Source organism: Strigops habroptila, chromosome 3, assembly GCF_004027225.2.
Source record: "Strigops habroptila isolate Jane chromosome 3, bStrHab1.2.pri, whole genome shotgun sequence".
Taxonomy (NCBI): domain Eukaryota; kingdom Metazoa; phylum Chordata; class Aves; order Psittaciformes; family Psittacidae; genus Strigops; species Strigops habroptila.
In genome coordinates, this window is record NC_044279.2 from 56,861,778 (window position 1) to 56,983,673 (window position 121,896).

Below are 121,896 nucleotides of genomic sequence, written 5' to 3' on the forward strand. Positions count from 1 at the left end.
CCAGGGGTCAGCGTTGTTTCTGCTGCCAGCTGCTTCCCCTGAGGGTGGCATGAGTGCTGTGGGTGTACTTTAAGCTTGAGTGGTGGTCCATGTGTTACGCTGACCCTGTCTGCAGGGGGTCTGGGTTAAAATGTAGTTTTGTCTGTAAGAGCTGCTCTGTTTTGTCATGGTTCTAGCAAGGATCCATGAAGAATCAGCCTGTTCCCATGGTGTTGGGTGATGGTAAGCCAACTGAGAAAGCAGATTTTACTGTGCTGCACTGGTATACAGTCCAAGTCTCTGTTTGTCTTCTCTAATGTCACTGAAGATATTGCTTCAGATAACTGCCAAGTATAGCTTTAGTAGAATTATTTGGTATGATCATGAGAGCTTTGATTGTCTAGGTATTCTCAGATTTGCACTGCTTTTTAATGTACTTTGAAAGTTAATACTGCTTGGAAAAAAGCCTAGAACTTGTGTGAAAATAGTAACTTCGGTGATTCTAAGGCTTTTCACTGTCAGTAAAACATGTTACTTCATTATCAAATAAAACTTCTAAGATTTAGCTTACACAAAGCTATACTTCATTGCTCGTCTGCTTACTGAAGGCTTCCTGGACACTAGAAGAAGATAAAAGAGCTGGGGTTGAGTGGCATCTCTGTAGAAGTTATTTACAACAGCTGCCTTTAAAAATCTTGATGTGATAGTCTGATATGTCAGAATGCTTATCCAGCTATATAAATATGAATGTCAGCCCTACATGCAAGTATAAATAATTGTCTGTGGAATTTTCTTCTGTGCATTGTCAGCTAGACAATTACTTTATCCATATATTTGTTTTGTGATACTAAAGCAAAGCAAGACAGGGCATGGTGAGTATCAAAATGTGGACATTAATGGTTCACATTCACTCTTCCTGAAGGATAATGGACTTTAGCTGAAAATTCACCAAGAATTAAGTTATTCCAACAGATACAGGAAATCTGTCTCTTTGTGGTAACCGAGTCCTATCTGTGCATCACAGGAGTTGGCTGTGAAGTTATTATCTCCCAGAAAGTACCCACAGGATAAAAATTCTGGCAGTTAAAGCCCGATTCTGTGTTTCACCATGCTAGTGCTCGCAAAGCAGGGAGCGTTGTGTGTGAATGGATGATAGTAAATGTGAAGGATGAGCTGTCAGGGAGTTCCGTATGGCTGAGCTGCCTTTATGTCCCTGGATTTTGCCGGTCCACATGGCAGCTTTATAAAAGCTGCAGCATTATGCCAAACTTTGGCAATTGGCAGTGACACTCAAGGGAACAGAAGTAAGCTGAGCAGAATCAGAGCAAGTATAGCAGTGTATTTTTTCTATTTCCAACCCACCACAAACAATGGAAGGTTGTACTATCTTGTATATGGGTCTTCTGGGGAATTATATGGGACTTCTGGGGAATCTGCTGGTACAGACATTCTCTATCCCTTCTAGGGATGCAATAGAATAGGTGGGGAACATAGTCTGCCTGCAATTATCCACATGAAATCCTGTCCTAAGGGAGAGGATGTTGGTATGCACACAAATGATAAGTCTTTAACAGGTAGTTATCAGCAACACAATCTACCCTGCGTACATTAGATTAGACCACTAGATTAAACAATTAGACTAAAAAATGCTAAGCAAAGACAAAGGTGGATAATTTTAAAGTCATATGAATTGCTCTATAAATGCCTGTTATCCTCTGTGAGGCTTTTATGTCAATACAAAATGACACACAGTGTAGCAGTGTTTGTTTGTTTCATTCTGCAAAGGCGAATTCTCAAGGCAAGACAAATGACAAATGAACAGATTCTTGTAGCCAAATATTTGCCAAAAGCAAAATCAATCTTTTTTTCTTTTCTTCTCTTTTTTTCCCCTTGTCTGCAATAGTTCACTTCAAAGCTAAGCAGAAGCCTGAAGTAACATCCCTTATTTCCTGTGCCCCTGTTCAAACAGTGTAATACCTGCTGCAATAGGTCAGGCCCTTAACTGTTCTAGGGAGTCTTGTTGATTTATGTGGTCAATAACATGGTCGTTAATAATGACTCCCAAATGTTATTTTTGTACTATTATCAAAAGGTGAGTCATGGAACTCATCCTGTCCCCAACCTCCCCTCAGAGGGTGAGTTTCTTCCTTGGAAGAAGCACTTCTTATGCCTTCAACATCTCCATCTGCCCTCTCACGTAAGCAGGATCCAACTACAGATGCCTCAATGCCAAGCGGAAGGCTGGAGACTGCATTTAGCTGGCTGTGTTGCAAAGGGGAAGATGATTCAGGAGGTCTTAAGGGCTTTGTTTCCCTTCTTTGAGTGCTGCCCAGTTCCCTAACCCCTGTACAAAACATGATTTAGTTCAGGCTGAGCTCTGCTGCTTGTGCACTGGAACTTGGAAGGTGGCTGGCTCTGGGAAAGATGCAGGTGGCTGACCGCTAGCACACTCAGCAGTGTTGCCACAGTCAGTGGAGTTCCAGCCTGAGCAGTGGCCAAGATAAGGTAAGCCAGGAGACTAAGGCCTTCTCAAAACGAAACTCAGTGGATTTGACAAGCTCAAAGGGAAATGTGTGAGCATTTGCACTTTTACAGTCTGACAAAAAAAATAGACCAGAGTCCTCAGGATTAAAGCAGCTGTTACTGTTACTAGAAAGTAGGGAAAAAATAAGCAAACTAAACACCCTGTAGCTTTGTCTAACTTCAGTGATTCTTGGAAATGTATGCTTAGTTTCTCTTCTTATAAAAGGTATCCAATACTAATCTCACAGGTTAACTTCTCAGACATTTTATTTATGACATTTAATGAATCTGTCATTCTAGATTTCTTTTGGAAAGAAAGACAAGGGCAGAGATGTGCTTTCCAAATGCAGACTAGTTCAATATATTAACTCTACATCCAAACCATTTATAATGAAATGGCTTAGTATTAAACCCATTTTTAGTAGTGTAATCCGTTAAAAAAGTATGTGAGAGAAGACAGTTAAGAGAAGCGAACTTCCAGGGTTTTAAAGTGAATCTTATAAGCAGCAATAGCATATTAAAGCTATTGAAATTTAATTAGAAAGATGCTGATAATGTAAAATAGAACCCGTATCTCTTTGTGCCAGCTGAACATGGGTAGCAAATCTGCCTAAGAGAAAATCGCTTCTGTTGCCACCTCTTTGGAAATGTCTGGACACCTTGGGTGCTCCTTTGCATATAAATTTACCCATGATTGAGTACTAGTTAACCCTCATCAAGATGCCTCTTCCAGAAATAGATGTGAATAGAAGAAAAGAAACAGCATCCTCTCTGGTCCCTCTGTCTGAGAAGCCCTGAATATTTTGAAGACTCGACTAGAATTAGTATTTTACATGCAGGTATGGGTATTGTCTCTTGTTATCCCACCCAAATATGCAATATTCTGAATGAAAAAGAACAAAAGCGTCACACAATACATACTGAAAAATATTCACAAATGTTTTCCATGATGCAGCTCATATGACAGGAAACGTATTTCATATAGTAAAGGAAATTCAGCTCAATACCAGATGCTTCTAATCTGAGGTAAGACCTTGCTAGCACAAAACCAATCTCTATTTTTATTACTCTGTTGCATTCAGATTATGTAATGCCTTTTTTTAGAATACTAACACCAGGCTAAGTGTTATGAATTGGATTCTGGGTTTGCCACTTTGAAATTATTTTTGTATTTCTCGTATCGTGATTTGCAAGGAAGCTTCCCTCCCTCCCAGACCTCCCAGTGTCACACTTCCCTTCTTTGCCTCCCTTCCTCTTTGAAAAGAAGCATTTCTGAATTTGAGGCAGACTTCCCCTGTGTGTGTGAGGCAGGGTGGGAAGGGACTTTCGTAACAGCAAACAAAAGGGCTGCATAAACTATCACTATGGTAGGCAGGGATTGCTTCCTCCCACTGCTAAAGCACATATACTTCTAAGGGAAGCAGGAGTAGCAAAGCACAGCAGAAAAAGCAGCACCATGAACATATTAGGACCACAGTATAAACTCTGCCTGACTGAAAACACAGCAGGAGTGTTGATAGATTTGCTTACCTGCAGATGTTAAAATCCTGCTGAGTTTTGGGGGTTTTTTTACAAGCAATTGAATTGCTTTAACAGTACTCTGTTTTGTATTAAAATAATCTTTCTCAAGATCATTGGTAATTGCCCTTATCTGTTTTGGTTCAGTAATTATTTATTACTGCAGTAAGGGAGGAGGTTTGGTTTTGTTCAACTTTGTATTCTCCACTGAAAGGCCCTGTCCCTACCCTAGGAAGTCTGCAGAAGCAATCTTCTTTCTTTTGTACTAATGTCACTTCACCCCAGCTGTGACAGGAGAGGAAAAGTGCGATATTGCCTTATGACTTGCAATTATTAAATTACCATGGCTTTGCACATTTCTGCTTGCACATGTGTTCATGATCCTTTTAATCCATCTGAAGAGAAGTAAAATTAACTTAAAGAAACTAAACACTCATATTAGTTAGCATATGTAAAAGGCTATGAATTATCATGGTACCCAGCTGATGTGCAGTATCATAAATTCCAATACTTCATTTACTTTGGATTACACAACCACAGGCTTACAACTTCTCTTACCAGGTTTTGTGCTAGTGTAACTATTATAGCCCTGGGAACAGAAGTAACACTTTTTAAAGCAGAAGCTGTTAAAGCATCACTAGTCTCTTGGTGGGAAGACCCTGCATGTCTTTGCATACCAAAGGAATATGGCACTGATCATGCCCCAGAGGGGGAAATTAGGGTGCGGATGAGCAGGGAGGGTGCTGAAGGCATCGACAACCTAGTGACAATGCTGGCAAGATCAGGTCTCCCAAGCTGCACTCTGGCGCTCCACACAATTCCTCAATATAGAGCTTTATGAAACCTGGTTTAGTTCTTTTTTTTTTACTGCTTTTGTAAGCTTGAGGTCTCTAAAAATGGAGACTGGTTCATACCTAGTTCGATATCTAACCGCACATATACCGGATATCACACATACATGGTTAAGCCCACATGTATCTGCAACGCTGACATAGCAACTTGTGCAGCTTTTTCTATCTACTAACAGTCTTCCTGACAGCTGAGGCTTGATTTTCTCGTTTCCATGTCTTTGCTGTGGAGCAAGGTGCTTTGTGTGACAGTTTTTAGGAGATCTACTGTCTTTAGGCTGATGAATCCTATTGTCTTTAGACTGCTGAATTACACAGAACTCCTTCTCACCTCAATGGTACCATGTAAGCCACATCTGATCACTAAAGAGTCCTGAACAGCAAAGCCAACTTTATCCCCAGTTTTATTCTCTTACAAGCTTTCTCTCACTCAACTGGGATGACAGTTGACATCCCAGTAGTAAATATTTTGCAGCTGATATTGTCCAGAAACATTTTTGAGCAATTATAGAAAAAGTCCCAAATACTTTTCTCTCTAGGTAGCACCACCATCTCAACTTCTGCAATAGAGTTTCTGAAAACTCTTTTTTCACCTTCTCAAAAGGTTTTAGTCATTCTGCAAGTTACTTTATTAATAATGCATAATTTAATTTTTCTATTACTGACTTAAAGAAATAAAATTTTAAACTCTGCATTAATGTGTGATGTATGAGGTGAAAGCTGCTCAGAGGAAATTCATTAAGACTTGCCATTAATTTTCTATTTTTCCCTGCTGCCTCCATTTTGTATCAGTGGGCTTAAGTAATACTGACCAAACTTTCTTCGACCAGATTTTGTCATTCCCAACAGCGACAGGTGCCATTGTCAGCAATGGCAGCAGACGCACAGATGAGCAGAGGAAGGGGAAGCTCCATCATAAACTCTGTGCTTAAGCATAGCATAGAATTGGGACCTATCCCAGCCCTGATTCAGAGTACATCTTACTCTTTCTAGGACATCTCTTGCAAGGATGCTCAGACTCACCAAACTGCCTGAGCACTACTGCTTTTCACTTTGTGCTGTTAAGTGAGTTGAGATTCAATTCCAGCTACTATAACTGCAGCACAGTGCAGGCACAGCACTTTGAAAAGGTTTGTATACCATAGCTTGAGAACCCCTGACACAGAGCAAAATGAAGTCAGAGGTGAAGACTACTTCAGAGACTGTATTGATTCCTAGGTTTATTTTGCAAGAATTGGGCCTGGTAGCTATTGAATAGAAAAGATCCCTTTCTGCAGACAGCATAGCAGGGCTTGTTGTGTGAGGAGTCTGCCAAATTGACAGCCGTGCAGACCAAACCCTCTCATTCATGGGAGAGTAATGTTATACACTAGTACAGATGGTACAAGCTTTCCCTTGTCCTGCCAATATGCTGTGGTTCTCGCACAAAGGGCATAATTTGCTGGGAGAGTAAGTATTTTGTGTGCATCCTAAATGCAGTCCTGAGTACTTGTGCTGTTTGAGATCTAGAAAAAGAGTTTGCTATTTCCCTTCGCATGATCCTATGTTTGATTTTAATGACATGGGCCTCAGTTTGTTTCCTATAATTACATGTGATATTGTATAGTCCCTCAACCTCATCCTTTCACTCCCACCAAATACATTTTAAAAAGAGAGTTTTCCAGCTCATTATCCTGTTAATGGTTGAGAAAGGGTCTTCAATCTTCTGTCTTAGTAAGAGCTGATACTTAATTATACACCTCCTAATCTGATTAACAAAGGTGAAGAGGACTCTTAAAAATGCTTGGACTATTTTTATTGAAATCAACAGTCTGAGACTGCAAGCAGTGTTGCAATAAAATGCTGTACAAGGTGCAGTTGACTGCTATGGTGCACTTCCAGCACCATATGTGCTGACATACAAAAGGGTTCCTATGTTCCACGTGGAAAGTTACCTGGACATAAACTCAGTAACAAATACACATCTTGTTCTCCTCCAGAAATGCTTCTAGAAAAGTTACTTCTCACAAGCACTGACCTTTCCTTAAAAAAAAAGTGACAGTCAGTGTTGTTGTCCTGCAGTTGACTAGTTTTGTACTATGTTTGTAACAAATGTGTTGAAGTTACATTTGGTATAGTTTAGTGATGGCAGCAATATGCTTCAAACAAACCACGGTATGGCTGTTCACAGAATGGCTGAGGTTAGAAGCTACACCTGGAGATCATCTGGTTCAGCCCCCCTGCTCACATAGGGACAGTTAGAGCAAATTTCTCAGGACCATGTCCTGCTTGGTTTTCTGTATATAGGACAAGATTGTTTAAGACTGCAATAGTTGCTAATACAGCGTTCTCTGTTACTTGTAAACATAGTTGGATCTCAAATATAAAGCAGTGTTCATGAGGGACTCAGGACTAGCTCACGGATACGTTGCTCTCCTACTGATTTCAGGCAAGTTCCTACCCTAGATTTAATTTGGAAGTTGAGAAAATTCATAAATTCAAAGCAAGACACAGCTGAATCTACAAAATTTTGCATGATTTCTAGTGAAACCATGCAATTCCAGGGAGTTTACCCTGATTGCTTTCCCAAGATACAATATGGCTTCATGTTCATAAAACACAGCCCAGTTTTGCTGAAGGTTTTATGAACTTCATTCAACCTGGGAACTAACTCAATTTTCAGGCAGATAACACAATACTTAGATAGACAGTGTGTGGGTGGGAAGATGGATATGTGGCAATGACACAGGTTTTCATATCTGTTTGAATTAATATTTTAGAAAACAAGAATATTAATAATAGCTGAGAAAACAAACTTCAGAATCAATGTTCTTCAACATAGCTTGGGTTGAATATCTGCAGCCCAAGGCTGATGGGAGTTTCTGTCCTTGATGCCACTGCCTGGAGACAAAAACTGAATATTCAGAGTACATCCACAGAGGGACCCACTCCCTGGCACTTCCCCATACCCACTCACTCTTCCTTAATAGCTGAAACTCCCACAAGAGAAACTACACATTTTTGGTCAATTTATTTGAGAGCAGTGGTGCTGCTGTTCCTGCCAAACCCCAAAGGATTCTGGTCCCTTGTGGGTTCAAATCGTAGGGTTCGTGCCCTAAGAGCTGGGTAGAATTGCTCTGCGCTGTTGGAGGGCAGTGATGGTGGACTGAGAGCCATATAACCCCTAGGAATCTGGCATGTATATGGCACGTCTGTAGTGGTCACTACAATTGCTAGTTGACATACCTGGGCAGAGCTCAGCTTCTGAAAAGGGCTGTGGTTATGCGTCTTCAACCACTGATTAAATGTAAACTCACTATGTAAATGCACGGTCTTCATAGGGCATTTTCCTTTCCTGGGTATTTTCTTTGGTTGATAGATTATAAATCACTGGCATGTTAAAAATCAGCTAATGTAAATTATGCAAAATCCTTCATGGAATGAAATAATTTTCAAAACCTTATTCATTGTCATTGGGGCAGGTTTTCCACCATGAAATAATTTTTCAAATTAGTTGACTCAATAGACAAAAGTAGCAGTAGCAATAACAAGGCATCACTCAGGTTGCAGGAACTGATTGGATAATCTAAAGACAAGAGCTCTGCAATGTTGTAAATTATTGACTTTTGAGTTGCAGAAAAGACTGTAGCTATTCTTGACCACTACAAAACAAGATGGTTAGTTTTTTGAGGTGTATTATCAAATTCTTTCCACAGTTCATATGTAAAATATATTAAAACCACTGCAACCTGATTGAAAGAGAACTGAGCTTCACTTAATTACTGAAGGAAGGAAAGTTGCTCTTCAGAGATATTTTTTAAACTGCAAGAAATTTAAAATTTTTTCCAGGCTTTCTTTCACTGCAATGTCATACAAAATTTTGGCTTTCAGCATTCTTACAGGCTCATATTGCAAGTGATCTGCCTTTTTCTGCCAGGAAATGCTTTTTTCTTCTTTATGAAAGATCTGCCACTATTCTGGGGCTTTTTTTAGCAAGTTGTTTTGTTATGATAGGAGAAAAGGTAGTAATTCATGAGTAATTTAGTTGCATGTGTTTCCAGAAAAGCTTCCACCTCCATGTTCTGGGGCAAAATAAATGTGTGGGTTAAGAGCTATGGGTGCTTTGTAAGATCAATGCAAACGTGCTGGCTGCTGTCAGACCCGCCACACAGGGAACGTTGCTGTTCAGCACCTCCAGAGCAAGGCTTGCCTGTGACCTGCCTCTCACCATCACCTAAGGAAGTAAGAAACTATTTGAGCTTTATTCCCTCTGAAGTGTGTGTGGGGGAGCTACTCCCCCGTGCACAGAAGAGCAGGGCCTGAGCTCCCTGCAGAGCCAAGGAGACTGTAAAGAGTAAAGCTGGGCACAGACTGGGGCACAGTTCATTTTCTCTGAGAAGCAAGAGAGGGAAAGCTGGAGAGCGGACAGTAATTACAGCCCAGCTCTGGCACAACCTGGTACCATCCTGAAAACAAGAACAATGGCTCATAATTTTCTTCATTCTCAGTATCTTCATAGAATTATAGAATGGTTCAGGTTGGAAGGAACATTAAAGACCGTCTAGTTCCACCACCACCCCCACACCAAATGCAGGGACACCTTCCACGAGACCAGTTGCTCCAAGCCCCATCCAGCTTGGCCTTGAACACTGCCAGGGATGGGGCAGCCACAGCTTCTCTGGGCAACTTGTGCCAGCACCTCACCGCCCTCACAGCAAAGAACTTCTTCCTAATATCTAACCTAAATCTACCCTCTCAATTTAAAGCCATTCCCACTTGTCCTGTCCCTTCATGCCCTTGTAAAAAGTCCCTCTCCACATTTCTTGCAGGCTCAGTTTAGGTTATTATAAGGTCTTCCCTAAGCCTTCTCTTCTGCAGGCTGGACTTGTTCTCAGCCTGGAGAAGAGACAGCCCAACTCTCTCAGCTTGTGTTCATAGAAGAGCTGCTCCAGCCCTCTGATAATCTCCTCTGGACACACTCCAAGAATCTTGGGACACCTCGACTCAGACTGAGACACAACTTAAGTTTGGTTTCAAACAAAAAAATAATATGTAGTCTGCAAAACAAAATGGTTTTGTGGGTAGGTCTACAGGTTAAACAAGACCTTTTTGCACTTAAAAGTGTTTTTCAGATTCAAGTGTGAATATGAAATGAAAAGGTCATTTTTGAAGCAACTCCCTCTGCAGATGCTCTTGTTCTGTAACAAGTGTGCACATTTTGATACAAATTAATCCTTTTCAAAAGTGTATTATAGTTGCATGGATAGAATGAGGTCATCCAAAAAAGGATCTAGTTAAGAAAGAGCTACTGCACAAGGGCTTCTTTCACAGCGGCTCTTTGGCTGAAGTCCTGTGGCAGACAAGCACATGCAGCTTTACCGTTCTCTCTTCTGGAGGGCTATTTGCTCAGTGTTTTCCCATTCCAAGCACGGTGGTGGTGCTGCACACCCAGCACACATGAGAGTTAATGGCCAGAGTCAGCCCTGGGAAGTTGCTAAGCAACATTGCTGGGCCCTGGCATCAGCTCAGCCACTTCTGCTGCTGACTGATGCCTGTGGTCCAGCACCCTCCCTGCATAGTGGAGCAGGGAAGTGCTCTGACAACATCCTCAAATCATGTAGTCTAATTAACCTCACCTAATGAAAATAACTATTTTGTAGTTTAGCTCCAGTTGCTTAAAAATTATTCTGAGTATGAAGTTTGGACACTAAAATCAATTGATTCAGTTAATATCCACTCATTTTAGATGTTTGAATCTGTCATTCCTACTTGAGATGAGCTGATTGGCTTTTATGATTTTAAATTATTATTATAATAACTGAATATAAGTATTGACATCACATCTGAAATGGGATAAATATCTATCCAGTCACTGCAGCAAGTATGCTTTATAGAATTGAGCCTGAGATTTTCCAATAAATTATCACCTATTTTTCAGCCTAGCATCCTAAACAAAACCAAGGTTATCAGGGAATGTTCAACCTTTGGGTAAATCAACAAGTACTGAAACAGTTACAGGTGCAGGACTGTATACTCTGTCACCCCAGACTGATTACAGATCAAGAATTCTGGGCTACATCTTCTCTTAATGGAAGCATGACATTAGTCCCTGTGCACTGTGGCTTTTGCCCTCTATGTGGAAGGTTAAAGTCCTGAATACCCTTGAGACAGTAGCAAAACTCCTAATCAGTAACACATCTATTGTTATATCAAGTCTCAGACCAAATTATTCTGGGACTGCCAGAGGTAATAAAAACTGCATTTTTATGGGTTAGTGTCCTACAGTGATCTTAAGGTCTGACTGAAGACAATGACACTTAGTGGGTTTGCTTTCTGTGTGGATTTTTTGGCGTCAAGCAAAGTAATACTCTTGCTGTAGCTTTTCCTCTCTGCCCCCCTGCCAAAGTGGTAGTGCTGTCTTGCTCTTTTTACGGACTTTTTCAAGGCCAGGTTGGACAGAGCCTTGAGCCACATGGTTTAGGGCAAGGTGTCCCTGCCCATGGCAGGGGGGTTGGAACTAGATGATCTTAAGGTCCTTTCCAACCCTTACGATTCTATGATTCTATGATTCTATGATTCTATGACTACACTTAGAAAACTTGTAGGAATTTAATTATTGGTCAAGTTTGGCTGAACTTGAACTGCTCAGAAGCTACTGGTGGAAAGTTAAGATAAGCAAGCACACAAAAACTAGGAGTAAAGAAGTTTCTTTTCCTGAGGGAACCAGCCTAATATCTTAATAACCACAAAGAAACCATTTTTTTATAGGTTCTCTGTCTATCCAATGTACATGATTTTCAGCCTGAGGGAGGTATCTTGAATGTATAGGTTTGCATCGAATTGTAACCCCTTGTTACAGTGGTTTGCTAATCATTTTTTTGTGATATTTTGTATCAATATTGACCTTCATTTTCTAAGTTCATTTATGACATCTTCTTAGCAAGTTTAGCAATATTGCTGTTTTAACATGTTAAATCTTACAACTTCTTTGAATTTTTGGATTCTCAAAAACTTCCATGGGCTGTGCAGGCATCTGCAGAGTGAATTTATGTTTACTGACAATATAAATGCTTTTACTCATTGCCTTTTCTACTTTTTTAGGAATAGTTAATGTCACTATAGCAGTTTGCAGGCCACATATAGAAATGGCTATGCTGAATTTGTCTCTTTCTTTTCATTCTATTATATTGTGTTTATATTTAGCCATATCTTGAAACTATTCTCAGCTAAAGCCTGAACAACATTCTATAATATTTAGATAGATTTTTTGTGTGTGTGTCTTTTGCTTTTCAAGCAAACCTATACTCCCTTGGTCTGAATCAGGTGAAGTATGCATGCTGTTTTGGGAAGTGGAACCACATCTCTGGAAATCAGAGTGAAAACAAGGAGGGTAACAGCAAAATATTTCCAGGATCAGTCACATTTTAATAATGATTACACCACAGTATAATGCTGACTAACATATTGTACAGTGGCAAGTACACAGGACAGCAGTGGAAGTAGTTCTGGTCTTGTTCATGTTAACGGGAGTTTTACAATAAACTTCAGTGGAATCAGGATTTATGTTTGGTTTTTTTGGTGGTTTTTTTTTTTTTTTTTTTTTTTTTGGTTGTTGTTGTTGTTGAAATTACTAATTTTTCCTATTTACACCACTACACACCATAGAAGACTGACAGAAATCCAACATACTCTGCTCTTGTTTGTATTGCTGTTCTTCCTCTTTTTTTCTCTGAGTGTTTTTTAAAGCTCAGTATAATGCTTCTCAGCTAGCCTTTATTTAATTTCTTATCTTTATAGACAGACTGCATGCATCCTGTTACTGTTCACATAGTAGTTACAGACTTCTTTTCTTCTGGGCACACAATAAATATATTGTTCTTTTTCTGTTTGGATGTGGAGTCTGGAGTAGCACTGGGGTCACCCGAGATCCATGAAGGAGCAGCAACAGCAGCTGTGCCTTGTCTGGCAGCTAAAAACTGTTCTGCATCAGCCTCTTTAGTGCAAAAGTGGTTAGCTTGGGGGACTGGTAATGACATCAAGAGCCTTTTCCAGAAACGTGCTGGAAGGGGGCTCACAAGAACATCTTGTTAAAATTCCACTTTTATAAGTGGAAATTTCTTTGCCTCAGAGATCAGCCCCTTTACACATATCATTTAATCATGACTATGAAAGATGACTTACCTCTGAGGCTATAGAGACATTTTGCCTTCTGACATTGTATTGTATTAAAAAAAAAATAAAGAAAAAGGAGGCGATATAACACATAAAAATTCCCAGCGAAAGGAATCCGATTGAGCATTTCCCAAGAACATTAACATTTCTGATTCCCCAGGTTAAGTCCCCCATCTCTCATGTCTAAGGTCACAAATTAGTCCATGAAGAACACCACCAAAACAAAGAGTATTTTGACCTGTAAATTGATTGGAGATTGGTGGTCTTTTCTTCATTGGTTGTGTCAGGGAGACGACTGAAAAAAAAAAAAAAATCTATTATTAAAGCTTATAAGTGGGGTAATCACTATCACCACAGTCCTGCTTTCACTCAATAAATGAATCCCATTTGTACTAATTAACCACTGATAGCATGCTGAACATTAAACTAAGCAAAGAGAAAATACAGGGTGAAATTCTGGTCCCACTGGAACCACTGGAAGTGTTAAAAGTTCTGCTGACTTCAGAAGCGTAAAACATGGAGATTTCATTTGGGTATCTGCTCAGGGATTGCACATCTTAGAGGCTAGCAGGATGGCGCTGAGAAATGCCTACTTAAAGTTAGGTTTCCAAGTGCCCATTTAGGCTCTGAAATAAATGGCCTAATTTTCAAAAAACTTGAGTACTTACTGGCTGGTGCTAATGAGACCATTCCAATGAACAGTCACTGTAGCTCATTCTAACGTACACAGACCTGTGAATATTCATCCCAAGTAAGCATTGTTCACTTTTTAATTTTCGTGTTTCAGGCATCGCAAAAAGCTTTGAGTAAAAAAAGTAGCAAACCCCCGGCTTATAAAAAGGGATATTGTTGAACTCACCCTTTCTCTTTGTTATTTTCTTCCCCTTATGTTCAGGTATGAAATAAAATGAGGATTCAGAACTTGACTGTAGAATTACAAACAGATGAGAATCAGCAATCGGTTCCTTGCTGTATGGTCTAGATCCTCCACTGGGAATGCAACAAAAGAACTGAGTCTGGAGCATGATTTGAACATACAGATGAGAAAGGGTATTCAGTATTGTATCAAACTCTCTCATTTTTTTTATTCTGTGCACTGTAGGAAAGCATTCTTATGATCAAAACTGGTGGGCTTTAAGTGTCATTCACAGGCTGATGATCAGTGCTGCTGAAATACTGAATAGGAATCTTCCATAAGTATGAACAAAAAGTCAGTATGGTGATGGGAGGAGGTTGAACGTATATGTAAAATATAAGTAAATAAAGACGAAAAAAGGATTCCTAGAAGACATTAAGTCCCGTTACAAGCAGGTCAGTGTTATAATACAACGATCATAGGTCAAAAAAAGAATATTTTCAAGTTAGTGTCTTAGTTGATCCTTGGTAGTTTTGTACAAATAGACAATCTTAGGTCTGTTCCGTAAAATCTAACTCAGATTGATTTGAATCCGTGGCTTTTTGAAAAGTAATGATCATCTACCTGCATGTGTGCTTACTTAATAACACCTAACCTGCTATTTGAAGTGTTGCGAAAGTGGCTTAACTGAAAGACTGTTTAAATTGAACCATTGCAGTCTTGTATAGATGCACGTAAATCGATGCATAGCTGCTATGTAAAATTCCACCGTTTGAATTCAGCTAAATCAACATAAGCCTGTTGTCAATCAATTTAACTGTGTCCACATGTGTATTCGCTTCCTGTTTAATGAAATTGATTTAAAGAAACAATCCTAGTGAAACCACTGCCACTTTCTTTTGCAGGCAAAACCTATATTATGTTGATTTATTTGGAACTACAACTCTTCTGGCATACATATTTAATAGCCAGCATAGCTCTGCAGCTGCAGTGTTGAATGTCAGCAGAAGCAAAGTATCTCCCAGCGACAGCAGCATATACTAATTTTTTAAAACTACGAACAAGGTTTATTATCACATTCTCTTTGGAGAACTTGTATTCTAGCCTGTTTGGGGACACCTTTTAAATTATTTTTTCTCCAACATCAGAAAAACAAATGAAAAGTACCATTTAATTTTTTTTATGTTCCCAAATGCTGCATGCTTCCCAGGATCTCAGATAGAACTATCCAATTAGGCAGTTTTAAAGCTTGTCAAAGCTGTAGACAATACAAGCCCAGGCAATACAACATAGACATAACACATTCAAGTGAGTGTTACAGTTATAAAATGAGATGTGCATAATAGGGAAAGGAGTGAATCGAGAGCAAGGGGGGGAACGGAGGGCTGAAATTCCTTCAGTCTCAGTGGTTCTTAAACAATTGTATCTAGTGGCATACTCCAAGTGGTTTTGAATTTGTCTCATTGCTCTCTAGGGTAGGAAGCTGCTCTTTCTCTGCTCTTCCTTCAGAACAGCCAAACACCCTTTTTTCTTCTCTGGGCTCAAGCTTATTTCTGTTTTCTGTAAATTCATACACTTAACGCAGATATGATCTCTGCAGCTCTTAAAACCCAAAGTCATTGTGACTGATGTAATAGCAAATAAACATAGTGAAAGTGATTTTTCATCAAATGTTTGTCTACTAAAGACCACTTTAATTCTTGGGTCTCTCTGTTCTTTCAGCTGCCTGATGGCTGGACAATGATTACCAGTGCCCTATTTCCTTTATTACGCCACTGCCAGGCATTAGAGAAAAAGGCCTTTGCCAGCTCAAACTCCATAGTGTGTCTGGTGAAGTTGATATTTATATCTTTGTATGAAGCTGTCTGCAAGCCATAAAAAAGTCTCTTACTACAACATATGCTCTGCCACTGGGACCTTTTCAAACGGTGACCTGCTTCAATAAAGAGCTTCAGGCTGGTGCAACTGGTCATTAACAAAGTGTTGTAAAGCATTCTGGAACCTGTGACAGTCCAGGGTATCTAATCTAGTTTTTTAATTTTAATTATCGCTACAGTAGTAAAAGCAGCAATTCAGAACACTCTTTAGCATTGGGAAAGGGAGAACAATCTGCCACTCTGCCTATAATAGCTTGGATGTCTTCAAACGTTAGACAGAGTGCTAACCAGAATCACACAGGAGACTTCTACAAATGCTATTAATTTCTTTTTAATAAGTTGAGAGGGTATATGCAGAGAAGCAACAGAAAATATGGAGATTTTTATATAGAATATTCATTTTTGTACTTACAAATCTTTCTGCAGCAGCTCAGGGACAGATGACGCTCCCTGGTCACCTGACTGGGGGAAGTCGGTTTAAATAAGGCTTCTCTAGCTATTTAAAATTTCTTGGCAGTTCATTACCTTGGTCCTTAATTGCATTTGTTTCCCTGTGGAGACTCCTTTGAGAGACACTCTCCATTACATGGCTGCTGGAAGATTTCCAACAATTCACAGTTTTCCCAATTAATTTGAGACTCAAATATTGAGTCATTTTGGGAATGAAGTGATAATATAACTGAATTTCTGGTTTGGGAGTTGGATATATGTACCGTGGGGTATTAATAAGTATATACTATTAATTTATGCCCCATTGGATGACTCTGTAATGTCTGTCTAGATGAATTCTCAAAACTTTTGCTTCAGAAGCAAACAAAAAGGAATAATGTGATGATGGCTTAATACTTCTGAAGGTAATGAAAGTGTCAGAGACCCTTTAGCTCATGGTGTGAGAAGCTGGTGAGAATACAAGATCTGAATGCTGGACTTACTTAAACACAGGCTGAAACCCAAATATTTGTGGGTGATGGAAGAAAAACCTCTTTTTCTCTATGTCTGCTTAAAACATGATGTTACAATCATTGGGCTGCATGCAGTGGTAAAAATAAGTTGTCAATAGCTGTCAAAGTTTTTAACAAATCCAACTTGACTTGGATGCAAAATAGAACTCAAAAGCATTTTCAGGCTCGTTGTTAGGACTCATTCTGTCCGTATCAGTTGCTAACCAGTCGTCTGCCATAACTATTGAAGAGAGATACCAATTTGAAGCTGCAATATAGCATGGCATACCTGCTTTAGACAGGGAGCACAATATTAAGACTTTCTTCAGTGCCACCCTCCAAAAAATAACTCTTAAACTGTTCAAGTAGCTTTTAAGAAAAAAAAGTTTAAGTGGTGTGTGGATCCCTGTAGCAATGTCCTGCAGGCTTTCCCTACTTTCAAATTCTTAACATATTGCCCTCTAATACAATGATGAAAGCTCCTGTGCTGTGCTAAAATAGCTCCTGGCAATTTTTTAGTAAGCATCCCCACTGCACCAGTGTGCTCATACCCAGTGTGTCCTCATGTTCTGAGAATTGAAAAGGTTCTTTCATTTCATCAGAAATCTTTGGAGTATGTTAATAATTTACTATTATATTTCCTATTATAGAGAGATACTGTTCTACCAAGAAGGACTGTTGAATCAGGCTTTTTAACTTTAATCAGCTGAGAAATGCCTGCTTTTTCAACTAATTCCTAGAAATAATGTCTGTCCCTAAAAGAGGATTTCAGTCTGACATGAATGTACTTTTTGGAAATCATATTGCTGTTAGTCAGAAGTTGTTATGTATTTGGAAACAGAGCCTGCAATGTCAGTTAGAACACAGGGGGGTTGCTTCTTTCATTTATTTTCCTCTGTAAAATTTTTGAAACATGTATCTGACAGAAGTGCATAATGCCCAGAGAGCTTATTCCTTGGATGTGTTTCCATTCAGAGAGTTAGAGATGCTCAATCAGAGAAAACAGTTGTAGAAATATAGGAGACAGCTAGAAAATTAACAAGCCCTTGCAAAGCAGAAAGAAATCTGTACAAGTACACATCCTAGATAATATCAAAAGTCCAAATAATTTCCATGTATTGGATACATGAACTTCCAGGTACTACTTATCTGTTCATCTTTGAAATGTAATTCCAGCACCATTGTAGTTTTGACTGGTTTATGAGTTTGGGATACGATATGCCTGCCCATAAAAGGAATCAAAGTACCAAAGCAACCATAGCAGTCATGTGTGTAATTTTATATATATAAATAAATTGAATACATTTTTTTAAAGTATGAAGCTGGAAAGGTGTATACATAATATACATATAGATCATCAGTGATCCATTAGATCCATTTGCACCTTGATGTCAGGGTCCTGAGGGCACCACCAAGCTCTACAACCTCTTCTCCCACCCCCGGGTTTTGGCTTATGTGACACAGGCAGGTGTTGTTGGACCAGTCTGCTGGGAGAGCAGCTAGCTTAGGAGAAGGAGCTGTGAGAAGCCTTCTGGAGGCTTCCCCCTCTAGATTGAGAGCCCAATTTAGCTCAAGCCTCAGCCTTGGTCCTTGTTTGAGCAATGACCTGTCCGGCCATGCACCTTGCTGATCCTGACTGTGTCTTTATGACTTGACTTCCTGGCTTGGTGTCACGGAGCTGCCCTGTCATTGTAGACATGTCCAGAAATCATGAGACTCTTGTCTGACCCCAATTAACATCAGCAGACCTTCTCAGCTCCTCTTGCACTGGTACCATGGCTCTGACCCTCTACACTGTCCCAGCGCTCCTTGCAATTGCCCTCAGCTCCCTGCAGCCTGACCTTGCTGCTCCTTGACATTAGGTAGTATCTCTTCATTCATCTGCCAAATACCAAATTGCAATGAAAAAGCGGCACTCAGCATCTCAAACAAGCTAACTAATATGTGTTTGAGATGGAGGCAGAGGTGAGATAATCTGAGAAAATGTGACATCCTGGTCAGGAGTTTTTCCAGCACTTAGCACCTTCTATGATCGTTTGGTATTTCTCTCATGGTGGGATAGCAAGTACTTGTAGGGATGTGGAAAATGGAAAATTAGAAAAATTGGTGGGTTTTAACTGATGTCAAAATATTCCTGCTTATTTTTGCATTCTTTTAATGTGTTTGCCGAATGCAGCACGTAAGTACTTGTAAAAGAGACTTAGGCTTGAGCTAAGACATTTGACTCTGCTGAAGCTGTATATCCTCATGGAAAGACTTTACATGCAAAGATTATTACCTTTCCCATATAAAAGGCAGGTAGAAATAACTGAAGAAAAATACGCCTATTACTACAAATCATAAACTTCTGTATTAAGGCTCCTGTTAATGCATTACATGTGCCATATTGTTATATTCTAGGTCTGAGCATTTTTGAGAAACTCTGGCTAGAAAATAGGGACAGGAAATCTCAGATCCCAGGTGAGAGGAGGCGGGAAGAGACTGGGCCTGTGGAAAAGAAGGGGTGGGTAGGAGCAAAATGAGAGCATTTGAGGCGAGAAAAAATCAAAGATAATGAAAGAAACACAAAGAAAAGGTGTAGATAGGTAGAAATCATAGTGCTCCATAGCTCAGCAACCTGTATTATCTTTATTTGCTTTCAGCACCCCCATAATCATTCAGATTATTCACACATCACATGATGCCATTTGCAAGAGCAGCTCTCTTCTATGCTTCCAACACATGCAGTTGCAAACCTCTGTGGATTTGAGAAACCAGACAGGATGGCAGAGAGAAGGTTTCTGCAGGTGTTCCTTTTCAAAACCAAAGTTAGTGCTTTCCTGCAGGGAAACCATCTCTTTGGTGTACTTCAGTGCTGAAATAACATTGTACTATCAGCAAACAATTTATTTGTATTGATCTGTCCAGTTAGGTGTGCCTGCCAACATGTCATTAACTCCCTGCTACAGCTAGAGGCACCAAAGACACCTCGTGTAGCTGATAACAAGATTTAAATGCATCCTTCATACCAATTCCCATAAGAACCCTGTGGAATCCAATACTCCTTTTACTCTCTTCCTAGACCACTTCACATTCAACCAGGTGGTAAACTTGCTATATCTATTCCAGGAGATAATGAAGCATCTCATTTGAGCAGAAAAGGTTAATAGATGTGTTAGTCACAGACACTGATTAAGTTTTTATATACAAATAGGGTAGACAACTGCAACAACTAGAAGGAACTTGGTGTGAAAGAAAGAGAAAAGGTACAACTAAAACTTCTTTTCTGGTTTTGCGAAGGATGTGCTTTGTAACCAACTTTGAATTAAAGCTGGGCTGAAAATTCCATGGAAAAACATTGTCTCCCCTGCTTAGCATATTTCCTTGAAAAGTTTGATCTCTCTTCTTGCTTGTCTTTTGCCTAAATCTTTAAAAACAGTTATCTTACCACTGTCCTAATACACTGTGTTCCCTTATATTTCTTTTTTTATCACAGTCTAACAGCATTCTTTATTTTTTTTTTTAGGGGAATTCAGAAAATGTTCCAATCAGTTCCTGAGGTTTAGCATTCAGTGTTGGTTTAGAAGGCAGTAACGTATCAACATAAATTTTATTTTCATCAAACAGGATAAAATCTTCTTCAAGGAGTGAAGGCATAGTTTCAGAGGCTGCTTTTCTCTGCCCTCTCAGGAGCTCTGGCAGTTGCAGAATGACCTTTTTTGAAGTTCTCCAATAGGCTGGATTTAACATCTCTCTGAATGTTTCTCTTCAGCTGGCTACAAAACTCTTCACCCATCATTCACCCATCATCACTGTTCTCCCTTTGATGTCATTCTCCCGTAGTATTGGTGCTTAAGAGGCTTTTTGTCCATCAAGATTCCTGGTGCTGAATGCAAAAGGATGTGGTACAGAAAACACCACAAAATCAGACGAAACAAAGGGAAATCTTAAAAACTGCAGTTCAGCAGTGGAATTCCTTGCCCCAAGAAACCGTGGGTGGCAACAGCTTACACAGCTTAAAGAGGACATTTGACAGGTAAATATAAGAGAAATACAATTGAAGGTTGTTAACTACAAATAACGCCCCTGAGCCACAGACTGTTAGAAATTGGAAGAGTGTTGCAGAAAAACATCATGCCATGTTTGTTCCAATACTTGTGCGCCACCATAGACAAATATTTCTGGTTACCGTTGGAGACTTGGTATTGGCAGAGATGGACCTTTGGTCTGACCCTACAGGCAGTCTTATGTTCCTGAGCAAGTAACCATCTTAACCAGAGTGGGAGGTTAAGGCATTTATTTTTGGCTTGAGTTCTTTTCTGGAACAGAAGGTCAGAGACCAAAATGAGACATAAAGAATGAGGGACAGAAGTTCTTCTGTAAGGTGTTGGGTTTTTCTTCATATTAAAGCTTCAAATACCAAATATGTTTGGGTTCTTTAAACACAGCATGTCTTCCCATTTCATCTTGCCTTTTTTTCCCTCCTTAATCTAAACTTACCTAACTATCTAGAGAGTCCTGGATTCCTTTAAAGTAACTTCAAGTACCTAACTAAAGAATTTATATTTGGATCAAGGTCATTGTAAGGCCCTTTGCAGTCAATGAAGACTAGGCACCTCCAGTGGGTGATTCATGTCAAAGGTGGGCTGCATCTCCCTCAGGAAGTATGAATTAACTACGTCTGAAGCCCAGCATGACTTTGTTTCTAATTTAAGCACATCAGCTAAGTGTCTAATTTGTCAAGGCCTCAAGTTAGGTAGGAATAGAACTTAATATCCTTGTACCTTAAATCCTTTTAGAGATTTATTATGTGCATGTGTCATGAAAAGTCATCAGCTCTTTCAAACTTCTAATCCACAGAAACCATGTCACAGCTGTGACATGAATATAAAATTAAAATCTACAATGAACAAAAAAATAAAGGACAGATGCTTGGAATCCTCTGTTTCCGGATATTTTTAAAATACAAAGAACATTATCAGGATAAAACAGGACAGGTTTAATAGTCAGAATAGAGCATACATAATACCACTTAAAATCAATATTTTTGCACTATACAGCCAACAACGTTGGTCCTGCTATGACATGTAGCTAATCATTCTTCATTTTCTAAGTACAGGAAGAAGAAGCCATAAGGATTTTATTTGCCATACTATTGTTATATCTGTTTATATTGGAATTCTTTTCTGATTTAGTAATCAGGCTAATTTTGTACACAATAAAATGTTGTAATGATAACTTAATTTTGCATTTTCCTAGGAAAGAAAATGCAGATGCATAAATGAGGTTTCCTGTAAGCAATCTAATGGAATGTAAATCCTAAAAAAGAGCACTTAACAATTCTTACTTGTAATGCACACACAGTAACAATAATTAATGTAATTTTCCTTTTAGAAGCATGCAAATCTTACAATATTGCTTCTACCACCAGCAGCAGAACTCTAGAAACTGTTATTACGAATTTTACTTTTCTTCTCATGAATTTCATTAGATGAGCAAGAGCAGTTCTGAGTTCTCAGTTTTGGCAATATCCACACAAAGAGTATGAGAGTTAAATGCTGTTTCTCAAGATTTTAACAATTCAATTTTCATTTTATGAAGAGATGATTCATATGTACTTTGTGCAGTGTTTTCATTGAAGGCTTTTCCAGAACGGATATTTCTTAGTGATGCTTTCTTGTTTCTTTTGTCTGGAATGCTTCAGTATTCTCATTTTGCAGAAAAGAAGACTCTGTTCACATATTGTCAGATTTATACACTGAGGCTTATCCCTGTTTCTTCATTGATATTGACCATTTCTCTTGAGATTGTCAGAAAGCACCAACTGGCACACATCTTCAGATAAATACTAGTAGTCACACTATAAAAATTATCTGGGAAGACTATGTTAGGGTCCACTACAGTCCCTCCAAAATAAATTTCTCTCATGTATACTAGTGACTTTTCATCCCAGAAGGAACCTGTCATGAAATGGGGCACAGCCTCAGTTTAACAGTGAACCCCAGCACAGGATCAATAGAACTCAACCCTGACTGTTCATTGCATAGATCAATATGTATCAGTGTAGTAGTATAAAAAGCTACCTGAACTAGATACCTGTCTCTGTGCTACAAGCAATGTAGTTTCCTTAGCCTGGTACTTTACTTGGGCACTGCACAGCTGAGCCATGTCTACAGAGTGTTGCATGTTACAGCTCCAACCTGTTAGCAGAAAAATCCTTTCCTAGAAAGCCATAAAAAACAGGAGCAGTTATCCCAGAGCTGTTTGTGGACCTTCCATCCCAGCACTAAGTTCTCAGACGTGTACTGAGCATAAAGCTGGGACAGAAAGAGTGAACAGGTTTTTTTATCCATTAAATCACAAAGGGAGCTTAGGGAACAAGAAGTGTTGGGCGAATTATGAGTATGGACAATAACCAGAAGTTACCGAAATAAGGTGTTCTGTCTCATGCTGAAGACAGCAGTTCTATCATTTTCCAGCTTTCCCGCTGTTTCTCAGCAACTTGGTATTCCCCAAAGATCTTCTATTCCAGTACAGACTTGGCTTTACCCAGCCTTAACTGGAAGGGCTGAGAGGACCTAGGCAGCTACTCTTAGCGCACCTGGGAATTATGGGTGACCAAGAGAAACACGAAGGGAAGCACATGTTCTTCTACAGCTCCCAGAAGGAAGACTCATCAGTGAAGACTTATCATAAATCACAAAAACAGAGCTGTAAAACATTTCAGGTTGTCATTTAGCTTATGTCTTTGCCCAAAGAAGAATCAATTGTATTTATCTCATTCAAAACAAGTGGTAGTACAACCTGTTGGGAAACACTTCCAGTGATGGTTCCAAGCATACAGCCTGACTCCCTACATTCCAGAAACTTTCCTTGGAATCTCTTACCATTGCAAATAGAGGTTGAAACCCAGTGATTATTGCAGTGTGATGAATCAAGCACCAATGAGCTGCTGGCTCTTTAAACATTTTCCTTAAAACACTTTTTCTATAATGGCAGACAAACGTGCATTCAGGTCAGTGAGATGAAAATGGCAGTTTTATTGTTAAGTAACTTTTGTGGTTTAGAATGATCACAAATCAGGAGTTTTAACAGAAGCTGAAAAGGATGTTGAAAACTTTTTCAGATTCTGGCTATTCTGAAGCTCCTATCTCACCCATTTTCTTCTCTTCTTTAGAAACCTAAGTGCTCTGTTACAATCACAAAGAGAAACTTCCCATGGGAAAGTAAGTAACTGGTCTTTGCTGGAGCAACAGAAAGTGAAGGGTTTTTCAAGTCCATTTGTGTAAGAAGCTATTGACCTTTGCATACTCAATGAGCAAGAAACTTTTACCAGAAAGCATTTAAAAAAAAAAAAAAAAAGGAAAAAAAGTTGGTCTGTGGTGTCAAATATTAATTAAACAGATCACTCTCCTGTTTCTTCCTGGAAAAAGGTGTTTGCTGCACTGAAATGTGGCTCAAGCTGCAGATCTTGTTTTGCTGGTGAGGAACAGTTGTTGCATAAGTAAGTTGTTGCATAAAGTGTGAGATGCCATCTAACAGAACAGTATCTGCTTTCCTGAACACCTTTTCAACATGCCTTCTCTTTGATGTGGTTCAGCTCATTAACTAATGGTAAAGAGAATAAAAGTTAGTTTGCTTAAGAAAGAGCTAAACATGTTCTAATTTAAATTTATTTATACACAATCTGTGCTGCCAGCAACAATTTCAAATTTACTTTTTTTTTTTTTTGGGGGAGGGGGGGAAGTGTGGGAGAGTGTGTTTCCTTGGATCCAGAATCCAAAGACCAGTCTTACCAGATCATTTTCTTCTTAACTAAAATGAAAGGTAAGAATTTAGCGAAATCTCCTTTCCTTCATGTTTTCCTCATTATCAGCTCTTATTTTTCCTTTTCTCATAAATAGCTTGATTGCTTTTAGCAAATAATTATTTTGAATACAACTATACCCATTTCATTTGCATGCCAGTTAGAACAAAAATAGTTTTCCTTCTTCACATATTTCCATGCAATTTCTCTTCTTAATTTTTTTTTTTTCCCATTTGTGTTTTTCTTCCTGGAAATTTTATTGCAAATCAATATTTAAAGTCTCCCAAGGAAGATAACATTCTGAACAGGAAAAAAGAAGAACTTGTTATGATAAATGTCTTCCAAAGATATTTCTTTTTACGAGAATATAAACACAGAACTTTTCATCAGCATATTAAAACTCAAATCCTCATATACCTCTGAGTCTGTCAGTATATAAAAAATAAAGAAGCCTTATATTTGTCATGGTTATACACTCCTGCTTTCATTTGCAATCATAAACACTTCAGATACTGGAGGCACCAGCAGTGCTTAAGCTATGAGCTCTTTGAGAAAAGCTCTATTTCATTTGTTCTGTGATTGTACAGTGACTGCCACAGTCTGATCTGGATCTGTGGCAGAGACTCAAAGACAATATACAGTAGCAAATTACAATGAGGAAACCACTCAGTTCTCTTGAGACTGAAGACTCTCACCCTCCACCAGCATCTAAGCAGTTAGCATCATGCTCATGCTCATGGAAACAGAGGTGATGCTTGGCCTAGCAGCTTCACCACATTTGGAGCTCAGCAAATGATGAAATAGTAGAAGTGGTTTCTCTTTTCTTTCCAGGAAGGATTATCTTGTAGTAAGGCACTACAGAAGGTCTCAGAGATGTTGGTTCAGTTTCTGATCTTTTCTACAGATTTCTTGCAGAACTTGAGAGAAATCACGCACTCCACCATTGTCTTAGCACTAAACTTCTAAAAAGCAGATTTTGGCATTTTCTTCCTCTACTCAGATCTTTTTTAAGCACCCATATTATGAGTGATTCTAAATGAAGAGATTAGCTTTGTTAGCTCAAAGTCTAACCCAATGGGAGTCCAGTATCAGTGGGGATGTTAGGCTGTCCTGTAGTAGAATTTATGGAAACATTAGTGGTTATTCGTCAATCAGTTACAATCAGTAATTGAAAGTTAGGTATACACTCAGGTGCTTTACAAATAGATGAGACATATTTCTAACCACAGAATGATCTTAGAAAATGATGAGTTAGAGTATCTAGACTGGGGTGACTTAGGCTCATAAACTTTACTAATGATTTATTTACCAAAAATGCATTTGTTCAATAGTCACAATTCTTCACTGATTTGGCTGATAGTTTAAAAATGGACAAAATATTGGAAATGTAAATATGCTGCAATTCATTGTTTCCCAACAAGATTTTTCAATTTTTGCTTTAAATTATTCTAAAGATGCCCACATTTAATTTAGGAAAAAAAAAAAAAAAAAAGGAGGGGGACTAAAGTATGAAAGATAACACTTCTGGTCAGCCAAAATATTCAGTAATGCCGAATTATTCCTTTTACAATCTGTGTTACTGAAAGTAAAAAAAAAAAATTGAGTTTAGCCCAGTAAAAATGTAAGGTAGCAGATGCTCAGCTAGTCTGGCTTAAAACAGGCAATTAGCAGTGAAGTTGGCATATGCTGTTGGTTGTACTATTTAGCTAGCTGGATGTTCTTAGATTTTTTTATAAGTCAAACTTTTAAGAAACTGCCTCCTCAGATTTCCAGAGCTTTATTGCCATGAATAAAAGAGCAAATGTCAAGAACAGAGTCAGCTTTCTCAAATAAACCATGGAGTGTATCCAAACGTATAAGGAGCTGTGCTATTGTCCACGTTTATGATTCAATGGGTTTTTTTCAACAGTATTTTAGTATCAAGGATGAATTGGATTCTCATTTAATATAGTGTCATGTTCCTTATAAAAGTCAACGTGGTAATAACATGATATTGTGTTTTATTTTCATATCCCTGTTATTATGTAGTATTTCTTTTTCTGAGATACTAATTATGTTTGACAATGCCTAGCATATCAAGTAATAACTGTTATCATTCAGAATTGAAAGGCTCAGTTCACTTTGACCAAATAACAAGCTTCTATTGCAAATATAGCCCTATACATTTTAATGGGCTCATATTGATCATAAGGGAAGAAGACATTATTATCATAGAATCATATTAAATGCTAATCATCAGAAATTACAAAAATGTTATGTAGGAGAAGACAGCATGGCCAGAGAGACAATTTTCCCAATACATCTTTTTGGTGTCTTATTTCCTAGGTAAGCACAAAGACTTAGTTGGGTATGCCTTAAAGTAATGTTCTCCTCTGCGTTCTGACAATGATGCACCAAAGATACTCTCTCAGCATAGGTCACCCAGTTTCTGACAGAGGTTGAGGTACTGTCCATGTACATCTTACATAAATGAAAGTGAATATAAAGTCAGTCATATTATTTTGTCTCTCTAAGTGAAAGTTTATTCAGACTAAAACACCACAACTCAGCCTTACTTCTTTCTTCTCTCTAACCAGTCTTACATGTAAGAACAAAAATAGAAAGTTGTTTTAAATACTGCATGCTCACCTCGTGGTCTCAACAAAACCCACATCTCTCTCTTCTCTCTTTATTGACTGGCACTGAGGTTTATGTTTACTTGCCAATGCATAGAGCATTTGTTCTTCTAGACTGCAGTAAACTGTTTGGCAAAGCATTTTTTTTCCTTATGAAGGAAGGAACTGGACACCTTAGCAGCATTTTTTTACAGATAGTCAAGGTGAGATACAAACTTGAATTTACCGTGAACAACATGTACATCCTGCAGGGGAAGAAAGGCCTAGCACTAGTCATGGCTGTTTCTTGAATTCACATCTCAGTTTTTATTGTAACACCAATTTAAGGTACCACAAGAGCAAAAAGAGTGAGATCAGCAACAAGATTTGCCTGTAGATGAAGTACATGGTGTATGCTCCTCTTAGAGACAAACCACCAGACTGACTGAACTGTGAGTATGACTTATCAAAAATCATGATTTTGTGTAGTCTGTAGGTCTCTGTGCTGATTCTACATTAGCAGTTGTGTCTTTCCAAACTCCAGTAGTATTTCAATTGGTGCTGCTCTGAAACAGCTTAATCACAGAATCACAGAATGAGTTTGGAAGGGACTACCAGAGGTCATCCAGTCCAACCTCCCTGCTCAAGCAGGATCACCTAAAGCACGTTATTCAGGATTGTCTCCAGATGGCTCTTGAATATCTCCAGGGAAGGAGACTCTACAACCTCCCTGGGAAACCTATTCCAATGCACTGTTACCGTCACAACAAAGAAGTTCTTCCTCAAGTTCATGTGGAACTTCCTGTGTTTAGTGTTCATGCATGTTGCCTCTTGTCCTGTCACCTGGCACCACCGAGAACAGTCAGGCCCCATTCTTTTGATACTCTCCCTTCATATACTTATACACATTGATCAGATCCCCCCCTGAGCCTTCTCTAGGCTGAACAGGCTGTGCTCCCTCAGTCTTTCCTCATATAAGAGATGCTTCAGACCCTTAATCATTCTCATAGCCCTTCACTGCACCTACTGCAGGAGCTCCATGGGTCTCTTGGACTGGGGAGCCCAGAACTGGACACAGTACTCCAGGCGAGGCCTCACCAGGGCTGAATACAGAGGGAGGATCACCTTCCATGACCTGCTGGCAATGCTCTTCCTAATGCTCCCCAGGATACCATTGGCCTTATTGGACACAGGGGCACATTGCTGCTGGCTCATGGACGTATTGTTGTCCACCAGGACCCCCAGGTCCCTCTTTGCAGAGCTGCTTTCCAGTAGTCCGAACCCCAGTCTGTACTGGTGCATAGGGTTATTCTTCCTCAGGTGCAGGCCCCTGCATGTGCCTCTGTTGAATTTCAAAAGGTCCCTCTCTGCCCCACTCTCCCTCTTTTCACATGACAAGAATATAAGCTTGCTGCTCATGTTCTCTGTAGCTAGTGTGATAGCTGTGAATGGGTGGATACCCCCTTTCCATCACTGCAGTCGATCTATGCAAAGCATTGGTGACCTGATACCTTAGGACCAGCATTTCTTATCTTTCTTCATTTCAACTGAGGCCCATGAGAAAAGCCAGACCACAGAATTTCTAAAAATCAGACACTCAAGCCCTATATCCTGTACCTGTTCAAATCAATAGACTCATGGATTTCAGTGGAAGGAGCACAATCCTTTGGATTTGAAATTAGAAAGTCCTTTCTCAAGGCAGTGGCTGAAAGCAATGGATCTGTGTTGTGTTATATTGCCTGGATGTATGGGTCTAGCCACATTAAGACAAAAAAAATCTGGATTCTTGCCCCCTTCCCTCTTAGGTGACTGTTTACACCTCATCAAGCATGAAGTACCTGAATTGACAGCATTCTACCAATTTATTTAAGGCAAAATAATGAATAAAAGGTGGAACCTCTTTGTCAAAGAAGTAGAAGTATAGAGATGGGGACAAATCAAGGGGCCTTCTTCTAATCTTATTTATGTTGATATATATCAAGAGTAACTTTGCTGAAGCCAGAGAAACAAGCTGATAGTAACAAAGGGTGAAGGAGGGTCACAGACTAGACTATCTAGCTAGTTGGGGATCTTTATGCACTCTCAGTTTAATGGTATACTTCTGTATGAAATTGGCGTGTGACTTACATGCTTTCAAATGGTTTCACTGGCTGGCCATGTCAGAGGCAATGCCACCATAATCACTGATCTTACGAAAACAAGAAAGGTCCTACGTTTATGACAGCTTTATGCATCTACAACTGACTTCCATGAAAGATAAGTCAGACCCTATGGACAGACATAAATCACTAGCCTAGTGCCATTGCTAACTTAACAACTCTTTCTGTAACAGAAGTCTAATAAGCATATACAGGCTTCCAAAAAAAATAATATCTACTGAGCAGCAAATATAAGTTGTTTGGAAATGCTGATCACAAAGCTGAACAGAAAGCTAAAACTGTTATTTCTTGTTTCATTATGATCAGGGGACCTTTTACTTCTGCAGCTTCAGCTCAAGGGAGTGAAAATACAGTGTGGCCTTTGCTCCTTTTCAGAAAAGGTTAACAGTGCCCACACTACGGGGAAAATGCTTCACATTCTTCCTGGAAGAAGCCTGGGAGAAGTGTTTGGCCCATGGTGGACTTAACCCATTTTATCTTTAGCAATGACCTGAGTGAATTTGTTCTGTTACATGTTAGAGAGTTTGTTTTATTTTAATTCCTTTTGTACTGTTTCCATGAGCAGCTAGCATACTGGAGAAAACGTGTTGTACCCTGGGGTTCAGGGATTTGGATGGCACCATCATGTTGTTTGTAGACATGTGCTGACATGTTTCATATTTTTGGTTCAAGACACTCTTTCTTGTTCCTTTTTCAGTGTAATGGACTACAGCAAGCAAGCTCCTCATTTTGTGTTAGGCAAAGTGGGAGAGGGGCAAGGAGCTGGAAAAATACGAGAGGAGGCAATTTCCCTATCAGATCTTCTTGAATTCATTTAATCATTTAAATTGCATGAGTGTCAGACAAGGTGTTACTGAGTGCCTAGTCAAGGGAAGCTTTCCCTGTGCACTGAAGTTCTCACACAATACTCAGATATTTCTTTCAGAAGCTGTGATGGAACAGTTTTCTGAGAAAGTACATTAAATGTACTGCTCCTCCCTTCCTCCTCACTTAGAGACAGAGAGCTAGTTAAAAGCTGCCTGCTAGAAGACAGACAGAATAAACCCTTATAATAGTACCTGAAAACATTAGGAAGATGTAGATGCATATATACATAAAATCCAGAGGAAGCGACTATCTTAAATAAATATTTCTTACAGTATTTGCAATTCAAATGTTATATTGGTGTGCGAGTGTTAGAGAGAGACCTAAAATGAAAATGACTGGAAAATAACTATTTTTATTGCAAACAGAAAGAAATGTATGCGGTAATCAAACTGCATGCACAATGAAAACCAAATTAGATTTCTGAAACTCTTCCTGGTTTTAGTGACTCCCATGTGGCATTTGCAACACAAGGAAGGAAACTCGTTTATTTTATGAGTAGCAGGCCAAATTCTTACATCTTCCCCATTCCCGCCTTGCCACTCTAACACCGTAGGTGTTGATTTAACAGCTGCTTTCTCAGCAAGCCTGCAAAGGGATGTCATCTTCCTTCAGCCACATCCAGTGTAGAGGGTGAGCTAGAGAAAGGAGGAGGGCTGATCACAGGCAGAATATAATGTATTGGTTTGAGCTGGGCAAGGAGCAAAATCAGGCAGAGTCAGCTGCGTGTGAAAGAGCATCATATCTGGGCTGCTCTGAAGTGTTGAGGGGAAATTGAAATATGGCATAGGTGAAGTGAACAGAGATCGAGCCCACCTGTCATGTTAAGATGTAATCCTTTTTCTATACAAAATACAAGATACTCTCACATTTTAAGCATAATACCCAATTACATGTGAGATAGGTTAGAAACATTGCCACAAAGCAGGACGTTATATCTCAGGAGTGATATATATGCAAATTGATCACCCCAGATAGATTGCCTGTGAGCCACTTCAACTAATGGCTAGCATTTCTCACTATTCTTAAGCATTTCTATTTTCTAAGTATTTTTGACTTTCTAACATCAAGGAACTTGACAGTGACTCATCTCATCTGAGTTCTACCCCTGACTCTCCCATCATTTCCCTGGGTGCTCCTGAACAAGTTACTTCATTAATTTTAATTGGATGCTGTCATGAGAAAAAGCTTGTAGGGCTGGGCTGCAAGTCTGCAGTCATTCAGTCCTTGTTCATGCAAATTCCAATTAATTCTAGCGGGAATTTTCTCTGTGACAAGACTGCAAGATTTGCCACAACTGCATGTGCTTAAAAGGCTGCAACAGTTGGATATAGTTACTGGTCATGTGAAGGTTTACTAGAATCTGCTATTAATACTTACCATCTTGTTTGCCACTTGAAGCAATTCAAAAAGGCCCTTCCTCAGTCTTTACTGGCTGATTCCAATCACAGCAGGCACTGTCAAGTGAGTCTGTATTTCTGTTAGCAGCTCTGCCTACTCCATTCAAACTTTGGGTAAGTCTTGGCCATGAAGGAAAAAGCATAAAATAATGTGTGATTTTTTTTCCCTCTACCATTGTGCAGCAAAAAATGAGCAGGTAGTTAAGTTTCTCAGAAAATCCTATATTCTAACCAGGTTGTGAACAGCCCGAGAGAAGGCACCCAGGCTGGCTTCAGTTGCAGAAGAAATCTAGCCAAATGTAATTCTTCAACAGAGGAGACCAGAAACAGTTTAAATAATTCTTAAAAGATTCTTAAGAATATTGCAAACAATTGAAATGTGGAAACACTAGATCAGAATGTGAGTGTGCCTGATTTACATAGCTTTGTAGAGTGAATATTGCTATTATAATTAAAGCAGTGACAGCTACTGATGAAACAATATCCTTTTAAATGCAGGAATACTATAAAAATACAGAGAAGTTGGAAAAAATATTGAAGCTGTGTAAAATAAAGACAAAAAATAAAACCTGGATTCTCTGCAATTCCTCTCAGATTAATTTCTGGTCCCCTGGAGGCTGGACAAGCTCTTGACATATGGGAGGGGTGAGGAGGGTCTAGTTGTGAATGTTACCTTCCAAATTGAGAAACAGCTCTGAAAACATTTGCGACTTCTTTTTATTTACTCCTTTTTACATTTTTCTTTGCAAGTGTTTTTGCCCCAAAACCCCAAAAGAGTGTCCAGAATTCCAATGGACATGATAGTCATGTTGGTAGCATTCCCTGGCTGCCTTGAAAGGACTTTAGTATGCGAGTCAACACAACAGGATTCATAAACCCTGATGTGTAAATGCCACCATGCATTCGGCTAAGAATCAACCACAGTCACTTTAATGCCAACCATAGATGGCATTAAAGACCTCCAGCCCACTAATTCTGCACATACTTTATACAGGAGCCCTAAGATCCTTATAGTGAACTGGATTCTGTTTCATCCCTCATAGTTTCCTCTGTGTTCCTTGATGAGCTGCTTTACTTCCTCCTCCTTTGTTTCTCCTTATATTTCTACTTTTCTTACCATTTCTTCTGCAACCCCTTCTAACCTGTTTCCCTTTTGACACTCGAAACACCTTATCTTTCCAACCTCTGTTCTCCACTAATCCCAAAACTTGATATTTCTCTCTTTCCCTGATCCTGTCTCCTACCACACACTGCCCCGAAGTCCAGATTGCTCTCCCTGTTTATGCAGAGTGAGCAATTCAGCACAATGGACATTACCTGGCGAGTTAGGCAACCTGAGTATGACTCAATACTGACCGATATGCTTTCTGGCAAAATATAGCTCATGTAGGGAGAAGGAAAAAGAAGTACTTTAGCCAAGATAAATCAAAATCTCCCACAAAAGCAGCATGCAAAAGTCTTCTGTTTTTATTAAAATTATGGAAATACAAGTTTTATATTATGACATCAAATGCCTAGTAATTGCTGCTTACAGACAGTGATACCATTTAATGTACTTAAACCTGGAAAAAAAACAATCACCTGTCATTGCTCACAGAACAGCATAGATATACAGCCATCATTTAACAAAGGACAGCAAAAAAGCAGCATCTTATTAGGTTTGTGTTGAACAGAAAAGGACCTTCATTTTAGGAGCCTCACTTATAGTTCCTTCCTCTACGAAGACACACAGAGCAGCATTTATCTAGCTCAGACAGAAGCGGATGAGTTTCAATCTATGCTTCCAGAAAGAGCAGGAATTTCTAACATACTCAGGTCACCTCTATTTGCTTTCTCCCTGAGTTTGGCTACCAGCCCATCAGTCAGAATGTTTTCTTCCATTTTTTGTCAGTGATATGTAATGTCTCCATGTAGGTGTGCCACCCCAATTTTATTTTCCCTCAAAATAAACAGTGGCCCAAGAATACATGGTTAAGGGACTGAAACACAAAATAACCTATTTCTGTTTCTTTCACTAGCAAAAGAGTGTGTTGTCTAAATAATCAAGTAGGGAAGGAACAGTAAGGAGCAAGCAAATTTGTATTGAAGTTGCACTTCAAAGTGAAGATAACATTTTCCAATACATCTCTGACCCAGATCGTCAAGGATATGTAGCTGTTTGATATTTTACAGATATAGGCACAGATGATCTAGAAGGACACCTAAATACCTGTCCTCCAAACTGCCTGTGGTTGGCATGTCCATTTTTGCAAAGGTTTGCAAAGAAGAAAATACTGAAGAAAATGTAATACAGTGCATAGCAGAGAAATTAAAATTCTGTATGAGCTTATGAGAATTTCTTATGAGAAAATACCCAGACTCAGATGAAAGCAGTGGTGCAGTTTGTTACAATGGCTTTTCACACACATTTCTGTGAATGGCTGCAGTAAGTTAAGCATAGAAGGGAGGATACAGCAGTACAGTGAAGGAGATGCATGCCTTCACAGGGAAGGTGACCATCCAAGCTTCCATTTCAGGCAGGAGAAGAACCTTACAGCGGAGTTTAAAATTCCCTTTTCCCTTCCATCTGTAAGAAATCCTGAACAGGAGGATGCAATACTGCTCTGGATGTAATCTCTTACTAGTACACAAGGGATTTTGATTATGGGCCATGTCCATTAATAATAAAAGCACATTCACTCTATGCAAATCCTAGCCCAAGGATGGCAATCTAAAACCTGTGAGCATGGACTATTGTGCAAAGGAAACCTATTTACATGATGGGTTTATCACTTATTTTCTCTGTGTGCCTGCTCTGCACTGACAGATGCCATGGAGATTGACTATAAAGAAAAACATAAGCAACTCTGCAAAGTATGCTTCACTCTCTGGGTGCAACTCACATTAAAAACACTTTCACCCAGCTTTTGCAGTTCATTACCATACAGTAGAAAAATCTCTGTGCTGGAATGGCTCGATGTTGCACTGCATGTTTCTCATTCAAACACTTTCTTCTTTTTTTTTTTTTTTTTTTTTTTTCTGTGAACACTAACTTCAGGGAATATTTCCAGTGAAGTGCTAAGACATAAATGATATAAATCTTTATTATAGTATAAAGAGTAAGGAGATCCAACATCTTGGCCTCTTCTGTTGAGCAGTATGTTTTGACACTTTCAATGTTTTAAGTTCTCTTTGTAATAACAAGGATTAATATGATGTGCCTACGAAGAGATTACGTGAATGAATTACATAGGAGATTAGGGGAAAAATCTCATTTGTACACCCATCAAAATAAAATCTTTTCTGACTCAAAGAAAAGCAGCTTTCCTTTTCTCCCTCACTGGACCAGATCTTTAAATATCCTACAGTGATCAGAGGACTGAAAGCGACTAGTTAACCCTAAGCTAATTTATATTCCCAGCAAAATTCTGAACAATCTATCCTGCAAAAATCACTTATACCAGCTAAGAAATACGAATGTGAGTCAGTCCCATGTGTCTCTCACATACCACCCTCCAGACTCCATGAAGTGAGCATGCGATGAGGGAGTGAGATGTAGAAGAGCTCCTGCTGGTTTATAGTAAGCAATATACAACAATACAAATTCCTTCTCATTTGGAGAATCTTAAAATACTTTACAAACAATATGTTCCATAGCACATCTGGGAGACCAGATATTTTTGTGTTTATGTTGTGGATAGCTAAACTAAAACACGTTCCACTTGTCAAGGGCACCCAGAGAACTGGGAAAAAAACTAAATTCCTAAGAATTTTTTGCTTTAACTAAAAGAAAATCCACTCTATTTGCTATCCTCCCTGCTTTGGTTTTGTATTTCCTAGTAAAAATATAGTCATCACACATCTGTGTAGCTATTTCCATGTCTCAGACTCCTTTAAAAATGTGAAAGATAGGATTCAGCAATAACAATCCCACCCCTGGAGTGTAGCCGTGCTTGGAATGAAATGTAGCCACTGTTCAACAATCCAACTCTGTGAAATAATCTCTGACAGAAAGTGAACTGTGACAAAATTAATCTTGTGGAAAAACTATTAGGTGATATGCACTGTACAATAATTTAAACTGTAAATTGTGGAGAATATAAAACTTGTCCAAACATTTGCTCTCTTTTCACACTTCCCGTTTGTTTTGCACAACTCTACTTGCATTTCAGTTGTTCTTCCATCACTTTTTTCTCTTATTAAGGATTCCACATCCAAGTCCAAATACTGCATCTAGCTGCATCTCTTTTTTTCATAACTGGACGATTTAGTTGGACACTGTGGCCACAAAGACCTACTTGGTTTCTTTCTTGCCTGTTTGCTTGCCTGCCCGTTTGATTCCCTTCCCTCCCCTTCCCTTCCCTTCCCTCTTCATCAACACAGTTACAGAGTCCCATCTGACTCTGACTCGTTTGGAGCTGGTAACTTCTCTCCTGTGCATGGAATGATTCCTAAGGGTGGGTTATCTTTGAAAAAATCGCACCCTTAATTACAGAAAGCTATAAAGATACCTTTGCTTTTAATGTCAGACAGGAACACTGCTCCAGCTCTCCACCTTCTGCTATACAAGTCCATTGTAACACAGTCTGAAAGCACAGATCTGTTAACCTTTTGGGAACAATGGAAATCATACATTTTCTTCTAGACAATCAGTAGAAAGCGAAAGAGCAAAAAGTATCTAAAAGAAAGAAGAGAGAGAAAGAGCGCGAGCGAGCCTGGGGATGGCCTCACTGAGCTATTGAGGGATAATCCACCCATTGTGTAATAGTTCCATGACAAGTGTTAATGGGTTTTAAATGTCAGGATTTGTAGTGTAACCCACTGTCTACGCAAAGAAGCAACCAGTACTTTTTATTTGCTTACACAAAAATAGTTACCCTCTTGTCTTTCCCTTCTGAACAGCAGCTGCCTGGGGTGCATGTGAGTGGGAGAGAGGTGCTGTAGTCTGTCTTGCTTAGCGATCAAATGGAAGAGAGAGTATCCTGAATTCACAGTGGGCTGCTGTGTGGGAGGAAGAGTGAATGTCCTTCCTGCCTGATAACAGGATTAATGCCAATCCCACACACTCACCTGTGTTCTAGGGTGCATTTATCACTACAAGCCCCTACCACGAGCTAGCACAGCAGTCATCTTCACTGTGTAATGCTGTGACCCATTCTGCTTCCCTAGATGTGGGTTTGAAAGTGAACATGTGTATTTGTGTACATGTGCCTATGTGTACGTGTAAATCACATGGCTAGATGTCCTTGCACAACTACATATTATTGTTTTACCTCTGTTATTTCTTTTTTTCTTTTTTTCTTTTTAGAAACCCCAGCTAATTAAAACAGTAACAAAATGTTTATGCTGTAGCTAGTCCTTTCCAAGGTCATGGCTCCAGCAATGTCTACAGAAGTATACAACAGTATTCTTGGTTCTCATCCACTTTTAAATAACAGTTTCTTCTTGCAAATGAAACATATATATATATAGCTAGATACACACACACCTATGCAGCCTGGACAGCAATATTAAGACCTGTCCCTGAGTCATTTCCTTGACATTTCGTTCTGAAAACCATCTTTGGCATTCCTTCAGGACCGTGTAGCCAGGGCTGTGTCCAAAAGACCTGAGTTTGGACTTCCCTGTTTGCAGTCAACACTCTGATTATTAATTCGTTACAGATGTCAACACTTCTCATCTGGAACGATCTAATGCCTTGGTTGTACCTTGTTAGCATGCAAATACCTCACAAAAAAACATTCATCCAAGTTCCTCCTAGATAATATTTAAAGATGAGTTATGAAAGATGACTGAAACAATACTTGAAAACACTCTTTCCCAAACACTACGTAGAAATAGTGTGCATTTCATGTCATAATAGTCCAATGAAAACTATTTAAAATACTAAGAAAAGTGAATTAGCCATTTGAAAAATGAGTTAGATACTGGCATATACTGTACTTCTGCGCTCACAATGCATGATTAAGCTCTCCTGACGTGGCCTAGGAAAAAAAACTGTGTGTATGTTAACAGTTATACAGAGGGTGAAAGTGTGTGGAATTCCAAGGATGGAACAATACAGCCTTGTTGGCTTTGGCAAAGTACAATCTTTAGTCATGAAAACCTGAGAAATTTGGGGCCAGTCCCACAAAGGCTTACACATATGCTTATCTTTACATATAACTCATGCGTGCAAATCGTTTTACAGCATTTGGCCTCTGACATGGCTGCTTCAGCAGAGTTCTGTACTGTAAAGCCTAGGGTGTGATCTTGTTCTTACTGAAGTCAGTGAGACCTCCCCTGTGAGCAGTTATTTATGTGAGCCAGCAGAGCTAGCCCATAAGCGGCTAAAATAGTAAATTAGCTACTCAGATGTTGTGAACTTTAAAACAGTGCTTTCCTCCAACTTCAGAGGAAGAAAAAGAATCTTTGAATAGTGGTTCTATGTTATTTTTTATGATTATATTACTTACTGTGGTATCGTCCCAAGGCTCAAATGAGGCTCCCATTCAAGGCTTCTTTATACCACAATTACGCAAGGAATCACTGCTTGGATTCTAACCATCTTTTGTGTTTTTATATAGAGCTTTAAATTTGAAACCTTGAAGTAGTATAAGCTTAATCAGGAACATAGCCATACTCCGCAAACCTTGTCCTAATACCTGTTCCAGGCAGGATTGCTAGATAAATCACTCGTCTTACGTTCAGTGTCATTCTCCATACCAAATATGTACTTGAAGTTTAAACAGTGACAGGAGTCATGGTTTTAAACAGCTTTTATTTTATGAAAGAGGAGTGCTCTTTCATATAATGCTCCAGCAGGAAGATTTGTAGCTATGTAGAAAAATAGGAAGCATCTACTACCTACCTAAAATATAAGATTGGTTCTATTTTATATTTACTGCAAAAGAGCCACACTACATCAAGCAGATGATGATGAGGCTGTTGGGACACAAGCATTTGGTTGCTGCATCTGGCATTAGCATGGGATGGCAGAATCACTGATCAGGATTTAATTTTCATTTCTTGTCCTAATTTGCATTTCCTGTTACTGTTTGTTGCATTTCAGCCCTGTGGATTTGGGATCTGACCAAAAGCCAACTGAAAGCTCAAACCAGTAAAAGTCCAGCATCTCTTTCTCTCCCTCAAATAGAGTAAAACAAAAATAAACACCCTGCCTCCTGTTCTTTCCCCTCACGCATATACCCACTTGAAAATGTCTGCTCCTTAGGAAATCGGCATCAGTAATACAGAATCACTTGTCTCTTATTTAAAGGACACTCTGGCCACAGCTTTTCCTTTGGTGACTCACAACAATGAAATGGATGAGGTTGGTAATGCGTCACTCTAATAGAAAGAGAAGCTCAAAAGAAAAGGAGTGGTGGAAGCCCAAGTACTTCACAAGAATGGCTTTGAATCTTTGTGTCCGTGTGGGAAGAGCTTCCTTGATACCATCTGTTTATAAAGAAGAAAGAAAGGAAAACTAGGGAATAGAACAACTTGTTGCCCTTGTCCTCTCTGGTTTTAGTGAAATGGAGGAATCTGCAATACCACACAACTGTAAGAGAAAAAACAACAGATGAACTGGTAGTCCACCAGTCCTATGTTCTGTAATTATTGTACAAAAAACCAACAGCAACCCACCTAGTCGTTGAAATTGTTCAACTTATGGTTTTCAAACAACTGAGTAAATTTTCTAATGTGAAGAAAGTCACAGTATATGTTCTTGACCGATCTGAGAAGTACATCTGTGGTTGCTGCTTTCCCTGTGCAACACCTGTGCAGAAAGCACGTTTCACTTGAGTGAATATCCCAAACATGTAGTTTCACACAAGACTATGAATTAAAACATGTCAGGGATAGAGACTAGGGTTAAGAAATAATGCTTTACTTCCTCCAAATCATAATTATAGGATAGCAGCTTATAACATCCAGATTATGCTATCAAGCAGCCTGGTTTAAACATAGCTCCACATCCCCAGACAATAAATAATGTACATGTGGTGGGCAAGAGCCATCACTCTTGCAACAATGGAGCTCCCTGCTTTGCATGATTTACACATTAACATGTAACTGAAAAATAGGTTTTATTACAATTTGAATTCATACGAGATCATTTACAGACATTGGTTTAGAGCAGTCTCCTCCTCTGAGTCACGACCACCTGTTGAGCTACAGAGCTGTGGTGCAAAAGGAGAGAGGGAGAAGAGAGGAAGCTTTAGCCATTTGTAGGGAAGTGAGCCCAGCGGTCCGTGTACATCTCCTCTTTCTCTCCCAGAGCTGCTGCAGTCTTTGCCTTAGAGGGGCCCGTTCTGCTGTTGCAGCAGCAATGGGCATACTGAGTGTGCAGATGTGCTTTCGAGTCACCTCTCATTGCTGAGTCTAGGGGGGCTCGCACTCCTCTGCCCGTGTGTGTCTGCTGGGGTCGTGCTACGAAAAAATGAGGCTTCGACTGCTCTAAAGCGTGCACCTCTTCCTGAACTCCCGCTGAACGGACAGACCCTGTCTGTCCTCGGCTGGCTTAATTCGTAGCCAGGCGCAGGGCTTCCAGCTCTGACGCTGCTGCCGAGCCGAGGCCGCTCCCCGGCGATGAGGTGCCGGTGCCATCGCCTCGCCCCGTACCGCGCTCCCTTCTCGCCTGCCAGAGCCCGCGAGTGCTCGCTGGCACGGCGGGAACACAGGGACGGAAGGACAGGTGGACAAAGGGCCGGGCCGCTGCCCCGCCACCCCTGCCTCGTTCCTCGCTTACAACGGGTTTCCTTAAGGAACTAGAAGCAGCAGGAGTTTCAGGTCTCAGGGCCCCCGGGCGGGCACGCTGCCCCTGAGGCACCCGAGGACTAGGCGCCCGAGCTTTGATCCCTCCGATTAAACCGTCCCCGGAGAGGATTGCTTCTTAACAGGCTGCTGAACGTTCCGAGAGTAATCTAAAAGCACCGCATCGCTCTTTATTAGTGTAATGCTCTTTAAAATTGAAAGTACACTTAATCCCCTCGTACCGAGCGGGGGTAGGGAGCGGCGTGTGGAGCCCTGGCTGGGGTAACCGCCGCACTGTCGCCTCCTGCCCCCGTGAAGAGGGGCTGAGCCACCAGTGAGAGAGACCAGCTTCACTGGGAGAACTGCCCCGCGGGCACTGGAGAGCGGGTCCGCACGCCGCCCGCACCTCACCTCCTAATTCTCCCACCACCACCCTCCCTTGCAGGTGGGAAGTCTCAGTGCGCTCCCTCCCGCGGGAGGGCGGCCGCGTCAGGGCGGCCAGTGCCGGCAGCGGCCGAGCTGCTGGTCTCTGCTCGGCGAGCTCCGCAGGAGGGAAAGGAGGAGGAGGAGAAGGGCACGGGGAGAGCCCCGCACACCGCTAGGTTTCACCTCCATCGGTGATGCCGCGGCTGTCACCCGCTCTGCCTGTTCCCCGCACCCCCGGGGGATGCCGCTGGCTTTCCTAAGGTGAGTGGCCACCGCCGGGCGGCTTTACCGTTCCCCGAGCAGGGGCACAGCTCGGGGCAGCGATATCTCCAGCCGAGCCGGGCAGTCCGCTCCCTGCCCAGTGGCAGGAAGGGAGCGCTGGATGGCCGGGCGGGGAAGTTTGCGGTGCGGGACAGCGGGAACCGGCTTCATGGTGTAGAGGGGACAGGAGTGCGAGTAGGGAGGCACCTGGAGAGCCGGGCCCAGGTGAAGGGAGAGCAGCTGGTTGGAGCGGAGGCGGGGGGAGCGAAGGAGAAGGTGGAGAAGCAGGCGGGGACTGGAGGGATGGGGGAGCCGCAGAGCGGAGAGATGGGGAGGGAGGTGGCAGCTCCTGAGCTCGAGGACTGAAGCACCGTGCTCAGCTCCCTGAGGTCGGTGGTGCTGCCGCCGCTGCTGCCCCTGATCCCAAGTCGGAGGCGAGTTTTCCTTCGGGATTCGTTGGGAAAAGTGGCTGTGACCCGAGAGCGACTTAGCGCAAGGTTAGGGGTTGGCTCGTACGGGGGTGGGGGAGTCGCGGACCCCGCTACCGGGCGCTACCTAACGGCAGACCCGCAGGCGCCGTGCCCGGGTTCCCGGCAGCTCTGCCCGCCGGCGGGGAGCAGGGCACCGATGCTAACCCGGCCCATCGCCGCCTTTGTCCCTGCGGCTGCCCGCCTGCGGCTCGCCTTTCGGAAACTTTGTGTGCCTCTCGCTGGGAAAGGACGGCAAGGCGGTGGTATGTAAACAGCGCGGCTCAGGAGATGGAGAGCGCAAGCTGCGGGATGGTTATCATCTTGTTTGTTTGCCCATTATCTGGGCTGCTGGCAGTCGATGTGTGTGTTTGGGTTGTGAATCAATATTTATTTACAGGACTCAGGTATTAATCACTCACGTCTTGGAAAGCTCATTAGTGGCGACTTGTTTCCATGACAACAGGACCCCTCTGAGCCTTCGGGTTATCTGTTTGCCCGATTTATTTTGTTTTACTTTTCACGAAGCGTATTCATACTAGTATCGTGTTCTGCCACGGAAGAGAAAACCAAGCAAATGAACTCTGTGTGATCCTGTGGCCCCTATTCAGTGTTCTTCTAACGCTCAGTTATTTCCCCAGCCTTAATTAGTGATATCTGGATGGGACTGAGCGAGTGTGTGAGTTATACAAGGTTTCTTAGTACTCGTTTTACTGCCGTATCTCCTTTAGCTGTAAAGCTGAGACTAAGATACGGTTTGACTTGTCTCTTATTCAAAGTACTCCTTAGATATGTTAGTGCTGAAAAGTGTAATCTTTGTAATCTTCTCCTTTGTGTATCATACAGTAGCTCAGAACCCTTTAAGAAGTGTATTGCAGTCTCTGTAGTTTTATTGCTCTAGGAGAGCTGGGAATCAGTAGTGACTTCTTGTGTAACTTTGTCACCTTCTTGTGGTATGACCTTGACAGGTCTCCTGAACTTCCTTATATCCCACCTTGTCTCAACAAAAGGAAAATCTGTCCACTTGTACCTGTGAAGTGCTCTGAGCTAATTAAGCAGAACATTTTTTCTAAGATGGAGTACTGTTAAAACTGAATACAGTTTTCTGTTATGAGGACTAAACATATCTTTTACATCCCCCACTTTTTAACTTCAATTTTTATTTAAGATGACACAGTCATGTTAGCTCTTCAGATGATGTGTGCTTTTATCATCTAGCTGAAAGCAGTGACTCTTAATCCCATTTATGCTAACTACCAGTCACTGTTTTCCTGGGTTAACTTCATCAGTCAGGTAAAAAGGAGACTCTTTAGCATTCTTAATTTGTAGGAATATGTACTGTGATAAAGAGTGCATATCTGGCAAGAAGATAGAGTAGTAAAGAAAGAAAAGACTGTAAAAGTGAATTACAGTCTTGATTGCTTGCCTTAGCATTGCAACCTGAGAGGGACTTCAGTGTCTTTTTTGAGAAAGAGAGTGAGCAAATACACTTTTTTAACTAGATGTCAAGTTAAACATCTGAAACTGTTCTGCTGATTTTCATTGTTTTCCAAGAAACATTGTAATATGTGGTGTCCTGTTGAGAAGCATTGGGAGTGTGTAAGAAATATTTTAGAATATACAGTTCTAAACCAAAACACTGCTTGAGAGATGTTTGGCTGTGACCATTTTAGAGGACAGGAGTAGTAAGTTATAATAATAGGGGAACTTCAGTAAGAAGCATACATTTTTCTTTCTTGAAATGCTCCTTTTAAGTGAATAAACTATAAAATATCTCTTTCTTACTGCAAGGAAGAGTCTATCCCTAGCTCAGCTCAGCAGAGTGCTAAAACATATGCCTCATTCCAAATGCAGTAGTGTTCTCTAATATCAGTAGGCAAATAGCACTTCGAGGTTTTACTTAACAGGCCTTCATTCTTTAGAATATTTATCTTGACTGTAGGATTCCAGGGTTTTTAGCAGCTTAATAGCGAGACATCTGTCTCAAAATATTTCTTGTGAATTGAGGACCATCTGACCATTACCAGTGAAGTTACCAGTGATGCAATTTTATGATAATCCCATGAAGAGAAAGAAAGTGAAAGAAATTATATCTTAGTCATCATCTCATCTCCTTTGGATGTCATTGACTAAAATTTCCATACTGACCTATTAAATTTTTACTGCTTAGTGCTGCATAGTCAATATAGGTGGAGAGAAAGCGATTTAGGTTTTAGGCTGTGCTTTATGTCCTCAGCAAAGCTCAGTCTCACTATCACAAGTCTATTACTGGTGACAGTAAGAACAAGAAATATTATGCCAGTTCAATTCTCAGACCCTAACTGCCATGAGAGGGGAAAAAAAAAACTTTTTTTTTTTTTTTTTTTTTTTTTTTTTTTTTTTTTTTTTGTTAAGACTGATAACAGACAGGCAAGGAAAAGTATCTCATAAGAAGCCTGTATTACTTTTATAATTGTTTTTCAGGACAAAAAAATTGTAGGAAGAACTTAATATTGTAGGAAGACATCTGAGCTGCCACTGGTAAAGGTGTTCTGTTTGAAGGAGTAGAAAAAAGTACAGAGATGTGAAGGCTAAATCTATAGGTATAGATGATGATATTGACTTATATGGTATTTTCCTCAGTATTATATCAAAGTGACTTGGATTTAATATACCCTGATTTTCACAAACAAAAACGCTTCTAATGGTGTTCATAGTCAAGCTACATAATGCTCAAGCTGCATATTGCTCAAACTTTTCTGGGAAAGAAACTTAGTATTTTTTGTTTCTCTGATGTTATAAGTCCCTCAGCTGGGGTGAATAAGATGCTGGACCAGTATTTAGTGGAGATGGTTGAGCTGCTTTCTCTGTAACTCATCTACTCTGGACACATCACTTCAGCCCTCTATTTCATCTTTTCCCTAGTCATCCTCTGCCTATTTATCATTCAGTCTTGCTTATTTAGAACGTAGGATCTTCACTGTACAGTCTTGTTATGTGCATATCTTGTGTCTTGACAGATCCTAGTTCAGCAGCAAAATGTTACTGCAGTACAACAACAAGAAATGATAGCCAACGTTTTTCCTGTACTGGTCACCATGATGTTTGCATGATCACTAGTTATTGTCTGAGAGGCAGTAAGATTGTTACAGATCAGTGTGAAGATGTAATAGAAGAGTTGTATCTAATGCTAGTTCCTTAAAATTCCTTTTGCTAAATATATTTGAAGAAAACATCTTTCAGAGAAAAAATTCACAGATCTATCCTCCAAGGACTAGAGAGTAAATAATGGCTCCTGCTTTCCTGAACACCTGGTTTGCTGTCAAGTTGAACATACTAGTTTTCTGTGAGTAAAAATAAAGTCATCATTAATTTAAAATATGCATATTAGTGACAATGGGTCATCAAGGACAGAAACCAGTACTAAAGATTCAAAGTGGAATCTTGATTTTGTTTTGGTTTGTTTTGTATCCTTTTTTCATTCTCCAGTGCTTTTGGGAGGGAGAAAGGCAAAGGCAGATAGAATCACAGAATGGTTTTGGTTGGAAGAGACCTTAAATATCATCTAGTTCCAATCCCCCTGTGACGAACAGGGACATCTTCCACTAGACCAGGTTGCTCAAAGCACCATCCAACTTGGTCTTGAACACTTCCAGGGATGGGGCATCCACGACTTCTCTGAGCAACCTGTTCCAGTGGCTCACCACCCTCACAGCAAAGAACTTCTTCCCCATATCTAACCTAAATCTCTTTCAGTTTAAAGCCATTCTGCCTTGTCCTATCCCTACATACCCTTGCAAAAAAGTCCTTCTCCAGATTTCTTTCAGGCCCCCTAAACTACCTAAAGGTACTGGAAGGCTGCTGTAAAGTTTCCCCAGAATCTTCTTCAGGCTGAACAAGCCCAGCTTTCTCCTCCTGTCTTCATAGGAGAGGTGCTCCAGCCCTTTGATCATCTTTGTGGTCCTCCTCTGGACTTGCTCCAACAGGTCCATGCCCCTCTTGTGTTGGGAGCCCCAGAACTGCACACAGTACTCCAAATGGGGTCTCACCAGAGCAGAGTAGAGGGGCAGGATCACCTCCCTCAGCCTGCTGGTCAGGCTCCTTTTGTTGCAGACCAGCATACAGTTGGTTTCTGGGCTACGAGCGCACATTGCTGAATCATGTTGAGCTTCTCATCATCCGGCACCCCCAAGACTTTCTTCTCAGAGCAGCTCTCAATAGAGTCTCTGCCCAGTCTTTATTTGTGCTTGGGGTTGCCCTGACCCAGGTGTAGGGCCTGGCACTTGGCCTTGTTGAACTTCATGAGATTTACACAGGCCCACCTTTCAAGCGTGTCGAAGTGCCTCTGGATGGCATCCCTTCCCTCCAGCATGTTGACTGAGCCACACAGCTTGGTGGCATCAGCAGACTTGCTGAGGGCACATCAATCCCACTGTCCATATGAGATTCCAAGTATTTTTTGATCTTAAAAAAACCACACAGCTTCATTTGACAGAAATGAGTGATGTTGTTAGGAAGGTATGAGAACTCCTTCTGTATTATTCCTGTTCAGAGTTTAATTATGTTCTTCACAAACTACTGTAAAATGTTTACACTTCAGAATGTGATAGTTTTGGTTCAACCATGTTGTTTTTGTTTGGTATTACTTTTCAAAATCACTATGCTAATCAACACTGATACTTTCTGATAAACTAGACTTAGATTGAGGCAGGGTTATTTCCTCTGAAAGCTTTATAGATGAAAAACTGACTTTTAAAGTTTTCTCTTTTCTGTTATAAATGGTAGATATACTTCCATCTTTCATCAGAATTTAGCTGGCAAGTTCAAGATAGAACAAAGAATGTATTTCCACATACGAGTGGAAGGTGAAGTAATGTTCTTCTGTTTGGGTCATTTTACTCTTCTAAAAGATGAGAATTCTGAAGTATGAAGATGTAGAAAAGCTCCTTTCCAACCTGTCATTTGCTTGCCATATTTTTAACAAACTGTTTTCAAAATTACTTAGACTTTTAAGGCCTAAATTTGAAACAATCCAAAGAATATTTATTGTTTTTAAACGTGTTCTGGAGGGAAACCTCTCCCAGGTCTCTAAAATGCCACGGTTTGCACACCTGCAAGTTCCTATGAACAAACTTTCTAGTCACTTTGCAAGTTTTGGACCTGGGTGTGTATTCTACTTACAAAGTAGATGAAAAGAGACAAAAAATTCAAGTTACTTCCAAATCTTTGCGTTGCTCCAACCAATAATGGAGTTCAGTTGTTGTAGAGCTCTGCCAATGATCAATTCGTACATCGCTGCAATGTAGATTATAGGAAGTCTGAAGATTAAAGTAAATCTTCCTTCTCACAGAGTCCTGCTAACATGTGGCCCTCCTGCATGAAGGAATAGAATGCATGAAAGTTTTTTATAAGGATTAAAAAATTCAGGAAGAAATATGGCACTCTATGCAGACAGGCATTACAAAAGAGTTATGGGTAGTAATAGTTAGTAGTGCTAATAGTCACCAGAAGCCCAGTGAGAGCAGAAGCCAAACCACAGATGTTAGAGTGGATCAAATCTGAGAGCAAGCAGACCAAACTGGCTTACTGCTTCAGAGAGACTAAGCAAAAAGATTTCTTTCAAAGACCGTAAAAGCAAAGACAGCTGTTTGTTGGCCTCTATAGTTGCTGCAGTATGAAATCTTCATGATCTTTGTGCATTTGCCTTGATTGTAAAGAGTTCATCTGTTGGTGATGGGAAATACCAGTGGTGTAATCTTGATTCAAAGAAGCTGACAAGTGTCTAGAGTTAGAGGCAAAAAACATATGGCAAAGAGTTTCTTTGCCATATCATGTCTTTGCTCTGGCATCTGGAGAATATCCAGTAGACTTCAGAAGCCTCTGCTCTTGGGAGCAATATCTTGACAAATCTAAGAACAGCATAGTGCAGCCTTTGGAACACTTCAGATTTAAAGTACTGGAGGAAAAAATGTTTTTTTTTTCCTTTTCTGATAACTGGAAAAACGTAGGCAAATTTATCTGCTAGTAGTTCAAAAGAGGATGGATTTCTGCTTTGATTGGTCTCCCAGATGTGCATATACTATTTACCAAAATGTAAAAAAGGAACACCCTACTCCTGAGAAATCAATGAGCAGCAGGAAAAATAGCATGTTCCCCACTTATGGCTCAGTACCCTGTGTCAACATGTAATACCTAGAGAGAAGAGCCACTGAGTACTTTAGTAAGTTCAGGTGGCTCTGTTAAGCCACCTGAACATCTCAACTGTTAAGGTGCTGCTTCAGAACTGCCTTTTATCTTCAGCTGGCCTAATATAGCATTGCTTTTATAGTAGGACTGGTTTGCCTAAGATGTTTCACTTGCAGGAGATATGCACTGAGTGCAGTAGCTGACAGACTGCATGTGCAGAGTGGAAGCCAAGGTACAGATTTGTGATGTTCTCTGGGGTTAAGGCAGGGAGAGGCCTCATCTCTGCATGTGCAGCAGCCCCAGGAACAGATTGCATGTTTCTCCTTTTGAGTCTCTTAATTTGTAGCCTGACCTTGCCACACAAGTGAGGCTTAGCAGGCTCACCCAATTTTGTCACTTTATGCCAGGATGCCTGATGTTGCAGATGGGGAGTCTGTTCCTGCTGTGTTTGGAGTAAAGGGCAGAATTCTCACTGATTTCCGTAGGAACAAGATGTGTTCCTAAACATACTTCAACAGCTAGAAAACCAGACCAAGCTCTGCAAGCAACAAATCTTGGCATTCCTAGCAGGACTGTGGACTGTTACCAGCTCTAATTCTGCCCTGAAAAACAACTGAGGCTTGATCTTGTTACTGATAAAATCCTACTTACTCTAATGGACACTATTCAGGCCCCTTAGATTATATCACGAATGGAATTCTAGAAGCAATGAAGTGTGATATAATAGTTGTTACACGATTTACTAGAGGATTTGCTATGTCAAGCAGAAAGGGCAGTGGGATTTCAATTTACCTGAAGAAGCAAAAGGCCCTTTCCCCCACTCATGTGGAGGCAGTTGAAAGTTACCAAGTAAATCTGACTGGTTCCTAACTAAAACTTTTTTCTCCATGTGGCTATCAATTTTGTCATTCCTCCTCTGCCTTTCATTCCTATGCTTCATGTAACAGTGAAACCTTTTCAGTTACAGGCTTTTTCTTTAAGAGAGGTTGAAATGAAGTACCTAGAGCCTGTTGGAGGTAGGGGGCTCCCAAGCGTAGCTCATACATGTCTGCAGTTCCCTACTTGTTTTCCAAAATCCATGTATTCCATTACTTTTGGCACCAGAAAGCCACTTTTCTGTCCAAATTAATCTGAAAGGTGCAAGGAAGTGGTGGGAAGATGGTCACTCGAGTGACATAGCGTAAGTCCTATTCGTGTTGCATTCCCAAACATGAGAGCTTCTGGGCTGCTTTTTCACACAATTTTCAGCTAGAGAAAATATGGTGAAGCATGGTTATCTCCCATCTTGGAGAGGTTCGGTTTTGTGGTAACATTTGGGAGATTGCAGGGTTTTTCCCTGTAATGTCCTAACATCAGCAACTTGTGTTAAATTCTTCTTCACCTACTCCCCTGCCCAATAATTCTAAGCGTTTTCTTGTTAAGTATGCGGCTGACATGTTTTCATGTTATGTCATTGCCCAGGTCGTTCATATTTTAACATTCAAAACCTAAGAAAAATTCTATAGAGGTAAACTTTTCCAAGGAAATTGTGTCTGCTTCAAACACTTTCTCTTGAATGCCATATATGAATGTTCAATATGCATTGAAATCCAGACTACTGGCATTCTCTTACACAAATGAGTTCTTTGTTCCTGTCTTGTTTTTTCATTATAACCATGACATGCCATTTGGACAGAAAGCTTCCAAGATAGTAGACCAAACTTTCTATTCTAAAGATATAATAATTCTATTTCTAAAGGTACAGATATCCCAAAATGCAGAACTTTAACACAAAGCTGACTGCTTTTCTTGAAAGCTGTAAAAACCCATCATACGACTATAGGCAGAAATGGTGTCAGTCCAAACTTTCATAGACATGAACTTAACGCTATCCAGAAGGGGGGAAATGTCAAGTATGTGTGAATGGAAACTGAACGTCTTCACAGGATGGTCTTCATTGCTACTTTAGGGGGTGCGGATTAAGACTTTCATTCTTCTAAATACCATATTGTCTATTATACCAGCAGCTAAATTCCCATTACAGATAGGAGGTGCAGGAGCCTTGACCTGGATAAAACACTGGTTACATATCTGGCTTCTTGGGAGGGTTGCTCACCTACAGATTGGGCTAGAACTGAAAAGTCACGAGAGAAATCAGTGAATGGTCTCAATATTTTCAACATTGAAACCATGTTTATGAAACAAGTCCAATATAATCATGCTTGTTATCTTTTTTGATTGTATGGAGTTTTAAGAGTAACTCGTGATCCTGTTGTAAAGCATGACATGGCAGCATTTCCTTGATTAAGATATTGCTGAATTTTCATTTTTAGAAATACTGTTGGCAGGGATTTAGAAATCTGGACTCTAGCCAGAAAATGAACAATCGCACAGCCAGCTATGCAAGGAGATTCTATACACACACAAGTTTGAGACTGTTAATTATTACTTTGTGTTGCAGCCTCTCTCATCTATGTTTGGGCAAATCTGTGAATTCCTACATGAAGTAACTTGGTAGCCATGTAGCTGGCAGCAGAGGGATCACTCTCGTGCAGGGGCATTAGCCAGTGCATTGGTTACTGAACCATATCCATAGCCCTTCAAGGACTCCTGGCAAATGGAAAGGGCCGTGTGGGCTTGGCACTCTTCTGCTTCTAACCTGTGATTTTTGACAGTTTTCAGGTTGTTCTATTGCTAGAAGAGCAACAGGGTGTACAAATCACTGTGCAGTCAGCATCTTTGCTGCAAAGACCAGGCTCAGTCGCTCTTCTTCCCATTTCTGTTCATTTTCACTCAGGGTGAGCTTCACTGTTTATCTCTTGATTAGTGTCAGTCAAAAGCAGCTCCCTTGAAACTCTAGAGGTTTTACATAAGAAATATAATTTTAGATAAGAAACTCACATCATATATTGCTGATGATAATTACTTTTTAGGAGCTTCACACATAGAACTATATTTATAAATTGCCCATATTGCAACAGAGAAACAATTCACTTTTATTTCAGAGTTATTACTGAACAAATATTTCTTTAATATGGAATAACTGTTTTCAAGACATGTATCCTACTTCTGTAAGTCCATGGGTAAATTCCTAATTATTTGACTGGAAGCAGGGTCATGCCCCCTGTGTCTGAGGGATGCTATTGTGAAAGCAACCCCTGGCTGAGGGACCCTTTTGCAGGAATTGGGATGCGCTCCTGGCCAGTAATCTAAATACAACCATGTCAAATTTAGAAGGAAGGGAATTGGCAGTAATACTTCTTTTGCCTTTCTACTCTTTATCATTAGCTTCCCACACTTTTGTGCCATTCTCAGCAGAGAGCTGTTCAGTCCATTAATTGCCTTTGTTAGACAGTCTCTATCTTCTTTCTCACAGTAACGTATTCCTAGCAGGGAAAGTTCTACCCATCATTAGTCATTTAAACCCTAAGGCCATAGTCCAAAGCTTGCTTCCTTTTTTTTTTTTTTTTTTTTCTTAGAAACTATTATACAGAAGAGAAATAAACATCCACATGCACATATACAGGCATATATGCACAGCTCTCACTGAAATTAATTTGCGTTACTTGTGTTCATTTTCTGGTTTTGTAATTGGCCTAATCTCACAGTGATAATATGAGGGGTTCAACATCGTTAACGCTTATGGCAATTTGTGTTCCGGAATTTGTAACCCTTATCCCTTATGTAACAATTTTCTGACTCCACCTAGCTTCTCCCTAAATCTTCTGAGTTTGGACTGCAGTGGAAGATTTGCAGGACCATGAAAATGAGTCAAGATAGCTGAGAACTAACAGGAAACAAAATCTGTTACTTTACCTATTGAACATAAGTAACATCACTCTAAACTTACTGCAGTGATGGAAATATGGAATATACATGTTAACAAGGCTTCACAGCTTTAAATATTAAAGAGATTATTTTTTTCTTTTAGTCTTCCCTGAAGTATGAGATCTAATCCAATAGTCTTAAATCAATGGTAATTGTAGTTCAACCTTAAAACATCAAGCAAGAGCTTCAATAACACAGGCATGCTTTTCAGAAGTGCCCTGTTCTGCATTTGTCTCACAGTAAGCCCTAGTCAAGACACAGCGCTACGTGCTTTGTAAGGAAAGGTAAGAGAGGTGCAATATTCTCAAAGAAGTCGGCACCTTTCTTAAGCAGGATGTGTTTATATTCTGGTTTATTTTGGTAATTAGGCTTTAAAAGCAAGCATTGTTTTTGCAACCTTCTACATAATAGTTTTATATTATAACAAAAGCCCTGCATAAAATAAATAATGTAAATGAAACTGTAGTGCTGTCAGTCATCATGATCAAAGCAAGATTTCTCTTCATGTAGTTTCTGAACTTGCTGTTCCTTTTTTGTTCTGTCTGCCTTGTCAGTCACGCATGTCTCTTCAGGCGAGCTTGGGCAGGCACATAGTGGAGAGTAATGGAACTCTTGTCATTTATTTTAATTACCAAAGTCAGGACTGACTGTGTTTTGCAATATATTGGTGGTGTGTGGGCTGGGCTAATAGAGCTTGGGTGTCCAGCAACTGCCTACACACTTCCAAGATGTGCCAGACTTCTATCTCAAAAATATTTATTGTGCTGCCTTCTTCTTCATATCTTGGATAGGAAATGGTACTAGAAACAGTGGCAGCGGTTTTGTTTCATGCAAGACTGATCAGAACCAGAAAGATTCTTTTCCTGTTTCATGAGCTTAATCCCTATTTCCTTTGCTTTTTCCTTTCCTTTTCTTTTCTGTCTAGTATGAACTATATGTTTTTGGTGTTCTAGTTTCAGGCATCAAAACCAAAAAAGTGTTTATCCCATTTAAACACAAATGTCTTTTCTAATTTTTTCCAATTCAGCTGCCAAAACAGCAAAAAATACCAGTCAGTCACATAGCCTTGTTGGAGAATTTATATCTGACAGAGAGCCCCCCCTCAAAGGACACAGGTTTTCCTGTGAATTGAGATGCTGAGCACATGATATGATCAGTTTGTTTCCAGGTGTCACCATTGAAAGTCCTCTTTCAGGAAGAGTAGTCCTGTCTTCTTGCACAAAAGCATTTTCCATGATTAGAAAGTCGGAGACCCACAGATGTTGAAGAGTTTAGGAAACCACTAAAAAAAACCCAAACCCTAAGCTTGTTTTAAGGTAGTAAGTTACCTATGTCCTTTTCTTGAAAAACAAAAAAGCTAAGACATGGTCCTCAAAGAACTTCGTATCTTTGCTATGCTTATCACAGACACACAAGCTTTTTCAATCCAGTGCCAGAAAATGCTGTTAATATGAAATGTAAAAATATTTTTTGATAGATACCCATTGGGTCATATGGTAGAAATATCTCATGTTGTTTCTCTATCCACGCTGAATGCAGTCCATCAGTATGATAGCTTTGTTCATTTGGGGAAGAAGGAAGAATATAATCTAAATTAAATTGCCTAGCTATTAGTAGCAAAGCAGACCCAATAAAGCAACCCATGTGTTATATGGCTTGCTAGTGCTAACAAATGTCATGATGTAACAAATACAGAGCCTGATTTTTGAAGCACCAAATGGTGATGGATGCAATTGACATTCATCAGGATGGCAGATGCTCTGGGCTTCTTTCCCTTATGAAAGGGATCAGACTTTCCAGCAAGACTAAGCAGAAATGTCAATAATTTAAAATATATAAACAACCACTTCAGCAATACTCAAGTTTGTTCTGTCATAAGATTGAAGGATCTGTGAAAATGTGGTTAGCAGTAGATCTCCCACATTAGAAGGATGAACTAATGTTTGAAGAACATGTTCCTTAATACAAATGTAGTAAAGTACCACTTAAAATTTAAAACTAAACCGTTTTTTCTGCATGGTCTGTTTTTTTAGTAGTGTGCTGTGTCAGATTTTGATCAAAACCAAAGTTTGCCAGGATACAAACCCTTCATCATTTTTCCCCATATAAAGCACAATACAATAGAAAGTAAAACCCTCAAAACACAGGTGATCAGCAGGACAAAAGTAAGCCATAAATAGCTATGCAATATCAGATTCCTACAAAAAAAAACCAAACCCACAAAAAACCCAAACAATCAAAACACCAAACAAAACAAAACAGCTGGGAAGATTCTCCTGCCTGTCTCATTATGACAACAACATTCATCAGCTGGTTTCTTAGAAACAATTTAAGGACTGCACAAGTCTGTTTTTTCTGAAGACCTCACTCTACAGATGTCAAAAACCAAGCAGTGTGCAGTGCAGGCTGACATCACAGGAGTCTGCTGAAGCTTTTGCAGGCTGTATACCCTGTGTAGGGTCTAGAGCAATTTTGGCTATCTAGACAGTAGTTGTCTATATATAATAACTGTGCATCAGTATGGTGGGTTTGTCCTTTAACAGGAATCTGCTTTCAAGATGTAAAAGTCTGTTTGAAGAGTTCTCTTGAATTTTCTGAACCTAATTTGTGATTTCATTATATTCTGTGGTTTTAGAATCCAAAGTTGGGTCAGCTCTTCAGGAAGACACTTTGAAGTGTGAGTTGTAAGTGTTAAATTGTAGAGATTTTGCTCCTGCAGCTGAATATTAGAACTCGAGGCTATGGTAGTTTGTATTTGCCCAGAAGTCTTTCAAATAGCCTGGACAATATCTTCTAGTACAGGAGGCTCCAGAAACTGTGATCTTTGCAGCCATCAAAAGGTGACTTTGAAGTCATGATCTGTTCTTGTAGAGTAATGCTTTATTTTTATATAGGCATTCTGTGGAGATGGCAGATGGGGTAGGGAGACTGGCCTTCATGTGGCTGTTTTGGAATGGATAGATGATACCGAGGAAGGATGTAAGAGGGGATGGTTTTGGTCAGATTAAACATCCATTTAGCTTGCTGTCATGTGTCTGATACTGGGTGGGCTAGATATTCTATCCTGTAAGTACAGGACAAACATATTTCCTCAGATATATCCTCTCAGCATCTGGCCATCTGCATCGCAGGTACTTCATGCATTACAGGTCACAGTTTTGTTTTTAATAGTTGTTGGTGGATGTTTTTAAGAGCAATTAAAAAAATGTTATGGAGAAAATGTAAGTAAGCTTTTGTCATTAAAAAAATCCAATTAAATGGCATGCTGTGTGGAAAACAAAGGAGGTGTTTCTCTAGAAGTGCTATCTGATAGTACTGTAATACTTGTCTTACAAGAAGTGGTGCGTGGTTGTTGCCTAGTCAGTTTGCCAATGCCACTTGTAGATTTTTATAGACTTTTATGAGATTCTTTCCCAGATGAATCTTTCTAGTCTGTTTAAATGCTTGCAAACAGAAAACATTCTACATCTTTTACTATTCTTCTCATTCCCTCCTGTTTCCTTTCCAGCTCTAGAGATGTAGATAAACCATAAACTAGTATCATGATATATATTCTTTTGTTCCCTTTTTTCTCAGCAGCTTCTGAAATTCTGGCTGCTTTCTGGCTGCTACTGAGTACCAAATCACCATCTGCATAGAACTGACGTGCATAAAATTTTTCATAATAGCATTCATATCTCTCTAATATGCAGTAGCCCACCCAGTGTTGGAGCTGACCACTGTGCAAAGCTAGTGAGGAGATGGCATTTCCTCCCTGCTTTACTTTGCATTTACCAATGTGAATTTCATTTGCTATTTTATCCCCAAGGTACTCAGTATCGTGAGTGATGGATTGTACTGGAATGGTTTCTGGATGAAGGCAAGAAAGTGTTCTGTCAAGCTGCAGATGCTTTGAAGAGAGTCAGCTCAGTATAAAGAAATGCACATCTCAGGGTTTGTCATGGTTCTGTAGAATTTGAACTCCTAAATTCTCTAAAACAAAATTGGTTGAGAAACTCTTCTGTTAAGCCTGTGCAAATTTTTTTGCCTTCTGCTATAGAGTCTTTCAGAACTTAAGAGGCAAAACCTGACAGTCAAATGAGGTTATAGAGGAGTAATGACAGAAGTGTGAATGGTCTGCCTTACTAGTTTTCAGGATCCGAGGGCAACAGTGGGAGGAGCAGAATGCATGGTTCCAGAAGATAAGTAGGCAAGGAGAGGAAAAGAAACCTGGAATCACAAAAAAGAGGTAAAGGTTGGTCTCCACCAGAAATCTGTTAATTTAGAAACACAGCAACTTGACAGCAGGATGACACTATTGTCAGGTACCTGATTGGTTAACATTAGGAGCATTCACAAAGTAGATGCATTTCTTCTTGGTTCTGTAGAATTTTTTGGGTTTTTTTCTCAACTAGCATCAGTGAAACAGTTCTCCGCTATGACTTTATGGTATGTTTCTTGTACAAATTTAAAGTTTCTGGGACAGAAATGGTACTTGGTTGTTGTTCCTAATACAGTGTTTTGGTCTGCAGTAGGAATTAGACCCCTTGTTGCAGAGAGAAGGAAACTTCAAAGTGATCTGAATTCCCCATGGTTATTCAGACTGCTTTAAAACTAGAGTATGTGTCCTTAGGGATGTGGTGCTTGGGCTTCTTGTTTAAGGGAATCTTAAGATATATCTCCTGACAAAATAAAAAGCAAGAATAAAAATCTTTAAGGTGTCAAATCTTTCTTCCCTATAAATCATAAGTTTTGCCTGTGTAGAAAATTGCAATGACTTCAGTGAGACACCAAGTGTTTAGGGTTTTTCCCTCCCTGTGTCATTACCTTGGCTCAAATATGGATAATCATTACCTCTTTGGGAAGGCAACTTTCAGTCATTCGTTTTGCCAAAGAATTCGGTTCATTGTGGAGTCACAGAGTGTGCCTAGATAAAATACTTAAGGGGACTACTGTTTAGCTAGTCTTCCCATGAGTTTGTCTCAAGGAGGCAGAACGATCATTAAGCATCAACATCAAGTAATAGCAGCTTAGACAGATATTGAAGAAATCTGAGTTGTTTAAATAGCCCTTTGTCATAGCATCCTTGTGGTCACCTGAACAGTTTGAGGTGCCTCCATTTCCATATATGGTTATTAATGTTATTTTTAGGGGATTTATCTTCCTTCTTTGACTCTGTGAATTCTGTTCTTTCTGGAGCTGTTTAGACTTTTTAGTCATGCTCTTCTGCTATTTCTTCTAGATTAAAGCATCAGCATTGTCAGTATTAACCTTTTATGTCATCAAAGTATCTCTGATTTTCCTTTAATTACATTCTTTACTTGGAAAATAATCCACAGAATGCATTCCTTAAAGGGGTACCATAAAAGTATTCTGTTTCCTAACAGCTTCAGCCATAACCTTGGGCTGCCTAAGTTGTAGGAAATATTTGGAATCATTTGTCTCGCTAGATTCCTTCCCCCATTCTCTTTTTTATGTATTTGATTGGTTCTTCTCAGCCAATGTCTTAAGTTTTGCCTTCTTTTATGCTGTAGATGCATTCACTCTTTGCTTTTACATGTTGCTCTGATATCCGTAGGACAAAAGACTCCTGTAGGCTGTGTTTTAAGGTGCAGACTGCAGAGTGCTTGAATATTTTATGCTTTGTTCTTTCTCTTCCTGTATCACATTATCATTATCCTTGGAATGTCTAGATACATGCCAGGGGAATTTCTGCTTAGGGACCCTTGACTCACCCCTCTTCTGCTAGAGGCGTTGAATAGGCAACAGATTTCTTGTCCTAGTGTAATTATGGTGTGGTTTAGTTTGTTTTGTTTTTCTTCTTGGACTACTGTTTCATACTTGATTTTAGAAACGAAGCATGGGACCCAGCAGTCTCTTCCACAAGAGCTGGACTTCGTAAAAAAAAAAAAAAAAAAAAGTTGTGTCTAGAGATGAGAAGCAAAAGCAGTGATCACAGCTAGTCAATTTATCATCGGGGGCAGTGGGCAGTCCCTACTTCAGATAATGTAAGCTTCTCCAGAAGACTTGTTCCCAATATCCCTCTCTTAATATCTTTTACTGGATAAATACAGAGTCCATCCTTTTGATGAAATTAATCACAGGCAAGCAAAGGAAACAAGGCTGACATTTCAGATAAAGACCTTCACAAGTATGTGCAGTATTGTTTAGTTAATCTAATAAGTAAATTAATATTTTATTTATTGATTTGAAGTGTCTTAAATTCTGTAGCTTCTTCTCATTGATTAGTCATGGTTGTTAACCTTTAAATTCTTTAGAGATGGGAGACTGGGGAGAGGGGATGTGAGTCAGTGAAAATTGTATAAAGATGCTTTTAGCGTGGTTCCAATTAAATAGATGTGGGCTAAAATGAAGTGGACATTAGCAAAGTCATTTGGATGTAAGACACTGAGTAAGAAAACTGACAGTGTTTCAAGTGATGAAGGAATTGTTCTTTTCAGGTAGTTTGTAAAAAGGTAAACGTTGCTCAATGATGAAATATTATACAATGATTACTATGGAAATAAAACCCACTACTCTTCCTGCTGTTTTCACTTAAGTCCTTCCTTAACTTCCTTGATTCTTAAAAGATTGGAACATGCTTTGAATTTTCATTTTATACAGCTGGTTTTAGTTTCAAAGTACATTTAGGGCAGAAAACCTTTAACTGTTACAGTGTTCAAGAATACCTTCCCCATACCTGGTAGTCCAGTCACCAGTAGTAAGTGCTAATGTTTTCAACCAAGTACATTTTCATAAACATCTGAAATAAATGTGGTTTTACTACCCACAGATAGATATTTGTTCAATTGGACTCTAGCCTGTGTTTTGCATAAACTTGCTTCATATGTGCAGCATCCTTTTCATTCCTGTACTTTGTTGCTAAGGAGCCTTTTCAGTCATTGGTCCATCTTCTCACTCTTCATTTTTATTAATATCCTATCTCATATTAGTTTCTTGATTCCATTTATGTAGTGTACTATGTTCCAGAATAGTTAGTAGGTGATTTTCACTAAAATAGGTTTTTGGAATAGGTTTTAAAATGTATTTTAGTGGGTTGAAAACTTGATTTGTCACATTAAGCAGCTTGAGACAATGTACTATGATTTCTAGCTTAATTTAGGCTAGATCAACCTTTTAAGTGGAAAAACCTTCATGAACTCACTAATATTTAAAGTTTTTATAACACTGAACACACAGTGTATGTTGTGGTAATGAAAATCTTTGCCTTTCTTGCCATTCAAGGGTCAGGACTGCACAAGGTTTTGACTCCTGTTTTTCTAAACCTGTTCTGTGACTTTCTTCAAATACACAGAAGTACAGGTAACAGGAGAGGTTACTCTCTGATGCAGTGTGACTAATCTCAAGAGGATCTATCAAAAAACATGGTACTGTTATACCATATCTCACATACATATCACATGTATCATATCTTATGTATCATATATGACATTTATCATATTGTACGTATCATCATATACATCATATCACATATATCACATAATTTTCAGTAATTTTAGCACCAACAACTGAGAACATATATTAAAGCAGGAAAGCCTAAAATGCCATTTCCCTTTACATTGTGAAGTACATGTAACAATAAACTTTTAGAGGCAAGTTTTCTATAATTAAGTTAAACCCAAGAATGTTTTGAAATCTTTGGCACCCATTTCTGCTCCCACATGTTGTTTTCATGAAATATTCTGACTTTTTCCAGTATAGAATCCTTCTTGGTCACCAGAAGGACTAGCACAACAGTGACTTTGAAAAATCCAAAGGGTGAAATTCAAGCTTTTACACTCAAGTGGGGAGACTTTTTGTTAAGGCAGTACGAATATACCTGACAGATTTATAAAACCCTTCAGAAATACCTGAGAAGAAAAAGAATATTAATATCCAATAATATTCCTTGTCACTTAAGATGAATGCCTGAAAATACGTTGTCTGAAAATGCAACAGAAATCTTTCAAATAACGGGGGAAATCACTTTCACATCACTTGTTCTCCAGAAGTAAAACTTCCTAGTGTTTGAACAGAAGTCATGCTGCTTGTGACTAATGACAAAGTAATTTTTAACTTTTAAAAGCTTATTCTTAAGGGAGTGAGACATCATAAAGACTTGAGTTCATTAAAAGAAGTAGGATCTTTGACCACTTTCAATCTGGCTCTCACACTGCTAACACTGAATAAGGCAGACTGAATTGATACTCATGTATTGCAGTAGTATGACAGAGTTATACTTGTAGAGGGGAGAAAGGGTGTGTTTACAATGATACATCAACACTGCAGTTGTTATTATATATTTCTGTTTATTTGATTGTTGGTCATCTAGTGCTGAAGCAACTGAATAGATCTTTAGGCTGTGCAAACTTGAAAAGTACAGAGTACCACTTCAGGCTGTTTGGTGCTCTCTGCAACCTGTGCTTAAATATGTGGAAATTATCTGCATGCACACTTTCAAATCGAATCAGGTTTGTAAGAGTGGAGAAGATGTTTGCACATTTGTGTTGTAAACCTGCAGATTTTCCTGATGAAAAATGGCTTTCTTTAATTATCTGGTTACATTTTTCCAGGTAAGAAAGTTCTGAAGGCTTGAAGTACTCATTTTTTTGATATATTATGGGTAGCTTTAGAGTGCATTAATTTTTTCTTAGCACTGAGCCAATGGGAAAATAACCTAGTTTATCTTAATATGAATGAACAATCTGAACGATGTGTTTGCATGACAGAACAGTGTGAATTACACAGAATATACAAAGAATTTTTTTTTTAATATCAAATTTTATTAAAAGCAAAGAAGCTTTAGTCTGGCTTTTAGTAGTAAAAATAGCTGATATAAACATGTTATAGTACAAACACTTCAGGCTCATGAATTTTTTTCTCAGGGTAAAACAAACCTTTCCAGAATGTTTTTCATGCTCCAACTACAAAGGCAAATTGAAATATGGTGCAAGGTGGATAAAAAAGTAGCAGGCTAATTAGGTGCCACAGTGTAATGTTGACAGGTTGATAGATCCATTACAGTGGAAATGCTTTTGCTGTAGTGCCTACTATGTAACTGCTTGTAATAAAACTAAATTATTTTTAGACTTCTCTCATTGCATTATCTCTCTCTTAAATACAGACACACATACACATTTTCCTTTGTCTGCCTCTGTAAATGCTTTACCAGAAACTTCCTTGCATGCTGGAAGACCTACCTTTGTAGCCAGGAGATGTGCTGTAGGAGACCTCAATGTTCAAGTGTTTTGTGTTTTCGTATACCATGCATGCCTCAGCTGGCTTCCTATTTTCTTTTTCTGTCATCATCTTAGAAACAGTGCTTTCTTGCTAGCTAATAGCTTATTAGTTCAATGGGTAGTCTGACTGTAGAAGAGATGGATAATTGGGATGTTTTTCCCTTGTTATGAGACCAAGTTGAAAGTTTTCACGAATGTTCCTGGTGGTACTGATGTTTGCTTTATGTGAGTAGTTTCAGAGACCCACTGATGTGCTTGTAAGCTGAGTTAGGTGGAATTCAGTTGGCTTTTGTTTTCCCCCATGTATAAGACAAACAATACAACTCAAACACTTGCCTCAGGTTAACTCTGAGCACTTTCAAGAGCTGTTTTGCTCTGAAACTTTGTATGTGTACTTCTGCAGGAGATCTGTGTTTTTAATAGCAATATTTGCTTTCAAAAACATGCTGCTCACTCTGTTCCCATAGAAAGTTTGAGAATATCTGAGGGCAGTCACACCAATATGACTGCCTGGATTTTTAATTGTAAATACTTTGTTAGCCCTTCATGTGGAATATTATTCTCAACTGGCCCTATTATAGAGTTGCGATTGAGACAGTACTTTATTAACAGCTGTTTCAAGTTCATTGAGCTGATACCCCCACAAGTCTCTTAAGTGCCTCTATTTGTCTTGTATTGCACGCATTTAGCAGTCTGTCAGAGATCTTCAGAAGTTTGTGTACTGCCTTCACATACATGGCTGCTTTGGCTTTTCTTATTGCTCAATGGGTTGTAAACATTAATTGTCATATTTGTCTTCATTCTTAACCAGTTTTTCTTTTCTGCTTGCTTTAACAAACAATGCCTTCTGGATTTCTTTATGGCTTGCTTTATCTACTTGAAGATCCCAGTATTTTTCTACTAGATAAACAAATAGTTTTACTCTTTCATATGCATCAGCGATTCTTAGATGTGTGCTTTTTTCAGCTTTTACCCTGATTAATTATCAAATGACTGTGCCTTGCAAGGAAGCAAACTGTAATGTATAAGTTCTGGTTGCTACCTCTTGACTTCCCCGAAGATTATCACTTCTTCAGATGAGCATTGGTCTCATCTCTGAGCATATTTTTCAATAGTCTTCATTTGAAGAGCCCCTTTGTGACAAGGTTTATGACATTGGAAGGCAGTTACAGTGCAGATGCTTAACCTGGATATGAACCTTTCTGCAAAGGATTAAGTGTAACTTGGTGTCCACAGCGTTGCAGTTTCAAGCTGCAAGCGTGATTAACTGAGAAGTGTTTTCTTAAATATGATTTTTCTTTAATTCTTTCTTAGTCAGTGCTGTACTTCAAGGTGAGTTTTCTTTTTAGACAGAGGGAGATTTCTGTAAGGCAGAGTGGTCTTCCCAATTACTATTAATTACCTTACAATATGAGGAAGGTGATGAATTGCATGACTTGCTTTGGAAATTCATCTGTTCAAAATTGCCTACAGAAGCTGCTTAGAACTTATGAGCAAGATGAAATTGTAGTTTTACCCTTTTTGTCTGGCATTTTCAGTATACAATTGAGGTGAAGACAGTGGTGGAGGGGAAAAGGGAAGGACAAAGGGCTGGAGATATGACCCAGAAAATACTGTGTGAGAGTTAATAGCTCTTAGTTAGAAATGTATCAGGTCAAGAACAAGACTTCCTTTAAACTGACTTTTTGTTATTCACTGGATGGTGAATAGGGTTGGTAGGATTTCTGAACTACTGTGATATACCTTCTGAAACAGTTTTTAAGTTATGTAGACATCAATCTAATCTAAACTATTTTGAAACCATTTCCTCCTTCAAATTAGTTGGTGCTTCAATACTCTTTCGTTTCCAAAATGCATCTTTGAAATAAGCAGTATGATCCAAGCCTTATTAAAAGATAATTCTAGCTTCCTCATCAAACCCTTGAGTTTCTCTCATATTTCCCACATGACAAGTGATACAAGATGTGCTCTACAGAGAATACCGGAAAGACTGAAACAGTTTATTGGAAGGTGGGTTGCAAAAGGACGTACCAAATTAGCAGTGATACACAAGGGAATATCAGCTCTTTGCACTGCAAGAATAAGAGAATGTTAAACTGGTCCAATAGCATTTACTATGTATTTAGAACTAATCAGTGGAAGTCATTGAGCTAAAAGATAGTCATACTGATAAGAGCTCCAAAGAATAGCAGACATTTATAGAAATAACTGTGTAATAATTCACTGTTATTATAATTACAATTTTTATTCAAAACATTGTAAGCCTCTAATGAAAGGGATGTAAAAGGAATTTACCACCAAGACAAACTTCTGTTTATGTCCACTTTCAAATATCTAGCAGCCTCTTCTGCAGAAGGAAAACTGGGTTTGGCCCGTGACTGATATGACAGCCAAATTTTCTGTGGGAATTTTACTGCAGCCTCTTGTAACCTACTGAAATACCTCTGAAAATTTACCCTTAAGAACCAAAACTTCCGTTTTGTACTCCTACATTGAAACTTTCAGCATTGACTTCAGTGTAATCAAGTTGGCACTAGAATTAAATTTCTGAATTAGTGGCCTTATGGAAAAATTAAAGCATATTGTATGAGAAATGGAGTGAAATTAAATAGAGTTAAATAGAAACATTTTTGCCTTTTCAAGGAGAAAAAAACCCAACATAACAGTTAAATCAACCCAGAACATTTCATTTGACCCAGAACAGTGTGTATTTGTCTTGCTCCATAAATTAGAAAGAAATAAAATAAAATTTTGGGTGTTTCTAGAATAAATTTATGAGGGTTTTTCTGTCATTGTTGTTCTCAAGTGTCTACTCATATAAAAAATGAAACATTTCTGGTTTTAGAAAATAGACATTTTTAGCTGACTCTAAATGATTATTCTTGTTCTAAAACTTTATTTTTGGTACATGCAGTATAATCAAAATCTTCTATTTTGATTTGCAGCATGGACAAACAGGAAATTATCTCTTTTCATCAAAGAAGACTTCATAAGAACAAGAACTTGTGTAAATACTTACGAGTTAAAATACATGTGAGAGAAATTTAAAAAACTGGTTTAAAAGAACAGAACTGAACTGTCTAGAACATGGTCATCTGATAGTGCTACCAGTAAACAGAAATCTAGGTTGCTTAGTATAAACGAACACCAAACAACAAAACAAAAAATGAGCTCTGTTGCAGTTCTAGTGATAAGTCTAATGTTTTACTTCTGCTACATTTACATCTGTCATGAATATTGACTTCTGAATCAGGTAGCAAGGTTAACGGTATCTCAATGCAAAGAAGAGACAGAAGAAACTCTCAAAATTCATGGAATAAGGTATTTGGTTTTTGAAAACTATATAAACTGTTATTTGGGCAGATGATTTCCTGTAACCAGTAAGATTCCAATGCTTAGAAATTTTTCAGTATTGTGGCCAGGACAATTAAAATATTTTCATTGTATTAGTGTATGATGGATAAGATGCTAAATAAAATGATCTCTTTGCGTGTAAGACCTTGAATTGGCTAAGCCTACTTAGTAGGGCTGTGCTGATTGCTACGTTTTGCTGTAATTACAAATCTAGGTCATTTTCTTAAGGCAAAACTTCTTGAAAGCATATTTGAAAATTTGTTTAACTTAGTTACATATAAGATCTGCAGTAGCTGCGACAGGTGACGCTCTGACTACTCAAAACCCCTTGGAAAAGGCTGAAAAGCCGCCTTTACCGTTGTTGTGGTGCCTCTATAGCGCAGTAATCCTGGAGGATTGACACAAAAAGGATGTGACATAAATTACACCAAAACATGCTGCAGTCTATGCTTACCCTTTTAACTGATGTTGTTGTCTAGGTATTAAAGCATGAGGATTCAGGGGCAAGGAGGTTAACCAAGACAAGGATTTTTTTTTTTTTTTTTTTTTTTGAGAAAGAGAGAGAGAAAATAGGACAACAAGGAAAATAAAGAGTAATATATGACCATTGTTCAAATACCACAAACCAAAGCAATGTGTTTAATAGCATAGAAGACGATTACCAAAAAAGCTGAGGAATGGACTATTGACTTTGATTTTTGTCTAGAAAAGATCATGTGTCAATTAGCTTGGAGATGATGAGGAGGTAGAGGAAGATTTTGGAGGCAACTAAAAAGCAGAATGAAATTCAAGAACAGAAAGGGTTCTCTAGAAGCTATCTAGTCATTTCTACTCCCACCATTTTGGCTGGAGAGACTAATTCATTATTTAAGCAGCTAGAGGAAGTAGAATATGGGAAGGAATAGAATAAGGTTATACAGGAGGGGAGAAATCATGTCTGCATCTGGAATTCATGTTTGGAATCTATAGTTGAAGTGAGTTAATCCTAAATATAAACAGCCCCTCTGCTCTTAATAGACTCCATTAGATTTAGCTATATTTGAATTCGAAGGATTTCATAATTTGGTATGTTTTGGGTATAATTTACTGTTCCAAGACACAATTGATTGTCTGGGGTATATGACTTCATTCATACTGACAAATATGTTACATAGTGGGCATCAAAGGCCTTATGGTTAATGAAAAGAAAATAACTGTGGAACCAGCACCTGCGGAGGCTGCCAAAGGATTGCATTCTTCTTGGGCAAGAGGGTCAAAAACATTTTCTTACAGTAGATATAGTGTTTGAGAACAGAACTTAAAAAGGCATTGAGAAACTAGGATTAAAATAATATTCTACTTATAAAATTTGTGTGCATACTGTGCCCCCCTTCCCCAGATGCTGTAGCACCAGGTTTTTTGGGGGGTTTTTTGGTCATATTTTTTTATGATCAGGTTTTATGACAAGTTTTCTGTATTCCCCGTTCAACCAAAAAAGCTAAACCAATCTGTATTACAGGATAATAAAATTGTTACTTAGCAATATAAAATTAGTTACATTTGTTAAAATACCCAAAAGAATGGGTCATTGGGACCAGACTCTGAGAAAGTGTTCCCTGTGCCAGTAAGGGATTTGTTACATAGCCTTTGATGAGATGTATATGATGTGGTATTACTGCAGAGTGGAAATACAGTTATTCAGCCAGAATTTCCAGAAGCAAAGCATCTAATTTTTAAAATTATTCTTGAGATTTAAAACTCTGCATTCTTATTTCACTTCTTTAACAAGTCCAAGTTGTGTCCTGTTCCTCAGTCTCTCTGAATGTGGAGGGTATATGACCCTTCAAAGATATTTAAGCTTGCTTTTTGCAAGGATGGTTTAAAGTGATATTGGTATCCCTGTATCCTTTCATAACAATATTTCAATAAATTGAGGTGTGCATTTAATAATACAGAGGTTAAATAGTTCTCTTTTAAGTTCTTTAGGTCAGAGACTTTGTAGGAGTATCTCAAAGATACAGAGGCTAGCATCTAATTCCTGTCAGAACATTTTAGTTCAAGTTAGACTTCTGACTGCAGCTTTCCAGGAGTATGGTTTGTGTGCATGAATTATGCCTGCCCACTGAGCATATACAAATAAATATTAAACAAAGGAAGCTACTTCTAAATGAATTATGGTTTCAGTCTGTAATTAATGCTTCTAGTACATTCCTGTGTCTTGGCTTAACTCCACTGGGTTCAATGACTGAAGGGTATTTGATGCTCCATCAGTGTGATGTCAAGAAACAGGATTTCTGTGCAATTCTATACAAGTTTTCAAGTACCTTCTCTCACATCTACCTCTGTGCATAGTGAGAAATCTACAGATACCCCAAGGTAGACAGAAAATGAGCACATTTTACATCCTGCTCTTAAACCCAGCTTTTTAAATGTAGTCTTTAAATGTATAGCAGTAAAAACAACATTTTCTGCTGCAGTGTGAGGCTGGTGTGTTTAAAAGAATGAGGCAAAAGAACAGGTGAAAGAAGTTACTCCCATCTTCTACCATACAGTTCTTCTCTCCAGCATTTGCTGGTTCAAGGCTCCCACACAGTTTCCTTTTTCTTTAGCTGGTGTAGTGACAGCTCCTTATCCTGTTCTAGTCTGCTTTAAGAAAAGCCTTTATTTGTGATGTTACTGAGAAACATTTCAGTACATGAAACATTTGAATACACCATTACAGATGTTTTAAGGAGGAAGGCCAGTTCTTTCTCATTTTACTGATGGGTGGTTTTCATCATTATCTTTAATGAAGGGGTAAGCAAGGTTTGACCAAAATCTTTCCTGGAACCTGAAGAGTTATTTGCTTCCTGAGGGAACACTGATGGCTAGTTTCAGATTTCAGAAGTGAGAAAGTTTTGCCCTTTGAAAAAATCCGTACAAGAGCCAACCTATCTCAGAAACAGTGCCACCACCACACTGGAATGGTAGATCAGGTGTAGAATGTTTCCTGTTCACCCCAGGAGGCTACCTGGGCCATTTTGTTTCTCAGAAGCCTTGTTGTTACCAACACTAAGGGTGTATGAACACTGCTGCAGTATGAAGACAGCTGAGATGGTTCTAAATGAACCAGCTTAAATACTGAGAACAACCTATGTTTCTTCACAGGGTAGATGAGCCTATACATAGGTCTGCACTAGGACAGTTAGTGTACTTTCAGTTCACATTTAGAACTGGCTTGCAGTGCACATTGAGATGTTTTCCCTAGGAAAGCTGGAATAATACTGTGAAAACACTTGTAGTGCAGATCCATCTATGTCAGATAAGCTACACATTGTGTTGGCATAGTAAAATGATTCTCACAATGAAGAAAAAAAAAGTACTTTTGCTAGTTTAACTGCAACTGGCAGCTTCTTTTGGCACTGCTACATTAATCAGGGGTTGTACCATTTCCTGACTTACGTAACTGTGCCAGCAAAATTAGCTGGTTTTCCCATTGCAATGTGTCCTGGTTTTAAAATGTGTTAAATAGCATAGTGACATTTTTGAGCAGGAACACAAGTTATTATTTCAATACTTGCTGGCCAGAAAACCATTTTAGAGCTTTTTAGAGAGCACTAGCTCTAGTGCTATACAGAGGGCATGCTTAAGCTAGTATCTTTGCAAGGATCTATGCCTAGTGGTTAGTCAGAGTTAAAAGTACAAATTTAACTATGTTAAAACCCTGCTCTGTTAAATCCTTGGTTAAACCCTGCATGGGTTTAAACATTCTGGGGTTTGGAATGCTTAATTAGACTGTAAAGGAATAGTGTAATAGTTCATATTTGTAAAAGGAAGCATCCTTCCAAAAGCTAATGGAAAGAGGGGAGAAGTATTCATGAGAATTCTGAATTCTTTTGAATTGGACGTGTTTAAATTACTCTTTTTTTTTTTTTTTTTTTTCTGAGTTGATTTTAACTTTTGCTTAACTTAGTCCTCTCATGTTTTCAGTTTTGAGCAAAATAACTTTTGAAACTATTTTACAAACTCAGAGTGATGGAAGGTTAGAAACCAATCTGTTTAGATACAGATAAAGATGTTCAAGAATGTGAGAATGAAATAAAATTTAGATGCCAACAGACTTTTCACAGGAAGGTTTATTTTTCAGAAGAGGCCATTTTGAAAGGAAAATGTATCAAAAGTGTTCCCATAGAGACTATAGGTAGTTCTTTATAGCTGAATATATACAGCCGACAACGTATTGGTGAAACCAAACATTTACTCGCACTTATTTTTCACTAGATAAATTGTTCGTATATTACATTTTTTCTCAAATGGATAATAAAAAATACACTAGCCAGGATTACTGCCATATTTATAGATACACATATTCTCAGGGTTTAGAGCTGTGCTGTAATAGAGAGATGAGCGATATTTGTCTGTCTATTAGATTTCGGAGATTTTTAAAACATGACTATTATAAAACCTCTAATATTACCTCATAACTTCTTTTATTTCTCAATATCATATTTAAAATTACATGGACAAACTGTTTCAAATAAACTAGTAGAATTTACGTTATTAATTAAAGGCTTGGAAATCGTAAGATTTTAAATCAAAGTACCTTTGCTCTGGTTCTGTACTGAAAGAAACTCAAAAACACAAGCTTAAGTTTCCCTGGAGGAGAGCCTTGCATTTCTTAAAAGCTGAAATGATAACTTGATTAACAATAGAGATTTTTAATCACTTTAGAATGAATCCTGTCCTGCTTTCAAGCTCTCTTGGAAAAATACTGCAAAGATGTGTATGTTTCCTTATCATTCCTGCCTTATGGGAGTCCAAGAGCATCCATAAAGTCAAAATCCAGCAGTTTCAGATTACCTTGTTCCATGAATAGACCAGACTTGATAGTTTAATTTTACTAGATTTATATATTAATTCACTAAGGAAGTGCTCATTTGAGCTCACACAGCTGACTAATCTTAGAAGTTGATCGCACAAAATCACTCAGCTGCCTTGTTTGATTACTTGTTTGTAATCTAGGTATACATCCGAACTGAGCTTAGTTTGTTAAAAATAAGGGTTCTGGATGACTACTACAAATCTCTGTCAGCTGCTTACATTCATGCTGATACAGCACACACGAATGACAATATATGAATATTTCAGTCTCTCAACAAAACTTAAGTGGTGATCAGAGTGTTAGGAAAGGCTGCAGCTCTTGAATGCAGAAGGAATTTTGCTTATGAGAAGTGAGAAAGTTGCTGCTAACTTGTAGCTGAAGTTAGTTACCACTATCAGTAAATCATTGCAACTTCCATCCCTGGAAGTGTTCAAAGCCAGGTTGGATGGGATTTTGAGCAACCTGGTCTAATGGAAGGTGTCCTTGCCCATGCAGAGGGGGCTGGAACCAGGTGATCTTTAGGGTCCCTTCCAACTCTAACCATTCTGTGATTCTACAATTTCTACCTAGCTGACAGTCTCCCCAAAGTAATTTAGGTATTTTTCCCCAAAATGAGATCTAATATATACACTGAAGGGCCAGTTGTAGGACAGACAACAACCCGAAATTTTCTGACCTTCATCACCAGTAAATCCAGGAAATCATTTATCCTACCAAATGCAAATATGTAATGAATTGCACAAAAATATTGATTAGCTGAAGTTTATTTTCACTACAGCTACGTTATAGTCATGTCTTTAATATCTTTAGTTTTGCTATAGAGACAGAGAGGAATTTGTCTGTCAATAAAGACTTTGTGCTGCCTTAGGGAAGTCACTCATCAGTTAAATTTTGTGATTAAAAGGTCTGAATGTACCACCGGTTCTCTAAAATTAATTCTCTTGTAGTAAATGAATCCTTCTGTATCAGATTCTACTGCGCAGTGTACTGTGTAGTCAGGGTAGGAACTGCAAAAATCCATTTCCAACTTGCATGTGCATGATGCGTCTACCAGGATGTAGGTGTAGGACAGGTTGCAATGGCTGACTAAAGTGCTGGTGGAAAGGGAAAGGAGTAAACGAGGCTGGAATGAATGAGCAGCTTTGACAGTTGTCGCTTGTAGCATGTACAGGTTTCTTGGCCTTGTCCTATTAATAACAGCTATAGATTGCTTTAAGTTCACAAGATGGTCTTCAGGCTGTACTTAATAGCTTTATCTTTTCGGACTCATGCATGTTGTCTCTTCATAATTGGAGAATAGCTGGGGGAAGTAATAAACATGGGGAGGGTGAAAAAACCAAAGTAGCTTATATTTTCAATTTTAAAACGTATAAAATATGGGTGAAGAATGTCATGATTACAAGCTAGTGTAATGTAAGTTTACTTGTCTTTACCAATACTAAAACCCTAACTGCAATGCTATAGCTGCAGTTGTGTAGAGATTGTGCATGCTTAACTTCAAGCATATATGTATTAAGACATTTTTAAGGAAGAGACACTGAGTAATGTTAATGTCGCACTATAATCCAGAAGGCTTTCTACCAAGTTTCTTTTCATAGGTTTTTTCAGTCATTTCAAATAAGACAACTGTCAACAGAAAACTAGTATCTGTTTTTCATAAACATCTTCTTGAGGTAATCCGAGTGTGAAACCACATGTTTTCTTAATAATCAGGTTTTCTGTCATGCTGTTTACATTACTGCCTTTGTAGTAAGACTGTAATTTCATTGTAATAGCATTCAGGAACTCATACTAGACACATTTTTAAGTCTACTTTAACGTGAGAAATGAGCAGAGCTGAACTAGAAGTTGGGTTTGAATCACTTCTCATGTCTATCCAATTTTAAACAGCTTTCTCAACCACCGTGGTGTCTCAGCCATATTATTCATCCCCTTACTGATGGCACAATGCGATCAGTTTTGTTTGTTTTCTTCAGATGAGAAAATAGGTTGAGAGGAGGCCACTTCTCTGCTGGTGATCCTACTTGTCTCAGCAATGTAGGAAGTGCAGCAAAGCTAATATGTGTCTGAGGTTAGTGAGGGTGTTTTCCAGGAGGAAACTGGAGAATAAGAGATTATGGAAGTCAGAGCTTTTCTAGGCATCATTTGGTCGTAACTGTGAAAGATGACCATGTCCCAGAAGACGGAGAAATGGAGGGAAGCCTATCACTGCAACTGCTGTTGCGGCTCCCAGGATCAAGCCACCGGTGCTTGCTAAGATTGGAAGGCATGTTGGACATTAGTCTGAAAAGTGGGAGTCATCCTCAGTTATGTCCCATGTGGTAGTATGCTTTTTACCTATATAGTTATGTCCGTATGTAGATATACCATCTTGGTATAACAGTGATATACCTATGTATCTTTTGATTAACCATGAGAACTGGCAGAAGCTCTACAGCTATATGCACTTATGCAGTGCTGTAATTTTATTCACCCTGGAAGAGTTGGCAGCTATTGAGGCATGTATTAGGACTTTCTGGCACTAAGCAAATACAAACTGAAACTGCAGTGACACTAAATTCACATGCACAACCTCGCCATAAAGTGTAGAGTCAGATTTAAGAGAAGGGATAGGAGGTAGAGCAAATATGTTTTTTAAGGGAAGATCAAAAAAGGTGGAAGTTGTTAGCCTAAGAAAAGGCTGAGTGAAGATATGATAGCACTTTTTGTATGTATTAATTAAGGACTGATGCAGAGAGGTCTAACCAATGCATCTGTAGGTAAATTGTTCCTCAGCTCTACTGGGGATAGAATGGGCTTGAATCAAAGTAAAGGAATTGCAAGTTAGACATAGGAAAACCTTTCTAGCCATGAGGTTAGAGAAACACTGAAGGGGAATTGCCTGAGAAGGCTAGAAAACCCCTCTGGTGGTGGAGATACTGTGAACTTCTTCTAAGAATGCTTTAGATGTATTTAATCCTGTGACAGAAAGATGGATTAAATGATCTCTGGAATCACTTTATTTTCTGTTATTCTATACAGAGGTATCTTGTGAAGCAATGCTGGTGTATTTAATAAATTCTCTTGCTAGTTCCTATTGTTCTTTCTAATTACCAAAAAAATGCAAAATGTGCAATGTTTTTCAAACATCTCTTCCAAACTTAGCTTTTATTTTCCTTCAAAGTGAGGAGAAAATTATTTCTACATAAAAATCTTGCCACATGAAATGGTTATTTCTCTTGGCAGCTTTTCTTTCCAATGATTCACTGATTTCCTTCAAGAAAAGACAGCTAGATAAGACTATAAGGATAACCAAAGCAATGTACATAGCAGCAGAGTAAGAGCCAAAATGTCATGATGTGTAAGCAAAAAGTAAAATCTGGCACAATGATCTGATACATATATCTGGTCCCTGCATCACCTAGTCCATGGTGAGGAGGGAGGTTAAAGGCAAACGAGTTCAATTTCTGTAGTGGTGATGAGATCAGAAGTTAAGTTGCAATTGCAGACTCTTCGTTAGCAGAAACAAAAGCCACCCGCCTGCTCTCTCTCTTATTAATACCTGTCCTCCTTGATCACAACATTACAGCACATTTACTTTGAATGTTGCTCTCTTTGAGTCATTCACTAGTGCATCTTCTGCAAGGGAAAGCAATATTCCTAACATAATCCTTATTCCATGAAAAGATAACAAAGCACTTAAAAAATTGTAAGGACCATTTTTTCTATTTCACAGTAGACGTGTTGAAACACAGGGTGAAAAAAGTCTCTAAAACTGTGATTCCTCAACCATTTTTTTTAGTCTACTTTATAATGTAGCTGCAGAGATACTCGTGATAGCCAGCCGAAGGGAGGAGGTGGTGTGAGGCTTGGAATCCCAATGGATACAGAAAAGGGTGGGCATACTCCTTCCCTCCACAAATAAGCTTAAAATACCACATTATAAATTAAAATTAGCTCATTAGACCATCCTTCTAACTGCTGATTTACAGACAACCTGATCTCTTAGACTCCAGACTCAAATTTTCATTAAAAAAAAAACAAAACCAAAACAAACCCAAAACCAATCAAACAACAAACCAAGCAAACAAAAACCCAGCACAACCACATCTACTTTTTCTCTTATCTTCAAATTTAATTCTCTAATTTTAAAATGTCCTGTCAGCCTTGAATAATAATAAACATAAAAAATTGTTCACATAGATAGCTGCTAACTACCATGTTCCTGCCATCTTTATTCTACAGCCTAGCATTAGGAAATACTTGGTATGATCTAGGCACTTTCTTCTAGCATGTCACCTGTTCTTCTGCCCATCTCTTTGGCCTGGACGATTGAGTTCTAATAGCTCATAGACATCCTCATGGTACTGCACTAAACATGACTGCTTTAGTCAGGCAACAGCACATAAAAAAGTATTTTTAAATGGTCAAGTAGTTAACGGTTAGTTGTATCTCTGTCATCCAAAAGACCATAATATTCAGCTTAATGACCACTGAAGCAGTAGTTATAAAATCGAGCGTTTCCCTATCATCACAAATATGCTTATATGTGTATACATCTACACAGATTTTGTAATTCTCCCAGCCTTTGATGTGTAGCTCTAGTGTTCCAGTCTCCTGCTCTGGTCTTCCCAGCTGGCACTTAATAAAAATACATTTGCATTTAATAAAAATACAGGCATCACAAGACTTGGATTAAAATGCCAGTTTCATTGTTGCCAGTTCTATTGGACATAATTGAATAAATCTTCCCCTCCCTGAAAAGCTTCTAGATTTCTACATACAGTACTGATTAAAAATTACCAGTAAGGCTGTATGTAGTCAATTACTAGCAAGACTGTACTTTGCTAAAAACATACATCTTATTTCCAGTCTGAGTTAGTCTTCCATAACTGAAATGCCTTTTTTTCTTTTTTTTTTTTTTTTGTTTGTTTGTTTGTTTGTTTTCCGTCATTCTTATTGCCTGGCCAATTGCACACTACTAAGTGAGATATTTTACAGAAATCTCTATTATGACTATTTTTAAGCTACCTTCATCAACAACCACACTGAGAGTAATAAAATTTACTTTACCATAAGGCCACAGTAAATAAAATTTACTTTACCATAAGGCATTAATTATATTAATCCTTAAGTATTTATTAATTGGATTCTATATTAACCATTCCATTTACTTTCTCTAGATCCACATCATGTTCACAAGCTTGTAATTACCTGGATTATCTCATTTACTTTTAAAAATGTCCTTAGGTTTTTTTTTAGGTCCTCTGAAAGCTGCCATAGTTTCCCAACAAACTGAGAAAAGGAAACGTGTATGTCTCCTAGCCAGCTCTTCTAAAAGAACTGGATACAAATTACACAGAATTGCAAATATCAAATTATGAGCCTTAATAAACTCATTAATGTCATTCTAAATTATTCTTGATGTGGAAATATTTAATAGTCTCAGTTATACCCAACATCTGTGTCTTCTCAGATACACAACAGAAGTGCTTATTGATCTCTTTTTAATTAACTGTTACTAAAGCCAACATTTCCCTGTAGTAATGAATCACTATCAGAATTCCTGCAGCTTTGGTATACTCAGGAAAAAAATCTTATTGCTTTTATTCCTAACAATACTGGCAGTACTTTGTTCTTTGTATCTGTTTTTCTTGATTAAACTCCTACATTCTTGACCTCTGGCTTGTATTCAATATTACTGTGAGTTTATGTAATTCTAACTTTGTCTGCTTGGTGTTTTAATTAATATGATATTCCTTCTGAAGAAAGGTCGTGGCTTTTACAAACAGAATTCATGATTGAAGAAATATTCTTAATTAGCATTCATAGTTTTCTGCACTTCCTCCCCCTCCTCCCCTCCCCCCAATGAGCTTATGCCTTCTAATTGAATTGACTTATTTTAAAGATGAAAATACAGTGGTTTGGACATTAATCATGCTTGCAGATAACAGTATAAACTATAGTGGTTTCTTGTACAAAAGTTAGTGATTTTTAGGTTTGTGACCTGTTGTTTTTCATATGCTAAGATGACTTCTTAAAGAATCTGCTTGTGCCAGAGACGCTTTTGTCTCTAAACACTCTGTAGATAGCTCTATGTCTTCCCTCCGCTGCCCATATATGTTACTCAGAATTCAGTTATTAATGATAATGTTAATTTTCACACCCTCCTCTTTTGTTACACACAGGTGCAATCATCTTGGGATTTTCATTTGATTCAGTAGATTGTAGTTAACACCTATTAGTAAACTACATAGTATTTATATGATACAGCACTTATTTCATAATCATTTGGGATCGTGTTTCTCTTGAGCTGTCAGAAACAGTGTAATTTTTTATATAAATTGCCATTTTCCATTTTTTTCCTTTTTTTCCAAATTGCTCTCTTATAAACATATTAGAACTATTTATTTATTTATTTATTTATTTATTTTTTTAACAACCCGAGAATTAGACTTGCCACACCAGCTTTCAGTAGCACCACCTGGGCTTTCTAGTTTATAGCCCAAGCTCCAAGTGTTGTTGTACCAACCAATAAATTATCTATTTCTTATTCTCTAATGTCAATGTGAGCCCAGGATGCTGAAGACCTTATATGTCCAGCATTAGTTTGCATTAACAGTGATAACAGGATAGGGTACAAAAACTTCCTGTTGATGATGACAGCAGTTGCGCTGGGACAGTCTCTGCTAGAGCTGTAGAATGTGCAACTGCTGATATTGAATCAGTGTGGATATAAGATGCATTTGGACTCACCCAGTTGTGGGGCTGTTCTGCAAAAAATGAGGATAGCCTTTTTATGATGAGTGCCAGACAAACTACATCACTACATCACATCTCACTTTCATTTCTAGAAATACAAGAAGTAATAATTCCATTAAATATTCTGATTCTAATGAAAAGACATGTGTTTGAAATGTTTCCAACCATATCAGTTGCTTGACCCACTTTCTGAATGACTGCACCCTCTAATGGGGTAATCCAGATTGACTTTCAAAGCAGGCAGTTTATTTTTATATTGTTTATATGCTCCTAGTCCTTACAAGCATAATACAATAGCCCATTCTTGACAGTAAAACAAGCACAGTTTTGCTGCATGTAGTTTACAGGGGAGGTGTGAAAATCCAATAAGTGCTTTACAAAATTCACCTCAGCTCTGGGCTAATGAAAAGTACGTACATAGCTGTAAACATCAAGGGTGAAATGAGAAAGGAATTTTAATTAAATCATAAAGAACTTATTTAAGTCCAGAAAAAAAGTATGGGTTTTGTTTGTTTGCTTGTTTTGTTGTTGTTTGCTTGGGGTCTGGGTTTTTTGGGTGGGTTTTTTTGTTTGTTTGAGGGTTTTTGTTGGTTTGTTTGTGGATTTTTTTGGATTTTGTGAAACCATCTCTTTTTTTCCAAAGCTTTGTGGAGGAGTAAAATTTTGAACAAGGAAAGCAAGATGAAACACACACCTAATAATGATGTTGCATCTTTTCAAATAGGGGATTCTCTAATGGACCAATGAAAGCCAACGATGACAAGTTGTGGTCAACAGTCCTTGAATGTGCTGATGGTTCTGCTTTCATTACTCTTGTCAGCAGGTAACTTTCATACTTTGATTTTATTTTTATTTATTATTTTTTGTGGTGTGTGCCTCAGGGAAAAATTAGTTGCAACTTAATACTGGGTTTGTATAAACCAAACAAGATTGTTAACTGAGTAATAAGTAAATAAAGCCTCTTTGTATTTAAGAACTGGAAGCTGGAATTTGAAATACAATTGAAAATTCAGTTTAAGAAGGAAAAGGTGGTGGGACACTGACATGGTAAAGCAGGCTGAAAACTTAAAAGAAGCAGTTCTGATATGCTAGCTTTTCAGCTCATCTAAAAGAAAAAAAGCAACTTCAACACCACTGTACAATCCATTTGTTTTGCCAAATAACAATCTATTGGAAGCAGAGCAAGGTGACTTTATATATATGCATGCAAGAGTATGTAAGCATGTGAAGGATTGAACTTGGAACGTCAACTGTTCTCGAGATGAATAAATTTTAGATAAAACGCAACTTGTAATACATTTAGATACAATGTAACTGTAGCAGTGTGAGTGTGATACACTGTAACTGGTAGTGCATTTAGCTACAATGTAACTAACAATGTAATGGTAATACATTTTAATACAATGTAACTTGTGATACATTTAGATACAATGTAACTTAAATATTATATATATTTAAAAGAAAAATGCATGACAACATGATATGTAAATATTATGTTATGTTCTTGAATCTAAAGAAGTGGCTGGACCGGGGAGAAATTCCAGCAGTTTTTTTCCTGATGCTTAGATCTGCCCTAGATGTACGAGCACACAGAAACAATTTGTGCAGAAAACTGCCAGTTGTTAGATTGAGAGTTAGTTGAATGCTATGATTACTAGTTGCATTTATTAATCAGATGTTATTTATGACATTAAGGTTTTGCATAATTATGAGTGAATATTAATATATATATATTTAGTCCAAATAGATTTGATCCTGTGAGTTTTTAACTGTCAGTATACCTCTTTTATCCTCAATTCTTGAAGCACTTCTGATCCCACAAGATTATTTTTTCCATCACTGTTTCTTATTCGCTTCTACTGCATCACATCCCTAACCACCACACTTAAAACTTTACCAGGTATTATGTGTCTTAAAGTATCCTTGAGCTCCAGAAAAGAGTTGTTAGTACTTTGTATGCAGGGTTAGATTCTTGTCACTTAGCTCAAATGTGTGTTTTGTTGCCCACAGTCTCATTGCTTGTTTGGAGGCATTCAAGTTGATTCTTGCTAATGACAGTTCATTATTTGGCTGTAACTGACACTTCTTTTGATAACAGTGTTATAATATTAATAACTAGACTAATCTTAAAGCACAATTTTCCTTTAGAGTCCTTCCACTGACATCCTTATGTATGGCACTGCATCCCTAGCTGTGTAACTACCTTCCTCCTCTGTAACAGAACCAGGCACAGAGGTTGTACCAACTTCTTTGGGTTTTTCCAGGTTAAAGTCAATTCAGAAAGTTATTCCCCTGGTGCATGAATGAAGCCAATTATTCAGGAAGACTTCAGTAAATGTATGCCAGTGATCAAACATCACAAAACTTCTCCATCTGCTCCAGTCTCTTCTGTTGATTTCTTTACCACCCTTTATAAGGGACTTCTACTAGAGATCTCCTGAGATCCCACTTCTCCACTCATTTTCCTCAAGATGATATGAATACATATCTTCCAGTTGAACGGGAAACTGATTACATCCTGTGTGCAAATGGAAGTAGTGAGCCACTGGTGTTTATATACACAGTTATTCCCTCAAACCCAAATATGAAGCCAGTGTTCTGATTCTTTTTGTTTGTTTTGTGGTTCCCTCCTCCCCCCCCCCCCCCCCCCCCCCCCCCCCCCCCCCCCCGTAGAAGAAAATTACTGCCTCTGAAATACAATGTTTCTATTTGAAACTACTGTGTCTTTTGGAAGCTACTCTCTCTGGAATTATATGGTCATGACTTTTAAGCTGGGCTGAAATGAAAATCTAATGGCAAGACTCCTTTTGAGTTCCCTAGATTTAGACTTAAGTCTATAAGGTCATGCTTTACTTCTAAGTCTTCAATATACTAAGATTCACAGTCTTAGTACTAAATTTCTAAAATCTGTATGCATGGTTGAAAACTGCACTTAACAATTGGAAGTGTAACTTTCATTGGCTCCACCAGAAGAAGGAAAGTAAGAGCATGAGTAACAGAAAAGTTCCCAGAGCAGCTGTTCTCAGAGCCTAGTCTTCATTGCATCAGAAAAGGAGAGAAGCAGTGGAGCAGAGGTGTGGTCAGATACCAAGGTCATGGCTCAGAATGAGGATGTGGTTTGGCAGCTTTAGCTGTGTGTTTAGGAAAGAGATGCACTTGTCTAATGTGGGCAGAATGCTCTCAGAGCAGGGACAAATAACACTGAAAAGAAAGGTTTCAGTTCAGAACAGGTAGGCTATGGGTCCATTAAAAAAAAAAAAAATGAAAATTAATTGGATTGAAAGTTCTGCAAATTCAGACTGATTTTATTTCAGTACCATGGATGGTGTACGTTTTTAGGATTTGTGAAAACTGACTAGTTGTAGTAGCCACACAAGGAATGTATAATACAGAGAGGAGCAGCATGCAGTCATGCCAGATGAATACCCTTTCTGACTGCTAACTCTTAGTGATTTGCTTTGCAGTAATGTTGATCCTTACATTCACTTAATGGATTGAAACACATTCATAAAAACAGGGATGACAGCAAGGCTTATATTAACAAGCAAAAATTGTCAGATTATTTGCACATTAATGTATTTTTTCTTTGAAATCGGAAATGAATATCCATATAGCAGAATTAGCAAGAGGATCTGAATTGATTGGCATTGTGCTAAGTAAAATGCATGCAAGTGAATATTTCTGTGGATCCATATGGAAAGCTTATAAAGACCAGCCGTTCTGAAAGCCTTGGGGCTTTAAAAATTTAGTAGCTAAATTAAAAATTTAATCAACATTATGCAGATCTCTAACTGTGAACAGATAAGGAAGTAACAGTTTGATGTACACTGGCTGTTTACTTTTTAAGGTAGAGTAGATAAATACTAAGATGAGCTTAAATCAGTCATTTGAAGCATGGCAGACTATTTTCCTCTCAAAATTAGTAGGAACAGATATGAGTATCTATATCACTTACCTCTTTAATAACATTTTTTTAAAACTAATATGAGAATTTGCACACGCAACTTCACTTCAGAAACAGCTTCCATCTTTGCAATAGACAACTTAAGAGCCATTTCAGGTATGATATGCTTACCAGATGTATTTCTGTAGAAATAAGGCTCTTTAATCCTCAGGATTGAAGTAAAGTTATTTTCAGGAAAAATACTCTAAAATACTCACTTTTTTTATTGGATCTTTGATTCTCAGAGAAGGAAATACAGCAAGTAAAATTACACAGGTTACAATAAGCTGACACAGTTTTTTTCACTGTGTACTAGGTCTGGCTGGTGTGGGGTTAATTTTTTTCACAGCAGCCCTCATGGTGCTGTTTTTCAGATTGGTGACCAAAACAGTGTTGGTAACACATCAGTATTTTAGCTACTGCTGAACAGTCCTTACACAGGGTCAAAGCTGCTTCTGTTTCTCACTGTGCACCCCAGCGAGGAAGTTGGGGTGGGCAAGAGCCTGGCAGGCGACTCAGCTGGCACAGCTGACCCGAACTGGCAGAAGTGATATTCTGTACCATGTAACAGCATGCTCAGCAACAAAACTGGGTTGGAGTTTATCAATAAATTGCTCAGGGACTGGCTGGGCATCAGTCTGCTGGTAGTGAGTGAGTGCTTTAACATCACTTCTGGGTTGGGGAGGTTTTTTTGGGGGGTGGTTGTTGTTGTTTTGGGTTGTTTGGGGTTTTTTCTTTATTCATTTACTAAACAAATAAAGAACCTACAAAATTTCTTGCTTCGCACTTCTGATTCTCTCACCCATCCCACTGGGAGGGGGAGTGAGCAAGGAGCTGTGTGGTGTTTAGCTGCCCACCAGGATTAACCCACCACACACTGACTATCAAATTCAGACTGCAATTCAGTCATCATGTTATGCTCTTATTTGTGCATCTGTTTTCATCACTGACACACATTTTACTATTTAAGGATTTGCTTAGGACGTTTTATTACAGACATCACTTCTCCTCTGACCTGATGTTATCTTCATTCTCCCTTCATTCTGCAGTCATACTTTCGCCAGTTTCATCCCCAAAAAAGTTTGGGGTTTGTTTTCCTTTTAAAATAGACAAAGGACCCATCTAGAAATTGGGGATCAGTTTCACATGTGCTGTTAAGCAAAGTGCTTTGCAGTGATGAGCAAGCTAAATTTCTTAGGGTCCTATAGTCCTCTAGGGCACTCTCACAATGCAACGTCTCTCTCAGACCACTGAATAATTTCAGAAGCAGAGAAGTATTGATTGCTTATGAAACATAAAGAATGAGTTTTAATTCTTATAACATGCACTAGATGTATATACAAGTCAGGTATAACCTTTCAGGACTGCTGTTCACTTGTGGTAGCTTAACACTTTTGAAAAAAATTATGATTCTGTTGATAGTAGCATAATAAAATTTGTGTTGCACTGCAAGGCTTTGCATCTATCAAAGAAGAAAATTTTCTTTCCTAGGAGCAGGTGATATAAACAAAGTGCAGATATTCCAACTAAGAAGGAATAAGTCAAGATGGCTAAAAAGTGAGAACTGTCAGACTGATCAGTTCGGATCAGTAATATTTTCTCTGTGGCTGCAACTGAAGTAGTACATACATTAAGCCATCTAATTCTGCTAAGAAATCTGTAGGTCCAGTGAAAGTTGTCCTTCAGTTGGATAGGAAGAACACTAGACAAGGTGGGGAGAAAAAAAACCAAACACGAATGGTTCCTATTGATAGAGAAGTGGGAGGAGTGGCTGATATGCCATAGGGTTGTGCTGCTGTCCAGAGGGACCTGGACAGGATGCAGAAGTGGGCTGACAGGAACCTTATGAAGTTCAACAAGGGGAAGTGCTAAGTCCTGCACTTTCTGGGGGAGTAACAGTCTCAGGCACTAGTATATGCTGGGGCCAGCTGGCTGGAAATCTCTTTGTCTTTGTGGCTCCATTAGTAGGAGTACTGCCAGCAGGTTGAGGGGGGTAATGGAGCTACTGGAAAGAGTTCAGTAAAGAACCACTGGATGATGAATGTGACTGTAGCATCTCTGATATGAGGAAAGGCTGAGAGAGCTGAGACTGTTCAGTCTCAGGAAGAGAAGGCTCAGGGGAATCTTACCAATGTGTGTAAAGACCTGAAGGGGAGATGTAAAGAAGCTGGAGCCGGGCTCTTTTGTTTGGTGCTCAGTGACAAGACCACCAGAAACAGGCACAAACTGAAACATGGGAGGTTCCCTCTGAATGTCAAGAGACTTTTTTTTTTCATTGTGAAGATGACTGAGCACTGCCACAGGTTGCCCACGGAGGTTGTAGAGTCTCCATCCTTGGGGAGAATTCAAAAGCCATCTGGGCAAGGTTCTGGGTAACAGGCTTTAGGTGACCCTGCTTGAGCAGAGGGGTTGCACCAGATGACCTCCCTTCCAACTACAACCACTGAGGTTTTTTGCAACTTAATCCTGGAACACTTTCATTATTGCTATGTTAATTAAGGAGGGGTGCAGGAAAATAAGTATTTGTTCAAACAAATATATGTTCATATGAATACATGCTTTGAAGATTTTTCAATAGAATTTGAACATGCAGATCCTGTTGCAAGAGTTATAGAAGGTTTTGGAAACCTAAGTCTAAAAGACCATTTCTTTACTGATTTATAGCATCCTCAGATTTGGAACATGCATTTTTTTACAGGCAGGCCAAGAACACATATGTAACTAGTTTTCTCAGTATCTGTGTTCCTTTAGAAATAGCATTCTCCTAGCATTTTCAGTTCCTGACTAAATGAATCTACAAAAGGATTTTCTCTTTTGTTAAAGTAATGATGACAGGGTTGTGTGCATGTAAATGTGTGTATATATACATACACATATACAAATGTAAAATGTTTATAATGGTTTTCCTTCACTCAGATGACAGTACAAGGTATCTTGTTTTCATTTTGGTACTTTTTTGTTCTAGGCTCCCTCTATATACACAAATAAAGAAGTAATCTCCACTGTCACAACCTTTAAAATTTTACTAGACCTACTGAAAGAGAGAAATTCTTGAATTTAATATATTTTATAAAATTGAGAAACAGAACTGTTGGGAATGTGCTTTTTCAAGCAACATAGAAAGAAATGAGGATTAGATGGATAAGGTGCACAGATGCATTTACAAATCAACAGGGACTATGTGCAGAGAGATTCAATAGATTCAAGCTAAATCCATACAAGTCATTATCTGTAACCTCTTCTACTGGTAAACTGATACAAAAATCATACACCAAGTTACAAGGGTTATTTCAGTCAGTTTAAAGTGAATATTCTTTAGTAATCAGTGTAAGCGCATAAAGTGCGGCTGTCCACAGCATTACTGTGTCTCTGTTGTCTAATCAAAATAAAAACATTTCACTGCCAAGAATATTTAGACTTGAATTCTATATTTCACTTTCTGTAGAGTGTAAGGTTTTGGGGGCGTCTATATGGTACATGTAACCTTAAATTATGTCTTAAGGCCTGTATAACAGAAACTATAAATCAGTCAAAATGTTGGCAGTATGTGGAATCAAATGTTGTCTCTTATAAGACTCTCCAGATCAACCAGGAAATCGTGTGTGGTTGCCAATGACTGTACTGAATGGCATCTATATCCTGCTCCTCTGCATGCTTTATTGGCTCTGGGAAGCTAAGACAATTGCTCAGCTTCCAGTTCAGACCTGTTTGCAACCAGTAGGCTTAAAGTGTGGTCAGAGAGCTTGTATCTGCCCATAGTCTTACCATGTAGGTGTAAGCAGTGTGCCTGTTGCCACACAACAGTCAGCCTCTAGTCTGCTTTCAAAGGATATATATGGAGAGGATTCCACCCCCTCCCCCCACCCCAAGAAAAGTTACTGTGAAATCAGTGTGAAATATTCCTGTAAAAAATGTTCTCAGAGATGTATTAAACACTTTACATAAGCATTTAATAAAGGAGAAATGTAAGAATTCCCAGGAATAGCTGTATTTCTATTATTTCTATCTATTTGCAAATTCAAAGTTGTTCAGATCTGTTATACTGTTTTGTAACTATTATTTCTGGCAGAATAATCCTTAGAAAAGAATGACCTTTACACTAGAGAAGATATTTTCTGTCAAGAATAGTGACTGTAAATCAAGTGCCATCAAACTTTTATTGCAGTTTTTGCACAGCCTTTTTTTTTTTTCTTTTACGAAGTCATCCCAGGAGACTCAGACGTGGACATTGTTGGTGTTTGTGGATATCCATATATTTAGAACAGTAGTATCAAAGCTTTTCCATAAATATTTTTGTGCTTACTGATATAGAGGTCATTTCTTCCCTTAAAAGGACTAATAGTAATCAGAAACAGTTACAATTTAAGTAAAAATAAGAGGTGATATATTGTACTCTTTTGGTACTAAACATTATAATGTTGATAGTTCTGAAACATTCATGTCTTTCAGAAAACGCACAACAATTGTTTAAGCTTAACCAATGAAAAATGACAGTTTATATCATACAGATACCAAAAGTGACTCACAAAGCCAATATTGTTCTTTGTTTTACAGTGTTGTCTGCACATTTTCGGGTCTGCGAGCCGTATACAGACTACAAAGGTCGCTACCACTTTGGTTTTCACTGCCCCCGTCTTTCTGACAACAAATCTTACATCTTTTGCTGTCACCATAACAACACAGTATTTAAATACTGCTGCAATGAGACAGAATTTCAGAGTGTTATGCAGATGAACTTAACAGGGAACACAGATGGATATATGCATAAGTAAGTAAATGAGTTTTAAAGTACTCTTCACCAAACTGTTCCTGGTCTAATAGCATAGTCTGAGGTGTGCTTAATGATGGAAGCAATTAGAATAATTACACATACAGAAAAACATTACTAAAAGTTTTTTGCTGTTACAGAACTCCTAAAAGAAAGGATATTTTAGCTTTGCTTTCTTTGCTTTGGCATGGGCTATAAACATTGCTAGGAGAGTAATCACCAAAGTTGGGGAACAGAACATATTTGCTTATATATCAACATTGTGTGGTCTCCTTGCCTGTTAGCTGGGATACTTCCATGTACTGCTGGGGACTGTCCTCTTAAAATAAATGTCGGTAACTTTTTTCCTAAAGAACCAAAGTACCAAGTAGATCTTTGTTACTGATTAGCTATTTACAATGACAAAATCTTCACTTGTGGTTTGTCTCTTACTTAATATTTTATATTCTAGCCACACTAATCTGCTACGATTTCTCTTAGTGCAGAAGGCAACTTTCAACTGATGTAAACCCCCAGGGTTGAATTCTGATCTATCTGCTTTCCCCTGCCATTTTATTCTCGTATGCAGCCACTCCAAGGCAAGGAAGGGGAAGATTAAAAACAGCTGGAATTCCAGTCTATTGGTTTTTTATTTACCACAGGGATTTTAGAGTTGTTTTCTGTGGTGCAAAAGTCAGTCGATGTGTTGTCATTCATTCTCATGGAAGCAGGTACAAGTCTGCTAGGAGACTATGGTGTTGGAATACTGATGTCTGCTCTTCTAACTCACTGCATGCAGCTGTGCCAGCAAACTATTGTCTTCCTGAGCAACCTCTCCTTATACAGCTCTACCCAGAGAAGTTTGAATCTTGCATACATGTAGAAGTTTTCTGTGAGGATGGTGAGGCACTGGAAGAAGACGCATTTGCCCAGAGAAGTTGTGGATGCCCCATCCCTGGCAGTGTTCAAGGCCAGGTTGGACAGAGCCTTGGGCAACATGTCTAGTGTGAAGCGTCCCTGCCCATGGCAGGGGGGTTGGAACTAGGTGATCTTAAGGTCCTTTCCAACCCTAACTTCCAACCTTAACCGTTCTATGATTCTGTGAAATGGACAGAGCAATCAGCCACTTTCCAAATCAGACATGCACAGAGGAACAGGTACAGTCTGATTGCAAAATATGCACTGGGATATAGAACGTTTTTCTGCCTCCTGCATTCTCTGCTTGCATGCCTGCTCACGTATGTATAGGGCTGTCCATATTATACGGCTGTTGTGTGAGCAGTTCCTCAATGGGAAAAATGTAATTTGGTGTTCCATGAACTACAATATTGATTTTAATGAAAATATTTAGGACATAGTGTCAGTATTACATTATTTTCATTTAGCCATCTGTTTGATTTGGGGTTTTGGATTTGGGGTTTTTTTTCTTTGGTTGGTTTTGTTCTATAAAAAACTAGCTCATTCAATTGTGATGGAGAAAGAGTTATGTCTGTAGTCCTTGTTGTTGGTAAGATTCATGGTTGAGACCTACCCACACACTGTTTACCATATGTGTTGCAGTCCAGAATTTCCTGTGGACATTTAGCTGTGTGCTGATCTTTTGCAAAGGTATGTGAAATCATGCTAAATACAATAAAAAACTTCTGGAGATATAGCTCAGAGAAGTGCAAGAGTGGAACTGGTATTGCCTTTTTGTCACTTCCTGAAACATCACTTCCGATATATCAGTCAGGACTGAGAAAATGGAGAGTTGCTAACTTTCTACATAAATATCTACCAGTGTAGTGAGATGGAGGGAGAGAGATCTCCTCACCCTGAGCTCACCAAGATTGGTAGAAAACTGCCCAGTAATTTTAGTATGCTGTGGAAGAAAGAAGTGAAGCTTAGATGCCTGCATTAAAAACATTGTAAAAAGCATTTTAGTACACTCTGACTTTATTTAACATATACAGTGATTTAACTTTATTTGGATTCCAATACATCCAGGGTTCACTTTACAGTAACTCTTTGTTTAGATCTAATTTCACACACCACTGAAAAAAAATTCTAATGAAACCTCTTTTACTGTGGCTGGGGAGAATGATTTAGGATAGGGGAATAGCTATGAACTGAAAGAAAGGATTATAGTTTTCAGGGAAGAGTGATTCAATATTATTACTTGGTTTATTTCAATATTTATATTTGGTTTATTTTTCCCTTTGGCCATTCTTGCAATTATCAAAACTAGTTTCTTGTTTTATAATACAGTTGAGGGAAAAATTAATGAAGTGACTTGTAACTTCTTTGTCGCACAGCTGAAAAAACACATTTGTCTTCTACAGTCACACGATATAACTATAGCCAGGTTTATTTACATTTTTTCCATTACTCAAACAAAAAAATTTCTATGTTTTTAAAAATGCATAATAGTGGTCTATTATATCTTTGTGATCGTGCAGATTAATCAGTCTAATATTTTTGAATGTGAACAATTCATTTAGTATTAAATATAGAAATACCAATGGTGTCTAACAGACGAGAAAAGTTCTGCTGTCCAAAGTATTTTTCCATGAAACTTTGCCTCATAAGTTAAGATATTCACTTAAATCTAACATTCATACCCTCTCAGATTTTCTATTATGCATGTTTTGGTGGATTATCAGCAATATTGCTATGCATTAGGTGCTTAATCTGATACTGGAACAGTGTTATGACAGTCTGTAATGCATCCATGTTTTTCCTTATGTCTTATTCCAGTTTTTCAGGGTTAAATGGCTTTTGCACACCACACTACAACAGTGCGTCAACAGCAATGTGAGGATAAAATAGCACATGTACAGTACGTCCTCTGCAGAGCTGTAATTTGTTTAAATATCTCCTGGAAAGTCATGTTTACAAGAAAACAAATAAATAAATAAGATTTTCAATTCCACTACCAACTGCCTCAAAAAGTTGTAATTTTGGCGGGAAGACCCCTTAGGTGCTACAGTAACAGTTTCTTCATGATAACTCAGGGTTGGGAAAATGCCTTGAGATAATAGTAAAAACAAAATAGAAACAAACCCCCACATTTAAAGTGCATATGCAAAAACTGCACAGATTTCCACAGTGTTGGAAGCATGAAGCCATTTCCTGGGATGTAAACTTGCGTTTCCTTGAGCAACATTGAAAAGGTGTTACTACTCCAAGTAGCAGCCCTGTTTAAGGAAAATAGGGAAAGCAGCAGTTTCCATGGCCATCTGCTCACATTTAAACTCTGCAGCTGTAGAATTCTGCTCACAGTTGTTTTGATTTGTTGTTTTTTTAAGCCTGAATTCCCAAATAAATGATTTTCTGTTCATGTGCTGCACATAAAAAACAACAAACCCTTGTAAAAAAAAATATATCTTGGTCCTAATCTGCTTGTCGTCTGTCTCAAAAAGTTAACAGATTAGATAGAAGGACTCATGGGTAACAATGATAAAATGAAAGTACCTGTCATTTGATCAGTATGTAGGGGTGTTAGAGAAATCTAAGCAAGGTTCTGTAGATGAAATAGGAGGAGATAGATGGTAAAAGTATTTACTGTTCTCAGAGAGCCCAATTCAAGGCTTCCTGAAATCAGAGCAAACCTTTCCACTTATGCGAGTGGGCTCTGTATCAAGGCTATTCCAAATACACACCGTATTTCCATAAAAGACAAAGTGTTTTAAAATAATGACCTATAAGCTTTTCTGATGGTCAGTGAATTACCCTGTTTCACACAGAAGATGAAAGGAAACTGTCTTTTAACTTTTTACTCCAGATTTAGCTTTTGTATTTGTGTGCCAGCAGCAGCAGAAGACTGGGCACCATAGCTTTAGAAGTAATTTTTAGTGTTATATTGCTAAACCTTGTGTTGAGCCTAAACAGAATCCTCCAAAATGATTGACTGGGATGGGCAGGAGAACTAGCAGGGCAGGGCAAGCTATCCAGCTGGGGAAGGTGAGAGGAGATACAACCTTACCAAAACAACTAATTATACTTGATTGTCCCTGTGAAGGAACAAACTCTTGTAATTTGAATCTTGGTAAACTTGGAATCTTTTCACACTTCATTTTTATTTTAAATGAAGCTTCTGCACAAAAGTACAGGAAAATTAGATTGCAATACAAAACTTTAACAATTAAATCGTTCAATTCAGTGAAATTAGAGCAAGTCCTAAGAGTTTTTTGATTCCCAATTCTCTCTTCTGTCTCTGGCCTTACAGAATAAGAAGGACTATTTTCTAATTAAGACATCTTCTTAATTTGTAGGGTAATTTTAATTTTTTCTACAATTAGTAGTTATCACCAAGATTGTTATTTTCTAACATTTTCGTAGTCTGAGAAAAGGAAAATATCAAAGTATGGAATTACCCTCTGTGTACAAAACATACTACTTATTAATTTTGCTTGTGATTTTTCATAAGGCCCTTTCAATAGTCCTGTTGTCCCCTTGTCTGTTAATTAAAGCAGTCTTTCAATTTGTCCTTGTGAGAAACAGATGTTATTTAGAAGGAGCAGATGGATAACTCATGGCATGATTTATAAATTGTTGTTTTAAATTGGAATGTTCAAAACAGGTCTAATTTTGCTAACCAAAATTTTGATGGGTGAAACTAAATACCTAAAATACAAACAAATTCTTTTAAGTTAACTATAAGAAGTGTTCCTTGCTCTTATATTGTCAAAACAAAAAGAACATGCTTTCTAATATTTCCGTTCTTGTTATAGATCAAATATAGCTCACCTATAGTAAAAAGGATGCTACTGCTATCAGTGATGAAGAATAGGATTTGTTGCAGTGGATTTCTTCCTGACTTCTCCAGCCTTCACTTCCATTTTCTTTATATTAGCAGAAAATTTGTAACAGTCTCTGAAACTGATTCCCCCCCCCCCCCCCCATATGAAGAACTTGATTTATTTTATTTCCTTGTATATTATACTTGGTTTTGGAAGCATCCTTTCAGTTACTGTGCAAAACACCTCTACCATTCCTCTCTTCAAAACTGCAGCTATTTTGTGTGGAACCTGCTTGATTTTTAATTACTGCGGAGTTGTCAGTTGGGGCAATCCCAAGCACAAATACACTCTGAGTGGAGAATGGATTGAGAGCAGCCTGGAGGAGAAGGTCTTGGGGGTGTTGGTAGATGACCCAGCAGTGTGCACTCGCAGCCGAGAACGCCAACCATATGCTGGGCTGCATCAAAAGGACTGTGACCAGCAGGTCAAGGGAGATGATCCTGCCCCTCTACTCTGCTGTCAGGAGACCCCACCTGCAGCCCTGTGTTCAGCTCTGGGGCCCAACGCAAGAGGGACATGGACCTATTGGAACGAGTCCAGAGGAGGACATGAAGATGATCAGAGGGCTGGAGCACCTTTTCTATGAAGACAGTCTGAGAGAGTTGGGCTTGTTCAGTCTGGAGAAGACTCTGGAGAGCCCTCAGAGCAGCCTTTAAGTGTCTAAAGGGGGCCTACAAAGAATCTGGAGAGGGACATTTTACAAGGGCATGTAGTGACAGGACAAGGGGGAATGGCTTTAAACTGGAAGAGGGTAGATTTAGATTAGACATTAGGAAGAAACTCTTTGTTGTGGGGGTGGTGAGGCACTGGCACAGGTTGCCCAGAGAAGTTGTGGCTGCCCCATCCCTGGCAGTGTTCAAGGCCTGGTTGGATGGGGCTTTGAGCAACCTGCTCTAGTGGAAGGTGTCCCTGCCCATGGCAGGGAGTTGAAATTAGATCATCATTAAGCTACCTTCCAACTCAACCCATTCTGTGATTCTGTGAAAATAGAAGAGTTTACCCCAGTAGGAATAAATCGACTGAAAGTCAAGAGTGGCACTGCTGAGAAGCCTGGATTACTCAGATACTATTATACTTTTAAGCATCCGGACTGCAAATATTTTAATGCATTACAAATATCTAACCACTGTTGTATGAAGTTAGGCATGCATGTGTTAAGTCTTTAGTAGAGGCAAAGACTCTTGAGTTAAGGGTTTTCAGAAGCACTATATTTTGTCTACTTCCAATCCTCCTGGAAATTTACTGTATTTTTTTTTTTTTTTTTAAATCCCAGACTCGCATAAATCTAAAATTACACAGGAATGGGCCTATTAGCAGCTCGGACCTTTCGCTTGTTACTTACAGTTATTTGCTATAGAAAATTCTGATTTCTTATCTGATTTTTTTGTTTCAAATCTATTCAAATGTTTTGGTTTTGTTTTTTGTTGTTTTTTTTTTTTTAAGTATGAAATGAAAGAGTCACACAGAACTTTAAATGGAAGAGAAAGTTCAAAGCAGAGACTTGAAATGTTTTAGATCCAAAAAGGCTTGGGACATGTGTTTTAAAAGTAAAAATATCTTTCTGGCTTGCATCTGTATGTCTTCTCAGCCGTTTTTTTCTCACAGTACTTCTGTTTTGATCAATGTTCTGATAAGATACAGTTCTCTCAAAGTATTTCTGAATGTGAAAGAGAGCATAGTTGAGTGTGTGTTCAATTTTAAATTATGTAAGTTTAGGTTCACGTAGATGTGGGTTGCCCACTTCTTAATTCAATACAATCTTCCTCCAAGACTGTCTTCCTAATGCTATTTTTTTGGGTAGTAACCCTTCTGCTTGTTGTTTATTTCACAGTTTCTGGTACACATACTTCCATATTAACTCACAGGTCTAGATTAGCCTTCTTTGCTGTATACCTGACAGTCCCATTTTTATCCATTTCTTTCCTTCTTTGTTCTGACCTCATCCTCCTCACTCACACAGTTTCCAGTCCAAACTGCATTTACACCCAACAGTCATTTTTCTTTTAATAATACTGCATCTCCAGCAGATCTTTAGCATTTCTTGCCCTTCTGATCTCCAAATTCTTGATCCCTTATACTTATTCCTCCCTCGCCCCCCACTTTCTTTTAATATCTTTAGTCACCTGTCATAGCTTTATAACTCTGTGCACTATGTCAGCAGCTGATAATTTTCATGGCCTTTACCTATATATACACAGTATAACTACACCAACATATAAATGTAGTACATATTTTCCTTCCTGAGGAATGCATTGTATAGTATGATCTTGCCAATGTTCTTACTTCCTTTTATATTACTCTTCAATTTATTGCCAGCAAACTAAGAGATCTTTAACAGTTGCTCTTGGAAGCCTATGCTTCTACTAGTACCTACTGTATCCAGCAATAATTAATTATTACGTTCAGAGCAAATCCAAGGACATTAAACATCTTTTAAGACAAGTGGTTTACAATGCATGTCAGCAGTGAATGTTTTAAATAGCGTAGACACTCTTCAGTCTCAGTTTTTAAACATATTTTATATGTTTAATACTCTCACTCTCATAAATGCCCTGTCACATTCAGTAGGGTGACTCTCTGGGAGAGAGAATTTGCAGAATAAGACATATGACCCATCAACCATATACATATCAGTGGTCTCGCTTGAAGCATTGAAGGTGATTGATTGTACATGACTTTTATGTGCTGACACAAACACTCAGATGAGAGGGAGAAATAAAAATGTTTGTAAGACAGGGTGACTTAGTTTTCAAAAACCTCCCATTTCATGCATACAGCAGTATTGAAATAATAAATAATTTTTAAGGGCACATGCTTTAGAGAAAAATTTTTGTTTCAGCCTATTATATTATATTGTATTATATTATATTGTATTGTATTATATTACATGTTATCCTTGATAAACTAACACAACAACCATTACTGATATATAGATAATTTTTATGTTTATCTTTTTTCTTTCACAGCAACTACAGTGCACTGTTAGGAGTGTGGATCTATGGCTTTTTTGTGGTGATCTTACTGATACTGGACCTTTTATATTACTCTTCAATGAACTATGATATTTGCAAATTTTACCTGGCACGGTGGGGAATTCGGGGAAAGTGGATGACACAGGGACAGAGCCAATGGATTAACCCTGCTCAGGATCCAAGCCAAGTACAGACACAGCCTCAGCCAGACACACAGCCTCAAATTCAGCCACAGCCTCAAACATCACAGACAGTGCATACTTTACAAGGAGATGTTTTAAGCCCTCCCCTGATGTCTTTTCAGAGTACTTCTGCCTGGTAAGTAAATTAAACCATATTGTGATACAGTTTTTGACTCTGTTTTGTAGTGTGAACAGTCACCTGTATTTGGAAGTGCCTGCAAATTCAGGCTGAATGGCACCATTTCTAGCACATACAGAATTCTTTATATCATGAATTGTCTTACAGAATTACTGTTTAGGAGTGATTTCTTAACCTGGAATATATTGTCATCTTTTAGTTTGTTCTCAGAGAAATAGGTGCTGACATTATCCGTGCTAAATAGTTTTACTAATCTGTGATACAAATAAACTAAAAATCTTTGTTCTACATCAATCATTATAGAACTAATTTTAATCTGGTCTCGGAGTCTAATTGCTATGTGTATCTATGTGTCTGTTGGTCTTGCTTTAAAAGCTTGTATAAATTGTAACACTGAAATAGCTTCAATGCGAGACATCACAAATCCACACCATTTGTGGTATAAGGCACAGAAGCAATATAAAAACCAGGTTAGCTTTTTTATATGCATAGCCAAAAAAAGCATAGCTTGATGTCATTTGACAGAGTGAAAGAAGTAGGCTACTGCAAAGTTAAATCCTACAAAACCAAAAAAAGAGCCCCCCAAAAAACAGACCAAATGGGGAAGACATACTTCAGAGCAGGCAGCAGATACAATATAAGAAGCTAAATATTGATAGCTGTGGGACAAAATTACATTGAATGATTTTGGACTGTTGTTACCAAAGAAAACATAAGCAAAGGAAGAGCACTGAATATAACAATGCTCTGAATAAGTTGTCAAGAAAGGCATCAAGTGTTTTTCTTTGCAAGAGAGTATAAAGATTTGGAAGGGGGCAGAGAGAGTACAGAGTCAGGTGTGTATTTTAGAAGTGTTCCAGAAGGCAAAGTCCTGAACCCTTGCATAGCACTGTGTTGCAGATGGCGTGGTGACAGCATAGTCCTTTTATTTCATAACTTGCCTTTTAATTTTAAACGTAGATCGAGAACAAACAGGTTTGAAGATTTTTTGTAATAGAAAAGGTAGTGATAGTTTGAACCATGAACAAGGATCAGTGGAAGAGAAGGTTGTTTGGCATAGTGGTCAGTACTGGATGTATCCAGTGCAGACTTAAGGATCATTCTAGAGGGCCTTGTCCGATAGAAGAGTCTAACAGTGCTACTTAAGATGGAGACTTGCTTGCACTTAGTTGTAAGCACTCTTCTTTTTACTTCTTCCTCTTCTCTCCTTTTTTCTTTTAATTCCTTCAGCTTTTTTGCACATTGATTTCCCAGTCTTCAGTCAGAATTGCCACACAGGTTAAGATCAGCATATGTAGTAGTACAATAATTGTATTTCTAGCTTAATACATGTGTGGGCACATATGTGTATATAAAAAAAGTAATGATTGCATGAATATATACATTAAAAAAAATTAGCCTGCTCATACCGCTTCGTAATTCCACCACAATATTACAAATTAAAGGCAACCATTAAATAATTCTTGAAGGATTCTTGGTCATTTTCCATTACTGACTTTTGTTGTTCTGTTTCTTTGCTTTTTTTTTTTTTTTTTTTTTTTTAAAGCGTTAAGCGGGGAATGTATGTTAGGATCAGGTGAGCATATCTCGTAAGCAACTTTTCCTGTGTTTGCAGGAGATGAGCACTGATAAGTCACTCCAGTAACCCTCACCCCTTCCCTGATGAACCGTCTGTCTGTGCTCCCCTCAGTCCCCATAAAATTGTTTTGTTTTCTTTTTCTAATTCTTTCATTGCTCAATGGAAAAAATAACTAGATGTTTCCTTAGCAAAACCATATTTTTCCTTTGTATTTCAGTATGTAAAACACTACAAGAGATGCCATATTTTCAAACTTATAACCTGCAATTTTTGAAATTCACAACTGATGACTCAGTCTCAGTTGGATACATAAAAAGTACCAAGAAAAAGGTAGGAGGCACTGGTGATCTCAGGCAAGGTGTTCAGCATGTGAAAGAGGTTTTTGAGTAAACAGTTCCCTCAGAAAATGACAGACTTGTATACTACAGCAATGGCTAAGACAGTGGGGAATAAACAAGGTTGTCTAGCTATTTCTTTCTCCATTAGATAATCTGCAGATTATATACATGAAAATATGGCAATTTTGCTGTATAGAAAGTCTCAGAGTCTGGTTCTGCTGCAGTCTATATTGGATGAGTGTTGTCAGTACTTCTAAATATGCAATCATGCTATCAGTGAAGAAATGCAATAGAGCTATCAGTGAAGAAATTATAAATGCATTTATAATTTCCATCACTAATTTTTTAATTACCTAATCTATTAATATCTTTTTGTATTTTATACCTCAGTTTCCATTATTCTAGGTGATGACACCAACCTCTTAGATGCTCTGATAACAGCAGGTTTTCAACCTATAAAATCAAGTTTTTTAGTTTGAGTTGGCATTGTTAATGTGTCCTAAACTTGTCTCAGCTTTTCCTGCTGTAGAGAAAATCATCATTTTTCTTTAGTACCTCACAAACTCGGTTATATATTGGTGGCATCATACCATAAGAACAGTTCCTGTTTACTGATGAGTGTTTTGCAAATACAAAATAGATTCTTTAATCCTGTGAGATATGCCTATATCCCAGGGCACAAAAAAATACTGTTAAAAACATTTCCCGAAACAGTTTGCAAGTTTTCATGATGACAGATGTTGTTGAAGTTGTTAGCTTCCTGTACTGCATCTATCCTAGTAGAGTTAAAAAACATGCCCGTCCTAGAAGACACTACATGATCATATAAAAGAAGTGATTCTTATACATCAAGAATCTCAGCAACACCAAAGACTTTATGTATCTTTATTGTAGAGAACTGACAGTTCAAAAAACTATTCCAAGAAAGATGTCAGGATTAACCTATAGTTTATAAAGCAGTTTGGGATCTTCCTGGATTAAAAAAAATATGTAAGTGCTTTTTATTTTGTTGTTTCTTTTTGTGTTCTAGTTTAAATGCTGTGAATTGGCAATGAAATCAATGACTGAAACAGGTATATCAGAGAGAAAAATCAAGCAAGTCATAGTATGCAGTGGGTAGAACCATCCCCAAGATGTTTAAACATTTTGTTGTGGCAGATCACTTTATTATTTACTTGAGACAAAGAGGACCATGTATAGCCATAATATTATTATAACTAAAGTAGTCTGGAATCCATTATACATGCTGCTGGCTGCTCTGCAGAGGGCTTGTAGTGTTGTGCAAGGACAGGAAGGAAAATCATTAATCTGAGAAACACTGAGCCCAATTTAGAATAATGTTGCCTCATTATGCAGTGTATGGATTTTGCGGCCCAGCTAATGTTGATTTCTTCTGTAGTATGGAAACCATCTGAGGGCTGTCCAAAGGCCTATGTGGTCTGAAGGTGCTGATGGATGTCCTTCTGCAACCCAGACACCGTCACAGACTGCGACTGAATGAGCTTAAATGGTTGTGGCTTGCCTCATGGTGGTTCCTCCAGGTCATGGCTGAAGTGCATCAGCTGGGCCCTTCCACGTTAACTGGTCCATATAAGAATCTGCAGTCTGGTTAGCCTGAGCAAGCTTTTAACAGCTGGAGATCAAACAACAACAAGCAGCAGGCAAATCATTACTACTGCTCAACAAAGTACAAGCCAGGGAGGCGATAACATGAAATATTGTAAATTGAGGAATTGGAATTCTGACTACTGAAAACACATGTTCTCACACAAGAATATTGTTAATTAATAATGACTAAAATAGGTCAGACTAGCAAGGAAGAACACAAAAGAGGAAGTGTGCCAGGCAGCCGGGCAGAGTTTCTCAAGCTTCTCCGTGACTGTGCTGTGTTACAGATGTAAGAGGGGAACAGATCTCTCTGTCTTGCTCTGGTGAAGTTAAACTCCTCTCACCTCCATCAAGAATGCAAATCACAGGGAATACTGTCTTGAAGTCTAACTTTTGCCTTGCTGTTCCCTGCTTTTCTGCACAACAACAGGCAGAGGCAATGTGTGCCCTGTATGTGATCGTATATGTTATGCTACATGACTCACAGTTTTGGAAGCCTGTTGGTTGTCCAGAATCAGGAAAAGTATCAGCCCAGCAGTGTAAGCCAGTGCTTATTTCCTTTATGGAGTTGGAATGGGTTAGACAAAGGCAAGTCTATTTTACTTCCCCTTATTAGATGTTGCAATCTGCTTTTGCTGTGAATTCCTCTGAGTCACATTGTCTTTCAGACAACAAATAGAATAGTTTCTAGCATGCTGCTATTCACCTGTTACTTGACACCTCTTCAAATGACTACCAAAGCACTTAAAAACAAAGAGAGAAAAAAGCCTATAAAAATATCGGCAGAGTTTAGAAGCCAGCAGGTAACTGAGCATGTCCACAGTAACTGTGCAAAAAAACTCCGAAGGAATAAATACTTTGCTGGTGGCTAAAAAGGCTACGTGAAAGAATTCCCTTTGATACCAAATTTTTAAACAGGATGTAGACTATCACTGAAGTGAAATATCCGCATTCAATAGGTCCTCTGCTTCGATAATTTTTAAGAGCTGTGCATGCAGTCTTTTCTGTGTCATCAAGCTTAGGACATTGTCACGGAAGCTGGTCAGCTGTGCAGTGTGAACATGGCCATAGTCCGCCGAGAACATTAGACGCTGGGGTGGTGGGAGAGTTCCGTGCAGAGGCTGCTCTTAATACAAGGTATTTACAGTAACAAAGTGAACAAAATCTGCCTCCTTCCATTTTAAGTGTTTTGAAAATAAGAAAGGTCTTACATTTACATCTGCAAAATCACTACATTAAGCAGAAATAAAATGATACTATTTCAAAGATGCAAATTTTTTTCAATATAGGGCAAAATATATTTTTTATTTACAGCTCTTATCTAGATTTTTATATTATACTCAGACTAAATAAAGCAAACTAGAGCACTAACAGTGTTTTTTAAAAGATGGAAAGAAATAAAATTTAATACTCTTATAGAGCTTTTATGAAAGAACTCTCTGGGATTTAACGTCATCTGGAGAATCTGTCTGGTAACAGATGATAGGTGTGTCAAGAAACATTTACCATTATATGTATGCCTTCATTTCCTTCGAAATATATTGAGTTAAAAAAACAGGTATCATTGTATATATCCTCTTATAAATATTCTAGTCTGTTTTCTAGGAACTGCATAATTGTAAAAATAGAAATTGCTTAAAAACGAAAGCACAGCTAAGAAACACTTTCTGCTCCTAGAAAAGCCAGATGCTGAAACTCATTCTGCATTGCATATTCTTCTATCTGGCCTCCTGTTTGATGTCAGGGCAGGAGACTAACAGCACAAATAGAATAGAGAGTGGGCTTGGAACCAAACACATCAAAATCTGCAATTCTCCGAGCCTTCTTTGCTTGCCTCGGTACTATAATCATGCAAATAATTTATTTTTAATTTAGTTTTTTAAGGAGATTTAGGTTAGATTTTTATCATTTGCATTCAAATAATTAAAGATACTTCAGTTACTGAGTGCTTTCTTTCTTCCTTGTATTTAAAAATTCACTATTAGCATAACAAGTTAAGCCAATATGCAAGGTTTCTGTCCACCTCAATCTGAATATAGCCAAACTTTTTGTACAATGATAGACATTGCATCTTTTGTTTATGAGTATATAATACATATTTTTCATTTCATGCCTTATTCTCCTTTTCCTTTTGCTCTGTAAATTATAAACTCCATATTGCAACATTTACTTCTTTACATTCTTGTTAGCTGCAGATTCATTGGATATGAGCTGATAATTCGCTATTTTAGCTCTAGAGTAAAAGTGAGTAGTCAAGACGCTATCTGAAGACTATTGCTAAATGAACTCTGCATACTGAGAAATGAAAGCTAGTAGAAATACTAGAAACCAGTTCTGAACATCTTCCATTCTTAGATTTTATCATATATTTTGAGTACAGTTTTTTGGCAGCGAGATCATTACCTCATCTAAGTTATAGCAAATCCAGAATAACAGGACTGAAGTAGCAGATCACAGCATAAAATTCATGTGAAATCAGAAGACTTCAATTGCACTGCATAATGTCACAAAACGATAGCATCACAAACAGAAAGGAGTGTGACATCCCAAGTTTTATTAGCCAATTTCATCTTCTCTGCAACAATAGAAACCACTTAATTTTAAAAGACTTTCTTGTAGTAGTTACAAAACTCCTACCCCTTACATCCTCTTGGGTGTAAAATGGTCTGTAGTAATTGTAATAGCACGTGCACATTCTACACCTTTTATATATACACTGAAAAATAAAATAGCAAGGTTATTCTGAAGCTCCTCACTTGAATTCTGAGTATCACAGAGAAACTTTATAACAGGCCCAGCCACTTTGCAAGTACAGCTGAGAACAACAGCTGAGCTTCATATGCACGTACATTCATGCAGTCTGGCCATTCCTCTTCATAGCACATCAAAGGTGTCCAGGCTTGCTGATTTCACTTTCATGTTTGCATTTAAAAAACTAAGTCAGGTGCTCCCAATTACTCCTGATTTAGATGTAACTTCAGTTACACAAGTGTAACTGAAAATCAGCTTGTTTTACCTGCATTTAAGAGTAGCTTGATCTAGAATAACAAAGGTATGAAGCAGTGAGTACCTCCCACAAGTTCTATTGAATTATGCGGTCTCAGCTGTATTAAGCTTTAACTGTTAGGGACCAAAACTTTTATTACATTGATAAAATTCAATTAATTGCTTCTAGCTTTCTAGAGACTAAATAAAGCAGGTGGATAAGCAAACAATGGAGATAAGACAACATCAGTCAAAGATAATTGCAAATGGAGGTAATGATCTAAACTCCAAGGAAAGCAAACCTTCTTCTGTTTATGCAAAGTTGCAACAGGATTTCTAAGTAGATTTACTGTAATTTGGAGTTCTGAAGTGAAAGAAAACACTTTTCAAAGGAAGGAAGAAAAGAAAATTATGGGCAGAATACTGTCCATCTTAAGTAGGATATGCCCCAGAGAACTACTAAAAACACCTGCAAAGCAACTATCTATGTACACTTGGTGCTTTTAACAGAGTGAGTCAGTGAAGTAAGATCCTGTTGCTTTCAGTGTCATGGAAAATCAATTCCCAACATATATTTTGGATATCAAAATACAGGTAATGCTCTAACTCAAGGAGGAACAAGCAGGTAATAGAGCTGAAGATCATGTATAAAGCAATTTATTATTCTTAGAGTTATTATTAAACAAAAAGCCATATCATAAATAATCCTTTTATGGGGTTGCAGAAGATCTTTTAGAGTATGCTAAAATTTCTACATGAAATAATGACATAGTATGGAATACCAGACAGAAATGAAATCATTGAAAGCTTATGTGATAATGTTGAATGCATGACCATAAATGGTAACAATTATTTGCAGTGAGAACTGAGGTCAAGGATCTACCACATAATTACTTTTATTGTCACTGTTCCCTGGTTAGCTCATGACAAAGACAACTGCAGCGAGCAATTAGGCATTTCATCAGAAAATTGATAAAACATGTTTGTATGACCTTGGTTTTATAATGATGTTTCACTGCGCAGTTCAAGAAAAGGCCAGCAATTAGACACTGTTAGGTTGTTCATAATTAGGAAGTTATCACATATATGGCTGTTTCAGTCTCAAAAGCAAAATAATAGATCAAAAAGCTTTAAAAGTTAGGAAACATTAATTTTGCTGTTAAGTCATGAGAGAACACCAATGTCGATCAGCAAAAAATTAAAAGCTTTTGGAAGACTTACATGATCAACACTGTCATAAACAGATATACACAGATATCTACAACCATAATTGTGAAGAAAATCTATTCACTGCCAAGAAAAACCCATGCCTCTGGGAAGACTTTAAAATCCACTATTAAAATTTTCTTTGAAATTGAAATTGCTAAAGAGAGAAAACCAGTTTAAGACATTGAGTTCCAGCGATATGACAAATGTCACTGAAACACAGTTAGAAATGCTACTAGTGTTAGTCCCGTGTCAGGTAATAACATGATCCCAAACAGAACAAGTGAGACACATTACTTGAAACATCGGAGAAATGAGTTCAATCAGCACAACGCTATGTATCCTCCACAGAACATTATCAAAGGAATTAAAGGTGGAAACTGGGCACCCATCATAAAAAACAGAAGGGTAAAAATAACTATAAAAAGTGGTTATGTGTGAAATAAATTATCTACCTCACTTTACTTCCCAATAAGGTAATCTGTTTCCTGGTGTTTGTATGTATTCATAACCTTTACTTAGGCCCCAAAGAATCTCAAAGGTGGAATGATTGTGGAGACATAACCATCTACAGTAAGTGTTAAAAACAGCGGTGGAAATGTGTTTGCACAGCAGTTCATGCAGTCAGCTGGCAGAACAATGACTGTTGGGCTCAAATCTAAAAGGGGACAAGGTCCACCTGCAATTTTTCTTCCTGAAAGACTGGTATTCTAATACATAGTTGAGTAGGTTATGCAATAAAGGAGCCTTCTTGGTTAGGCAAATTGTGTATATTAACTAATCAGATCTCTCTAAGCTGAATTCTGTATTAGAGCAATTCCTTGTAGTCATTAAAGTGATGCTGCTCTGGGAGCTGACACATGCTACACAGGCTGCCTTTTTTTTCTGTTGAAAGTCATTACTATCATTTGTAGCAGCACGTGGAAAAGTAATTGCAGTGATCTTCATCAAAAATTACAGTAAATTAATTAAACAGTCATTAACCGTATTCTGTGTTGATTAGTGATACAGATTTTAATCAGTCACACACATGAGGGAGGCAGGCTATTTTCTGTTGCATTCCCAACTTCTCATCTCTGAAAAGTGATGAGTCATAGGGAGCTGCTGAACACAGCACCTTTTATCATTCTTACACTAACAGCTCATCTCATCTCCAGCAGTTTCACCTAAAAAGCTCTAAAGAAGTTGTGATTGGAAAGCAGCCAGAATTCACCCTCTTCGATCACCAAAACCCTCTCAAACTTCTCTTATGCTGCTGAAGTTAACAACTGAAATCAACTAGAAAAATGCCTGCTTAATTTGCATTTTTAGACATTTTAAAGAAAATTCCATGAGGGGCTGATAGTTGACTTTTAATTTTTTTTATTCTTCACTGAAGCCTCTCAGAACTCAAAGCAAAAAATGGCATCCCAGTTAAAAAGAGCCCCACTGTTCGCATGAACAGAAAAGAAGACAAAACTGTGGATATATTTTTTGTGAATGTGTTAAAAATACAACCTATTTGTGATGCTATTAAAAAAACAAAACAAAACCCAACAAAACCCAACACAAAAGACTTGGTTTGGCATTTGCCAACTCTTGCTCAGTTTGACTCTTCCTGTCTTTCCCCTCGGAATATATAAAGCACAAGTGAAAATGCTTGAAGCTGTCCAGCAATCATACTTAAGAAAGACCACAAGATGATGCTGGCTGTAAGGGGCAGGTTTTGGAGGACTTCTTAGAGACAAGTGAGGTAACAGAAAAAAGAGGTTTTGTAAACATTGGGAGAGTGTCAAGAATAATCCACATCTTCCCATTTTATGTCCTAATCTTCCAGTGTTTGTTACATTAATAAATTTCACCTGTGAGGCTGATCTCTGGCTCATTTTCTTTTTCCCTTTAGTCATTTTCCTTTCAGTAGATCAGTACAAACATGGTCTAGAATATTTTAAAAACAAAACTAGTGAAAATTAGCTAGGGGATTGGTTGGCATTTCTCTATCGTTCTTAAAGGCAGTTCGCATGACCACTGGCCATACCTGGCACTAGTAATGTTCCTATATACTATAGAAGTAAATTAGTACTTCGTAGGCTGTGTTGTATTTATCCATACAGTGCTTACATGAGCTAGTCAAATTCTGTTACTTCCATCTTACATTTGACAGATGAAACAGAAAAGCTTATCTGGTTACTGAGGGCCATACTGAAAGTATTTGAGAATACTTCTGTTATTGTAATTTGTGTAAATTTTTGAAGATTTTGTAATACTGGAAGAGCAAGAAATTGCTCCCCACCTCAGCTCTTATATTGCAGTTGCCAGAGGATCATACCTCCTTCATATCTGGGAGGCAGTAATCCTTGGACAGTGGAGACATGTAGAAGTCTGTAGGTTTGGGCTCCAACAGTCCCAGCTTCAACCTTCTCTGCACGCAGATGTACGTGAACACTGATTCTTCTACTTGGGTTTTGCACCTTACCTGGCATACTAAAAACAGACGACATGGAAGGACACAAGTAGATTCACTCATACAGTGCAGCGCAAGATATAGTGCTTTGGCAAGATTCTGGTAGACTAAGAGAAGATGAAGGGGTCATTAAAGGATTCACAGACTTCACTGCATCCAGTTTCTATATATGTCTCTCCTGTAGTTCTATAAAAATTTGCAAATGCATTACAAAGATCAAGTATACAACAGACTCTAATCTAGCTCTTCCAGTCTGAAGATACTGTTCTGTGCTCTGGGATCTGAAACTTAGCACACCTTTGTTTCCTACCTGGGCAACAAAGTTCCTGCCTCACAACACAAATATTACACATTTTACTTTATGTAGAAACACAGATAAAGTTCAGGTTACAGTACAACTTTCTACTGTTCTGTTGTAGGCATAGAGTATCCTGGAACCATTTGAAGTAACCAGTAATACAATAGGTAACTACCTGCCACCAGTTTCCTATACAGTATGATGTCTAAGCAAGCTAATGAAATTCTTGCGTATAAAGAGGAGATGCCAATTAGAAGATCTTTTATCTCACTAGCAGTGGTGAGACTGCTAGAGGGAAATGTCGCTTTCACTAGTGCCTGCAGCAGAAAAAGTTGTAATGGCAGATAGGAAAGCATCCAGAAACTGCTGCAGAGCTTATCTGACTTTTGGAAAGTCTGTCAAACTGTGAGAAGTTTAAGGAGCTCAAGGCTAAAAGCGCATTAAAAAGTAATTTGATCACAGTCTGTAAATTCTTCATGGCAAGGAGGTTTCAGATAATAGCAGGCTGTAGCAAACAAAGTCAGAACAAGAGACAACGCCTGGAAGATCAGTTTATACAAATCTTGACTGGCGATAAAGAGCAGGGTTAACTTCAGTCAATTTAGCCATTTAGAAGTCGAGCATCTACTACTTATTTAGGTATCCTCACTAACTTGTTGAAAGAGGCAATTCCAAAGGACTATTCCTTCTACCTCTCTTAGGGTGGATTGAATCCCTTGGAAGCTTCTCTTCATTGATTTATTGACATTATGCTGGAAGATGAGTTTATACAGGTCACTAACATTTAACCAGCTGAAGTTTGACGGTGGGATTCATCTCACCTAAGTAAGTGTACATTTCTTTTCAAAGTTGGCAATTCACCAAGGAAATGTCTCAAGATGCAGTGGAATACCCATTACTTGCAATTTTAAATCCTGCAAGAGAACTCGTTCGGTATTAGCAAGAGTCACTGGATACGAAGCTAGATCTGCGCAGAAGGTAAAACTAATGAGTCTAACGAGAATGGCTCTATAAAATCTGATTTATCTAGGGAATGTGTGAGGCTGCATTCCCAGATAATTCACGCCAACATCAGTTTTCATAGAATCATAGAATCATTTAGGTTGGAAAAGGCCCTTACGATCATAGTGTCTGACCACAAACCTAATACGGCTGTCTCCCACTAAACCACGTCTCTAAGTGCCACATCTACACATCTTTTAAACACCTCCAGGGATGGTGACTCAACCACTTCCCTGGGAAGCCTGTTCTAGTGCTTGACAACCCTTGTGGTGAAGAAATTTTTCCTAATATTTAATCTAAACCTCCCTGGCACAACTTGCAGCTGTTTCGTCTCATCCTATTGCTTGCTAGTTGGGAGAAGAGACTGACACCCACCTTGCTACAACCTCCTTTCAGGTAGTTGTAGAGAGCGATAAGGTCTTCTCTGAGCCTTCTTTTCTCCAGGCTGAACAACCCCAGTTTCCTGACCCTCTCCTCACAACTCTTGTTCTCTAGACCCTTCACCAGCCCTGTTGATCTCTGGACCTGCTCCAGCACCTCAATGTCTCTATTGTAGTCAGGAGCCCAGAACTGAACACAGTATTCAAGGTGCGGCCTCACCAGTGCCAAGTGCAGGGGGATGGTCACCGCCCTGGCTCTGCTGGCCACACTATTTCTGATAGGATACTGTTAGTCTTCTTGGCTGCCTGGGCACAAGCCGGCTCATGTTCAGCAGCTGTCAATCAGCACCCCCAGGTCCTTTTCCACTGAGCAGCTTTCCAGCTCCTCTTCTCCAAGCCTGTAGCAGTGTTCTGTGGGGTTGTTGTGACCCAAGCATCACATTTTCCTAGCATCACATTCACGTTGGACTTACCGAGCAGTCAGAAAACACAGGCCAACAGCTGCACATCCAAATTCACAAAATGCTTTTTTCAATTGTTTCATCTTCTACCATTAGGGAACACAGGGGACAAACATGTGGCCTTCTTCCTCCCCACCTCTTTCAGTAAACGCCTGGTTCTGCAGCTGCTGCATAATAGCTGCTGATGCCAGTGGGACTGCGTGGTGGTTGCATAATCACACCAAAGAATGGAAATCTCTGGGCAAAGTTTCATCTTGGCATCTCCTGTCAAATCCTCATCTCATGTTCTGTAGGTACAGAAAGCCAGCAGAGTTGAAGAGGTGAAGATTATTTTTGTGTGTAAGTAACTGGCTTCCAGCTTTTTGTTTGGAAAGTCATGTATGATTCTAGTGGACACAAGAACATTTGACACAGCACAGCAGGATTCTCTGTGTGCATGTCATAGCTGTTGTTGAATTATTCGTTCTGAATTATTACAGTCTTTTTGCCTCTAATCTAATAGTAAGGCATGCACCTGAAAACTGCAGTCATCACTGGGCAACTGCAAGAAGCCTAAATACTGTCATGAAAAAATGAGCATACAACAGATCAAAATACAAAACGTGCACACATATGCAAACAAATGCGTAAATAATGAAGAATAACATAGAATAAACAGAGAATAACCCACCAGCTGGCAGTCACAATTCTTCAAAATAGAAATTTCCAAGCTTCATAAATTATCATTCAAACCAAGCCATACCAACTGGAATACCTCAGCCCAATGACGCCAGGCAAGCATTATTTTAATTTCTCTCCAACTCAAGAAATGCTGCTCAGCAGGGGTCATACACTGTCACTGATCCATGCACAAAGATCCTGTTGCAGTCAAAGGACGTTTTACACCACAGCAGGCCAACATCTAGAGGCAGCTGTGAGACAATTTAAAAATAATAAACCATCCACAGTTCCACTACTTGTGTCAAAGTGTGTTTCTTTATAGAGCTGGCAATACAGCTCAGACAATAACCACGAAAGAGAAATTCTTTTCTTGCCTCTTGCACTCTGCTATAACTGTCCAGGCTCCTTGGCCTCTTCTGTTTCCACGTCTCAACATACCTCAACTTGTCCTATGGCTTTTTACATGGGAAAGGCAGGAAGAAAGAGGGAACAGACATTTCTGCATAAAATTGTCTTTCTAACATCTCTTCCAGCATTAAGTGTTGTTTCCAATAATAGTTTTGTGGGTGTTACACTTTTGATCCTAGCTGCAAATAAACAAAAATTATTTACCTCTTGGATAGTTATGTGCAAATAAATGTACGCTGGATGTACAACAAGAAGCCAAACAGTAACCAGATTAAATTGAAACAGATTTACTCCCACTTTTTTAATTGTTGATAATTTTGTTAATGTTAAAAAGATGCTTCATATTCTTTTTTGAATTGTCTTCAGAAATTTATTTTTAAAGAAATAGTTTTAGATTTTATACAGCTAGAAAAGCCACATGAATTCAGTTGAGGAAAAAATGTACACAGTACAGTTACAGGAAACAGAATGACTGTTTCATTCTACATTGGAATCTAGCTCTCAACACAGTAATTACTACATATTTTTTCTTGAGTTCTGACTCAGATGACTAGTCCTCTTAATATTGAAAAGTGAAAGAAGAAAATGAGTCTTTTTGATAAAAAAAAAAATAACTATTTCAAGGAAAACATTTTTTCCATATGCCATTAATATACCTTTTATTTCCAGAAATTAAAGAGTCCTGTATTGTTCAGAGGTAAATAAAAAAGCTGATTTAACTGGAAGTAAATACACAACTCTAGGATAAACCACAGGTTTGGGGATCAAAATTCAAGTGCTGCAACAGATTCCTCCCTCCTAAATAGACCATTCTGCCTTCGGAGCAAGTTCAGCCTCTGGCGAGGCTAAGCGAAGCAGCACACACATCTTGTTTCAGCTCTGGTGAAGGAAGCAGTAATTATTATAGAAGAAGAGTTTTAACATTCAGGAGAGAAAAATGGAAATGAGGAGGAAAGGGAGTAACTTCATATGTCAAACAAAACACAGGCTAGATGGGGGCTGGGGAACAGTTTCAGCATCCAGAGGGTCTCACTGCCTACCTTGCTCCGGGGCGGTTGTTGGATACAGACAGAGAAACTGGCCACCTTCCTCTTCAGGGCCACTGTTCTACCCCTCTGCCCCTGCAACACCCACCTTGCAGCCAGGTAAAGAAGAGCATAGAGTATGTCATAGTGTTATTAGAAATTCTTAAGGAATCATAAGGAATTATTTATTAATTATCAATTAGGCAACATGCGCTTGCAGACCAGAAAGCCAATTGTGTACTGGTCTGCATCAAAAAGAGCCTGATCATCAAAACTCTGCTCTCATGAGACTTCACCTGCAGTACTGCCTTCAGCTCTGGGCCCCCAACACGAGAGGGACATGGACCTGTTGGAACGAGTCCAGAGGAGGCCACGAGGATGATCTGAGGTCTGGAGCACCTCTCCTACAAAGACAGGCTGAGAGAGCTGGGCTTGTTTTGCCCAGGGCAACCTTATAGCGGACCTAAAGAGGACCTACAAGAAATCTGGAGAGGCACTTTTTACAAGGGCATGTAGTGACAGGACAAGGGGGAATGGCTTTAAACTGGAAGAGGGTAGATTTAGATTAGACATAAAGAAGAAGTTCTTTACTGTGGGGGTGGTGAGACACTGGCACAGGTTGCCCAGAGAAGCTGTGGCTGCCCCATCCTGGCAGTGTTCAAGGCCAGGTTGGATGGGGATTTGAGCAACCTGGTCTAGTGGAAGGTGTTCCTGCCCATGGCAGGGGAGTGGGAACTAGATGATCTTAAGGTGTCTTCCAACCCAAACCATCCTATGATTCTATGAATTTTGGGTGATCCATCTGGGATCACCTTCAAGCAGTATATTAAACTGATCTGCATTGGAAACCAACTTTGCTGCCTTCTTTCAAATGGAATCTAGAAAAAAATTATTCTCTTGCTTCTAATATAAATCCACTGAAATCTCTCTTGGTGGCTTGCAGTTTTACTTACTTCCACAGGACTTGGAAGAAGTCAGAAACCTTGAAGCTCTGCAAATGATATCAAAATACTCAAACCTAATAAATGTTCAGTTTCCATAAATGTTTTTGGTTTTATCCTCTGGTGGTCTTCAGGACACACTGGGCAGCAATTTTAATAGATTTAATTTTGCTGATACCAAGGTGACAAAGAGCGCTAGGACTAAAAGAGTTAATAAAAGGAGCAGGTTATTCACCTGATTCAGGTTGTCCTACTGTTGTTTAGCTTAGTAGTTCGTTATTGAATTTTACAAAGAAACTAAGCTACAGTTATTTATAAAATATGGGAGATCATGTACAAAAACTGTGGCCCAGATAAATAAATAGTAGATACATATATACACATATACATAAACACATGCATGTGTACTCACATATACATACACCCACATAGCTCTTTTTTTACATATGGCCACATTTCTCCTTCACTTTTCTGTACAGCTCAGTTTAAGTCAAGGAGCAAACTGCATACATACATCCTGTGTAATAAAGCTGCATTTAACCTCAGCAGTATGTTGTAAAGACCTGTTACAATACTTAGAATTGACTATCCGCATGAGTAAAGATAGATACTCTACACGGAGTATAGCTTGCATAAGCATCCGTTTAAATTATGTCCTTCATTTATAAGAAAACTATTGGCCACTGTATGGCAAAGAAATTACAAAAAAAATAAATGTTACTAGACTTAATAAAAGAATACACTGTATAACTGCTCTTCTTTCTGAACCAGGCACTATTGCTATACCAAAGTTTTCACGGTTTTGTTTTTAAAATATCCCTAGTAAATTTTTTGCGTGCTTTAGGATATTGGATAAGCAGGGAATGCCAGTGTCCTTGCAAGCTACATCATAAATTACATGGCAAGTTTTACTGCTTGCTTTTTAAACCTGGCTTTCAGTTTGTAGTGGATCTGTTAAATTCAAATTGTCAGCCAGCATGAGAGGAAGCCTTTTTCTCCTATCATGTACCTGAATTTTACATAGAAAGGCACGCTTTTGTAGAGCTTCTAGTACTTTTCATTGTGCTCTCTTGGATCTTAGATGTGGGTTGACACTGCTGCATAAGAGCTCAGAAAATGTGAGGAAAACTTGAGTATTTTAGGTATGTCAAAGCCCCTTTGTGGGAACAGATTTTGAAAGCCAGTAAAATCAGCATTTGGGAAATTGGGATGTGCTGAAATCAGAGACATTCAAATAATTCAGTCCCTACCACTGATGTAGAAATATTCAAAGGTTCACAGATTTTTTAAAAAACTTTTATAGCAGTACGAAGAAAAAAGAAATAAAAAATTTGTATCAAGCCCTGCTCCAAAGACTGCCCATCTATTACGCCATCCACAGGGGTATGCAGCATCTCTCGGGGTGCTACAGTCATGAGCCTCAGGGATGTACCGTTCCTGCCATTCAGCCAATGGAAGTCCTCTCAATGGAGAGAGGGGGGAAAAAGGTATCTTTGGGGCTCCACATGCCCATGTAGGGTAAGAGGCTGCTTTTCTTTTCAAAGGTAGCTCTATACAAGCAAATACTTTCAGGCCTTTGTTTTGCCATCAGACTCAGTATGGTATAGGTCTTAACCACATGAATAAAATTTGCTCATGAATAAACATGAGCGAATATGGGTTCTAACCAAAACATGGCGACTATAGAACAACTTCCAGTTTGTGATACTGGATTATGCATAGCACAGATTTGGATATTTTTACATAGAAGATTATATATTTGCATGTGTCAGTGTAAGACAACATGATGGTAAAAAATCCATCCTAGCATTACATATTTTTATAATTTCAGGGGCAGTGGGACTACTCATCCCCTAAGTAAGTTAGGTGTTGGACTGTTAGGCATTTGCACCTGAACTGATTACCCATCGGTTTCTTTTGAAACCGTTAAGAACAAAGAGGAGCCTGCACAGCATCACTCACCCAACTTGATGCCTATCACAGGAGGAGGAGAGTAGCATCTGCAGAGGTGCCTGTTGCTTTCTGTGACAATAAAGGAGCCTGGAAATGACAACATCTAACCATTTTGATGTTTAAAGCTAGTGGAGATTAAAACCACTTTTAGGATCTATGCCATTAAATTACACACAACAATAATCTCTTTTCCAAACCAGTATTCCTGCTCCAGACCTTAGAGAAGGAGGCAAAAAATTGCCTCTAGCAATAGTACCTCTTGGTCTCTCCATGTCTAAATATCTCAAGTCATCCTTGTCTATGACAGGAATGCAATTAAAGCTGTTTGGTCACTCTAGTTAGCTGAAAATATGTGAAAATGAGCACAGTCTCAAACAGAACAAGAAGTCTAGAGTTCATTACATGGTATCTCTATTGCTATCTCTCAATGAGGTCTTGAAAAAAAATTGAAGGCAGTTCAAATTATACACATAATGAAACCAAGGTTGGGTTTTTTTTTTTGCAAATGATGCACATTAATTTGCCTTCCAATGTACCAGTTATTTAATGGTTGCCACACATTAGCCTACAGGAAAATTTGACAATGATCAGCCAGACGAATTTCAGCCTCTAGCGATGCATCTGATTCAGGCACCTACTAGTGATGTGAGAGTTTCATAGATGTCTGCCAAATTAGTAAGTCCAGCTCACTTTCAGTTTTACTTGTAATTGGCCATCCACACTTTCAGGATGCTTTGGAAGGCTCAGGGTGGTTTCAGTTTTGTTTGGGTTTTTTTGTTTGGTTGGTTTTTTTAATGATCTTAACAGAAGGAAGAAAACATTTCAGGTCATTAAAAATCAGACTGCAACGCTTCAGTGAGGGAAGACATATAGCTCTTCAGTGTGCATCTTTCAATTTATGTCCTCAAACCTTCATCTGTTCCTCTATTTGACACACATAAATCAGAACTTTGAATGCTTCATATTCCCTTTAAAAAAAAAAAAACCAACTCAGAAATTCTCCTGGATATTTTTACTCTCCAGAAACGTGTTCAAGAGTATTAAACACTTCCGGAACTATCAAACGAAAAACATTGCTACTAATTGAAAAATACTTGACTTTCAGAAGCATAGGATTACTTCAGAAACCATTATTCACAGAAAGTAATATTTATTTATGTTAACAACCCTATTGGTTTCACATCATTGCTTTTTGTAAGTAAGTAAGAAAGAATTGTAAAATATGGCCATTAGTAAAAAATAGAGAAAATGGTATCCTGTGTGGTTTCATTCTTCTTCCAACCCAGTGGATGGGACAAAAGACATATTTAATTTGTGCAATTATAGATATTCCAGAAACTCTACAGGAAACTCGTTTTCTCTCTTAGCTTTGATCTGTTAGCCAGGCAGTCATATTAATAACAAAACTTAAGCCAGCTGCTGCTTTAACACCCACAATTCTGGTGGAGGAGGTGGGCAAAACAAGTCCTCGTCTGCAGCAGCTCTCCAGGCTCACTCCAAGTGCCAAGTCTCCTCCTGCACCCATCTGTGAGACAGACCTGGGATCCGAGCAGATCCCAAGCTTCACTTTAAGAAAACCATTCTGATCATCAGTAACAAGACCATATGCTGTGCCAACACCAGCCTGAGGCAGGGCCCTCCATTTCAGAGAAGAGCTGAGAAGCAATTTCTAACTGGTTGCAATTTGCTTCCCAGCTTTCTGGCTACCAGCTCAGAGTACTACCCTAGTCACAACTCTGAACCAGTGGACCCACCAGTATGAAGCCCAAACACATGATATAAGCAGAGTGTTCCTCTGAAAACCATCTTTGAACTCTATTTTAGCTACAAGAAATCATGGAATCACATTAAAAAGTAATTAAAGAGGCAAAGACCCTCCATTGGTATGAGTAACTTTGTCTCTTGTGTGACTACACACCAGTGGATGTTAATTAGCGGGTCTTACTAATGGGTTCAGGAAATAAGCCAGGAAATAAGCAGGAGTAGAGTGTAAATCCTTCAAGCTGCTGTGTGTCCCTCTGGTGTGGAGAGTAGCCCTTCTCCTCCCCTGAACCACCAATCTGCTCTCCGCAGGACACCAGCACAACCAAGGACCTGGCCAGCAGGTACCTGCCACCCACCAGCAGCTCCTTCTCCTGTACAAGTGGCCAAGCCAGCCTACCCCCTGGGAATGCAAGATCTTCCCAAAGTTTCTAAAGCTCCTTTAAAGCCAGTGAGAAGCAACCAGCAGTGGTGTGAAGTGCAGTTTGGTTTATATCTCCCAGTCCTTATGGGAGTTACACAAGCTTAATCCAGGCTAAAAGAGGTGAGATTCTTAAGAAATGGAAAGAGCAATTTAAAAGCCAGATTTAGCAACACTCATAACAAATTATTAAAATAGAACTCTTCTTAAAAATTGCACTGCATCATAATTTGTGCACTTGACTTTTTCTAGTAACCCTTTCTCAAGCATTATAAACAGTCACTGCTACTCTTGAATATATTGCTACAGTACTCCAGTGCCTAAGACAGCTGACAGCATTCGCATTTATAACATATTAAGCCTCTATATAATAATTAGCTTCCATAACACAGACAGGTGATTCTGCTCTGAAAACACAGTGAAAGTAAGAATATGCCTATTTCCCACCTATATTTCCCAGGTGGAAGGGAGGAGGACAATCTGACAGGTGACATGCAGCCCCATTTACAGTGACTGGTAGGAAATATTCCACCTGAACTTTTGAGTTTGTCCCAGTCACACCTTATATGTCTGACTTTTTCCTCATTCAGTAGACCATTGTACTGATTCTAACACATTGCAGCATGAGCAAACACACTGCTGTAAGCACAACCCAAAGGAAACTCGTATAATCTAGATGGTTTCTTCCCACCTGCAAAGCAACAATATGAGCAGACAGCATCTCTCATATGACCATGGCTTTCCCAGCACCAATTACAGATTATCTCCTGACAGCCTTCAGTATGTCAAAGTACATAGCACATCCCAGCAGTGCTCAGGGCATGTTGCAGAAGACTTGTAAGTAGGCCTCATCTTTCCTGAAGGTACCAGCTACCTGTCTTTTGCCTGATGCTCTTAAAAAAGAATAGAGATTCACAAGCTATGATAACAAAAGGGTAGCAGAGAAATCCTGCTTGCACTAGGCAAGTTACAGGCTTCAGATTGGTACAGTTGCTACCTGCCCTCATATAGGAACTCCTCCAAAACATCCCCATGGAATATGATCAAGATTTTACAAGCCCGTATGTCCGTCCCTCCCTGGGCCATATGGGCCTGTTACGTAGTCCCACAGTGTTTCTTGACAACTGATTGACATTAGTGTTCCAGATATTTCCGACTTCTCAGTTGGCCTCATTCAGGTGTCCCCCAACCACCAATAGCACACCTGCCAGGGCAGAAAAGCTTCTGGTTTTGTTCTTGACACATCCCAGGTATTTCCATCATCTTTTCTTAGGTCTGCAGGTAAGGGATTGCTTAAGTCTGATGAATCTGGCATGTGTTGCACTTTATTCTGTTTAAGCCCTGGCACCCTCCGGAGGTGTTCGCTTTGAAACATATTTTGACGTTTCTCTCCACCTTTGCAGAATTGTCAGCTATGGTAGAAATAACACTTGAGTTGAAAACACAGAGTCGGTTTTTCAAGATGAAAATTTCCAGTGCCTGGATTTTGTTTAAACTCTTAAGCACGAAATGTGCTTCCCAGAGCCAGCTATTATTTTAGAAACATTAACGATGGCTACCAGTAATGATGGTCATTTTACGTAACAGCTGTGACAAAACTGATCTGCCACTATTTAAGGCAGTCTTTCAGGAGTCATCTGATCTCATGCAGGTGCTGCAGTGCATTTCATGGCTAGACCAGAGGAAAATTTAGCTGCGTCAAAGGTGATATAGCTCATTCTGGGAATGAATATGGGGGCCAAAACACCACTCCTTTATGTAAAGATGGCAATATCCAATTGCCACTGCATAGCGGCGAAGTGCTCCTGGTTAAAGAAAACTAAACCGTCTTCAGGACTGAGCCAACCTGAAGCAAATTTTAGTTGCTGTTGAAGTTTTCCCTACATCAGAAAAACCTGAATCATTCAGTTATTCTGATGTTCTCCTAATAAAAAAAAAAAGATTATGAGCTCCACCTAAAAAGTCTGAGACTTTCCACTTTCTTTTATGCAAACAAGAGGGCCAAGTTGAGATTGCACCAGCTGCATTCATTCTGGCATTTCAGAACTTTCTAGAATTACACTTGGTAACCCAAGAAGCATTTCAGCATGCATTTTGGATATAATGTTATATACTGTGTATAATATAGCCATAGGAGTGTACGGATGCCAAGCTATGAAAATGATTTCCCCGTTCTTTGGCAGACTCCGCAGGCAGAGGGATTAGATTATGTTCTATTTCTTTCTGGTTTATAATATGTTTAGACAACTGAATGACTTTTCATTTGGTGTTTGTCCTGCATTTCATTTCCCATATCCTTCCTTTCAATCTTGTGAGGCTTTTTTCAAAATATAGTGCATTGTGCTTTGTCCTCCCTTGTCCTTCCATTTATGGAGAAGGAGGACATTCCTATTGCCTGTAATAATTGGTGTATCTGCCAAGGGCTTCTTACTGCAGAAAGCTCTTTGTTAGCCTGGTATCCAAGCTCTTCTTATGAACAGAGAGAGCAAAAGCTTTTCTTCCACTCCCAGCGTGACCAGATTGGAAGGCATTGCAGCAGAATCTCAATAGGTACAGATCAGTGCACATCTGCTTAGATCAGTGTAATACAATTTTATGCCAAAACGAGATGTGGACATTTGTGGAGACCATTTGCTTTGTTATCTAAGGTCTGAAGGGGCTGTGGTGATTGATGGAACTTTTATGTGAACACTAATTTAGCAAGAGGCCCTGGAATGGGTGAATGCAGCAACTGTTTACTTCATTTGTCGGAAAATGACAAAAGTCCCTGAATAAACTCGTCTCCACAGGCTCTGAATCATTCCTTCATTGTTAATGGATGTCATTTTTTCCAGCAGAACCAAGCCACCATGCAAAGTCATTGCTGTGGAAAGGAGGCAATCTTTTAGTGAGCTACTTCCTTGCCAGGCAATGAAAACCAATACAGCTTGACTGGGCGCTGTTCGCTGAGCAGTCAGGTAGAGCAGTGGTGGCAATATCTGTGGTCCTATATACAATGCTGGTAACCTTTGCTAGTGAGCAGAAGCAACCTGAACCACATCTAGAACACACACTTCAGCTCTAAAGAGATCAAAATCCTGTAGAAATGACCAGAAATGACAAATATGGGGTTTCTGTTGCCAAGCATGCTATGTTGGGAGACTGGGGTATAATAAATACTGTGGCTAACTGCACATGGAAATTATCATTTATCTTTTCAGGAAAATGCAAGTAGTGATCCTGCTATTGCAAAGTGATCTGCAGTACCTCTCTATTTTGCTAGTCCAGCCATTGATTAGTCAACCACACACCCCACTTCGCTTCTGACTAGAGAGAGAGAACCTTTCATCCTGGATTCTGCCCTGTCTGGGCACAGTTTCAGGCAGAAGGTGTTGATTCGGCACCAAGCTCAGCCAGGAGCTTGGAAAACGCAGGGTGAATACTTCAAACTTGCTGTAAGAGGCTTCCAGAGCTGGCCCTGCTGTGCACATTCTCCCAGTCATTCCCCCATCACTTTATATACACATTAGGGGAACTGCCAGAGAATTGAAGCTACTCGCTCGAGTGATATTTTATCATCTTCTGTGCTGCATACAAATATTCATAAACTTTCCTATGATCTTTGGATCTGGGAACTCTCATTTTAAACCACCTTGGTGATGTTTTTGATTTTACATTAACCTTGGAAGAAGGATCTGGAAGGAGCACCTTTGGTTCTCCCAGGTACGGTAAAAGAGTAACTGGCTGATGGGTCTGACACTGACAACTGCTCTCTGTCCCGGAGCACACAAATGCCTGCTCTACCTGCTCCATCTCTTAATGTTTCTTTCTTTAAAAATAAATAAAGAAACCGCATATTGTCAAACAAGCTAGTGACTTTATGCAGATTGTAGATCAGTAAAGCATTTCATCTGAGCTAAAGCACACATAGCACTCTACAGAAGAGTGAAAAGAAAGAAGTGAAGATGCTATGAAAGATGTAAGTGGCTCCAAGCCATGATATGTGCTCATACTCTTCAGTTTCTTTCCCCCCAGGTATTTTTTAAATTAGTTGTAGCTAAGTCAGGAGACTCTTTTCTAGATTCAAACAGCTTGTTTTAATTGCCGTCTGCCTTCAGACCTCACAAGGAGGAGGTTTGCATGTTTTGTTAGTATTCAGTTCTAACAGCATCAAAAAAGGACAGTAACAGACCAAAACAATGCTGAGTAACTTTCTAACACAAGTAAGGCTGTCTAGGCTATTTAATTACTAGAAAGCAATTAACTTTCAAACCTTGACATAGATTTCATTTGACTGATTTTTGGGTGAAGGCTTAAATCCTCAAAGTTAGTTATGAGAGAATTGCATGTTTCTGCTCTCCCTGGCTAACAGAACTGTGAGAAATGCCTAAATCTGAATTAAGACAATACAGCTCTGGTGGTTGCCTATTTGACCTTGCACTTCTGAGCAGATTCAATGGAGTTATGCTGATGTGAAAGTTGAGGCTCAAGCCTTATACACTGAATAGATTTGATGGGTAAAATACTAGGTAACTCCAAACATGATGATTCCCACAGATACTCTGCTGTCTGCACCAGATGTTTCTTTATATTTTATATATTAATGGAATGCAATATATGAAAGTTGTAGCACATAGACTTGGGAATACCAAACATGCAAAGAACTCTGGTGGGAGAAGTTAATTAAGTATTGTTGCTACTAGGATGCCAGTTTGTGCCTCCAACAGCTTGTATTTGTAGCATTATGTTTGCCTACTTAAGCAAACAGATGCATTGCTGTAATTTAGTACTATGATTGGTAATCTCAGTCTACATCAAAACTTTCCTTAGTTGGGTTTTCAGCCAGTTTACCAACACACTGCCGTAGTTCATCTGCAGACATCATTTGTAGACAGAGCCAGTTACACACACACGTTCTGCACAAGTTGAAGATGAGCAGATTTAAAGCATTTGTTGTGTTCAGGAGGCACTGCAAGCAAAAAATGACAAATACTTGCAATGCTTCTCTGAAGAAAGCATATGAATATAATATTTACTCATTTACATGTGTGGAAATAGAAGCACATTTTTGCATCATATGAAAGGAATAACAGCTAGAGTAGCAGCCTATGCTTGGTCTGTTGCATACCTTGGTAATGAGTGCAATAGGAAGGTGCCATGCCTTTCATATCAAACAAGCTCACACTGGGCCAAATAGAGCTAATGAGGGAAGGTAGAGACCTCCAACACCTTTCTTTCTCATGCTTTTCCTTCCTCTCTCGCCTCCCCAAATTAAACTCACAACTTGGGAAACTCACAAGGTTTTCTTTATAAGAAATCATTTGATGTTGTGGGCTCATGAAACATTATGGGCATATTTGTGGTTTATGTCTTTCAGAAAATTATATTGATGTGCCTCAAGATGGGAGAGGTAAGATCAGACTTCAAGGAGCAGCTTTTAAGAAAATCAACTAAATGACGAGAGCTGAAAAAAGGTGAAAAATACAGGAGAGAAAAAGACTACAAGAAGAAGATTGAGCAAGTCCCCTGAAAAGAAGCACCAGGCAGATAGCTTCTATAGACAAACAATATAGAAAGAGTCTCCAGAAGAAAGTAGTATGTAAGCAATATTCTAATTCTAGACTGACAATATTGTCTTTAAAAGAAAGCATCATATTTGAGGAAATGCTCAATAGGAAGAAAATAAAGTTGCTCTGGCAAATCCACACAAAGGTGGAAAAATATCACAAGACAAACCTTTGGTAGACAACATTTCTTTACCTCCCCATCCATCTATTGCCATTTGAGCCTAATCTAAGTGTCAGAATACTGAATGTGAGTTTTTCCAAAGTTCTCTGGTGAAAATTTTGTCACAATAGGGTAGATGCTGGCAATCCTCATCACTGTTAACCGTATTGCCATATGCATTACAAGGTAGAGTGAAGCCCTTTCATCGAGTCAAACTGCAGGATATCCACCATTTCAACCTTAATACACATTTTAAGATCATTGGCAATGACTCTGCTAAAACATCAAACATCTGAGCACATCTTGGCTTCAGCTTCACACACCCTCATGAAGAGGGGACCTTTATTAAGCAGCAACACAGACACCACCCCCATACTCACTGAAGCTGAAAGAGAAGCAGAAAAAAAAAAAAATCAAACTACATTTTTTCAAAAGCAATAATACCATTGTCTCTCTGCTTTATAAGGCAATAGTCAAATTCCCTCAGCCACCAACTGGCTTTAGAATTTACCCCTCACAAATCTAAGAATTCATTTGTAAGCCAGAAGGGCAATGATGCTACCACAGAAGTATGAGGAGCACTTGGTCATTAGGTTACAATAGCTTGACTTAACTTTCCACAGCATAGGTTTATTTTAAAATCATACAGTACCAATTACATGAGCAAATCCTGTGAAATTCAATTATTTAAGATACATACATGGAGAACCTGGCAATGACAACCAAACAGAGGAGTTAATCTAGAAATCATAACACAAAGCCATGATACTGTCAAATTAATCCTTCATGCCTAATTTTTTTTTCCTGCAAATCTGAATAACTTTAAAATACCCACATATTTTACTTTATAACCAACATGAGGATCACCTTGTCAATAAATAATCAAGTTTTCCTTTGTACATCTTTGATTTGAATGAATATTAGTCTTCTGTTGAACTCAAAAGGGATAGACTACTGAGTGATTTAAGCTGACTTACAGCTACCAGAATGCGTGATGGTACGTGACTGAAGCCGCACAGGAATAAATAGTGCTGGGGGCCCCAACAAAGCTGGAGACCACAGAAGTGGCCTGTCTTCGAAGAAGGCTAAATCTGAGTAGGATACCAATTATGTGCATGCCCCTCTTCTTTGCAAACCAGCTCATAAAAAATGCCAAGTATCACCAAATAAGGGCAGGCAACAGCAAATAAGAAAGCATTCTAATGCCACAGGTGTGAGTACCACCCTGCAGGCATTAGACTCCATTCTGTCCTAGGTAAGCTTTAGGCCTGGCCCATTCTCATTCCTCACAAAAGCTCCTCTTACCCACCTCTGCATACAATTTAGCTTGTACAGCCATAACAGAGCTGCCACAGCACAACTGGGGTGTTTCACGTTGCGAGAAACATAGCAGTTCAAATAAAACAGAGTCAGTATTTTTTAAAACTTGATTGACATTAAGGCTAAGAGATTCTAGTTTTCTAAAAAGTATATTTCACCAGAGCATTGCAGAACTATTCAAAGCACTTCAGCTGGGAACAAAAAGGACCCCCAGAAAACACACGCTGTAAGTAGCTTGCAGACAGCTGGCAGACAGTCTGAAATTCTCTCTGCTTGATGATAAGAGCTTCTGAATGGAAAGGGTCAGTGGTCCTGGCAGTGGGAGAGCTGAATCTGGGAGTTGTAACACCATGCTGTTAGTGCCAGCTTGCAAGAAACACAAAGGAAACCAAGTAGCTGAAAGCAATGCCATCCATGCCTCTAACAGCATCATGTCTTCTCACACTTCTCATTGGCTCCAAGATCCATAACCCCTTGCAAACACCCAACAAAGTACATATCTATAATAATCAGTTTTACCTTGGGCACTTTGCAGTAACTGTTTGTTTCTTTTACCTTCTACCAGCACCTACTTTCATTGCAAGTGATGACCGCCACAGAGAGCTTTGTAAAAAGCTGATGTTCATGAAAGAATTTGTATTAGATACTGGTTTGTGTGACTTACTGTATTTTGTAAGGGTTTTTTTCCCTTTGGGAATTGTGCGTTATTAATGAGCAGTTTTATGCTTTACTTCTAGTATATGTATACCTTGTAATTGATGTGCTTTTTGTTTGTTTGTTTGTTTGTTTTCTTTTATTCTCTATACAGAGCCAGTTAATATAAGGTAGATAATCTCTGGCTGAAATTCTGATTTTGCCTACCAGTTAATTTAGGGATAAATCCATGTCGTAGCTGATAAACCACTGATCATCAATTGTGTTGTTATAATAATCTGATAGCCTCTTCAGTTTAGCAGAATGTAAGATTCTGAATAATATTAATGCTCGTTGGGCCTTAGAGTAAAGAGAAATAGTGTTTTCCTACTACCATCACTATTGGCCCTTCTCCCGTAGTGCTTGCAACTTTGTAAGAGAGCACTAGCTAAACACCTGAACATCCCAACCATCTATGTAGCTGTGCTCTGATAACCTTCTGCATTTACCTGATCGAAATCATGGTGACTCAGATAAACTACAATGAATTCTTCAATTATTTCTGAGGAAAGAGACTTATTTGAACACAATATTTCTCAAAAAAAAAAAAAAAAAAGGACTAAAGTAGATATATATATATTTTTTCACCTATGTCCATACTGATATGGTTGGAAAAATAAGGGAGCTAAAACTACCACTTACAGAAGTGTGTAGTTCCATTATACACCCTATTTAACAATGGCAGCTGTCTGTCACAGTGTCTATTACAGAACTTTATGCTCCAGAAGACTCCTTCCTTGTCCAACCCATTTTCTTTCTACAATTTTTCTGAGAACTGAGTGTCCAACTTCTTAATAATGGCTGTGTATAACATAGGACATAAAAAGATAAATTATAAAGCTTGTGCAGGACTTGGTGTTGTAATTAACCATCTTTTGTGCCTGGTTATCAATCTTACAAAACCACAGAGTGAAAACAATCTGGCCTCTTAATGTATCCTTCAGCATACTGTAGCAGCTATTTTAGATAACTGTTTTTAATAGTTTTATTATGGTTGTAACTTCTATATGAGGACTGTGCACTTGAAGAATAGATGAAGTAACATGCCTAAGTAATTTTTGAAGTCAGTTCTATTTTGCCACCAGTGATGGTGCATGAAGAGTAAAGCAACAAAATCATAAACTCACCCACTAGCCAGGAAGAAACACCTTTTCTCAGCCTCAAAAATTCTCTTGTATAAGACAGGCATTTCTTCTAGTCCTCCTTTTAGATGAATAGTAAATCACTAGGAAGATAATAGTCAATAGTCAATTTTAACAGTCAGCAGTCAAATTTTAGGCTAATTAAGCTAACTAGAAATTCTAGGGTTGCAGTGATTTCTCACTCTTTATTAATACATTGACAATAATACTGTTTACATAACATTCGATGTTTGAAATCAATATGTACCAGTGTCCAGTGATTTGCTAACCTAGATTTTGATCTAATCCTGTCCTATTTTTTGCAGCATTCTCTAACTTCATATTATAAATCATGTTGTCTTTCTAAAGTGATTGCCAAGTAAACCAAAAATGTGTTTTACACTGCTATTGCACTGCTCATCTTTATATACAGTAGTTTTTATAAAGATGTCCTTAGGTTTTAATAAATGAGTGTAATGTAATGTAAACTAATCTCTGTAATAAAACTTGCTTTAGTGTTTCAAAGACTGTTTGAAATACCTGTAGAGATTTGAGTTTCTACTTTGTTGAATAGCCTCAGACATCATGGCTTCTTCTCCATCTGCAGGGAAATCCCCAAATACCAATACTGCACAGTTTATATAATTGGTTTATATGAGGGGAAATGAAGAGAGTGTATTTAATGCAAAGAATGATGCTTGGCTTTGGAGGAGGAAAACACACCCCCCCCTCCCCCCCAAGAAAACCCAAAACACACCACCAAAAAAAAAAAAAAAAAATGGCTAAGGTCGTTGCATGAATAAATATGTAGTTCATTTATTCTGCATCACATTCCAGCAGCTGCGAATACCAGATACTTAAGAAAGAAGTGTGGGATACTGAACAGAGACTGCTAAGAAATAAACAATCTTTCCACTACTAAAGGCTAGCTTAGAAGGCCAAACACGCAACTGAGCTGAAAGGAAGCGACATTCTGACTTCTACACATAAAGGACTCTGTCCCACACAATGTTATGCTCGGTCCACTTGCCCAGCTGAGGCAGGGGTGAATACAGTTTAACTTGCTCTATACAAAAAAACAGGACCAACAATTCACAAAGGCAAGATAGTTTTGGTTTGTTCTGTTTTTCCCTGCCAGACTCAAGGATCTGGACAGTTTTTCCAGAAAGGTTTAGACTTCCTAAACACACGCAGGTCCTTTTGTCATTTCGTGCTTAGGAGGCACCATTGCCAATGTTCCAAAATACTAAGCACTCTGAGCTGAAATTCTGTCTTTCAGACTGGTAAAAGTGAACATTTTTGACAACTGGATTAATACACCAAAAAAAATTAA

At 38.7% G+C, this 121,896-nt stretch overlaps 1 protein-coding gene across 6 annotated transcripts; it reads left to right on the top strand.

The window, feature by feature from the left end:
- Window positions 1-40,237: 40,237 nt before the first annotated feature.
- On the top strand, window positions 40,238-120,011 carry SHISAL1 (shisa like 1). 6 transcript variants are annotated; one of them, XM_030480083.1, is made up of 5 exons: window positions 40,238-40,898; window positions 76,215-76,313; window positions 83,988-84,201; window positions 91,928-92,251; window positions 117,080-120,011. In XM_030480083.1, coding segments are annotated over exons 2-5 (606 nt in total). In that variant the 5' UTR covers window positions 40,238-40,898; window positions 76,215-76,246; the 3' UTR covers window positions 117,081-120,011. The 6 variants fall into 6 exon arrangements, with proteins under 6 accessions (XP_030335943.1, XP_032775715.1, XP_030335942.1 ...); XM_030480082.1 differs by lacking the exon at window positions 40,238-40,898 and adding an exon at window positions 41,180-41,395; XM_030480084.1 differs by lacking the exon at window positions 40,238-40,898 and adding an exon at window positions 41,472-41,631.
- Window positions 120,012-121,896: the final 1,885 nt, after the last annotated feature.

Bases quoted from the DNA above. Each gene is read 5' to 3' on its own strand.
- SHISAL1 (XM_032919824.1), top strand. From the start codon at position 76,247: ATGACAAGTTGTGGTCAACAGTCCTTGAATGTGCTGATGGTTCTGCTT. The intron at 76,314-83,987 runs GTAACTTTCATA...TTTGTTTTACAG, and splicing joins TTCATTACTCTTGTCAGCAG to TGTTGTCTGCACATTTTCGG. The intron at 84,202-91,927 runs GTAAGTAAATGA...TTTCTTTCACAG, and splicing joins ACAGATGGATATATGCATAA to CAACTACAGTGCACTGTTAG.